Source organism: Puma concolor, chromosome D4 (assembly GCF_028749965.1).
Source record: "Puma concolor isolate L17-30 chromosome D4, mPumCon1.1.hap2, whole genome shotgun sequence".
Lineage (NCBI taxonomy): Eukaryota > Metazoa > Chordata > Mammalia > Carnivora > Felidae > Puma > Puma concolor.
The window spans coordinates 89,425,094-89,528,251 of NC_141679.1; the positions used below are offsets into that span (position 1 = coordinate 89,425,094).

The following is a 103,158-nucleotide window of genomic DNA, read 5'->3' on the forward strand; positions in this document are numbered from 1 at the left end:
CACTCACGCCAGAAAGTCAGTGTGGCCTGGTGGTTAAGGGCATGCTCTCTGGAGTCAGAGCGCCCACCGCTGGATCCCAGCACCACCCCCTCCCGCCTAGGCTCCTGGACACTCTGAGCTTCGGTTTCCTCCAGACAAAATCCGAGGATTTTCTCCCCGTGGCGAATGCTGGCTGCTGTCCACCAAACGGCTTTCCCTTCTCCCAGGAACCCCCAGATACACTGCAATCCCCAGGCTCCCCGGCAGGCCTGAGTTCCGGCCCCAGGACTGCAGGAGGAAGTGTCTCCCAAAACCTTCTGGGCTATTCTTTCCCGGGCCCTCTCCGCCCTGCGTCCGCCTGGGCAGAATCCCCCCACCGGACGCCCCATCTCACGCTGGACTGGGATGTGAGCGGGGATGAGCCCCCCCACCGTCGTGGGGACGTGTGTTAAGACGGTGAGGCTGTTCTTATGAATGCACCCCCTCCCCCCGTCAGGCTCTCAGCAGGTTGAAGAGTGACTCTCTCCCAAAGTGCTCACCGCCTTGCTTCTGCTTAGTAAGCCTGGGCGAACGGTTGAGCCGCATTGTTGCCCTGCCACCTCCAGCCGGAGCGTGAGCTCCGAGGGCCTGGTGCATCCTGGGTGCTTATGAATCTGTGCCAGATGCCTCGTGTGCCTGTGTCTGTAGTTGGGTCAGTGTTCGCGGGGCCTCTGGAGCCCTCCTCGTGTTTGCCTTCAGAGGGCCTGAGAGCCCCCCAAGTCATGTACCGTAACCTGGACAGTACTCCCCTGTCTCCCCCCTCTCAGCGCCCCCAGCCCCACACAGGACTGCACCTGCTAGCCAGCCCCGCCTTCCTAACGTTCAGGAGCTCCTCGGGGAAGCTGTGTGATTGCGGACGCGCCCCTTAACCTCTCGGAGCCCCAGTTTCCCGCTTTCCCGCTCCTCGGCCCAGCCCGCTGCTTACGGAGCACAGAGGGAACGTTCAGCCAACACGCCGGATCCAGGTTTTGCCCACCCTTCTCGTCCCAGCGGAAACTGGGGAGATGAATCTCCAGCACTAAGGAACTGGTTCTGGGATAACGTCCCCCCGGGGCAGACGCAGGGGAGCCAAGCCCCGCCGCGCGCCCCTGCTCTGTGCCGGGGCTGGAAGTCACTCGGCTGGGAGATCGCTTGTCCACAAGCCCCAGCCCGCTCACGGAATTGCGCTACCGTGAGGGAAATTGCCCTAAATGTGAATCCACGTCTGAGCCGGGGAAAGCGATGTGGCTGCTCATGGGCGGGTGACGGTAGCCTTTCCGTGCGCAATGTTTTCAGCTTGTCTGCCTTCCAATCACTCCTAAATAATACGTTTGATTTGGTGTGACTGCTCACGGGGGCTCTCCTCTACCCTGCACCGGCAGCTGAAGCACGACACTTAAGATCACATCTGCTTTTCATTCGTAGCGAACAAAGTGGGTTTCAGACTCCCGCAGCCCGTTCTTGTCCGGTGCTGAGGAGCGGCTCTCCCCAGGATTGCTCTGGGCCGCTGACAGGCCTGTCGCCCAGCAGGCACTGGCCTGGCCCCCCGGGCCTCAGGAGAGAGTGGGCAAGGGTGGCGGAGGTCCTGGGAAGCCGCGCTTCGCGCCACGGTTCTGGGTTTGAACGCTGACTCCACTTCCTGGCTGTGTGACTTCAGACAGGTTGTTTGTCCTCTCTGAGCTTCATCTCATCTGCAGAAGAGGTAATAAGGTCTTGGCCAATGGGTGGTCCCCCGATCCCGATTTTTCCCAGCAACGAACCAGTCAGCTTCTATGTGTGCATGTTCATAGTGGCAATGGCCCCAAAGTCAGCTTCTATGTGTGCATGTTCATAGTGGCATTATTGACAGTAACCAAAAGGTGGAAACAACCCAAAGGCCCACGGATGGAGAAAGGCATAAACAAACTGTGGTCTATCCGTACCACGACCCGGGGTCAAGAGTCTGACGCTTAACCGACTGAGCCACCCAGGTGCCCCAAGGTTACTATTTTCATCACCTCGGACAGAGCCAACCCTTCGGGCCCCCAACCCCTCTCAAAAGAAATTGATGGGGTTCTACCATCAGTGGTCCTCTGTCCCAAATCTCTCCTGCCGCTGGTGGGTCGCTCCCTTGAGCATTATAGCAGGTGGCCAAATGCAGAGAGGGGTTGAGATTATGGTTTGGGAACATGGCAGGGGGTGAGCAGTCGTATTTTCCAGAGAGAGTCCTCACAATGTCCCCGATCCCAGTGCTTATGGACAAGGGGACTTTGACACAGACATCAGGAAGTGATGTCTGTGCCTCCTCCCCTTGAACCTGACTGGGGTTTTGGTACTGTGGCAACCGACAGAAGAGGTAACGGGATTTCCCAGGCAAGATCCTAAGGGCAAAGCGGTGTCTACACCGCTTGCCGGATTATCGTGAGGGCTTCAGCCGTCGTGGGAGCAGGCCAGCGGCCCTGAGGCCATCATGGAGTGAGGATGCCCAATCCAGCCCTGAGACTTCGTGATGAGGGAGGGGTGCTCAGTGAGTCCCCCCCCCCACAGTCGGTCTTCTCAGCCCCCAGGCACATCCGTGTGATCCACGGGGAAGCTGCTGCAGAGATAGGCCTTGGCACAGTCGGCCCTCTCTCCTGCAGGATGGTGTCCCCGTCTGGGCCTTGGCCGGGACGGATCTGCCCTCGGGGCACCTTCGCCCACTCTCAGAACCCTCCGGAGGCCTGGCTGGGGTGGGCATACCTTCCTGCTGCCTGCCTCATGCACTGTCCGTACCTCGGCCACGGAGTGGAAGTCGCTCTGTCCTTGGGACCCAGCCCTCGGCTCCGTTGGCGATGCCAATCCCAGCCACAGGCAGTTCTTTCTTTGTTTAAATTTGTGTTAATGTTTATTTCTTTTTGAGAGGCAGAGCATGAGCCGGGGAGGGGCAGAGAGAGAGAGGGAGACACAGAATGGGAAGGAGGCTCCAGGCTCCGAGCTGTCAGCACAGAGCCCGACGCGGGGCTCGAACTCAGGAACCGTGAGATCGTGACCTGAGCCGAGTCGGATGCTCAGCCGACTGAACCCCCCAGGGGTGGGTAAGGGAGTCTCAGTCAGCAGGAGATGGCAGACCATTGTGGGCGAAAGTCGAGGCTCTGACGTCCAACAGACGCGGCCTTGAAATCCAGCTCTGCCACATACTAACGCTCGGGCAAATCCCTTCTTCTTTCGGAGCCTCAGGTGCCCCATCTGTAAAATGAGAAGAGTTAAATCACCCGACGTCGTCATCATCACCAGCCTCACCATTACAACTTGTTGTTTGTTTGTTTGCTTGCTTTGTAAAGTTTATTTATTTTAAGGGGTCGGGGGCAGAGAGAGAAGGTGAGAGAGAGAATCCCAAGCAGGCTCCACACTATCAGCGTGAAGCCTGACGCGGGGCGTGAACCCACGAACCGTGAGATCATGACCCGAGCCCAAGAGTCGGGCGCTTAACCGACTGAGCTACCCAGGCACTGTCCCCCCCCCCCCCCCCCGCCATTATTACTTGTAATGAGGGGCAAATAATAGGCAAATGTTAATTGCCATCCTTCCTTTATCTGATCTATAAAACATTTTTCACCCAGTTTGATATGCACCGAAGAATAAGATCTTCTTAAAAAGTGATTTTTAGGGGCGCCTGGGGGGGCTCAGTCGGTTAAGCGCCCAACTTTGGCTCAGGGGTCATGATCTCACGGTTGGTGGGTTCGAGCCCTGGGTCGGGCTCTGTGCCGACCGCTCGGAGCCTGGAGTCTGCTTCGGATTCTGTGTCTCCTCCTCTCCCTGCCCCTCCCCTGCTCACGCTCTGTCTCTGTCTCTCAAAAATGAATGCACGTTAAAAAAAAATGTTTTCAATTGACTTTTAATTGCGTGAGCAAATATATACATATACATATACATATACATATTACTTGTTTTTAAATGTTAACATTATACATAAGACTTTTGACGGCTGGTTTTGCAGGCCTCCCTCCCCCGCCCCTCCCCCACCCCTTCCCCTCCCCCCCTCCCCCCTCCCCCCTCCCCCCTTGGCTTTCCCTCGCCCTGTCCTCCAGAGGCAGTCTCTGTTCGCACTTCACTGCACGTGCATTTGTCTGTGTCTTTTTTTCCTTTTAATGTTTATTTACTTTTGAGAGAGAGTGCGAGCCAGGGAGGGGCAGACAGAGAGGGAGACACAGAATCCAAAGCAGTCTCCAGGCTCAGGGGGACGTGGGGCTCGAACCCACGACCCTGGGATCATGACCTGAGCCCAAATCGAGAGTCGGATGCTCAACCGACTGAGATCCAAGCGCCCCTGTTTGTTTCTTCTTTATGGGCTTTGAGGCCCAGGCCTGTCGTCAAAGCCCCTTTTCTGGAGCCACAAGTCTTTGGAAGCCAGCCGTGATAGCCAACCAGAAGACACAGAAAGGCACGTGTCACCATGAAGCACGGACTACACACCCGAGTGAGTGTTATAAAAGCAATCAGTGATTTCGCCCTGGAATCAGACCCTGCCCCAGGCACTTGGGCTTTAGAGGATAAGCTGCAACCTGACCTTTCAGATTTTCGGACTCTGGGGACTATCCCAGCCCCTGATTTTTTCTTAGAGAGAAAACACCCCTAGCCAGGAGGGGCATTTTGGTGAAACTGCAGCCAGGTTCCTCCCCAGTGTCACACAGGATGGAATTTTCTTTGGAAGCCTCCCATTTTTCCTGCATCATGGCAGCCTCGTTCTCAGTGAAGTACTCATGTTCCTCAGCCTGGCCTCCAGGATCAGAGCTGAGCCAACCACAACAGCCAAGCCGCAGAGCAGAAAATGTTCCCGAAATGAACGGGAGACAGACACGGGATACCTATGTGACCAGGAGAGGGGAGCCCGCCTGCCTCTCGTCCATTCCAGATACTTTCAGCCTTAACCCGGTCTATACCACACAGACAATTTTAACTACATCCCTAATTTCGGACACCAGAAGCCAGGAAAGTTTAGAATCTCTAGAAATCTCTGGGTAATGAATAGAGCATGTGTTCTAACAGTAACTGTTCCCTAATCCCTGCCATGTCCTTTTCCTTCATAGCAAGGAGGCCTCTGCGCCCGGTTGATTCAGTGCGATATTCATCACTGCTCCCCCCCCCCCCACCCACCCACATACCCATTTCTATCTACTGACTCATGCCTCTTTCCAGTCACAGACATCAGTGGTAAGCTTTCTTGATGGTTTGGTTATTACCTCGTGTCCTTTGCAACTCTTCCCTAGATTTCATGTCCAGTTCCATGCTAGCTATCTTTCTCCTGATGTCATGCCTTGATCTCAAGAATGGATTACTGTAGGCAAGGGCCTTTCAGAGAACCTGGCCTCAATAATCCATTCACAGAAGAGCCTTTATTGCATGGATGGATGGATGGATAATCGATGGACAGATGGACGATTGGATGAATGGATGGACAAATGGACGGGTGGATGGATGGTTGGATGAATGATGGACAAATGGACAGGTAGAGGGATGGATGAATGGATGGATGAATGGCTGGAAGCAAGAGGGTTTAGTACAATAGTCCCTACCAGCATTTTTTACTCTCTGTGAAGAAGGAAAGGACACAGTTTCACAGACAACCAAATGGTTTTGTATCGGTCTAGCCAGGGAAGAAGATATGTCTGCCCAGTGCTTAGGTAGAGGTGAGGGAGTATGAATGTGTCCAACAAAAGCACACATATTTTTGAATGCAGGGTGAGCACGACCCTTTTGAATTCATCCTCTTCCATCAAATCTGTTTCTTTTCCCCATCCGTGAATATTTGTAGTGGTCAAGAGTTGTTTATTGCCACTGCATCCATTTTTCTTCTGTTGACAGCTCTCTTTCCCTTGGTGAATTGGTCCCTTCGCTCACACTACACTCAAGATCGGTGGCCCTGACACTGCTGAGATCTATGAGACTGCAGAACTCTATGGTTGAGATCTATAGCTCAAATTCCTTCCCCCAAAAATGATTCATGGCATCTTCCTTTTCTAATATATTTTTGACACTTTCAATCATAGAGGAAAACTAAAGAGTTTCACAGTGAACACCCATTAACTCACCACCTAGACTCTACTATGAACACTTTTACTGCACCTGTTTTATCTCATGTCTGTCCTCTATCCATCCCTCTATCTTGCAATTAATCCATTTCGTCTTTGGTGTCTTTGAAAGTAAATTGCAGACATAGGTACCTCTCCTCCCAAACGTGTATCATTGACTGGAGTCCGATATTTGTTTACATGTTTTTTCTTTGTAAAATTTCTATATATTAACCTTAAAAACAAAGCATCCCGTTGTTTTACCAGCAAAATGGGTTTATTCAGGAACAGCAGACAATTACCATTTGGGACATGCAAGCTACAGCAAAACCACAGTTAAATCCAGAGAACAACGCAGAGGGAACTTCTCTCTTATAAAGGGAAGCGGGCGATCGAGAGGGGCTGTAATTATTTTTTTTTTTAACGTTTATTTTGAGAGAGAGGGAGAGAGAATCCCCAGCAGGCTCTGCTCTCCCAGCGCAGAGCTCTCCAACCATGAGATCATGACCTGAGCCGATCATGGTCACGTAACTGACTGAGCCACCCAGGTGCCGCGAGCGAGCGGGACTGTTATAAACGAGAAGTCCAGTGGGATAAACCGGGAGTTGGAAGTGTTGTTGCTCTGCCTTGGCCAAGTTGTAACAGTTTCTCACTGGGTGGGCTGCTGACGGGCAAGAAGAAAATCTTCATCCTGGTGGGGTGGTAAAATACAGGCTTCTTCCCGTTGGAAATCCAAGGTACGTCTCTTGCTGTTGGCGTCTGTAATTGACTATGAGTGGTAGGACGTGAGAGTTCCCCTTTCCAGCCTCCTGACTCCCCTTTATTTTATTTTATTTTATTTTTTTTACGTTTATTTATTTTTTTGGGACAGAGAGAGACAGAGCATGAACGGGGGAGGGGCAGAGAGAGAGGGAGACACAGAATCGGAAACAGGCTCCAGGCTCTGAGCCATCAGCCCAGAGCCCGACGCGGGGCTCGAACTCACGGACCGCGAGATCGTGACCTGGCTGAAGTCGGACGCTTAACCGACTGCGCCACCCAGGCGCCCCATTTTTTTTTTTTTTTCAACGTTTATTTATTTTTGGGACAGAGAGAGACAGAGCATGAACGGGGGAGGGGCAGAGAGAGAGGGAGACACAGAATCGGAAACAGGCTCCAGGCTCCGAGCCATCAGCCCAGAGCCTGACGCGGGGCTCGAACTCACGGACCGCGAGATCGTGACCTGGCTGAAGTCGGACGCTTAACCGACTGCGCCACCCAGGCGCCCCTAAAAATTTGAAAAAAAAAAAAGGAAATTGCCACTGCTTTTTTCTAAGTGGTTGTACCATTTTTCATTCCCGAGAACAATGTGAAAGTTTCACCTTCCTCGTAATCTTGTCAACATTTGGTGTTATCAGTCTTTTTAGGTTTAGCCATTCAGGTGGGTGGGTGGAGGTTTTAATTTGCATTTGTTTACCGGCTAATAATGTTGAGCACATTTTCTTGTTCTTATTGACCATTCATCTTCCTTTGTGATGTGTCCAAAAAAAACCTTTTTTTTTTTTTTTTGCATATTTCATTTTTTTTAAATTTTCTAACGTTTATTTTTGGGAGAGAGAGAGAGGGAGGGAGAGAGAGAGGGAGAGAGCACATGAGCGGGGAAGGGGCAGGGAGAGGGAGACACAGAATCTGAAGCAGGCTCCAGGTTCTGAGCCATCAGCACAGAGCCCGACTTGGGGCTCAAACCCACAAGGGTGAGGTCATGACCTGAGCTGAAGTCACACACTTAACTGACTGAGCCATCCAGGTGCCCCCCCCCCCAACCTTTTTAAAATTTAGTTGTGGGCGTTCTTTATATATCATAAATACTAGTCCTTTGTCAAATGTATGTTTTGTAAATACTTTCAGTCTGTGGCTTGATTTTCTGGGGTTTTTTTCTTTTTCTTTTTCTTTTTTTTTTTTTGAGTTTATTCGAGCAAAAATTGACTCCAACTGGGTAGGGCCAAACTGAAAGCCGTTAGGGGTGTTCCCGCCTTTCTATTTTCTTAATGGTGTGTTTTATCTACACTAATTAGTAAATCTCATTACCGTGGTCACAAGATTATTTCAGGCAGGAGTATGGGATGGAGTCAAGTCAATGGATCATTTTCTAGGAATGTTGAGACAAAACCAGACTCTCCTTCTGGCTGGACATGAGCCTAAGGGGATGCCATATCTATGCTTAATCTGAGAATGGATTCAAGATAGGGAAGCAGACAGAGCCCAGCAATGGAGAAAACAGGTCCCAGTGATGCTGTCTGAGCCCCTGCCTCAAGAGGTCAAACTATTGTCCACACAGATCCCACATCTTCTTGACTTTATACCTTTGCTCAATGCTGTTCCTTTCACCAGGAATGCCCTTCTGCCACATCTCCAAATGTCCACGTGGCCCATCTGAAATGCCACCTTCTCCATCACATTTTTTCTTGGTCTCTCTCGTTGTTTCTGTGCCCAGCCTGAAGTGACTTCCTCCTCTCTGGGTGCTGAATATTATTTTATCTCTTAACATATATTTTTTGTAATGACATCATAATCATCACTATTTTACAAAACTGTATCGGTAGAGATTTCTGGAAGTGGGAGCAAGGGGAACTTAATTTTCTACATGAAGCATTGAGACTGCTGTATCTACAGAAGCAACTTTTGCTCTTATATTTAGAAAAAAAGATTTTGAACCTCATTGAATGAATTAACAATTGAGTGTATTTATCAGATTTAATTCCACCCACAGAGTTGTTTTTCTTTTTTTTAATTTTTATTTCTTTTTGAGAGAGAGAGCGTGAGCAAGGGGAGGGGCATAGAGTGAGGGAGACACAGAATCCAAAGCAGGCTCCAGGCTCTGAGCTGTGAGCATAGAGCCCAGTGTGGGCCCGAACTTGTGAACCATGAAATCATGACCTGAGCTGAAATCAAGAGTCAGACGCTCAACTGACTGAGCCACCCAGGCACCCCTCCCCACCTTTTTACTTTGCTTTATTTACCCATTCAATCGTCTTCCCCTCCTGAAAGTCCAAAGCAACAATCAGGGATGTCCAAGGTAGCAAGACTGGTGCCTTGAGGAGGGTGAGGTTTCATGCGTCTGTTCTTTCTACATCTTGAGTCACCAGCTTATCCCAATTTTCCCACGACCTTCCTGGTTTTACTACCCGAAGTCCCCCCCATCCTGAAACCCTTCCTTCCCAGGCAAATCTGATCGGTTGATCACCCTCCTTACTCCCCCACACCCACCAATCCTATTTTGTTACATGGAAAAGAAACTTCTGTTGATTTCTGCGGTGCAAAGCTCCTGTCGCCTCTTGTAGAAATCCTGTATAATCCCCTGGCCTTGAGAGCAGATGAGATCTAGGAATTTGATGGGATATCATTCCTGTCATGAGGCCACTAATCAGTTAATTTTATGTTAATCAAAAGGGAAATGATCTTGGGTGTGCCTGACATAATCAGTTGAGCCTTCGAAAGGAGATAAAGTGTCAGAGAGCTGTGTTCTTACGAGTCAGGAACATTCAGCCTCCTTGATTCTGCAAATGCAAAGACGTGAATTAAAAAAAACCCACGCGGGGCGCCTGGGTGGCGCAGTCGGTTAAGCGTCCGACTTCAGCCAGGTCACGATCTCGCGCTCCGTGAGTTCGAGCCCCGTGTCGGGCTCTGGGCTGATGGCTCAGAGCCTGGAGCCTGTTTCCGATTCTGTGTCTCCCTCTCTCTCTGCCCCTCCCCCGTTCATGCTCTCTCTCTGTCCCAAAAATAAATAAACGTTGAAAAAAAAAATTAAAAAAAAACAAAAAAAACCCACGAGCTTGGACGCCAAGCCTCCGATAAGACCTCAGCCACGGGAATACCTTGATTTCGGCCTTGCGGGACCCCAGGAAAAGATCCCAGCTGCACTGTGACACAACTTCTGACCCACAGAACTGTGAGATAATACATTGTTTTAAGTTGCCGAATTTGTGGTCCTTTGTTGCACAACAATAGAAAACTAATATAATCTTATGAGGGCGGAAAGCTAAGTGGTCATGGCTCGTGTCTTGACTTGTCTGAGCCTTGGTGTCCTTATCTTGTCCCCTCCACCATCAAGCAGGTCAGATCCTGCCTTCCCTGGCTGCCAGTAGAGCATTTGTAAAACCTGAACAGCAAAGGTCAAAGGTCTGTATCTGGCTGTGCTATGCCTTCACCCCCTTCTTTTGATGAATAAAGCCCTTCTTATCTCAACTGGCAACTATTTTGCTAGAATAGGAACCAGTCCCCGAATAGTTAGTCCTGGCTTGGAGAGTGTGGCCCACAGGGCAATTCCTGTTCCTAGGAGATATGACATTTGGTGAGACTCTATCTCAGAACCTCCCCAAGAATAATCATGGAGTGATCCATGCATCAGACATGGTAACCATGACCGGCTAAGGGTGAAATACGACCTTCTCTTTCCACCAGTGAGCCAACCATTATTTTTCTAAGTACTCACTATATACGACGTGCTGAGGGGAATAGAGGTAAGCCCCGAAGGGACTTCTCTTCCTAGGGAGCTAGTATGTGCTCATCCCATGAAAAGAACATAAACTAAAATGCATTTTATTGAAAGCAAAGACTCAAGCAGATATTTGTGCAAATAGATATTTGTACACAGATGAATACATAAAATGTAGTGTATACATACCATGGGCTGTCATTCAGCCTTAAAAAGGAAGGAAATTCTTTTTTTTTTAATTTTATGTTTTATTTTTTTCATTTGCGTCCAAATTAGCATATAGTGCAACAGTGGTTTCAGGAGTAGATTCCTTAGTGCCCCTGACCCATTTCGCCCATCCCCCCCTCCCACAACCCTTCCAGCCACCCTCGGTCTGTTCTCCATATTTATAAGTCTCTTCTGTTTTGTCCCCCTCCCTGTTTTTATATTATTTTTGCTTCCCTTCCCTTATGTTCGTCTGTTTTGTGTCTTAAAGTCCTCATATGAGTGAAGTCATATGATGTTTGTCTTTCTCTGACTGATTTCACTTAGCATAATACCCTCTAGTTCCCGCCACGTAGTTGCAAATGGCAAGATTTCATTCTTTTTGATGGCTGAGTAATAACTCCATTGTATATATAGACCACATCTTCTTTATCCATTCATCCATCAATGGACATTCGGGCTCTTTCCATACTTTGGCTATTGTCGATAGTGCTGCTATAAACATGGGGGTGCGTGTGTCCCTTCGAAACAGCACATCTGTGTCCCGTGGATAAATGCCTAGTAGTGCAACTGCTGGGTCGTAGGGTAGTTCTATTTTTAGTGTTTTGAGGAACCTCCATACTGTTTTCTAGAGTGGCTGCACCAACTTGCATTCCCAAAAAAAGGAAGGAAATTCTGATACCTGCTACAACATGGATGAACCTTGAAGACTTTATGGTAAGTGAAATAAGCCAGGCACAAATGGACAAATGTTATATGATCCCACTTACATGAAGTACCTACAGTAGTCAAATTCTTTTTTTTAATTAAAAATTTTAATGTTTCATTTATTTTTGAGAGAGAGAGAGAGACAGAGTATGACTCTGTCAATGCGGGGCTCGAACCCACGAACCGTGAGATCATGTCCTGAGTCAAAGTCAGACGCTTAACCAACTGAGCCACCCCAGGCACCCCAGCACAGGGCTTTTCATTAGTAACTGCAGTGCTGATTTCTTATATTGGTATTGGGTAAATGAATGGCTGTCCATCACATTAGTCTATATACTTTTTTATATGCCTATGTTATTTCATAATACAAAATAATAAAGTGGGGATTAAAAGAATATGATGGGACATTGTCAACAGACTCCATTCATTAATTTATAGAAATAATTGTTCGTTGAACACATCTTATGTGCTCGATGCTGGAGATACATAGCAAACAATATGGACACAATACCTCCATCTCCAAAGTTCATGGTCATGTGAGGGAGACAAGTATTAGTCAAATAATCAGGTGAATGAAGATATAACTTAAACTAAGATAGGTGCTCTGGTTTCCAGGAAGGAGACTGGGATAAATTTTTGTAGGGAATCTAACTTGCCCAAGAGGAACAGCTTAAAGAAGCTGACGTTGGAGGATGCCCCAAAACACCCCAGGTGGACCTTCCTACAGTGAAGCTGAGAGTCTACAATCCTCACCTACCCAGAGGCATGAGCAGACCACCGTGGATTCCCCAGCATCTGAGAAAAGTCTGTACCATGAAATATAGGGACCATAAAGCCCACTTACCTACATACATAGATGCATAAAATAAATGGGAGCAGTGAGCTATAAGGAACATACACTATGCAGAAAGAATAAACTTCTTCAAAAGTACTATAATCCTCAAAAAAAGTACTATAATCCTCAGATAAGGGAAGGTATTCCATCCCCCAAATAAGGAATGAATGTTATTTTTTCCTTTATTTATTTGTTTGTTTAATGTTCAAGTCGGTTAACATACAGCATAGTCTTGGCTTCAGGAGTAGAACCCGGTGATTCATCTCTTACATATGACACCCAGTGCTCATCCCCAAAAGTGCCCTCCTTAAGGCCCGTCACCCATTCAACCCATCCTCCCACCGCACCTGCCCCACCTCTAGCGGCCCTCAGTTTGTTCTCTTTATTTAAGAGTCTCTTATGGTTTGCCTCCCTCTCTGTTTTTATCTTATTTTTCCTTCCCTTCCCCTATGTTCATCTGTTGAGTTTCTCAAATTCCACGTATGAGTGAAATCGTATGATATCTGCTTTCTCTGGCTGGACTTATTTCGCTTAGCATAATACCCTCCAGTTCCATCCATGTTGTTGCAAATGGCAAGATTTCATTCCTTTTTTTTTTTTTTTTTTTTTTTTTTAATTTTTTTTTTTCAACGTTTATTTATTTATTTTGGGACAGAGAGAGACAGAGCATGAACGGGGGAGGGGCAGAGAGAGAGGGAGACACAGAATCGGAAACAGGCTCCAGGCTCTGAGCCATCAGCCCAGAGCCCGACGCGGGGCTCGAACTCCCGGACCGCGAGATCGTGACCTGGCTGAAGTCGGACGCTTAACCGACTGCGCCACCCAGGCGCCCCAAGATTTCATTCTTTTTCATCACTGTGTGTGTGTGTGTGTGTGTGTGTGTGTGTGTGTGTGTGTGTGCACGCACCATGTCTTTTTATCCATTTATCAGTTGATGGACAGTTGGGGTCTTTCCACAATTTGGCTATTGTTGATAGCGTTGCTATAAACATTGGGGTGCATTTGCCCCTTCGAATCAGCAGTTTCATATCCTTTGGATAAATTCCTCGTAGTGCAATTGCTGGGTCATAGAGTAGTTCTATTTGTAACTTTTTGAGGAACCTCCATACTGTTTTCCAGAGTGGCTGTACCAGTTTGCATTACCACCAACAACAGTGTGAAAGCGTTCCCTTTTCTCCGCATCCTCGCCAATATTTGTTGTTTCTTGAGTTGTTCATTTTAGCCACTCTCACTGGTGTGAGGTGGTATCTCAGTGTGGTTTTGATTTGCATTTCCCTGATGATGAGTGATGTTGAGCGTCTTTTCATGCGTCTGTTGGCCATTTGGATGTCATCTTTGGAAAAGTGTCTATTCATGTTTTCTGCCATGGATTATTTGTTTTTTGGGTATTGAGTTTGGTAAGTTCTTTACAGATTTTGGATACTAACCCTTAATCTGAGATGCCATCTGCAAATATCTTCTTCCATTCTGTCGGTTGCCTTTTAGTTTTATTGTTTCCTTTGCTGTGCAGAAGCTCTTCATCTTGATGGGGTCCCAATAGTTAATTTTTGCTTTTGTTTTCCTTGCCTCCAGAGGCATGTCAAGTAAGAAGTTGCCATGGTCTAAGTCAAAGAGTGCTGCCTGTTCTCTCCTGTGGGATTTTGATGGTTTCCTGTTTCACATGTAGGTCTTTCATCCATTTTGAATTTGTTTTTGTGTAGGGTGTAAGAAAGTGTCTGTTTCATTCTTCTGCATGTTGCTGTCCAGTTCTCCCATCACCGTTTGCTAAAAAGACTGTCTTTTCTCAGTTGGATACTCTTTCCTGCCTTGTTGAAGATTAGTTGGCCACGTATTTGTGGGGAAATGAATGTGATTTTTCAAAGAAAGAATTGTTAGGAGAGTAAAGAAGAACTCTTGTGAGTTAAAAACGGGACAGCATAAATGAAAAACCCCACAGAAAGATTGAAAGATGAAATTGAGGGAATAGCCCAGAAAGAGGAGTAAAAAGAAAGACAGAAAGTAGAAAATAGAAGACAATTAGAGGACCACTGTAGGAGATCCAATATCCAAATAATAGAAACTCTAGAAAGATGAATAGAGAAAGTGCTGGGGGAAATCCTCAATTAAATAATTCAAGACAATTTCTCAGAACTGAAGGACATAAATTTTCACATCAAAAGGGCAACTAAAAAGGGCCAGCATAAAGGATGGAAAAAGACTCATTCCAAGATCAAAAAAAGATTTCCAGAGAGAAGGGGGAAAAGGTCAAAAGGATAATATAGCAGAATAGCATCAGGCTTCTCAACAGCAATGACGGTTGCTTGAAGGTAGTAAAAGAATGCCTTGCCTTGTAAATTATTATCCCAATCTAAAATTCTATATCCAGCCAATCTATCCATCATCAGCGGTGAGGGCTGAATAATGAGCTAGAGAAAATGTCCTACTGTCCACAAGGAAAAGAATAGCTCTGAATAGACCCAATGATACCACTTCAATTCTAGCAGAGCATCTGGGGGAACTCCACCCAAGTGATAATACTTAAGGATTTGATAAACTGGGATTTATCCACCCATTACACTTCATTGTCACTTACAGAGAAGGGGTGTTGGGAATACAGACATACAGCAATTTCTATTAGGGATCTGGGTATGTCATTTGGTTTCACCGTGCCTTACTTTCTCCACTTATAAAATGGAGAATCTGATGCTAACCTATGGTGCCTCACAAAGATGATGGGAAGGCCGGGAGGGTAAGAGATAAGAGTAATTTCAGCTCCTCAAAAGGAAGACGACAAACAAATATGAAGCCAGTTCTTTCTTCGTGTGACTATAACAGTCACTGACTTTTGTCTGCCCAACAAACATTCCATTCCATTCCATTCCATTCCATTCCATTCCATTCCAACCTCCAATCCAACTGCAAGGGTGATGATGAACCCCAGTCCTGGCCGCAGTTGATTGGTTTAGGGGTGGACACCTGGCCTTTCTGAGCCAATCAGAATTGTGCCCTAGAATTCTAAACCTGGAGCCAAGATATATGAGTCAGTTTCTCTTCAGGTGGCTGGAAGTGATGTTGTGTAAACCCCAGTGCTGTCTGCTCCAATAGTCCATCATCCAGTCTGAGAAGCAGAAGTAGCAGGTTGGCCACCAGAAAGGATGAAGCCAAAAAAGGCACAAGACAGTTACCAAGGCAACAGATGGAGAAAGAGAGAGAGAGAGAGTACTTCCTGACCTGCCAGGCTTGCTCCATTGCCAACCCCAGTCCTTTAAGGCCATGTGTCAGTCCAACAGAGCCTCCCCCTCCTTTTTTGACTCCTCAAAATTTGATTTCCTAGGTGATTAGGTTTTTTATTATGGCAAAATACATAGAACATAAAAATTTACTATTCTCACCATTTTAAGTGTACAATTCAGTGGCATCAGGAATGTTCCCCTGGTTGTACAACCATCCCCACCATCTATCTCCAGAACTTTTTCACCTTCCCAAATGGAAACTCTGTACCCATTAAGCAATAACTCACTGTAAATGTTCACTTGCTATATGATCCAGCTATTTAAAATTTTTTCATGTTTATTTCTTTATTTTGAGAGGGACAGCATTGCACTGTCAGTGCAGGGCCTGACTTGAGGCTTGATCTCACGAACCATGAGCTGAAATCAAGAGTCAGACGTTTAACCTACTGAGCAACCCAGGCGCCCCTGGTCCGGCTATTTTGCTCCTGGATATTTGCCCAGGAGAAATAATAGTGTATGTCCATATAAAGACTGATAGCCAAATTTAACTCTAATATCCCCCAAATCAGAAACGGTCCAAATATCCACTGACAGGTAAGCAGATAAATAAATTGTGGTATATCCATTCAATGGAATACTATTAGGCGATGACAAGGAATGAACTTTTCATACACGGCACAATATGGATGAATCTCAAAATAATTATGCTCTGTGAAACACCTCAGGCAGAAGAGTCATGCTGTCTGCGTTCACTTATATAACATTCTAGAAAATACAAACTAACCTAGAGTGACAGAAAACCTATTGTTGGTTGTTTGCAGATGGAGAGGCTGGTGGGGTGGAGGCTGAAGAAGCGTGGAATGGTAAGATGGCTGGTGGTGCATATGTTCATGACCTTGACGGTTGTATGTATATGTGAAACAATATCAAAGTATACACCTTACTTATGTGCAGTTTACTGTATATCAAGTTTTTATCAATAAAGCTGTTTTAAAATACTGGACGCTAGGGGTGCCTGGGTGGCTCAGTCGGTTAAGCGTCCGACTTCAGCTCAGGTCATGATCTCGTGGTCCGTGAGTTCGAGCCCCACGTCAGGCTCTGGGCTGATGGCTCAGAGCCTGGAGCCTACTTCCAATTCTGTGTCTCCCTCTCTCTCTGCCCCTCCCCCGTTCATGCTCTGTCTCTCTCTGTCTCAAAAAAAAAAAAAAAAAAAAAAAAAAACAGTAAAAAAAAAATACTGGACGCTAGAGACAGTGAGTGATGCCTCCAATATTTTAAAGAAAAATTATTTACAGTCCAGAGTTCTGTAACTCGCTAAACTGTTCATTTTGTTATAGTGGAAGAAACAAATAATAAACAAATAATTACACTGATTTAAAATCGATTGTGATAGGGGTACCTGTGTGGCTCAGTCAGTTAAGTGTCTGACTTTGGCTCAGGTCATGATCTCATGGTTGGTGGGTTTGAGCCCTGCACTGGGCTGTGCTGACAGCTCAGAGCCTGGAACCTGTTTCAGATTCTGTCTCCCTCTCTCTCTGCCCCTCCCCTGGTCATGCCCGGTTTCTGTCTCTCCTTCTCTCTCAAATAAACATTAAAAAATTAAAATAAAATAAAAAAATTATGATGAATTTTAAGATGATGAAATCCAGTGTGCTAGTAGGACATACAACAGTGGACTTGATCGGGTCTGGGTTGTCTTCCCCTTCTGTGCCCTCAGAAATAAGTCAGTTGCCCAAAGTTACTGAACCAGTAAAAGTGGAAGAATCCGAACTTTGTCTTCCTACTTAGACACTCTGTAGTCTTTGGAATACGCCTTGGGTTTGGGCCAATAGCTCTGTTTTCACTGTTTATACTCATAGGGAGAGCCGGCTGGAATTTGGATTAACATACTCACCTCAGATTTTTAAAAATATTCAAAACACAAGCATTGTGATATTGGGTCGGTAGAACCATCCCCATTCCTGAAGGTTGATGCCACCTTTACCTTGAGTTTTACAAACTTGGCAAAATTAAAACACTCAACACACCCAGGATGGGCCACAAATAGAAATGTTAGCATGTGTTGGTCCGGTATGTCCAGGATAGATATGTCTGGTCATGTGTTGGTTCTGCCTCATGCTAGCCCTTCACCAGTAACAGCAACCGTGGTCAACTCTGTGCTTTTCTCCACGGGCTGAAACATTTTGTCTGAAAGTGATAACCTTCACTGTGACGAGTTTGCCAAATTCTTTTATTTCGCCATAATCTAGGACTTATTCCAATTTGGCATTATTCGATTCAAAATAACTTCTCTTGGCAGAAAACTACCGTGTGTCAAATTCTAGGGATACAGGGAAAACTAAGACCCCGTCTCTGCCCTAAAGGAACTCACAGTCTGGTCGCAAAGTCACTAACAAGTGAAGAACTTCTCTTCGATTGGCCAGTTACTCCACACACTTCTTTCTAAAACCCAAAGCTCTCTTAGCAAAGGATCATCAAAGGAAAACCACACTGTATTTTACTTCTTAATTTCCTTTCTGGTGCTCCTCTTCCTTCGTAACTTCAAGAGGCACATAAAATGCTTGACGTGACTCTCCATTAAAATCCAACTCCTTGGCACCACAGGCCTTGGGAAATATTAATCCTAAGGGCAATCGTGTTAATCAAAAGATGGGAGCCCCTGCTTGGGCCTGCCACCAGCAAGATGTGTGTCAAAACCCCTAAGCCTTGTTTCCTTTCTGGCGGGTTTGTTTGCTCATTTGTAAGCGCCATCTCAAAGGCGCACGTGTGTTCCAGCACGAAGATTCTTTCCCTTGCTTTGAAGTATCTACACCTAGCGAGTACCATTAGGAGAAAGTTACTTAAGCATTCCAAGAAGCCCTCTGGCAAGACGGTTTTGAGTCAGCAGGCTTGGAAACAATGATGGTCCTGTCCTATCTCTTCTTTCCCCAGAGCCCCAGAGTTAGCGCAGGAATGTGTAAGAGGACAGCATGCTGGCTTTCCAGCGGGAGCGTCCTTCCTGAGCTGTGTCGCCAGGTAATCCCAGGTGTGGTTTAGCCCAGCCTCGTCCTCCTGCCACCTGGACCCCGGCCGGGTGCTCTTTGCAAATGTTGGGGAACAGACATTTTGCGGCGCTGCCCCCTCGCCCTCCAGCCTCCCTCTGGGCCCTCAATGGTGCCATTTCCAAGAGCTCAGTCCCAATATTCCAAACCAATGGCCATTCCTGGGAGGGACCGCCAGGGTCAGGCTTTTAGTGAACCAGGGCTGCTGGGGGAGGGGGGGGGGGCTGTCTTGGGAAAACCACGTCATTCCTCTCTGGGTTTCCAAACAGCCGAGAGCCGGACACCTCGGGCCCCATCCGAGCCTCAAGGGCCTGTCACGACATCAGCGACGGGCCTGGCCCAAATCCGGTCTGGGGACAGCTCCCCGTTCCTCGAGGCCAGACAGCGGCCGCCCCCGGCGCTGGGCACGCCCCCGCGCCCGCGGCCCCGCCCCCACTTCCGGCCGGGCTGGGATCACGTGCCCTGGCCCCGCCCCCCCCCCCCCCCCCCCCCCCCCCCCCAGACACGGCTCCTCTCGCTTCCAGCGTCCCGGCTTCCCTTCCGCCGGAAGTGGGGCGACTTTCCCTTTCCGGCTACGGGTCCCCAAGCGGAGCTGGAGGCCGGACGGGGGAGCTGAGCGGCGGCGGCGGCGGCGGGGGCGGTAATGGCGGAGCTGGTGCAGGGGCAGAGCGCTCCGGTGGGGATGAAAGCCGAGGGCTTCGTGGACGCCCTGCACCGGGTCCGGCAGGTACGGGCGGGGCCGGCTGGCGGGAGCACGGGAGCCCGAGGCGGGGCCGGGCCGGGCCCGATTGGGAGGAGGGGGTCGGGCCTGGGGGCGGGAGGCAGCCTGGGCGGACGCCTCAGCCGGGCTCGGCCTTTTCTTGGGGCGCCGGCAGCCGGGGAAGCGGAGGGAGGAAGCGCCACCGCGACGCCCGGGCCCAGCCTGTCGGGCGGCTCTCCTAGGTGCAGCCGCTGGGAAACGGTTTGCCGGGGTCGCTTGGCCCCATCGCGCCCCCGCGCCCGGGCTGGGCCTGCAGGGCATCCAGCGTGGGCTTCTGGGGTTCGCGAGGGGAAGGGGGCTGGGGAGCTCCCGGTGAGGACCCCGGTATAGACACAGAGCGGCCGTCTCGGGCCCTGTAGCTTCTTAAAACTTGGAAAACATCGTCTTCGGACTTCCTGTATTCCAAGACTGGAGTGGAAGGAATTCGAGGGTACTTTACTTTTGAAGTTGCTCTTGGAGAGGGGAGAGAGGAGGATGTTAAATAGGTGTGGGTGGTCCCCAGGACGTAGAAGTAATCCCTTACGGGCAGTAGTTTTCCTTTCTCTCGGGGAGAATGTGAGATGGACGCATCCCAGCAGTGAAACTTTACCATCTGACAACGTCGTGCATTTTGCCAGAGTTAACTAAGCTGGGTTTTAAGAGATTGCGGGCTTCCCTGGAGAACGAATATGGGACCTGCCAGGAATACTCTGGCTTCTGGCAGGGTGCTTAGAGCAAAACGTGTCCTTGTATCGTGTGTAAATCTTACAGGTTAGCTCTAACACCTAAACCGTTTCTGCTGAGTGTGTTACAGGCATCGTCTCTTCCTGTTTAATTGTAGGCATAACTAACTGACAGTGTAAAAGTTGGGCTGTAACTAATTACTGCTTGATTCCTAACAGAAAGCCACAGGACTCATTGTATTAGAAGAAGGTCTCCACTTGGTCGCTTGAAGATATGGTCTTTACATCTCTTTCCGGTATTCCAGGGGAGGGAACCCTACCTGTGTCCCCGATACTGACTTTTCATTTTAATACCGATGCTCCTATAGACATGATATTGGATCCCAGCACTTTCCAAACCTGTGGTTCCACCTAAAATTGTGTCTGATGGCTTGTTACTTACTGCCTAGGCATCAACCAGTACAATAGTGAGTATCCACCTTACTTAGACTTCAGAGCCAACCGGTGGCTGTAATGGATGCCATCCAGCTCCCCTTCCACCACTCTGCTTGCCGGCGTGTTGCACTGCTCTCCTCTACAGTACAGGGTCCTGAACTTTGTTTCTCACTGGCTACTAATATGTAATGGCTTTCGCTTTGTGGCTGATATGTGACACTCGACCTGGTGGCCCTCTGTATCCAGGAAGAATTATAGGCACTACCCTAAAGAGCTCAGATCCTCAGTTTACAGAAGGCCTGTAGTTGAACATAAAATGAATTTTGAACCATTGAGAAGACTTTCTGCTTCTCTTGAGCCAGTGGTTGAACTCGTATTCTTGGACAACCTGCTCAAGAGGGAGGGAGACCCTCTGTTAAATGCTGACCTAATGTGGATTGTTGAAGCAGTGGTGTTTCCTACTAGCAAAGAGAACTTCATTGGAAATGTTCCCAGCTCTGAAATGCGCCATTGACTGGAGCAGTAATAAGCCCAATGGAGACAGTGCTGTAAGTGTATTACTTCTGAGTATTAACAGCTGGAGGTCGATACTATCTCCAAGGATTTGATGGCCTTTAAAAATCTAAAGAAAAAAACAGGTTTGTGGGTAATTTTAGGTTTATTTCCAGATTCGCATTGAGCAAGAATGGAATGTGAGAAATTGAAACTGTTGTGTGCTTTATTTATTTTTTATTATTTTTTAAAAATGTTTTTATTTATTTTTGAGAGAGAGAGAGAGACTGAGCGTGAGCAGGGGAGGGGCACAGAGAGAGGGAGACACAGTATCGGAAGCCGGCTCCAGGCTCTGAGCTGTCAGCACAGAGCCCGTTGTGGGGCTTGAACTCGCGAACCACGAGATCGTGACCTGAGCCGAAGTCGGCCGCTCCACCGACTGAGCCACCCAGGCGTCCTGTTGTGTGCTTTATAGAAGAGCTTACCTCAAAGGGTCTCCTGTTATTTGGGTATCCGGTTGATGATGGTTCTACTTCATTGTACACACAGCATGTTGCAGAGATGTGCTTTTTTTCTCTCCAGTAACTGGAAATAAAAGACAGTGTACTTATTTATTTAAATGATTGCACAGCTTCCCTCCACCCCCTCGCCCCCTGACATGCCCTCATAAACACCAGCAACGGTCTATAAAGCCCTCGCTAGTTTGTCAGGGAGGAGTAAGCTGTCTTGTGCTCACTTTATCTAGAAAACCACAATAAAGTCCCAATTGACCCTGCTGGGATTTGAACCTCCTGTTTCTATTAAGTCTGGTTTGTGGAGTCCAGTACCTAAACCCACTAAGCTTCCTGCCTGGCATCTTGAAGCCTCCTGCGTATCCTTTGGACTCTTTCCAACAGAGGGAACCAACCCCTTGTTACTGTTAGTTCACTGTGAACACGGTATTCCTCGATCAAAAGGGAGTCTCTGAAGTTGTGTAAAATTTAAAATTTTCCCCAGCAGTGAGTTAATAGCGTACGACCGTTCTGAAGGGAAGTATCCAAGTGTCCAAGCGCGGTCTGACTCGGTCCCGTTGATGAAGATCTAAGACCTGCTGGGTATTGAAAAAGCACGTTCAGCTTTCCTAACTCCTTGGCGGGTCAGCAAAAATAAAGTATTTGCTAAACTCGTTTAGAGAGAGTAGGGTCCTCGTAAGGGTGGGAGGTGGACCCAGAGCCAGACCAGGCTCGGCCATCCTGCCCTGCAGCCACACTGCGTTTTCACCCTGACTGTCTGGGCTCCCAGACGTCTTTGTGGAGATGATGGATAACTAGATACGAATCCCTTCTGTTTGGTTGGTTTTTTCTAAAAGCGAAAATACTTCCCCAAAGCCCCCTGCTACTGGGGACCCAGTAGCCTCCGCCATCTAGCGCACACGTTTGCTTGTTCACAGGACAGTGTGACCGCCACAGTGTGTTGCAGGTTCCCAGCCGCCTTCCCCAGGTTGGGCCAGCTGTCGGTCAGTCATCACCCGAGTAGAAGTTCTCTTGCCTAATGGCTAGTGCTTTCCAGGACTTTAAGCTCCTGTGTCGACCTAGACGCTAGTCAGTGCTGTGTGTTGCATAACTCCGCGGCTATTCCGTTCGCATGAATACAGTGTGATCGGAGCCTGTCGGAGTTGAGCACCATGACGGTTCTGCGCCCTAACGATCGGGACTGAGCCGATGCAGAACCAGTAAGAAAGCAGCCTTTTGGACAGTTCCGTAGGCCTGGCGCCTGTTCTTTACAGTACTTTTTGGGGGGGAAGGTTCCTTGGGTTGGGGCCTCAGAATTTCCTTGGTCCTCCGGAAGATGCCATGCCGTGCTGCTGTCTCACACTTTGAGCCTCAGCAGAAGATCTGGCGCTGCGTTGCCTTTACGAGAATGTGCATCCGCCATTAAAAGACAGAGCCTTTGCTCATTGGCCCCTGGTCACTCCCAGAGAGAGACTGCCTTTGCTTCCTTAATGTGTGATGTTTCTGACTCACAAGTGTGTGGCGTCTCCATCGATTTAAGCCGGACTCCGCCGAGACTGTCTCACACACGCCCAGTTTGCGTAGCTCAGGTCCCTCAGTCACCAGGGACTGACTACTGAATGTGCATTCATTTTTGCTCCCTCAAACCCTGTTGCTGTATCTTTGGTGGCACCCAGTAGAGTACCCTGTAAAGAGTGAGACCTTGTTCAAGGGTTTTGGTGATGTGACCATCTATTTGGGTCACCGCTTTCACGGAAGCCCTGAACTTCCTGTTTGCTATTGAAAGGTAAATAGTAAATGCACACTGCGTTCCACTGTATGTTTCTAAGGTTTTTCTCGTTTTCAGCGGAGCCTTCTTTACCTTTCTCTTAAAATCTGATAGCCCAAATGTATCATCAAATTTTGGTTTCTTCCAAAGTCCCATTTGTTCTGTAGATACAAATTTGCCTAGACCAGAGTTCCCAAGCTGGTGGCCCACGGGCTGGAGAAGGCTCACAGGGGGCCTGCAGGCACGCTTTGTTTCACCTACACAATGCCAACGCTTAGAAACTAGAATGACGTCCAGTAAAACTTGAGATTTCTAGCTTTTCTGGAAAAAATCAGGCCACACCGCTCCCACATTCTGGAATGGCAGTACTCAGCAGGAGCCGAGTAGCAGCTGCCCTTTCACACGGGGCATCGGCTCTCTGGGTTGCCATTGGGATGCCTAGTCAACAAGTTGTTTTCTCCTCATCCCTTTCCAAATTGTGAGTCCATCTCTGGTTTTTATTTGAAATTTCTTTTTTTCTTTTAAAGGAAAGACTTTTTTTAAAAAAAATGTCTTTGTTATTTGTTTTTGAGAGAGAGACAGAGCATGAGCAGGGGAGGTGCAGAGAGAGAGGGAGACACAGAATCCGAAGCAGGCTCCAGGCTCCGAGCTGTCAGCACAGAGCCCGACGCAGGGCTCGAACCCACAAACCGTGAGATCATGACCTGAGCTGAAGTCGGACCTAACTGAGCTTAACCGACTGAGCCACCCAGGCACACCTTTATTTGAAATTTTTGTTTGTTTATTTATTTTTGAGAGAGACAGAAACAGAATGAGGGTGGGTTGGGCAGAGAGAGGGAGGCACAGAGTCCGAAGCAGGCTCCAGGCTCGAGCTGTCAGCACAGAGCCCGACATGGGGCTTGAAGTCACAAGCCGCGAGATCATGACCTGAGCCAAAGTCGGACACCTAACTGACTGAGCCACCCAGGCGCCCCCTTTATTTGAAATTTCTAATGGAAAGAATTGTGTATGGAGATTTAGGAGACCTGGGTCTCCCGCAAGTAGCTATATGACCTCATGCTGGGTCAGCCATTCCCAACATGTGATCTACAGGCTGTTCATAGATCTTCCATGGGAAAGGGGTCATGGACAGATAACATTTGGGGAATACAGGGTTAAGTAAAGGTGAATTGACTTTAATGCCGGATTTCTCCGAACCTTTAATATGCTTGTGTGTATTAAGTCCTACAAGAGTTCGGGGTGTGCGTTGTAAATATCCTGAAGTTAATGTAATTTCATACTTTCTTTTCATAAAACCAAGTCATTCTACAGATCACGTTTCAGGAAAGGTTAAGCTACATACTCTCAATAGTTCCTTCAAGCCTGCGGATGTTCAGAGAGCTGACATCTAGCTGGAGCTGAAAAAAAATTGATCATATCTTTTGGTTCTTTTGCTTTGTATTATGTTATTCGGGCACCTATTCAGACTGCCCTTCTCCCCAGCTTCCTGTGCAACCCTTTTATTCTGTTAAGAATCACCTCTCTTGAAAATGTTTTGCATTTGGAGTTTTCTTATAAAGACACTTGGGAAAGAATAGTTGATACTTCTCTTGGAGATATCGACTATACTTTGATCCTCACACCAGATGATAGCAAATCACTTGCAAGACTGAGTAGTGTTAGTAAAAGTAGTGATGTGATTCGAATTGCCTGCCATTATTTGAGGATCTGCTGACTCCATGGGCCTCCTGCCTGGATGCTGGGCCAGCACAAAGATACGACAGCTTGCGGCTGGTTTCGTCTTCTTGTGGGCTCAGTCCTCCCCATGAGCAAGTGAAGTAGCCGGGACGAGGGTTCTCATTCTCATCGTGTATTTGACAGTAACGAGCCAAAGGAAAATAAAGCAGTTTTCTCAAAGGCACGCAAAGAGTTAATGCCGTTGTTCTTGGGCCCACATTTTCTGTATTCTAAGGGCTTGGTTCCTTCCCAGAGGTAGCTGGCTAATTTTCCATCTCTGAGACTTCAGAATCTGAACAAAGCATCGAAGGATGCTGGTGGAATTCACTGGGACGTAGGGTAGAAGGGGAATGGACCTACCCTCTTCAGGGCCTGCGCTGGAGGGTCCAGCTGGAGCGTTATTTCAGCTTAGAGCTTCGCCTGGTCGTCTTAGCATTGTGGCTACCAGTGGGCTTCTCCAGATCTGCTTTCAATTTAGCAAGCCTTTGAGGGGTACCTTCCATGTGGCGAGCACTTTGCTATGCATCAGGGGAGTTGTGCTTTACCTTCTGGGAGCAGGGGCCTTTTTAAGACTCTTGAAAACTTTGAACCTCACCACAGCAATATTTAAATAGTTTTGTGTGTAATTTCAGGAGGTTCGTGAATTCTCTAAAGCCAAGCCCTGAAGTTCTCAGTTAAAAAACCTTTGTCCTGGCGGTACTAAGAAGCTTGAGACAAGTCTGTTCCAAGAGCTCCCTATAGTGGGGAGACAATAGGACCAATAACTTTGTCAGTGAGTTACATTGTTCAAAGGTAGTTTATAAAGTGCTTTGCAAACACAGAGAAGGGAGTATTCCATTCTGCCCCGATGTGGATGGCATGAGGTTGTCAGGAAAGCCACCACGAAGTGCTGTACCTTATTTGGCCTATAGAATTCCTTGTTTTGGTTAATGCTAGTAAATAGGGCAGGATCAGCTGGGGCCCCGTCTCATGACAACAATGGCCAGCATTCATGGAGCCCCTGTCGTGCTGGATGCCAGGCAAGGACTTCCATATACGTTCTTTCATTTGATGGTCGCAAAACCCCAGGGGGTAGTACAGTAGCCCCCCCCCCCCATCTGCGGTTTTGCTTTCCAGAGTTTCAGTCACCCTTGGTCCATCACAGTCCAGAAGCAGACGGTCCTCCTGACACGTTGTCAGGTCAGTAGTAGCCTAACGCTGCTCCACAACGCCTCCGTCACTCACCTCGTGTCACCACAAGTAGAGCGGGTCCAGTACGAGATACACCATGTTCACATAACTTTTGTTTTTACAGTATATTATACAGTTCTACTTTCCTTTTAGTTATCGTTCATCTCTTACTGTGCGTAACTTGTAAGGTCAACTTTATTATCACAGGCACGTATGTAAAGGGAAAAACGATATACGTGGGGTCGGGTGCTGCCTGTGGCTTCAGGCCTCCAGAGTCTTGGGATGTATCCCCCGTGGATAAGGGGGTGCTGCTGGGCCTGAAGTGCCTGTTAAGACTTCGGATTCAGACCGTGTGAGTTCAGGTTCTGGTTCTGCCACTCGCCAGCTTAGTGACTGGACACACAATGTAACTTCTTTAAGTCTTAGTTTCTTCGTCTAGAAGATGGAGGTCTTTGATGGTTGTAATAATTTTTTTTAATAGCTAATATTAGACGTTAGGAGGTCCCCCTTGGGAGGTGGGGGTAGGTAGTGACGGAAGGAGGTAATGAGGCAGACCTTGGGGTACCGGAAGGAGGTAATGAGGCAGACCTCAGGGGTGCCGGAAATGTTCTGTGTCTTGATCTTGACCCTAGGCCACAGGCATTTTAGGAAGCGGACGTTCAACGAGCTGTAAACTTACGATCCGTGTCCTTCTCTATATTATTATTATTATTCAATAAAATACTGGCGTTGTCCTGGGTGCTTTACATTGTTATTTCATTATCCCGGTGGATACAGTTCCAGGTAGACGCTCCCAATCCCACGGTAAGGAGAAGAGTAGCTACCCTGTAAGGTCCCCGTGAAGACGGAATGGGGGCACCATCAGGCACTTAGCAGGCGATAAGTCTGAGACACCTGCTGCTCTCCTTGGGACCCTCTTGGGTCGTGGGAAGTACCACTGGGACTTGACCCTGCACACCCTGACTCCAGAACCTGCCGTCCGGGACTTGGTCTTCGCCCTTGGGCTCCACTGCCCGGGTGACACGCCGTTTCTTCTTGCTGTGGGAAGCGGCGGCTTTCGGTCCAGCCCACGTATTCTCAGGGTCTGAGCGGGGTCACTCGGGACCGTGGAGCAGGGGTTCCCGGGAGGCAAGGTGGGTTCCTGCTCCCTGGCAGGTGGCGGGAGCTTGCAGCCTGTGCTTGCGGGTCCGTGACCATCAGCAGCGGCTCTAGCATGAACACGGTGTGTGGATGACTGGGTCTTCGGGTGGCTTTGGTCTGTTCCTGGTCGGTATAATGTTTTCCTTGTGAAGTGGAGATAGTCACGGCTTCCCCTTCGGGCTTCCAAGGCGAGCTACTTGGATTATGAGCCTTGTCAGAGAGTTTTAGTCGCAGACGTGTGCCCTGGGGATCATTAATGGCTGTTTCCTAAGTTTAATGATTTGCATATCGCCTTCATGATTTTCGCCATAACGCGGACCCCCTCGATGTTTACTTAGTATTTTTAAATCTTTTTAAAATTCAGACTTACTTAGAATATTTCTAAAAGGAAACTTAATCACTGTCAGAAGTGAAAAACTTTGCCATGCATGGAAGGTAACTAAGAAATATATATAGATACAGAAGTTTAAAAACATTTATCCGTGCGTCTCCCAAATACGCCTGTGTACCTCTTTCTCTTAGGAAAACACTGGTTTAGTCTGTCCGTGCGTTTTACAGGTGAGTACCCCCAAGGAGCAAGGCCGTTGGGGGGCGTACCCTGGAAGAGCTGGCTGGAAAACCAGGACTCTTGACCGCCTCCCAGTTCAGCTCTCCCCCTCTCCTCACTGCCGCTAACTATTCAGAGTCGGGGTCACATGTGTGACGTTGATTAGTGTTTCATCTATAACGGTGCCTCCAGTAGCACGTGTAGCAAGATAACTGATTTTCCTCGTTGCCTCCCTCCAAAAGAGGGGAGAAGGGGGTCGAGTGGTAAAAACAATCAGTAGCAAAGTCCCCTCAAGGTCAGGCTCTCTGATAAGCTCCGGACTGGCCTTGGTTTTGTTGGAATATCCTGGCTTCAGTGACTCTCTTATATTCTGGCCAGCACCAATATTAGCTGAGAATGTACCTCACCTCCCTTAAGCAGCTACTGGTCAACGGTCCGTTACGATGTGAGGAATTGCTTCGGCTCCGTGCCCTGGAAATCATTAGGTCTCAGGTCCTTGGGAAGTGAGAAATACTTGGGAAAGTCTTAGGCGGACGAAGCGGGGTGCCCAGCGCTGTGGTCGATAGCACAGACTAGAGCTGGGCAGGCCAGGCTTAAATATGGTGCCTCCGCTTATGAGATGTGTGACTTTGGGCAGAGCATTCAGCTTCTCTGAGCCTCGCTTTTCCTTGTTTTAAAATGGAAATCCTACCAGCCTCCTAGAGAATCGGGGAGAGGAACAAATGAGGTAGCGAATTTAAAATGGTCTTTGCGAAGTACCCAGCACATAAGTAAACACTAAGTTTTAACTCCTTATTTTAGTGGACATGTAAAATCATTTCTTGAAACAAGGTTGCATTTGTATGAAGGAAAGAGTTCCTTGTCTCTTTATAGAATGTTGTTATTTCTACAACGTATTGTCAGTGATATAATTGTATCTTGTATTGTCAAACTCCTGTTTAACATTGTTTAACCAAGAGTCCAAGTGCAGCCCATTGACTTCAGGGCTACCCCTCTTAACCAGTATTCTGTACTGCTTTTCTCTTAGTGGAAATTTCCCAAATTATAGATAACTGAAGTAAACATGACTTAAGAACAAATCTGAGAGCCTCAGCCTTTAATCAAATTCAGGAACAGGAAACTATTGTAACATTTTTAGCGTATCGGCTTTGGGAAAAAATGACATTCCGGCAACATGTGAAACCTAACCGTAGAAATTATAAGGAAGGCCAAAGACTCAGGAACACATTCTAGCTACTTTGGAAGGGAGGGAAAAGATCTGGAAGCAGAGAGTGTCCTCCGAAAGGAGCAGGGAACGTGCCTAATGTGTCGAGTTTATGTTTTGGGGTTCTGTGTGGGAGTGATTTAACATGCATGCTGTTGGGGGACTCCACTGAGAATCATGAGCCCTTGTACCCCTTTCTTTGTGTTTTGGGGTCATCTTCACTGTCTACTGGGAGCATTTGGGGCCATCTGTGAAAGCAACTGGGCCAATAATCCCAAAAACCCCCACGTCAGTCGTTTGCCACTCGGTTTATTATGGCACATGCAAGGGTCTCCTTGGGGCACCAGCCACTGCAGTATCCTCGCCTTTTAACCCACCTGTTTTGCCAGCTGGGTCGTTCAAAGTAACATTTGGATCTTAAGTAGCCAACCTCCACAAGCTTATCCAAAACAAATAGGGAAAGCAAGATTGGGAGTCCGTGGTAGAGGCAAGGTTTGTACAGTGTTTCGTTTGATAGCAAATGGCCTCTTGGATATAGGAGTTTGGGTTTCTAGCAGCAGTGTTAGTATTGTAATCAGTTATTTATAATACTGTTTTTTTTCCAACGTTTATTTTTGAGACAGAGCATGAACGGGGGAGGGGCAGAGAGAGAGGGAGACTCAGAATTGGAAACAGGCTCCAGGCTCCGAGCCATCAGCCCAGAGCCCGACGCGGGGCTCGAACTCACAGACCGCGAGATCGTGACCTGGCTGAAGTCGGACGCTCAACCGACTGTGCCACCCAGGCGCCCATATAATACTGTTTTTAAGCAAGCACTCATCCAGGGCGCCATCATCTCTAGCCTAGACAGGGGCCGGCAGACTTTTCCCTTTAAAGGTCCAAATAGTAAATGATATATACGGGCATCATACGCCACACGGTCTCCGCTCAGTTCCTCAACGCAGAATGCACGCGGCTGTATTCCAGTAAAACTTTCTTTACAAAAGCAGGTGGTTCACCAGCCATGCTTTGCTGACCCCTGACCTAGAATATCTCCTAAATGATCTTCTCACTCCCGTCTCCTTAGACGCTGTCTTCCTTGTCAAGGGGATCTTTTGAAGACGTAAATCAGCATGCTACTTCTACTCAGCCTTGCGGTTGCTTTCTGTCACCCTTCCTATAAAATCCAAGCCCTGGCGAACCGGCCCTTGCCTGTGTCTTGGAACACGTCCAGTTCTTTCTTCTCTAGTGACCTTGACCTCTCTCTCTTCTAGGCTCATACCTGCCAGGCAGGCTGGCTCCTGCCTCAGGGCCTTTGTACAGGCTGTTTTCTCTGCCTGGAATGCTCTTCCTCAGATTTTTGTATAGCCAACTGCTCATCGGATAGGCCTTAGATCCCATGATCTAAAGAGATCAGAGCAGCCTTCCCTGATCAGCGTGTTTCAAGTAGCTCTCCTAAGCACTTCTCTTCTCTTTAGCACAATTCACTATCTTCTCTTATTAGTATAATGCTTATCACCAGCTGAAATGATCGATTCTTGGTCAGCTCGCAGACCTCGTCACTCCCCACTGACTGCTGACACAGAGTAGGGGCCTGGTTATTCTCGTTGACCACAGTAACCCGGTGCCCGGAACAGAGCCCCGCACATAGTAGGCACTCGGCATTTGTTGGACAAGTTGCCTTATTTTAACAGCCGTGCTGTGAAGTGCTTTCTAGCATACAAAGCTCCTTTGTGTTGAGAGTGTGTTGGTAGCTTGCCCCAAAGTGTGCAGCTGCTGGTGGTACATCCAAAGGATCTCCTGCGGAGGGGAGAGGGGCTTGCCCAACACCACAGGGCTAGGAAGCCAGAGGGAGAGACCTGACCCCTGGATCCCTGACATCTGAGCCCTGCCTTGGGGTTTCAGTGTCATGCTTGTCTTTGGCTTTTTGTTTGTTTCAAGTCATTCATGTTGGTCGCAGAAGCTGGGCACATTGGGACAAGCCCAGAACTCCCACCGAAGACCCGCTGTGTGGGACAGCCCTTCCGTCTGCCCCTTAGTCCACCCCTACTTCTTAAGCTTAACTCAGGGACTAACATCGAGAGCAGTGGCTGTAAATATTCCTTTGATGACATGATAAAGAGCTGATTTATCAGGGAGATCCAGTTGAACTTTCCAATGAGAACAAAGTAGACGGAACTTTCTGCGCAGCGTTTGTTTCTGGGGAGAAACACTTCAATAGCTGTAGGATCTTTTTTTTTTTTTTTTTTAACTGATAATATTAAAAATCGAAATCGCTCTCCGAGGTCTCTCGCTTGGTCCAGCGCAGGAATCCTTCTGAGGTAGTTTGGACAGACAGCCGTGTTCCCCCCCCCCCCCCCGCCCCGCCCTCCTCCCTACTCGACACTCCCAGTGGGGAGCGGCTTGCTGTTCTATGTCTGCAGTGATGACATCATCACTTAACAGGCGTTCAAGTTATGGGATGGATGTTTTCCTAACGCGCGGTCATGTTTGAGCAAACACAGCCTTTTAAACAGTACCGGGGGATTGGTTTCTTAAGGGAATCCTGCGATAAATAAAACCTTTTGAACAGAGTTCTTCGTGTTGGTGGCCTGTCTGTTTTCTTCGAATGCAGCGTACCTGTATCTCAAGGGATGGCTTAGAAATACTGATTTGTAGAAGACTCATGTTCAAAAGTATTTACTTCTAAAGACACATTGTTACTGAGGCCGAAAGAAGACTCAGTTAGCAATGAAAAGTGTCCTCGGTGACACTGCCTCGTGCTAATCTAGGTCAGGGGGAGAAGCGGGGTAACACAGGCCTTTGAAGAGAGCTCTCTCGTCTTTCTCCCTCAAACGGAGCCCGGATTTGTTACTGAGTCTTTAAATCTGATTCTCTCTGTAGATTGCTGCTAAAATTGATTCAATTCCTCACTTGAATAATTCCACACCTCTAGTGGACCCCTCAGTGTATGGATACGGAGTCCAGAAACGGCCCTTGGATGACGGAGGTAAGTTGCGGGGAAAAGTCTTTGCCTTTCAGATGGTAGCGAACCTGCCACTTAGGCCGGAGCCGCGTGTCGGCCTTTTCCACGACAGCTGCCGCCAGCGTCCTCCTGAGGAGGTGCGGTCGAGGGGACCGCCTGGGGTTGATGTTTCTCCGCGACTCTCCAGCACTTGAGCTCTTAGTCGCCTTGATGATGCAAGAGCGCTTACAGCTGGGCTCGGAGGTAAAGACGAGGCCTTTGCGCATCAGTTCGGAAGTCACTCGACTGATTCGAGAGTTTTGTGTGACGTGGCCCTTCGCGCTTCCAGCACGCGCGTGGGGGTTGAAGCTCCCACTCTTCTCCAAAGAAAAGCTAAGATTCGATGCCTGAATTTGGGAAGCCCGTGGCTACATCCTGACCTTAGAGAAAGAGAAGGTGGGGGCGGGGGAGGGTGTGACCTTGCTTCGGTCGGCTCCCTTTTTCACCGTTCCCAATTTGGACAGGCTCTCTCTGGAAGCGCCCATCTCTCATTCATTCCTGTGTTATTTGGTGGTTCGGTTCTGTACCCCACTTCAGCCCCCCAAAGAGTTTGAGACCAACGTGGAAGTGCCTGTCCCCCGGCACCTCCGCGAAGAGTACCTATCAGGTGGGTCTGTTCAGAGAACTTGGACCTCCTTGATCACATTGGGTGTCCTGCAAAGTAGGACTGGAAGAGGGAGTCTGAGGTTTACTAGGTTGTCCATGAATATGCACGCAGTGGGTCAGCCAGTGTCTGCTCTGGCCTTCTGTCGGTCTGCATGCCTACCCAGCCATGTGTATGCACTTATTTCTATGTTGTCTTATTGGGTGGAAGAAAATCAAGGTGTTCAATAGTATATACAGAGCAATTTCCTTTTCCAAAAAAGAAGCGTGTTTTGGTGTATGTAGAAAAAGTAATTTGGTGTGACTGATTTCTCCAGTGTCTTCCAAAAGGGGAGATTGCCATTGTTTTTATTTATTTATCTATTTATTTTTATTAAATGTAATTTATTGTCATATTGGTTTCCGTACAACACCCAGTGCTCATCCCAACAGGTGCCCTCCTCGGTGCCCATCAGCCATCGTTTTTAGGTGTTAAACATCTAAAGGTTACATTTGGTAACCTTTTTGGAATAATTGGATAGGTTCACGCTGGGAACTTTAATAATTTTTTTTTTCAACGTTTTTTATTTATTTTTGGGACAGAGAGAGACAGAGCATGAACGGGGGAGGGGCAGAGAGAGAGGGAGACACAGAATCGGAAACAGGCTCCAGGCTCCGAGCCATCAGCCCAGAGCCTGACGCGGGGCTTGAACTCACGGACTGCGAGATCGTGACCTGGCTGAAGTCGGACGCTTAACCGACTGCGCCACCCAGGCGCCCCAACGCTGGGAACTTTATAAGGGGGCTGTGGCTTATTTTGGTGTAAAAGTTCCTTTCTGCTTAAACTTCTTTGTGTTTTTTTTTTTTTTAAGTTTATTTTGAGAAGGAGAGCATGAGCGGGGGAGGAACAGAGAGAGGGAGAGAGAGAATCCCAAGCAGGCTCTGCACCGTCAGCACAGAGCTCATTGTGGGGTTCGAACTCCCGAACCGTGAGATCATGACCTGAGCTGAAGTCGGACACTCAACCGACTAAGCCACGCAGGCGCCCCGTGTTTTTGTTTTTTAAAGTTTACTTAATTTTGAGAGAGAAAGAGCATGCGAGTGGGGGAGAGGCAGGGAGAGAGGGAGAGAGCAAGAATCCCAAGCAGGCCCCCACACTGCCAGTGCAGAGCCCAACGTGGGGCTTGAACCCACAAACTGTGAGATCATGACCTGAGCCAAAATCAGGAGAGACGCTGGACTGACTAAGCCACCGAGGCACCCCAAGATACTGTTTACGAATATACACCCAGGCAAGGTCTACCCCATTGGAACTAGGTGACCATTTATTTATTTATTTATTTATTTATTTAAAAATTTTTTTTTAACGTTTATTTATTTTTGGGACAGAAAGAGACAGAGCATGAATGGGGGAGGGGCAGAGAGAGAGAGGGAGACACAGAATCGGAAGCAGGCTCCAGGCTCTGAGCCGTCAGCCCAGAGCCCGATGCGGGGCTCGAACTCACGAACCGCGAGATCGTGACCTGAGCTGAAGTCGGACGCTTAACCGACTGAGCCATCCAGGCGCCCCCTAGGTGACCATTTAAAAAAATTTTTTTTATGTTTATTTTTGAGAGAGAGTCAGAGCGTGAGCGGGGGAGGGGCAGGGAGAGGGAGACACAGACTCCGAAGCAGGCTCCAGGCTCTGAACTGACAGCACAGAGCCAGACGCGGGTCTCGAATCCACGAACTGCGAGATCATGACCTGAGCCGAAGTCGGACGCTCAACCGACTGAGCCACCCAGGCGCCCGGTGACCATTTTAAATGGCCGCTCCAAAACGGTCCCCTGTGATCTTGTTTGGCTGGTGCTAGTGATTTCTTAGACCAAATATGACTGATGGCGTTTTCTGCAGTTTCGCCTTCGTGAAAAGCTCTGATGCGAAGTAACCATTTTCCCTTCTCAGGGCAATCGTGCTTAACCTCTTCTTACAGGACGTCAATACAAAAAACTGAGTTGTCTGGCTCTGAGCACACGCCCCGGTAATGGACAGTCCAGTCTCCCCGGCCCACTGTTTCCAGAAATCACGATCAATACCTTTCACCGCGCTCTGCCTTGCCTGCACCCGCCACGTGGTGGGGAAGTGCAAACTGTGTGCACAGAGTAGGCAGTCACTGTGTCCTTTGCGTAAAGAGCGCCGAGGTATTTGCAAATGAAACCACTGTCCCCTGGCAGACTTTCTTCTCCTGTTAACCCGCTGCATACCCATTTCAAAGAAATTTGTAAAGGCTGCTGAGTTTGTTGACCAAGAGCAGGCAGGTGCAGCTGGTGAGTCCAGAATCTCACTTGGATGCTGCCGCTGTGTAAGGTCACTTCTTGTTTTGAGGACGATAAGTTTTTCCGTGTCTGCCTTTGCGGGATTGAGTCCTTGGAATCAGAAAACGAACACGGTTTCTCTTCTTCTTCCTTCTGAACACGAAGCCTGTTACAGTAGGGACGAACCTTCCCGTATCGGGCCAGCTGTCCGTCTTACGTAACACACTGTGTGTGAAGAACCAGAAACTTCCCCCGGGCTTTTTACATTGGGCAGGACGGCTTGATAGTTAATCCTCTTCTGCTGAGCACCTTCCAAACAACAGAATTAGGCCAATTGTTTTCCTCCAGCTCAGCTCTCCACCTGTGGCATTTGCTGTTGAGGTTAAAGGGAACTCTGGGAGTTGGGGGCAGGTTCAGAGCACGCCGAGATTGTCTTCTGAGGAGGGTGGCAAGGTCACTAGGCCAGTTCTCTTCTCTTGGATAAATGAGTTCGGTGAACGAACAGGACCCGTCAAGGAAGGTGATGTTCGTGGTGACCGGACAGCTTTCTCGAAGGGTCATGGCTGTACCATCTGTGCGACGAGAGTGTAGGAGAGCAGAGACGAACACCGAGCAGGAATTGCCGCACTTTTTTTTTTTTTTTTTTCTGAGCAACAAAGATTTCCAAAGGGCTTGCTTGCAGTTTTTTGTTTGTTTGGTTTGGCTTGATTTTTTTTTTTTTTTTTTTTTTTTTTTTGGACAGAAGTTCACCAGATCACTTCTTTGGCAACATGAACCCTCTACCTTTCCCGGGAAGCCGGGTTCTTTAACCTTTGGGGGTTAAAGCTCAGTCCCCTAGAGGCTTTTGGAGGTGTGGCTTGGGCGTGTTTAAAAGTGCTTCAACCTGGAAGTCAGGCAGAACAGGCGGAGAGCCTCGGCAGAAGGTTTAGGCAGGGCCTTGAGATTTGCAAACAGGTGTATGCATAGGAGCGCGAAAACGAGTCACCTAAGGGACGAGACTCGGTCTTGTTGTAGGAAGGGACCGGGGCAGTTGTGTCCAGGGCGGTTTGAGCTTGTCGGGCCACGGCTGTGTGAGCCCACTCAAGAGGGGTCGGAGCCTGGCTACCAGAGCCTGCCCTCCGCTCGGCTCAGGTCAGGCTCAGGTCATCGTACCTCTCCACATCTTCAGTCAGCACCCACACCTCCTAGTTTCTGGCAGGTGCACCCTGCCAGCTCGGGACTCTTCCTGCTGCTCTCTGTGTGACAGCTTTTCTATCCAGTGCCTTCTCCCTGCTACCCCCGAGGCCACTTGGCTGGAGCCAGTCTGACCAGTTCCACTCCTCTGTTCTAAGACCTGTGGCAGCTTCCGCTACCCAGGGGGTCCCGCCCTTCCCTGCCTGCCCTTCTACCGGCTTCCCCATCCTTGCCGCAGGTCCTGTCTCTTGTCTTCGCTCTTCCTGAAACCCATCCCCCCGCCCAGCGCTTTACCTTAGTGAAGAATCTTTACCTTATCCAAGTCCCGGTCAGTCCTTGGGTCTCGGAAGTGATGGGACATCCTTCCAGGGACCCGTTCTGACTCCCTTCAGTGCCTTGCCAGGTGCTCCCTAGCTTCTTTATCTTCTCTTGGCCCCTGTTCCCCTCCTCCCCCCCCCCCCCCCCCCCGCTTCCCCCTTTCCACACACCCGTCACACAGCTCTGAAGTCCTAAACCGGTGTCCCCTCCCCAGGGCACACGTCTGCAGACACCAGGCGCTTCTCCTGCCGAACTCTGCAGGCTACGATCATGGAGACGGGCTCTTTCTTCCTCACCTCCCTTATGTAGTTGGTGGATAAGTGTAGTAGGTGGATAGTTGGTGGATAAAACACGTGATGCTTCACTTCTTCCTTTTCAGGTCCAAGATGAGCGCTTAGAACATTTTATGGAAAGCAAGCTCCAAATCGAAGAGAGTAGTATTAGCTAAGAGATTTGAGAGGTACAGGTTTACTCAGAATCGGGGGTTGGCGTAACTTTTCTTAAAGGACCATTCGGGGAAGGGGCGCCTGTGTAGCTCAGTCGGTTCAGCATCCAGCTGTCGATCAGCTCATGATCCCACAGTCCGTAAGATGTTCATTCTTTCAAAATTAAACATTTTTTTTCTTTTCCCCCGAAAGGACCATCCGGTAAATTGCTTTAGACTTTCAAGCCATATGGGCTCTGTCCGACCTACTCAGCTCTGCCATCAGAGCTTAAAAGTAGCTCTGGATGTCCAGGAGCATGGCTGTGCAGCTGGCCCTCGGGCCCTCGGTGTCTTTGAGGTTTATGTACTATTGTCCTAGATAGTACTGTACTTTTTCTTTTTTGTTAAGCTTATTTATGTATTTAGAGAGAGAGAGAGAGAGCGCATGAGAGGGGAGGGGCAGAGAGAGAGAGAGGGGGAGAGAGAGAATCCCCAGCAGGCTGCACACTGTCAGTACAGAACCCGACATGGGGTTCGAACTCATGACACATGAGATCATGACCTGAGCCGAAATGAAGAGTCAGACGCTTAACGGGCTGAGCCATCTGGGCGCCCCCAGTGCCATACTTTCTCACGTTATCATGCTGGTGTTCTTGGGGTGCGAAGGTAGAATTTTTGGGTGTGCTCTCACATGAACCACTTACAGGAAGACTGAGACGGAGCATCTCTGTGGCCCTGGCTGAGTTTTGTGTTTGCACGTGTGGCCCAGGACAAAGAGGAGGGAGAAACAAGACTGAGGAGGAAAGATCTGTTCAAACCCAGACTTGGCGAGCAGGAAGAGGGATGAGAGGCGGCAGTCAGTGCTGGGGCGCGGGAGGCCCAGGGTTCCTGCTGCCGGGGGGGGGCATGGGCGTGTGGGCCACTGTGCACGGCCCGCACCGCCTCTGTCAGGAGCCGGCGGGGACCAGGGTGTCTGCTTTGGAAAGAGAGAAACTGAATCTCAGACATGCCCGCTGGTACTGTCCCCAAAGCCCACGCCCCACCGTAGTGCCTGAGGCCTGGGGGGCGGGGTGGGGATCAAGAGTGTCCAGTAGTGGTTGGTCTTCCAGCAGGGGGAGTGAAGACTCCCCGGGGTGAGGTGGGCGGGGGTGGCCCTCAGGGAGCCCTTTCCAGCTCCTCCCCTCGTGGGCACCCTCTTCCCTAATACGCACCCCTCTGAGAATTGTGTCTGCGCCGGAGACCCCGTGCCCTTCTCCTATCCGTGTCCCCGGTCACATTTCCCCTCGGTTTACGGAGGCACGTCACCGTCCCCGGGTGCCTCAAGAGGCAGGAGTCCAGATTTCTGGACAGGGATTCCCAGGGCAACAAAGCATGAGAATCCTCCTAAGACACACTGATGGGGAAGCATCTGATTTTGGTTCTATTCAGGTAGCAACTTCCGGCAGAGGCTCAGGCGGTCCCCTCCTCCCCTCCATTCACCCACCCGTTTTAGGATTAGAATTGAGAAGTGAGTGGTAGTCATGGGTACATAAAAACATGTATGTGTGAGTTGGAAAGAGGAAGTGAGACTTGTTTTCTTTCCTGGCAAAGGATGGTCTGACTGGTTCGACAGTTGGCTTAGCCGACTGGATACGACACAGTAGATCGGCATCGTCCACAGGAATGAATGAATCTGTGGCATCGACGACCGAAGCTCGTACACGGGATTTTAGATGTCACGTTGAAAGGGGATTTATAGCTGTTCAAAATCCTTCTAGGAAATGGGTGACCCAGACTGGCCCTCTACCCCGGCCGGGTGCAAGAACCACCCAAGGAGCTTTTAAAAGCACGTCTGATGGCACAGCCTCTTTAGAGAACGTACAGAACTCAGCACGCACGTTGTCATTCAGCACACAGCTACACCAGTTTGTCCTCCAGAGACAAAAACCTGTCGCGGCTTTATTCGTAACAGCTCAGATTTCCTTCAGCAGGTGAATGGTTAACAAAATGGCACATCCGTGCCACGGAACGCTCCTCAGCAGTGAAAGGAATAAACTGTTCATACACTCGGCAGCCTGGATGAATCTCCAGGTAATTCAGCTGGATGAAGGAAGCCGATCCCAAAAGGTTGCATACCGTGTGATCCCATTTATATCGCGTTTCTGGGATGGAGAATAGATGAGTGATGGCCAGCGTTTAGAGATGGCGGGGTGGGGAGGCCCCTGTATAGAGTAAGAAAAGATCGCGACTGGAAGGAACCCTGAAGCCCGAATTCCCTTTCGTGTAGATAAGGATACCGATGTCTGGAGAAGCGGTTTGCCCCAGGGCAGATGCCCCAGAAGTGCCAGAAGGAGGACTTGAACCTGAATCTCTGTCTCCTGTGCCATGATGGTGCATGCCTGCAAAGGGGAGTTCCAAAGTGGGAGAGTAGGGTGTGAATCCCAGTTCTGCCGTGTGTTAACTGTGTGAGTTTGGGCAGGTTGCCCAGCCTCTCCGAGCCTCTGTTTCCTCACCTGTGAGATGGAGACGATACCCACCTCGTGAGGTTATCCTAAGGATTATAACAAGTTCTTTTTGAACTTTTAAAACACTGCTCACAGTATTTCCATCCGAACCAGTTAGCACACGCACGTTAAAACCCGTGTAGCTGAAATAAAAGGCTTTATGGAATACGTACCCTTACTGTATGTATCATACGCTGTTTTTTTTAATCTTCATTTTTAACAAAGCTGCTCGTGATCCCCAATATTGAGTTCATGGCCACCGGTTTAAACGAAAATAAGGCCTAGTGCTCCAAACATGTATCACAGACTTGTTTTTCCTTGGGTCGGGCAGTGGGTAGGTGCTTGGACTGTGGAGGGGTGCCGGTGGGGTTCCCGGCACCCCCACAGGCTTGGAGACTAGGTCAGGTTACTGCTCACCCAGAGCTTTCTCCTGCCCTCCTAAGACTCTGCTTCTTGAGGGCCAAGGTGGCCTGGTGCACCGTGTTACCCTGGGACTGGCCCAGTGCCTGGGCCAGAGAGGCCTGACCTGGAGCACAGCTTCGGGAGCACAGACCGTGACCTGGGCCCTTCACCTTCTGTCGGTAGACGAGGCCTACTGAGAAAGCGTCTGCCCCCCTGGGCTCAGCGGGTGAGGCACCTACAAGAGCGGGCTCCCCAAAGCAGATTAGCCTGCAAGTGAGGGCGCCCTTATTGAGAGGAGCTTGGGGGAGCTTGGGTTTGCTCTCACCTTTTACAAATGACAATTTGCAAAAAGTCCTGAGGGATTACTTGCCTACGGACTTTCAGCTGACCTCAGCCTGTCTGTATTTTGTGGCCCTGGCTGGGGAGAGTTGCCTCCTTAGAACACGGGAAGCCTTTGTGCCGTCCTTGGGAGAAAAGCGTTTAAAAACGCTTTGAAAACGGGAGAAATCCCTGCAGCTGACCGCAGGTATCACCGACGGGAGCCGAGGCCTGGAAGGGCATCGGTCAGAGTCCCAGGGAATCCAGGCACGGGTGCGGGATTGTTTCCCAAATCTGCAGAAGAAGGTTTGGTTTATTTATTTGTTTGGTCAGTTATATAAAAGGTGCTGATGTTTTCTGTCCTGGCCGACCCGCTCCCCCGCCTCTGGTCTGCTGCTCTGCGCACCTGCGAGGAGGACGTGGGTGCTGCTGTTCCTCGGGAATGGGGGTCGGCTGTTAAAATGCATGCATATTGAAAAGTTGGGTATGTTCCCCAGTGATGGTTGGTAGCATTTCTTTCGGAGAAGAGAAAGGAAGCCGGTTTTCTCCTCACGGCAGGGGGGGCGGGGCGGGAATGTGTCCAGTGCCTTATTTTTCTTCAAAGATCATTATTGAAATTGGCAGAGTATTACTACTCTTTAGAAAGAATTTCTTATATCGTGGCGTGAATCTTTTCTATGGGGAAGCTCATTTTCCCCTAGCCCAGATGGCTTCCCATTACGCGGGGTGCCGGAGTAGACGAGAGCCACACTGTGTGTGCATGAGTGTGTGTGTGTGTGCGCGCGTGCGTGCATGCATGCACACATGCCGGAATGGGGGTGAGCTGAACTTTGGAGGAGAGATGAAGCGTTATTGGCCAGCACGCACCATTAACAGGAAATAGAACTGACGGTATGCAGTATTTTGCCTTTTTTACAGTGAAATGACTATAGTTACTATTGAATTGAACTTGATAGGTGTTCCCGCAAGCCTCCTTTATTTGACTCCCCCCCTTCATCATGAAGACCAAGAGAAGCCCGCCCCCCCCCACCCCGCCCCGTTCGTGGAGTCAGATGTTACCAGGCTGCTGTGTGAGTGCCTAGCGTCCCTGATCTAACTGCTGGTTTTCATTTTGAGGCTTCGAATGGGAATGTTTCTGCAGGAACCGAAACTTTAAATCGTGTGTTTCAGCCTAGGACTGCGGTATTTGCATGGAGGAAGGGGGCTGCGTGTCCTTCCTAAGAGTCCAACTCGAGTTGAGTCCAGATTGGAATTTGATTTCATTTTTTTTCTTTAAAAATTTTTTCAATGTTTATTTTTGAGAGAGAGAGAGAGAGTGCGCGCGCGTGTGTGCGCCTGAATGGTGGAGGGAGGGGCAGAGAGAAAGAGAGAGAGACAGACTTTGAAGCAGGCTCCGGGCTCTTAGCTGTCAGCACAGAACCCGATGCGGGGCTCGAACTCAAGAACCACGAGACCTGATCGTGACCTGAGCCGAAGTCGGACGCTCAACCGACTGAGCCACCCAGACACCCTCTCACTCTTCGGTGTGGCTCTCATCCATGTCTCGGGGATGATGGTGTGTGTGCTTCTGGTTTCAATCTTTGCAAATGCCTCCCCTGTGTCAGCAAGGCATATGGCCATACTGTGTGTGTGTGTGTGTGTGTGTGTGTGTGTGTGTGTGTGTGTGTGCACGTGTGCAACACCTGTGACACATAACCTTACCGACAAGAGGAATTTCCTTTTTTTGTGACAGGCACAAAATTTTAAATGGCTTTTGACCAAGAGCCTCCTGAACGTTCTCGTGAACCTCATGAACTTCTTTACGGTAGCGTTGCCCTTTACCCTGTTTCTGTGGCTTTTCTGGCCCAAATCTATGAAGATCATCCACCTTTTGAACATCTCTTACCAAACAGCACAGCGGGCCAGGAGCCAGGGTCCAGCTGTGTTGTCCTGTTTGGGGACTAAGTATCTCTCTGCGTTCTTGGCATTTCAGGCCATCTTAGTCTTCAGCGTCCCTGTCTTCAGTGTATGTTATTCTTGGCCCCTGAGAGGAATTCTGACAGCAAGCAGAGAGGCTGAGCTGGACCCTTGAGGAGGGACAGGTAGCCAAACTCATGGGCACTCTTTTGTGGGCGTTCTTCTTTATTCTGCTTCAGCCTGTTTTTTTCAGACCCACTGCCTTCCGTGACGGACGTTCCTCTCTTGCGACACCCAGGGGCTGAGTGTGTGATGGGGGTTCCTTGCCCAAGGTTGTAACTGTCCAGTCTCCGTGTTGCTGGGAATCATGAGCACTGCCCATCCCAAGTGAGAGCATTTGTCATATTCAAACTGGAAATGCAAAACGAGAATTTTAAGATTCAATGAAAAACAATTCTCTTATCCCTGAGATAAGCAGATTAATGGTTTATCGTGTCAATATTTTGGCTGCAAACCATTATCTTGCCATCGATCCGGAAGAGATACGGTATTGACTCAGTAGCCTCGTTTACTTTTTGCTAACATTGTTTCTTTATGCTTTTTCTTCTTCTTCTAAACTATGACCTGAGGGGGCACCTGGGGGGCCCAGTCGGTTGAGCGTCCAACTTCGGCTCAGGGCATGATCTCACGGTTTGTGAGTTCGAGCCCCGCGTCGGGCTCTGTGCTGACAGCTAAGAGCCCGGAGCCTGCTTCAGATCTTCTGTCCCCCTCCCTCTCTGCCCCTCCCCCGCTTGTGCTCCCGCATAAATAAACATTTAAAAAATACATATCACGACCTGGTTTCTTTTCCTCTGTCTTCTTACGACCAGCTCCTGTCCAGTCAGAAGGACAGGGTTAAGTTCACGCAGGAAAAAAAAGCAATTGGGAGCCATGGACTCGAGATGTCAGACTGGTTCCCTCTTTGTTCTGAAGCTGATGTGACGGACCCTTCCCCACTTCCCTCCTGTCTGTCCCCCGCACCACTCTCCCCAGAGACCTATTTTTGAATGTCTCACTAGCACATCATAAGGTCCATTCAGTTCCTTGGAATATGTTTAGGATTTGTACTTTTTCAGTGTCTGCTGACCATGTTTCCCGGGCCGCGTAGAGACACCACGGACTCCTTTTTGCTGATGGCTGGTGAGGGAGCCACTCGTCAGTAGCTAAAAGAGGGGAAGCTCGAACAGAAAGCGTGGCTGAAGTGGTTTCGTGGGACTGTGATTGCAGAGTGGGTTTTCATAGTAAGGGGCCGTTTGGTACTGCTGTCTCTGTGAAATGGGCCAGACGGACACTTGCCCGTTCTTCGCGTCCACAACGTGTGGACTGTGGCGGTGGGTTAACGAAGGGGCCCAAGGGGGGAAAATGCCAGCTCCTCTCCCTGAGATGCGTATGTTTTCGGGAGGGCAGGGAGAATTGGGGGGTGGGGTGGGGGGACGCCCCGTGGCCGGCGGGAACATATGTGCACGTTCTCAGTGACCACAGCTGCCGTGGAGCCGTCCTTAACAATGCTCCCGGGCTCGGAGGGTAAATCTTCTCATTTGTTTGAAAAAGAGAAAGAGGGAACCCTCACTATCTTTACATTGAGTTTGGATCCCGAGCAGGAGGGAGGTGGGAAGGGAGAGGGATTTAGGCGAGCGGGATTTTCTCCCAGGCCTCTCAGCATGTGGACACACAGATCAATTTCTTATCCTGCGTTCAGCTGGACACTGGGTTAGAGACTGTGTTGATCAAGACGTCCCCTCCTGTTTCGTATCATGTAACGCGTTCATTGCAGCCACTGAGCCTAAATTACTGTTTGCTTTCTTTCTGCCTGCCTTTTTTTCCCTCCCCCCCCCCCAACCCCCCGCCCCCGAAATGGTAAGAACTTGTGTAAGGATGGAGTTAGTTTATCCGTGCTAATGCTTTGATTTTTCTTTTCTCTTTCTCTTTGCCACAGTAGGTAACCAGTTAGGGGCCTTGGTACATCAAAGGTAAGCAGTGGGTTATGTTTTATTATTTATTGATCATTTCTAATTGTTTATTGATCCACCATCTGTACTAGAGTGTTAGCAAGTCAGAGGTTGAGAGTGTGAAAAACCAGGAGCTAGATTTCTTTAAGGCTCAGATTTTTTTTTTGTTTTTTTTTTTAATAGTCCTTTCCCAGACACTGGAAGCTCGAGGGATAAATGAACAGGGAGTATTAAAAATCAGCCACTATTATATGTAAACTCAATGGACCTCTAGGATGTGGGAGCTGCTTTTTTTCTCTGTCCACCTACTTCTAATTTAAAAGGAGAGACTGTGAAATTTTCCATCCTGATTTGACGGCTTTCCCCGTGTTTTGAGAACCCTTAACGTCTTCATCTGAGCAAACGCGTCCCGAAGAAGCGTGAGTCACTGGGCTTTCACAGGATAAAGCTTGTGATTCACAAGGAGTCGTGGGCCTGAGAGGGCAGAAGCCCAGGGCCCACCCCGTGCCCTTGCAGCAGGGACTTGCCAGAGAACCTTGGAGAAGTGCCCATGTGATCCCCTGCCTCAGTTTACCTTCATAGCCTTCCCTTACAGACTGGGGATTTAGAGAGATACAAAGGCCTCTGGGCTTTAAACAGACCAGTCTCTGTAAGGTGCAGTGTTTGCAGTCACAACGTTATCCTTTAAAAAGAATGAAATACACAGGAAAGCCTGGGACAGTGTCTCTTTCCTCACGGATGAAATTCTGTGCTGTGCATCAGTTACTGTAACATATTATCCTTCATTTTCACCAGCAGCGATACAGCTGTGTCCTCTTGTATGCTGCACAAATGTTGGGGGCTTTCTAGAAATCCTCAGGCACCAGTCAACCAGAAGATTTAGCCTGGGTTTTGCCATTGCTGTGTTACTGGTTTGCTGTGTTTTTTAATGAACTAAAATAATTTAAACGATGTTGTTAGTATCAGACGTCACTCTCCCATAAAGCCTTTTATAGAATTTTACTTTCCAAGATGTCCGTACTTTGTGCATTAGACAAGCTTCGGCCCCGCAAGTCAGATGGAGCTTTGTCTCCAGGGAGCCCTGAGCAGCCAGCCCCTCTTCACACACCTCTTCCTCAAAGAGGGTCGGCTCTCACCGTCCTGAGGGCGGAGGACCTGCCTGAGTTTTGCGACAATTTGTATTACGATAGCGTTGAACCCCGTCGGTAAATTCCCCAGTAACCCCTGTTGGGAATAGACAGCAGGTGCCATGCACACGAGCCGCAGTCTCGTGGCTGCACGTATGGGAGCACCGTCACCCTCCACCCCAGCCAGGAAACCCTTCCCACGGGGACCCCGCGCCTCTTTCCGGATGTGTTGGGCCCGCCGAGGCTTGGCATTTTTGTCCGCGGTTTACTGATTTAGGAAGCTGGAATTGCCTGATTTCGGGCTGAGCTCCAGTAAGTACCCCAAGAGCCAGAGAGGATCCCTGCACACGTATAAACCGGGTGAGGTGAGCTCTGGGAGGCGGAGGCTGTTAGGTCTCATCAGACTGACACGCTGGCAAGTGATACTTACGCTATTGAGTTCCTTCCAAGTGCCACACTTGCCCTAAAAACGTGCGTTTTATTCGATCCTTTCCGTGATGGGTAAAAATCCAGCTGTGCGAGAGATGTTTAAAAATGCTTATTACCCTTTTTTCTTTTTAAACTACTTGTATTTAGCATTCTCCTAAGGTAAATGTTTAGATTTGATTGCTTTCTGGGGCGTCGGGCAAATTGGATATTGTCCGCAATACACTGTATGGCAAATCGGAAGGTTTGTTTGAAAGAACCAGCACAGTAGTTGTTTAAAAAAAAAAAAAGTGAAAAACAACCCAACACGTAAAGGACGGGATAGCGTTTGACGGAAGTACCCGATTATTCCGTCCTGGTCAGCACTGATTAGGCCTCTGTTGGATGCTGGTTCCATTGGGAGTATCTCACCCTAAACATCAGATAAATTAGAGGGAGGCCAAAGAACAAGAAAAAGATTGGGAAACGGGGAATGTTGAAGAGATGTTGAATATCTGTATCCAGAAAGGAGACCAGAGGAGAAAGCTGAACTCACTCCGCAAGCCCCAAAGAATGTTTCGAGTGTTAGGCAATACTGAGAAGAAAATACTGTTCTAAATACTGTTCTAAAATACTCTCCTAAATACTGTTAGGAGAGTTGACGGTTTCGTGAAAAATCAGAGGTTTCTTCCTCTGACACAAGGAGAGAGGAGGCTTGGGTCTTTTCGAGAAGTGATTGACCGGAGAGGGTCCATCAGACGGCGCTCTTTTCTCGAGGGCTGTGGCCTTGGTGGCCCAGTCGGCACGGTTCATTTTAAGTCTCTATCTTCCAGCATTGCCCGTACGGGAAATTTGGGGAAAACCTAAAATGGCTGTGAATTTCTTTATTCTATATGTTTTTCCAAAATGTTCTTTGTTTTTAGGGCAGTAATAACAGAAGAATTCAAAGTGCCTGATAAAATGGTTGGATTTAGTAAGTATCCGCATTACCTACTTGCCCTGATTAACCTTGCGGTGTGACTGTCACTGTGGTAGAATGCTTTGCACAGTGTGTCCCCCAGAGCCCCGAAGTGCTGTGGGTCTCTCTCCAGGCTGAGAGAGATTCGTGGGTCCCTCCCTTCCCACCCCCACCCCTGTCCTCCTCCCCACCGCACCCCTCTCTACAGTTCAGCTGGAGTACCCTGTATTTGTCTGCTGTGTTTCACCTGTGATTTTTTTCCATGGGCTCACCAAGGCCACCCTGATTTGTAGTGCTGCGAGCCAAGTGTAAATGTTTGCTGAGTTAATTAAGTCATTCATGCATGGCTAAAGATGGGGGGGGGGCACGTTCTGACCTTGTTCAATTTGTTTCAGTTATCGGCAGGGGAGGTGAGCAGATTTCACGGATTCAAGCAGAATCTGGTTGCAAAATTCAGATTGCTTCAGGTAAGGCTTCTTTTTTTCGTAGATCTCAGTTTGGTAGAAATCAGTGTTTTGCCAAGTTTCCCAGATTCATTACCTTTGCTCGTTACTTAGAAGTCTGGGGGCCTGGGTAAGTATATGGGATTGCTGTTTTCCTTGTACTTTTGGAGCCGGACTCCCAGATGAGAACCAGAAAAACCAGGGCAAAAGCAGGCCCAGACACGAGGCCCTCCGCAGTTCCGTGGCTCCTCGTGGCCCCTGCCAGACGCCTGCTGCCCTAGGATCTCTGTTTTCTGCACCAGGATGTTATGCCAGACGGCAGGGCCCGGAAGAGTGCTGGGGCTCTGGGATCACTCCTGGGGTCTGCCCACCAGCTTCCCTGCAGTGGGACCGCCCTGGCCAGCTGGGGGTTCTGGCTAAATGAGCATGTGTTAAACACAGTCCAGGACCCTCCCCAGCTGGGTCCGTTTCGACCATGCGACATGGAGAGAGACAGATTGCGGAAGAAGCATTTTTATTAATAGGTCTAACGACGAATTTGCATTTGTTCTCTTTCCGTAGTGGAGGAGGGGCTTTGGAGGAGTACAGTGCGCTAGAGAAGGTGTTATCCACTGAAAAGATACACATTACAGTGTCTTGAGGGCAGCAATTGGTGTTAGTTGTCCTTTTTTTTTTTTTTTTTTTTTGAGTGAGAATTTTGAGAGGCAGCTTTTTTTTAGGAATAAAGTAAAGCATTGTGTGGTGTTGGAAAGCAAGCTTTTCCTGTGTGGTCACATGGCCCGGAACTAGTTCCACGGAGATGCCCCCGACGTCTCAGGGTAGCCTTGCAGTCGCGGTGAGATCATCCGGAGGTGCAGACCGTTAAATCCCTCGCTAGGGAGCCACCGGGCCGCTTGGGAACAGGCGACCTGAAGCCGCTCTGCGAGCAGAGAAACTGAGGAAGAGCGGGTTACGGGGCTCAGGCCCTCCTTGGCACAGAGACGGGTCCGAAATGAAGCAGGACTGGTCATTAGGGCCCACTCGGCCACCTCTGCCATGTCCTCCCACTTCCCCTGCAGAACTTGTTTCGACTTTGAGAACCTAGGGTGGCACTCCCAGCTTACTGTTCTGCCCGCGGGCGGAAGCAGACCGTCTTTTTCTGGGACCCGGGCTTCTGTGGGGCCGGCGTAGGAGCCAGCCCAGAGAGGCAGTCTGTACGTGGGGCAAAGGCGCACAGCGGCCTGGCGCCCACCAACACACCTCCTCTTCTTGGTTCTTCTTATAGAGAGTTCTGGGATTCCAGAGAGGCCCTGTGTACTTACCGGAACCCCAGAAAGTATTGAGTAAGTTTATTTTATTTACTTTTTCCTTGTACTCTTCTTCTTCCTTCCCCACGTGGGGAGAAACGGAAGGGCAAAACTGTCACTGAGCACGGTGGATCTGTGCCGCGGCCCGGCCACGACAGCAGGCGCTCCTGCGGAGAAGGGTCCGGGAGGCTGCCACGCCAAGGGAGTTTCCTGTTGAACGCACGCGGTAGCGCGTTTTGGTCCAATTCCACAGAGTTTCTGGCGGCTGTCCTAACATCTCCTTCCTACACCAGGTCCCTTAAGAGCGTGCGCTCACCCCACCCGAATGCTCTAGTCAGCCTTCTTCTTCCTTGGCGCTATCTCCTTTGCCCGAGCAGGTCTGCATTCGTGAGCCCGTCACTTCGGGAACCAGGGGGACATGCCGGCACCAGGTCTTTTGCCTGGGCCGGTCCCCCTGCCCTTCTGACACTTGCGAACCAAACGAATTGACTCTCGGTGGCCGTGGCTCCACTCGGGGGGCTGTATGGACTGATCAGAGGGCATCTTGGCTTTCAGGGCCCTGGCAACCACCTGACGTTGCTTGCCGCCCCTGGGCCACCCGAGCTCCGAGCCTCGTATCAGATGCAGGCCTCGTCGATCCGACAGCCTCCTAGGGGACAGGGAGGTACTAACTTCCAGTCTGCTCGCTTCCCTCTTTCGATCCACTGAGTAGCATCGCACTTGGGGACAGGGGTGCCGAGATTATGTCTGGCTCAAAAGACAGGGCTGTTTCATCGTCTCCATTTCTCCGGGAGTCCAGATGAGTTTAAATTCTCTTGTTCTGCCGTCGCATTGCAAGCAGTGAACCAGAATAAAGATTGCCGGCAGGTGTGCATTCTAGGGCACGCGGGATGGTTTTGCTGGAGTCACGGCATTTTTCTTCCAACACAGGTTAATTTAGCACACTAGCAAAATACTAAAAAGCCGCTAAGCTGAGAAGACCCGCAGGCCGATTCTGCCCACAGAGGCTCAGGACTCCCAGAGGCAACATCTGTTTCCCACCTTACTCTTCTAACCGTTCTGCGTCTCTTCTCCCCAGGCCTTCGGGGTAACAGGATTGTAACTTCAGGACAGTACAGCCAGCCTGTGTAGTAGCTGAATTCTTCCCTATTGGAGGAACCAAAAAATAGGTTGTACGTGGTGTTTTAAAGAATAAACAGTGAAAACAAAACAAAAGCCAGCCAGGGGAGATTCTGGTGCAGAAAAGGCAGTTGCCCCATCAGGTGGCCTCGGTGGGTTGGGTGGTACTGGTTGAACGCTGCGGTTTCCCTCCCCCGCCTCCAGATCAACCGGCACCAGACAGCATCGCAGGGAAAAACAGGGTCCTGAAAATCCAGCCGGAAAAGCTCAGAGCAGGTGTTTGTCACCCTACAGCCGCACCAGCGTCCTGCCTCCTCCCTCTCCCACCCCTCGAGACCAAACTGGTGGTTCACAGCCTTTGCTCAAAAGTCGTAGATGGGGCGCCTGGGGGGCTCAGTCGGTTGAGCATCCGACTTCGGCTCGGGTCACGATCTTATGGTTCATGGGTTCGGGCACCGCGTCGGGCTCTGTGCTGACGGCTCGGATCCTGGGGCCTGCTTCCGATTCTGTGTCTCCCTCTGTCTCTGCCCCTCCCCCACTCACACTCTCTCTCTCAAAAATAAATAAAGATTAAAAAAAAAAGTCGTAGAGCAGGTTGGTTAGGGAGAAGACCTTTGGAGTCTGGGAATTCGGATGGTGATTACTAACCCTTGCTTTCTTTCCTCCCGTCTCGTCTCTCGCTGCTCTCTCCTGCCCATATTTAACCAGTGTCATCCTGAGTGTCTACTCTGGGGGAAGCGTCATGCCGGACTGGGGACCAGAGGGAGCAAAGGTGGTCTCTGCCCCCATAGCGGCTGACATTTCTGATAGGAGACGAGACACGTGTGTGGAGTGAATGCCAGACAGCAGCACGAGCAGAGGGCAGGCTGGAAGGGGCTGTGTTGGAACACTGGCGTGTGGTGTGGGTCGCTTTTAAATTCTAGCCCAGTAGCGTGGCGGATGGCAGAGACCTCCCGGGTTGTGGGGGCAGGAGCTGGAGCTGGATGGAGGGCTGCCTTGACTCCTTCGTGTTCTTCCCCCCCGGTGCTGTTTCCCCTTCGTGGGTGCCTAGCGCATTCATTTAATGCTCCTTCTCTTGTGATTCTCTTCCCGCCCAAAGACAAGCCAAACGGCTCCTGGGGCAGATTGTGGATCGCTGTCGGAATGGACCTGGCTTTCATAACGACATAGACGGCAATAGCACCATCCAGGAAATTCTTATCCCCGCGTCTAAAGTGGGTCTGGTCATCGGCAAAGGAGGGGAAACAATAAAGCAGCTGCAGGTAGGTGAGCCCTTAGCACAGCGGCGCTTAAACACACCTTCCAGCATCGCCGGACAGATGCTTTTCTGAACATTTACCCTGGCCAGGCCTGAGGCCCGCTGTGATGCCGGGTCCTGCAGCTCCCCCGCCCCGCCCCCCGAACTTAACCACGTCCTTGGGGCAGTGACGCTCTGCTAGGATTTTACCACCAAATGACCACATCTCAGATGAAAAGACTGTGTCCAGAGCTGGGGCTCTTAGCCAGCCGTACGCCCCCTCGTTACCTGTGTGATCTTAAACACGTTTCTGTATATCTCGAGGACTCGGGAGTCCTCGTCCATAAAGGCGGGGAAGTGCCTGCCTCACTGTTGTCAAGAAGCTGAAATAATACTCGTGGTTTTATGTTTGTTTAAGACCCCAGCCCAGAGCCTGCTACTGAGCAGATGCTCTGTGGATGTTAGCTGCTTCTGTTCCAGAATCCCCCATCAGAGACCTGGGGAGCCAAATATGTTTCGGAATTGAACAGCCCCGGCAAGTTCCGGGACCGCACCCTGTAATCCGATGCCTGTTTCCATAGCCAAACACAATGACGGTCACGCTCAGTGAGGGAAGGGTCTAGAAATAGGCTTCCGTGACCTCAGGCTGGGTCTAGAAATAGGCTTCCGTGACCTCAGGCTGGCTTTGCTGCCAAATGAGTTAGGAGCAGACTTTTATTTCCGAACTTTTGGGCTTTCGAAGTGGCAGGTCAGGGGTCCTGGTCCGCCGTGGGTGCCCTCTCGTGGCCCAGGCCCCGGACAGGTGACACGCTTGTGCGTGGGCTCCAGAGCCCTGGAAGCCGGAACCCGCCTGTTGCTCCCTCCCTCCCGCTCTGGAAGCCCCGGCGACTTGCTGTCAGAGCCCGCCCAGCAGTGAACGAGAGAAACGGTCGCACCCGCTTCTCAGAGCTGCGCACCAGCCCCAGCGAGAGGATGTCCGCGCTGGGCACTACATAAAAATTGCTCACTAAACTGGGATCTTCTGGGGACCAGGAAAGGAGAAGGGTTGGGGGAACCGGTTTTCCGTCTCGCACTTGGAGGCTCTCTGGCATGGCCTGTATGCCGGCATCCTCGGGGGACAGCGCCTCGTGGTGGGTGGGACGTGGCCCGGCCCTGCTTCTCGTGCGGCACTGCATTCTCCTTCGTGGCGGTGAGGGCCATACCGCGTGCTGCCCCCACAGGAGCGGACCGGTGTGAAAATGGTCATGATCCAGGACGGCCCGTTGCCTACGGGAGCAGACAAGCCTCTCCGCATCACCGGGGACCCGTTCAAAGTACAGGTAGGAAAGACACCATGAATCGGGCAGGCCCCGGGTGTGGGGGTATCACCTGGTAGGACGCGTAGGGCTTTTACATCATTCGGGAAGTTCGAAAACTGGATGGTCCCTTACTTAAGGTCAGCCGTCGTCCCAAACCAGGTGTGATGGTGGAAGGGCTCGGGGGTTGTACTGCCTACACCAGAGCCACTGGCCACAGGCGGCCCTTTAAATGAACTCGGATTCAATGATTGAGCTCCTCATTTACGCTGGCCATATTCTGAGAGCCCAAGGGCCCCATGAGGATGGTGGCTGTGTTATGGGTCACTTACCCATAAACGAAGATGGTTTTGTTGCACTGATCGGATGCAGTTCTCCACGTGGTGGCCTGTGGGTCCCCTCGGGTGCCGGCTCTGTTTGGCTCTTCCTCGCTCGTTCTCTCTCGGCCTGTTTTTGCAAGGCCTCCAGCTCAGGCAGGAGGTGAGCACCCCACGGGCACGTGTGTGTCCTCGTAGCAAGTGTCCTGTGCCCTGAGCTCCTAGCCACAGAGGGCAGCCCGTTTCCGAAAGCAGGGAGGGGCTTAGCTGGAAACCGTCATGACCTGAGCCGAAGGGGTGGCCCCACCGTCCACCTCTTGCCGTCGGCAGGGATGCGAGTGGGCTGCGGGCGTGGGGACGTGTCTGTTCCCTGTGATGCGAAGGTTCTTTTCCTGCCCGCTGCAGCGTGCCTCGCCTTTGCTGCACTTAGAGGAGCTCCTGGGTGACGCACCTTGCGAGCTGGTCTGTCAGCAACAGCGGTTCCTCTGTCGGAGTCTTGGCGCTTTGATCCGGTGGATATTACCAGTCTCTGGCAAAATATTCCCCCCCCCCCGACTCTCCCCTCCCCTCCCCAGCATTATACGTACGTGTGTGCGTGTTTATTTACGTATTTATTGTAGTTGACCCACGATACCATGTCAGTTTCAGGGGTACAACATAGCGACTCAACATATTGTGAAATTGTAGACATTATGATAGAAGTGTGCTTACCGTCCATAACCGTCACCATGCAGGGTTATTACAGCATTATCGACTGGACCCCCTATGCTGTACTACTCAACCCCGTGACTTACTTATTTCATAACTGCAAGTTCATGTCTCTTAATCCCCTTCACCTATTTATCTTTGAGAGAGCCTGAGTGTGTGCGCGAGTAGGGGAGGGGCAGAGAGAGAGGGAGACAGAGGATCTGGAGCGGGGTCTGTGCTGACAGCAGAGAGCGTGATGCAGGGCTTGAACCCACAAACCATGGATCGTGACCTGAGCTGACGTCGGTTGCTTAACCGACCGAGCCACTCAGGAGCCCCTGTAAAATAATGGTTTTAAAACAGGATTGAGGGCCAGTGATTAAAACGGTCTCTTTCCGTAGGCTCCAGTCAGGGACACAGCCCTTTCCACCCTTCAGGTGGGCCCAGGTCCCCCAGGGGCCTTTCCTCCCAGGGCTTTTCACCTCTTCAGTTGCTTGCAGGTGGGCTTGCCTTCTCTGTTGGAACTTCTGGTTCTTTTATGAAAAGAATACCAGAGCAAAGAGCTTATTTTGTTAACGCTTCAGAAATTTGCAGGAAAATAACTACAACAGGTTTTTAGTATTTTTTTATTTGAAAATTGTTTGCTATATTTAGTATAAATTATTGTTCATTTGTTTTCTCTCTGTCCCCAACTTTAAAAAAAATTTTTTTTTAATGTTCTTATTTATTTTTGAGAGATGGAGTGTGAGTGGGGGAGGGGCAGAGAGAGAGGGAGACACAGAATCCGAAGCAGGCTCCAGGCTCTGAGCTGTCGGGCCAGAGCCCAAGGCGGGGCTCGAACTCACAGACCGCGAGATCGTGACCTGAGTCGAAGTCGGACACTTAAGCGACTGAGCCACCCAGGCGCCCCATATCCTCCCCAACCTTTTATCATGAGAAACTTCAAGCTTACAGACACGTTGAAAAGAGAGAAGAGTGAGCACCTGTGTAGCCCCATCCTGCCTGTCATTTTACCACACTTGTGTCTGTGCGTGTGTGTGTTATTTATTCACTTACGTCCTCCTCGCCAGTTGTAAGTTAGTGGCAGGCGTCAAAACTGTCCGCCCGTAGATCCTGCAACATGTCTCTCCTGAGAACTAACTTCCGCAAAACCAGGCCTAAGAAAGTAACAGCAGTCCCCTAACATCCTCTTACAGCCTGTCCGTACTCCCGATTTCTCCAAATGTCAGAAGACTTTAATCGCTATTTTGGGACTTTTTGGTTTGGTTTGGGTTTACCAGAACCAGGGTGCAGTGTGGGCTCCCAATGACCTTGAGCTGTTCTGCACGGCTGGTGCTTAGGGCAGATTCCGGTGGGGCTGGGACTGGTGTGGGCCGGCCTGCTGGGCTTCAGTGCGTTTGTGGGGAGAGGAAGGACGTGCCTCCAGGATTGCCAGGCCTGGGAGGCAGTCTTGGCCTGTATTTGGGGTATTTGATCTCTGGGTACTAGAAGGTCTTTCCGGGCTCCTTGGGCTGGCCTTTTCCCTTTATGTCCCTGCTGCTCCTCTGTGATGGGGTGCCTTGTAATGTCTTCTCTTCCGTGGAACCTGCCCACAGAGCTCTCCGAAAGAGACAGTGTGCCAAAATGCCTCAGGGCCGTCTTAAGCTCTGACCCAGCACAAATGTGCTGATCCGACTGTGGCTTAAAAGAGGGTGGGCCCTGGTCCGTGTGGATATCTTGGGCAACGTAAGGAACACATCACCTACGATCTGATCGGTGTGACCCTCACTAGCCTTCCCCTGTCTCGTGTTGTAATGCAAGAAGGGAGCTGTCCCACGGCCAAGCGCCTTCTGAGTCTTTCAGCCCAACTTAACAGGGTCTGATCTTGAAATTTCCCCTGGTGTCGTGTCTTTCCTTAGGGTTTTGTTTTCCGTAATGCCTTTGCTCTGTGTTCACGCAGCAAGCAAGAGAAATGGTGTTGGAGATCATCCGGGAGAAGGACCAAGCTGACTTCCGAGGCGTCCGCGGTGACTTCAGCGCCCGTGTGGGAGGAGGCAGCATAGAGGTATGCTTGCCCGGCCGGCTGGTTAGTTAGTTCCCAGGCAGACGGGCCTAGCTTTGGGCCCAGCTTTCAGATCGTAGGCCACGCTTTGATCTCATCTTGGCAGCCAGGGCGGGTGTGAGGAAGGACCCAGCCGTAGGGGGAGGAGCCAGGCGGTGGGGGGCATAGCAGCCGTCCTGCATTGCAGGGAAATGGGCCATTCCTCTGGGTTGTGAGGTTTTCCTGCTGCCCAGGTGAGGACCAGAGCCCAGATTTTCTCAGTGCTCTGTGTTGTGATGTATCAGACTTGGAAGCCTGGCTTGGAAGAATGGGATGAAAAGCTTTCCTTTCGAATGAAATCTTGAGATCCGCAGCCCCGTGGGTGGACCTTGCAAACGTCATGCTTAGTAGGATAAGCCAGATACAAAAGGATGAATACCGTGTGATTCCGCTTACGCGAGGTGCCTAGAATGGGCGAGTGCATAGAGACAGAATGGAGAGGAGAGGTGACCAGGGCTGACGGAAGGAGTCTCCATTCAATAGAATACGGTGTTCTGGGGGCCAGCGATGAAAAGGTTTGGGGGATATAGAGACCGGTGATGGGTGCGTAACGTTGCAAGTGTTTAATGCCGCTGAACTGTATACTTATGAATGGTTATGATGATAAAGACTGTGTTCTATTTCACCGGACAAAAGAATGAAGGGCGGGGAAAACGTTTCACGGACCGTTAGTATAATCATTGTGCACGGTACATTTGTGCTTATTTCAGAGAATTGGGAAGATAAGGTTGCCATTTTTAACCTGTTTTTTGATAAGGTTTATCTTGCTTTGCTTCATTTTTGTAACTATTTCGATCGAATATACTTAAGAGGCAGGAATGCCATCGTCAACCATGGTATTTTTCCTTTTCCTAAGAGGGAGAAACATGGTGCATTATATCATTTCCAGGAAGGCACTACAGTCAAAATCAAGTTGTCTGTTCTTTCTTTTCTTTGTCTTTTTTCCTTTTTTAATGTACCCTTTAAGAAACAACCGATTTGCAGACAGCGCTGATCAGGTTCTGTTTCCCTGTGCTCTCAGGTGTCTGTGCCGAGGTTTGCTGTTGGGATTGTAATAGGAAGAAATGGGGAGATGATCAAAAAGATTCAGAATGATGCCGGGGTGAGGATTCAGTTCAAGCCAGGTTGGTTTTGATGACTCTCAAAAACCCTTAGTGCCGCGAAGCATTATAAACGCGCTTAACGAGACAAGGACTCTGTACTTAGCTCATGTGTGTGTTCTCTCCGTGCCCCCCTCCCCTATTCTATTACCAAAATACCAGTCCAGCTTTCTCTGGGCCCTCATGGTGTTTCCAGCTTTCCATTTGGTCAAGTAAAGCCTTCAAAAAAAAAAAAAAAAAATCTGTTATTTTGACTTCATCATTTAAAGGTAAAACCATTTGAAAAAGGACTAATATCTTTGGGGCGCCTGGGTGGCGCAGTCGGTTGAGCGTCCGACTTCAGCCAGGTCACGATCTCGCGGTCCGTGAGTTCGAGCCCCGCGTCAGGCTCTGGGCTGATGGCTCAGAGCCTGGAGCCTGTTTCCGGTTCTGTGTCTCCCTCTCTCTCTGCCCCTCCCCCGTTCATGCTCTGTCTCTCTCTGTCCCAAAAATAAATAAACGTTGAAAAAGGACTAATATCTTAAAACGAAGGACAGTTCCTGAAATGTTATAGATTTGCCTTCAGGAGCAAAATTATTTACATTGTCTTCATTTCCCTGAAGATGGGAAAACATTGCAGTGTGCTGATTTTTGGAAACATTGCCATACCTCAACCCTGCTTCCTTTCGCGTTAATTGCTTTTTGTTTCTGTAATGAGATCTTTTTAAAATGGCTATAGCTTGGGGCGCCTGGGTGGCTCAGTCCGTTGAGTGTCCAACTTCGGCTCTGGTCATGATCTCACGGTTTGTGGGTTCGAGCCCCGTATTGGGCTTTGCACTGACAGCACAGAGCCTGCTTCAGATTCTCATCTCCCTCCCTCTCTCTGCCCCACCCCCACTCGCTGTCACAAATAAATAAAAAGATTAAAAATAATAATAAAATGGCTAGAATTGCATGAGAAGTGAGTGTTGGCATAGACGGTGTAAAAAGAGGTAGACGCATACGTTTCTCTGCGCATCTGGTAGGAATATCGATCGCAAGTCAGACTGACCTTTGTTTCCAAGTTACGTTTGGGCTTTTTCTAACCCAGTCTCTCCCTTTGTTCGGCAGACGATGGTGTTAGTCCGGAGAGAGCCGCACAAGTCATGGGGCCCCCAGATCGGTGTCAGCACGCAGCACACGTCATCAATGAGCTTATTCTTACAGCCCAGGTGAGTCCGGCTCTCTCGAGTTGGGACATGTCCCCTGCAAAAGCTGATAGTGCCACCCAGGGTCTCGGGACGGCACCACAGAGCAGTCGTGCCCTCTCGGTCACATTCTGGAACCCAGGTCTCTTGTCGGTTGCCTGCCTCTGGGGGCACAGCCAGCGGCCTCTCTGCCTCTGCCCGTTTCCTGCCTTCCCGTTTTTTTGGTGCTAGCTTCTCGCCCTCCTGACTTTATGGTCCCAGGATCTAGCTTTTGTTCATTCGGTAAGTTCCTGGCTGTGGGAACTATCTCGAGAAGTACAGTGCAGGTCGCCAGGTTTCCAGCCATCGGGTGCACTGGGCACAGGACTATTCGGCGAACTCCCATCTTCGCTTCAGAAAGCACTTCAGGACCCCCCAGGTCTTCGGGCTGCCTTCAGGCCCTGGATTCCGCACACATCTCTGTCTCGGGGACGTGAGCAGGCGTGTGTGACGCCATTAACATCTCCACCCGCACCCCGGTTGTGAAGTGCCCTGGGAGTCGCTGTGGCCGAGCTGGGTCGGTCGGCGTGTCCCCTGAGGGAAATTTCAAAACACCTAGAGCCAAAGAGAGAAGCATGGGATCAGACACCACAGCCCCAGCTCTGCTGTGAGCCGCGCGAGCTGGGACCGGTCCCCGCATCTCCCTGGGCCGCGTCCTCTCCCCCGTAGACCGAGGGGTGCGCGTCGGGCCGCGCCGCCCACGGGGTCCCCCAAGCCGTCAAGCGTCCGTGCTGAAGTTACGGGTTTATAGCCCCCTCCCCAGACTCCCCGAGTCAGCACACCTCAGAGAGGGGCTTGGGCTTCCTCTGGAGTTATGGGTGATTCTTAGGATCAGATGATCTCAGAAGAGAATCCCTCCGTGAGCCCAGCATCCTTTTTATTTTATTTTATTATTATTTTTTTTTTTTAATTTTTTTTCAACGTTTTTTATTTATTTTTGGGACAGAGAGAGACAGAGCATGAACGGGGGAGGGGCAGAGAGAGAGGGAGACACAGAATCAGAAACAGGCTCCAGGCTCCAAGCCATCAGCCCAGAGCCTGACGCGGGGCTCGAACTCACGGACCGCGAGATCGTGACCTAGCTGAAGTCAGACGCTCAACCGACTGCGCCACCCAGGCGCCCCCCCAGCATCCTTTTTAGCAGAGAAGCGTCTACGGACCCGGAGCTGCGGAGGCACAAGCAGCACCTCCGAGAATCTGATACCTGCCGGGGAGTTGGCTCTGTGTGTGCATGCACGCGCGTGTGTGTGCGAGCGGGCACGCGTTTAACGTCCGTCCCTAAAATCGCCACGTTTACTCACTGTTTGCGACTCATAATAGCCGAGCGCAGGGAAAAAGGCACTCCAATCATCTCCGCTTTCTGCTGGTTTAGATTCTGGGTGAATGCTCAGTTTACTCTTGTCAGCAGAGGCAGGTCTTGCCGAACGTTTGTCCACTGTGTTGAACATCTGTTCAGCTTCTCCCTTCCGTGAAGGAGCTCTCAGCTGGACCAGGTTTGCCCTCAACAGATAAAGAAGATGAGGGGGCGCCTGGCTGGCTCAGTCGGTTAAGCGCCCGACTTCAGCTCAGGTCGTGACCTCATGGTTTGTGGGTTCGAGCCCCGCGTGGGGTTCTGTGCTGACAGCTCAGAGCCTGGAGCCTGCTTTGGATTCTGTGTCTCCCTCTCTCCCCCTCCCCCGCTTGCTCGCTCGCTCACTCGCTCTCTCCCTCTCTGTCTCTCAAAAATAAACGTTAAAAAACCAAACCAGATAGAGTAGATTTTAAATGCTGCAGCTCCAGAGTGACTCAGAGGACCAGGACCTCCGATGGGATTGGCTGCCCCCCGAGGGAAAGGAACCTTCTGCTGGGTGTTGGCCTAGGGTGTTGGCTGAGGGATGTGCTCTCTGCTGGGGGCGCAGCGTGAGGAGTCAGATGCCGCTCCGCCCCCAAACCACGGGCCCAGCCGCGTGGCTTGTTCCCTCGGCCTCGGCGTGGAGGAGAAAACTGGCTCCTGATACCTGGACTGCAGGGCCCAGTCCCAAAGACTGCCCAGCAGAGGGGCGCTGGGCCTCAGACACCGGAGTTTATGTCTGACTGCCTGTTTTAGTTGGATGGTTCAGGGCTGTTTATGTAGCCGCCCACGTTAGCCTGCACACGTCTTCCCTGAACGCGCCTGTGATTGGTGTTAATTCCGGCTTTAAGAGAGCACTTCACAATCTGAAACGTGAAAAGGTGCTCAGGTTGTAATGCGTGGCGTTGATTCCATCCCGTCACTTCACCTCCTCCCCGGAGATGAAAAGTGGTCCCGGTGGCAGTGGCAGAAATCGTCACTCGAGCTTTGCTTCCCTCCCAGGAAAGAGATGGCTTTGGAGGCCTCGCGGTGGCCAGAGGACGAGGTCGTGGCCGTGGCGACTGGAGCGTGGGTGCCCCCGGGGGCGTCCAGGAGATAACGTACACCGTGCCGGCGGATAAGTGCGGCCTCGTCATCGGCAAAGGTAAGGAGGAGGCACCGGGGTCTCCGACAGCAGACAGGTCCCGTACGGTCCCTCCAGAGCGCGCGGGCGGGTCTGTGTGCCGCACTCGACCGAACGTGCAGGGTCTGGGGCTTCCGCCGCCTTCCGCGGGAACCCGACCGGGTCGGGTCTTCTCACGAACACGGGCAGAGCTAGTCGTTGGCTGCCGTGTGTGAACAGACAGCGGGGAAGACCCACCGGCAGCAGAGCAGGCGCCGGTTGTGGGTGAGGCGCCCCGCACGCGAGGGGCCTCTCGGCGTTTGCCGATCGACTGATCGGCGATTCGCTTCCCTCCGAGGAACTTAGAGGAACGGTTAAGATTGTTGCTCAAGTGAAGAGTGCCGTCCGACAAGCGTGTCACTTCCGGTCCTTAGCGGGCATGGGCACTTGGGCCCTGTGGACACGCGGGAGGATGGTGTTTTACGTTTTCGGCTCGTCTCCCGTGAGTAGCAGCCACCCCGCGGAGGGGAAGAGAAAACTGAAGGGATCGTGGTTTCTGGGCTTTGTAGAGAGTGTTAGCAAGAAACCCTCGTTGGCGGCTGGTGTGGCCCCTCTCCACCCTTCCCTGCGAGCAAGGGAAGAGCAGGCAGACATCGCTGCGGCGGCGAAGGTGTCTCCGTGAGGGGTACCGTCCGTGGGCCCTCGGGGGAGCCTCGCCGGGGGCAGCACGTGCGCGTTTGACAACCTGTGGGGGACGCAGAGACAGGCTCCGCCCCAGGGTTTCTCCAGTGTCCGCGACCACCAGCCCTCCCTGACCTGTCGGAGACGTGCTAATGATCCACGGCGCGTGATCCGAGAACGTCTTCGACAGGGAGTTCAGGCTGCCTTAGCGCGCTCTCGTGCGCCTGCACGCGCCCTCCTGAGCCTCTCGGTCACCTTCTGGAGTCTGTGCTTAGCCCTGCCCATGAAGTGTGTACGCGCTTGTATGTGTGCTCTTGCCAAATGTTTATCTCCCGTCGTCTCTTAGATTGTTTACCTTTTGGAGGTGGCAGGAACGGCGTGGGTTCGTTTTAATTTCCCGGCAGGGGATACGTGCTGATGAGCGTTCAGTGGATATTGTCAGCTGCCCAGATGCTGTGTTAAGTCAGAGCCGCCCCCCGGACCATCGGCCTGGCTGCTGCGAGATGAAAACCAGTAGGTGCCCGTAGGCTGAGAATCAGATCTAGGTTTCTGTGCCTTTTGAGAACCGTTTTGTCAGCGAGGTTTGACCGTGCGTCTCCTCTAGACTGGCAGAATCTCGCCGCCTTTACTGTGACCGCTCCCCGGAGTCCGTGAAACCTGGGTGCGGGCAAACGGCCCCTCGTCGTGTGTCCCCGCCAGAGTCCCGCTGGGCAACTCCCGCACGAAAGTGACAACAGTGCAAGGCGGTGACCGATCTTGTGTCCCGGGGCTCCGACAGCAGCCTCGATAACCCAGGGTTCGACGAGCAGGGTCTCTCTCCCCGCCACGCACACCGCACACGCGGGCTGGGTGTGAGGGGCGCGCCTTCTTCGGAGAGGCGCGTGGTGAGGGTGAGTGAGGGAGGCAGGAGAGGGAGCCACAGGCAGCCAGGCCCAGCTCCCCCCCCCCCACCCCCCCCACCCCCCGGCTCCAGCCCTTGGACAGACGCTGCGCCTCCCGGGGCCCCTGCTGGATTTCCATGATAAATACAGCAGTGGTGACAGATAGTGTGGCCAGCCCTGCTCTTGTCAGCCGGGCCTTTTAGCAGGTTTGATTAATTGCTTTACGATTTCACGTCCAGCCGGGGGGCCGCTGGTGGGTCGCTTCTGCCCCCCATCAGGTGGAAGAATGGACAGGCTGCCGAATGCGTCTGTAGACAGCCACCATGTGCCAAGCTGGTGACCTCATTTTGAAGGAAGGTGAACTTAAATTAACTCCTTCCGGCCCCGTGCGGTTTTGTGGTGCCTCTTCACCTTCCGAGCGTGCTGCCTGGGCCTCCGGGATCAGGGCCTGCGGGGCCGCTGCTCCGGGGCCCGGCGGAGGACAGCCGGTCTGGGCTCGGCCTCAGACACACGCGCAGTTTGTGCGCTTGCCTCCAGAACCCGAGAACCCCGCGGCGTCTGGGGGGGACTCAGGGCCTCGGCCCGTTCTTTCTGCTCTTTGTTGCACCCCAGAGACACTTTGCCCAGGACTGGCAAAGCTGTTCACGTGTCATGGTGCAGAGAAAATAAATTCACGACCTGGGAGCGGAGGGCGGCAGTTCCAGGGCTGGGAGGGGCTCGCTTCTACCCGGGGGCCGGGGGAGCCGCTGTGGGCAGGCTTGCTGTGACTTCCACGTTGGTCAGTGCCCTTTGCTCGAGGGGGAAAACGCAGGGACGCTTTTCTGGAGCTGTAGCAGAACTTCACGTGCACGTCCCGACCCGTCGGTCTGCGGAGTGCTTTTTCATTTGCTTTTAAATTGAAGCCCACCCTCAACTAAACTGACATACGGCACCAGCCGATCTGCACCAGGCCCTCTCTCCGAAGGCCATCAGCCTCCTGGTTTCCTTCCTGTGGTGCCCGCCTTCAGGAAGCCTGGTGGGACCCCGGCCCCGTCTTTGCTTCCTGGCCCCACAGCGTCCCGTCGAGGACGAGATAAGACACAGGCTGGGCCTGCTCTTGGGAACCCCTCCTTGTCTGCTTGCCCCAGCAGCGGGCTAGGGGGCCGGTTGTAGCGCAGGAAGGATGGTGGACGTGTTACCATGAAATGACAGATGTCATCTGAGGTTGGTTTTGACTCCGGGCCGGGTGGAGCGACACAGACTGGCCTTCGGTCTTTGGTTTTCATCACTTGGGGCTCTCTGGTCTCCTGCGCCAGATTTTCCACAGACTGTCTTTCTCTAACATTCGCAAAACTCTGCTCCCAAGTTTCCTCATACTCTGCGCGCCCCCCCCCCCACCCCCCCAATGGAGTAGGACTGATCTGTAAGTTCTGTGAAATTTCTAAAGAAGAATCACACCATTGTGACACTGCTGGAGCCTTTGTTACGCAAATCTCATTAAGAGACTGGAACTCTCACGGGTTTTTCAAAGAGTCCAACTAAATTTTCATTACCCCGCTCCACCCAGGCCCCTGTGACCCCCATCTCGGCTGCCTCTCTGTCTAGACCTGCCCCCCCCACCCCCACCCCCACCCCCACCCACGGAGGAGGCAGGGACCCGAGAAGTGACAAGATGGGACGTTGGACGCCCGAGTGGGCTCCAGGCATTGTTGGAGCCGGAGGCCGTCTGTTTGCCCTGTGGAGGGGGGAGAACTGCAGCGAGGCGGCCCACGCCGGGGCTCAGGGGGCCCCCATTGTACGAGGAGGATGGGGTGCCTTCCCTGGGCCTGGGACGGCCGAGCTCCCTCGTGTGCATCCAGGGGCCCCGGGCGCCCCGTGGTGTCCGCTTCAGCCTGGCTCGGAGGGAAAGACCAGCTTCGCTCACAAGTCTGGTTTTGCAGACGAGAGGGCCCTGGTGTTCGTCAGAACCGGTTCGGAGTAAACCGAGGGCACTTCTCTCCCGGGCGAGGGCTGGGGCGCGGGCCCCGCCCTTCCCTCCTCTCCACGGCGGAATCCTCCAGAATGTCCGGCTCTGCCCCCACTGCCACTTATCCTTGTGTCTTGTGTCCACCTGCCCGCAGGAGGTGAGAACATCAAAAGCATAAATCAGCAGTCGGGAGCGCATGTGGAGCTCCAGCGGAACCCCCCCCCCAGCACCGACCCCAGCCTGCGAGTATTCACCATCAGGGGCGTCCCTCAGCAGATCGAGGTGGCCAGACATCTCATAGATGAGAAAGTTGGTGTACGTACAAGGTTCTCCCTACGTGGCGTGACGGTAGCTGGGTTTCCTCTTGGGGTGTCCCGGGTACCTGTCCTCCCCCAGAAGCTCGTACTTCCTGTGCTTTCCGGCCCTCGCGTGCCGCTTTGCCACGGGGGGCGGGGAAGGTCGGGGCCCGGGGTGGGGGGGGGGGGGTGCCAGGCGAGGAAGGAAGCCCTCTGGCAGGTCTCCCCAAGGCCCCCACAGCTCAGCAGCTCAGGCCCAGAGCCGTGCGCCCCACAGGCTTAGATGAGCAGCCCGGGCAGCAGCCTCCCCCCCCCCCCGCCCCGGCGCTGCCCCGACTCCCGCGGGCCTGGCCCTGGCGGCCGGCCCTGCAGGCAGCGTTCATTGACTCTGGCTTTAGTTTCAGGCGCCTCAAAGCAGATAAAGAAAGGGAGTGTTGATGGAGGACAGATTGGCCACTGCTCACCTCAAAGGGGACGTAGAATGGCAGAAAGAGCCATGGGCCAGCCTAAATTGACGGGAGAGTCAAGCAGGTTGGTCCCGACCCCCAGGGTGACACGCTAGGGCCGTTGTGGTGGTGCCAGCGTTGGCTGCGTGTGGTATCGGTCACTCCACGGGGCAGAAGCCGTTTCTGCAGAAAAAGTCCACTGTGGGGAAGCAAGGCTAGTGAGCGTCATAGGGTGTCTTGACCTCCCTCGGCTCTATCTCCCCGAAAGCGGTAGTTTGCCTCGGGGTGGGCCTGGGGCAGAGGGCGGAGGTGCGGCCCACAGGCAGTGAGAGCTCCCTCTGTGCCCATGACAGGGGACCAGTCTGGGAGCACCCGGAGCCTTCGGACAGAGCCCGTTCAGCCAGCCGCCCACGGCACCTCATCAACAGTGAGTCTCACCTCGGTCTCTGCCTCAAGAGGCTCTCTCTTTCCAGCTGCTTCCAGGGAGGGCCAGCCAATAGCCTGAAGTTCTGGGTGTGGGCAGGTCCCATCCCTTTGGCCCTGTCCGCTGGCCCCTCTGTGTCTAGCCTGTTCATAGCCCGCTGAGCGGTCCCGGGGTGAGAGCCTTCCCGGAGGCCTTCCTGGAGGCGGAGGGCCTCCCGGCCCAGGCCCTCAGGCACTGTGTTCATTGATTCTTCACTTTCTTGCAGTGCTTTTCCTCCGAGGAGCTCGGCCTGCTTCCCCAGCATCGCTGCTAAGGTGAACGGAAACCCCCCCAGCACCCCTGTGAGGTGGGTGACTTCTCGCTCCGTCGGGACGGGTGGCACTGGGGCCCCGGCCACTGCCAGTAGGGGGCGGGGGAGCAGCGAAGGGCGAGGGCGAGGCCGGCGTGGCGGGAGGGGGCCTCAGGCCAGGAGGAGGGGGGTGTGACCTGCTCTGGGACGAATGACCCTCTCGTCTTCCCAGCGGTCCTCCGGCCTTCCTGACCCAGGGATGGGGCAGCACCTACCAGGCGTGGCAACAGCCCACCCAGCAGGTCCCAAGTAAGTGACTCGGGAGGAGGCGGGACCGTGCGCGCCGCGCGGAGGCCGAGGGGCTGCTGTGTCTGACGCGCGGGCTGGGGAGCCGCCGGCAGGCCCTGCGGAGACAGGGTGTGTGTGGGTCTCAGCGGCTGCCCGGCTGAGCGGCTGGCTCCCTCCCGTCCACCTCTCAGGGCTGCCTTTCCCTTCTGCTCTGTCCTTCTCAGGGCCGCACTCCTGTCCGCTCTGCTCCCACCACCGGGGCAGGGAGGCCTGGGGGTTGGGCCTGGCCCTGCCCTCCTTTCTCCCCCAGGCTGTGCCCGCTTTCGGGGCTCCCCGCCCACTCCCCACGGTGGCTCCCCGCGGTGACCGTCTCCCCTCCTTGTCTCCAGCGCGGTCAGGCCGTTCTTTCTACCTCCTGGATTTGCCGGAGGATGAGCTGTGCCGGGTGATGCCTCTCCCGACAGCTGATTATAGGAGAAGGGTCCCCGCAGCCTGCCCTCCGGCCCCCACGTGGCCTCATGAGTCGCTCTGGAGCTTTATTGCTGGTACAGCCTTCGAAAACAAGAACGAGACAAAAAGCTCACCTTCAGATGTGGGGCCCTCTGAAGCGGCCGCCTGTGTTTGGAAAGGGTCCTGTGGTCTGTCTGCACGAGGTCCTTGCGGCTCTGCCCCCGAGGGCCCGAGCCCGCGTTCTGGGCTCCCCTGCCGCCCCCCCCCCCCCCCGGGCGCGGCTGGACAGGCCCGCGTGGAAGCCGACTCGGGGCGGCCCTCCGCACAGTCCCCTTCTCTGGGCCCCCGTCTGGTCATGTGTGGCACGAAGGGTTTAGACTGCATTCCCACCGTACCCGGGAGGTCTGAGATGGCACGCTTGCCTTCTGTTGTTCCTTTTCTTCCGCGGTATTTGCGAGGCGTCTCAAACGCGCGGGATACCGTCGAGAATTGTCCCGCCGACTCGTGCGCCCTGCCTGGTGTCCACCGGGCCCGGGCTTCACGGCGCCCACTTTGTCCCAGAGCCTCTTCCCGTTTTCTTTCCTTCTGTGCCGGTCAGCTTTAGGGCCCTCAGGACGAGAGGTGACCCGGGTCAGGTTCATGTTTGCCCCGGCGTCGAGGACCGAGACTCTGAGAAAGTCCTGGACTCGGGGCAAGAGACAGGGGCCATGGCGTCCCTCCGGAGGGGAGCTGACCCCGGGGCCGCGGTTCCGCGGAGGCCCAGCCCGGCCGCCCGCCTCGGCCCAGGTTGGCCAGGAGGGCTTGGCGGAGGCACGTGGGACGAGTCCAAGAAAGCACCGTCGGGGCCTGGCTTCCTGCCGCCGTTCCCAGCCTTCGCCGTTGCCAGCCCTCTGGGTCTGACAGAGGAGCCCTTGGTGCCCCCCCCCACCCCTCCTCAGATGCAGTAAATTAACTCGAGGGGAAGACACTCTGCAGTGAACGTGGGCACCATAGCACGTGCTGCCTGCCGGCCGCCAACTGCAGTGGTGACAGAAAACAGGACGCTGCGGGGGTCTTAGCAGGTGACGCGAAAGCCAGCCCTGACCTCGGCAGAAAGGAAGGCCCCGACTTGTCGCCCCGCTCCAGGCTTCTCGTCCCTCCACGCCCGGGGCTGGCCGCTGCCACCCTGTTCCGCAGCCCAGCCCTCGCGGCCGGCACCACACAGAGCGCACACCCCGGGGAGTGCGCTGGACGCGACCCCACGCGCCTCCTCTCCCGCCCCGCTCCTGTCCCGGAAAGGCGCGAAGCTAGATTGGGATCAGGCGCACTGGGTGGCCCTCGGCCCCTCTGCCGTGTGGCCCTCGTCTTCCCGTCTTCACCGTGGCAATCTCCGGGCCGTTTTCCCTGTACTCTGCTCGTCCAGGGTGAAAGCCGCCAGTTCTCGAACAGAAGGGCCAGGGGAAGGGTGCGGGCAGCACCACTTGGATCTTCTGTCCCGTCTGAAGGCCGATTCGGGGAGCCTCAGACGCAGTCGCCCCAACCCCGGGGCTCCCTGCAGCTCGGATCTCCACCCTAAGGGTCCGGGCCGGTCCCACCAGTTGCGGGGGGGACAGCCGTCCTGCCCGGCCCCACCCTTACGGGGACCGTAGTCACACCTGTCTGCCCGTCGGCCTGTCCCTGCGGCCAGCCTGCTGCCGCCTTCCCCAGCCGCAGGGCCTGGAGCGAGCGCAGAGCAGGGCCCGGCGCCGGGGGCCTGACCCTTTGTGTTCTCCGCACAGGCCAGCAGAGCCAGCCGCAGAACAGCCAGCCCGACTACAGCAAGGCCTGGGAAGACTATTACAAAAAACAGAGTGAGTGAGACGGCCTTCCGAGCAAGCAGACCCCTAGGCCCAGAGGCCCCACGCCTTAGGCTTCGTCGGCCGTGCCTCCCCGTCACCTTTGTTCTTCAGCGCTTTCCCTGTGTGACTCGATCTCAGTCCTGCCTTTGTCTCCCTGGGTCCCTGTGTGTCTGTCAGAGGAGACGTCCCCCCCGCCCCCCAACCCCTTCTGGATGCCACAGGGCCTGAGGACAGCTCAGGGCCGGCTGTCCCTGCCTCGGCCGCCCCCTTTAGAACCACTTGGCCAGGACTTAGACCAGCCAGGCGTCCTCTTCCGTGACCGGCTTTTTCTGGTCGTTTCCGGGTGGGGAAGAGGAAGGACAAAACTCAGGGCGGGAGTCTAAAATTGGAGGGGGTGTTGAGGTGCTGGCCTCCCGCCTCGAGGAAGCTCATTTTCTTAGCTGTGCCAGAAACAAAACCCATCTTTTTAACGAGAGAAGGAAGAGATTTGGGAACAGCAACCAGAAAAGCCCCCAAATAACTCATTGAAAATTCGTGCGACATCCTCCGTATGTATTTGCGAAACTGCCGAGCCACAGTGGCTGTCGGGGAAGACGGCTCACGTGCCTTGATTTCGAAGGGTGTCACCTGCTGGTTGGAGCGGCTCAGGTCAGAGGCCGCTGAGGAGATGTTCGCCCTGGTGTTTGGGATCATCACCAGGTGGATAGCCCTTCCAGGGACTTCGATGGGGGTCAGGGAGGTAATCGGCACCCCAAGCACCTGCTGAAAGGCCAGATGCCCCGTCTTCCCCAGACCTCCTGAGTCTAGACTCCCAGACATACGTGGGCCTGTGTTTCCAGCCCTGGTGGGATTGGCCCCTCCCCTCCGCACAGGTGCACCCCACACCCAAGCCAGGTACTTACACTCCTCTCCCTCTTCCCGCCTCTCTCTCTCTCTCTCCCTCCCTCCCTCCCTCCCTCCCTCCCTTTGTCTCTGTCTGTCTCTCTCTCTCTGGCACTGGCAGCCGACGGGGCAGGCAGGCAGATGCAGAGAAGGTGATTCTGGAGAGAAGACAGACAGGAGGGTCCCGTAGGGGCGGAGCAGGGCCAGGAGCACGAGGCCAATGGCACCTTCTTGGGGCAGGCACGCGGGCCGCGCCCGGCCGCCCCCGAGCCTTTGGGAAGGGACCCCTCCAAGCTGGCAGTGTCCCCGACCTCCCCCCGCCACATGCCCGCCCCCGGTAACCCCTGTCCTCTCCTCTGTCGGTCAGGTCACGCCGCCAGCGCTGCCCCTCCGGCCAGCTCCCCGCCGGACTACACGATGGCCTGGGCCGAATATTACAGACAGCAGGTCGCTTTCTACGGGCAGACGTTAGGACAGGCTCAGGCCCACAGCCAGGTGCGTCACCGGCCAGCAGGCCCGGCCCCCAGCCCCTTTCCCCGGATCCTGGGTGTGCGCCCGGCCACGGCCATGCCGGCCCCCTCCTCGCCCCGGAGAGAGCGGGTTTGGGCCAAGTGGGGGAGGGATTGGCTGGGCAGCCCCTGGGAGGAAGGCGACTCACGCCCGGTGCTGAGTGGCACTCAGCTTCCCCAGCTGTCGGGGAGTGTGCCCAGACGGAGGACCCGGGGCGGGCTTGGCGTCACGGTAGGGACCGTGGGGGTCACGGTCCTTGAAGAGGGCGGCGTGGCCTCACTGTCACCCTTGGCCCCGGCCAGCGGTGAGGGGCAGGCGGCAGGAGGGCGAGTCCGCAGCGTCTGCGGGCCCGACAGGGCAGGGCGCCCGGCCTTCATCCCACGCGGAAACCCTCTCGGCTCTCGTCCGGTCAGAAGCCAGAAACCGGTTTCTTTTTTTTTTTTTTTTTAATTTTTTTTCAAACGTTTATTTATTTTTGGGACAGAGAGAGACAGAGCATGAACGGGGGAGGGGCAGAGAGAGAGGGAGACACAGAATCGGAAACAGGCTCCAGGTTCTGAGCCATCAGCCCAGAGCCCGACGCGGGGCTTGAACTCACGGACGCGAGATCGTGACCTGGCTGAAGTCGGACACTTAACCGACTGCGCCACCCAGGCGCCCCCAGAAACCGGTTTCTTATTAACATAGGGAATGTGGCGAGATCCTCCCACAGAGCATTTCTCAGGTGACCTGACGCCAGCCAGGTCCCTGTGGAGGCGTGTCGGTTACCACAGGCCCCGGGCCCAAAGCTCGCTGGTCATCTCATCGCCAAAATTGGCCCTCTGTGCCCGGGGCCCTGCAGAGACGGGACGGGGCTGATGGGTGGCCGAGGACAGCTCTCTCGCGCCCACTCCCCTGCCCCACACCGCGGTGTCCCTTGCTTGGAGAGCCGCCCAGGACCTCCTCTTCAGGAGAGGGTTTGTCTGGGCCAGGTCCCATGACGCGGGGCCCGGGGAGACGCGGAGACATTGGCGTGTGTGTGTGTGTGTGTGTGTGTGTGTGTGTGTGTGTGTCCACGCCTGTTGAGGGGCCAGAGGGGGGAGGGTGACCTGTCACCCCCTGCCGACAGAGACGAGGACATGAGAGGTGGCCTCACAGACTAACTTCTGTCCCCTTCCTTCCCCAGGAGCAGTAGGACGGCGGCCCGCAGTGCTTTTCTCCCCGAAATCATTGTGAGCGAAAACCCGTTTGTAACAGAGGTTTATAGATTTGCAAACCTTTTGATGAAGAACTTTTGTTTTGTTCTGTGAAACACTATATTTAGATTAACAGGACTTTTCTAAAAATCGGGAAAAATTCATTACTAAAAATGGCTGATAATTTCTGTTTCATTGTTCTTGTTTGTTATTTCAAACGTGTAAGCTCTGGGATTCTTTTTGGAGCAGTGCCTACAAATTCAGGCACCAGAATGTGCCTCAGAGCAGTGACATTTCAACACGGTGTGTTTTCGTTTCGTTTTGTTTCGTTTCGTCGCGCGTCTTTTTATTTAGTTTTTTGGTTTGTTTTTTTTTTTTTTCTGTTGCGACAGAAAGTGGCTTGGAAATCTTAGGTGGTATGTAACAAATTCTTTTAAAAATTTTTAAACAGTATTTAAATATTCTTAAATGTGTAAATTCATTAAATGTTTTACTTCTAATTTCTTGTATCTTGGCTGTCTGGTTTTACTGCATTTTTTAAAAAAACTGAACTATTATGTATTGTAATTAATTATGTGAATTCTGAATTGAGACAGAGAATTGTATTGCTGTCCAACAGGGATTGGGAGGGGGCATTTTATAGGGTTTGTATAATTTCTAGAGTGCTAAAGGGGTAATATAAAAATGTATTCTTGTGTTTAGCATACGTTTTTTTTCGTGTCTCCATTACCATTTGCAACTGTGTATCTAAGACCTCCAAGCTGGTTTTAAAAACAAAACGAAAAACCTTTCTCTCTTCTCTCAGAAATATAAATACTGTTATTTTTAATATTAAAAAGAAATCCGATATAACTTTTAACAAACACTGTGGAACATTAAACCGCATAAAAATGTAGTAACTATTTTTTAATTCCAAGGTGTTTCCTTCCTTTTTCCTTTGAGATATTTTCTTAATATTTGTCAAATTAACTAGACGAATAAATAAATCTAGTATTAACCACACTATGAATTAAATGATTTTGATTTAATAAAAGGGATAATATGATCTCCGACGTTTACTGTAGTGTATCTTGTACAGATAACATGTATTTTTAAAGGAAAGAAAAACGGAATCGAAGCTGTTTTTCCTTGCATTTTTCATTGATCTGAGGGACATTCCGTTTGAAATGTACCGACGTTACAGTCTCTGTTTTTTTCTCCTTATTTTCCTTATAATGCTTGAAATGTCTAACTATTAAAAAAAAGGCAATTGGAAAATGTTATGCATGTTGTTTAAAAAAAAAGTGTTCTTTTTATTTGACTGACAATTCATTTTACACTCTATATAATAAAATTTCCACAAGACGTCTTGTGGGCGAAGTATTTTTAGTCCGTTCGCTTTCCTCTTGCTCGTTCGGCCCCCTGCCCCCCTGCCCCCCGCCCCCCTGCCCCCCTGCCCCCCGCCCCCGGCCATAAAATTGAGCGAAGATTCTTGCGGTTCGTAGCCCGCTTGTCCTGCGCGGACATCAGCCCGACTTAGCTGGGGCCCGGCTCGTTAAGCTCATTTTATTTTAAAGGCTTCGCAGAAGCGGACGGTCTGACGGGAGAGCCTCGATCACCACCAGCCCCTCTTACCTGTCCCATCTGGCCGGGGCGGGGGGGGGGGGGGGGTGCTGTGACACCGAGACGTCAATAGCGAGTTTCCTCACGGCTGTCATGCTAAGTGGAGCCGGAAGATTCATCGAAGGGAGGTTGTGACCAGCTCTGCAGACAGATCAGCACGCTTCCCGAAACTTGAGTCGGCACACAGCCTCCCTCCGCCCGCCCGCCTCCCCACACCCCTCCCGGGGCACGCGGGGCGGCCAGGCCGGGGACGTCAGGGCTCCTCTGGGCCCGGTGCCCTTGGCCTGCCTTCCACGCTGTCCTAGGCTGCCCGGCCGCTCCCTCCGGGGCCCCGAGCCCCGCCGAGGGATACCGGGGGCTGGGAGACCCGGAAAGCCCCAGCGAATGTGCCTTCTTCCCGTGTTCCCGTTAAGGAAACAAAAGCGGGAAGGGGGGGGGTCCTTACCCACAGGTTCGAGTCACAGAGGGCCCTGCCGTTTCAGGACAGGGCGTGACCGTGTGGGCCCTGCTCTAGAGGGGACTGAGGCAGAGGAGCCTTGTTCTCCGCTTTCTCCTTCCCTGCTTTCCTTTTCCTTTCCGGTCGGTCAAAGCAACGGGCTCTGAACACAGCTCCCGACTCTTAATATTTGAAAACGCCCTCCCACGGCCGCTAGCTTTCCACGTGAGTCATTGCCTCGTGTAGACGCCCGGTGCTGCAAGCACCCCGTGTAGAACCCTCGGTGGCGGGGGGGGGGGGGGGGGGGGGGGGGTGCGTGCGTTTCCAGTGTGGGTCCCTTTTCTCTTCTCCACCCCAAGCTCTAAGAGGTGGGGGGGGGGGAAGCATCTGTGGCTCCTCGAGGCCGAAAAGGGGGTGTGGACGGCAGCCGTGCGGAGGCCTGTTGAGAGCCGGAAGACAAAAAGATGTGGCATCTTCAACTACACCTCTAGAGAATCGAGTTTGACGTTGAGAAATTGAATGGTAAAAGCCACTTGGAAGAAGGAGGGGCGGGCAGGAGGAGGGCATAAACGCTGATAATGGGAATGGGAATTGGGGAGAGGGCATTACAGAGAAGACTTCCTCCTAATTCATCTTCCAAGCTCTGCCAAAACAGCATTTGGCACGGTTCACAGGGAGCGATTGTGTGATAATGAACCCTAAGGTGTCCCTTAATTGAAGACTGAGCATTGCGGGTTCGTGCCAAGAGTCGTAAATGGTGCAGGCTTGCGGGAGGATGCATTTTCTTAAATGTATCGGTAAGTACAGATTAGCGTTCGTCCCCAGTGAAATGCCCATACTATAAATTATGGAAATCTCTCTCTCTCTCTCTCTCTCTCTCTCTGTCTCTGTCTCTGATGCAACCTTTTATTGAAGCGGGGGAAGGCGGGGTATAGTGCAGCAGGAGGCAGGGGGGAAAGTTTGCAAGCATATGAAATTTGGCCCTTCATTAACATGGCGCCCACAGAAGATGGTTTTCATCAGCTGTCTGGTGTTCTGGAAGGAAGGCCAAAGTGCTTGAAATGTACCAAGTTCAGCGATTGTGTTCCATTAAGAAAGCTGCACGGTCATCACTGAAAGGACAGTCTGGGTTTGGGGAGGCGGGGGTGGGGCGGGTGCCCAGTCTGACTCCAGAACCCTGCCCCCCCCCCTTCTCCCACCCACCACCACACGCCCCCGGACTTGGCCTCGGCCCTCCTCCCCAGGGCAGTGTTCAAGGACCGGGCTGGGCTGTTACCGAACGACCCAAGAGTTTGGGCTGGGGGTGGGGAGTGCTCCCGGCAGCGTGCTCCATCGACGTCCCTGCCCTCTCAGCGGGGATGGGGGGGGGCGGTGCCGTCTTTTCAGTGTCCCTTTTCAGGGGTGACCGTCCGTGGTGCCCTGCAGCCCCCACAGTCGGGTTGGCTGGGGCCCAGATGGCATGAGACAGGACCCGGCCCATGAGGGCGTTTGGATGCCACGGAGCCTCAGCTCCCAGCCGGCTGCGATGGCACAGTTTTCCGAGCCCCACTTCTGGTCCCCGGGGACCCAGCCGGGTTTGGTTTTTTTTTTTTAGACAGGCTAATGCAAATGGTCCTAACAGACTCTTAGAGATTAATGGCCAGAAAGTGGCTTGACACTCAGTTCCGCAGGGGGTGCTGCTGGCCCTGGGTCCGTGCCTGGCGTGGGGTGGAAGGGGAAGTCGAGGAACCCCCGTAACAACGAAGCTCCTTGCTGGCCTTTGTCCCGAGGGACTTCTAGCAGCCTCTAGCAAGGGAGTTCTGGTCCCTTCCCAGACGAGACGGATGAAGGTCTCCATGTCTTGGAGGGTAGACAGGAGGGTCCTTCCCATTTCACAGCCGAGGGCCCCGCGTGACTTGAGCGGTCATCCAGATGACCTGCCCTCGTTCAGACAAGTGGAGGGGCCGGTTCTGTGCCAAGTTCTATGCTGTGCTCATCCAGGGCTGCATTCGAGAGCCCACAGGAGCGTCAGGACCGCCAAGCGAGGCAGCCAAGATGGTGGGGGAGTGGCCGTGAAAGCGTTGAGCGCCGACCGTGGGCCAGGCCCTGTGAGGCCCTTACAGCCGACCGTTGTCTTCCGTTCCGCATTTACGAATGCCCCTGCTCACCAACGGTTGTGTGTAATCTCCAGATGAACACCCACTGCGCTTCTGTGGATGTTCTCGGCCAAAAAAAATACAGTCGGAGTTGCGCGACGCACGGGTCTCTCGCCGAGGGAAACAGAGGCAACGCGCTGCCTGCCCGTCACGGCTCTGGGGCTGTAGGCAAGTGTCCGTCTGGCGGTCTATTCAGTGCCACGGTTTTGCAACGTTTGTGCTTCCTGTGGGTGGTTTCGCAGCTGAAAATGGCCCTGAGCACAGTGCCGTCCAGTAGCCCTAAGTACAAGCAGGCAGTTGGTGTCAGTGAACCGACAATATATATGAAATGAGGTGTTTTTATTTTTTTATACCTATTTATTTCATTTAATCTCTACACCCCAACGTGGGGCTTGAACTCATGACCCCAAGCTCAAGCGTCACGCGCTCCTCCGGCTGAGCCACCCGGGCGCCCCAAATAAGGGTCTTTACTGTTTTATGAAGTTTGCTTATTTTCGTTTTGAGAGAGCGTACAAGCCGGGGAGGAACAGACAGAGAGAGGGAGACAAGAGAGAATCCCAAGCAGGTTCCGCACAGTCAGCACAGAGCCTGACGCTCGGACCATGAGATCGTGACCTGAGCCGAGATCCAGAGTCGGACGCTTAACCGACAGAGCCAGCCGGGCGCCCCCAGATAAGGTGTCTTTAAACGGAAACACGCATTAAACACGGTTACGTGCCCGTGGGTGAAACGCTGTGGCCAGAGGCGTGAAGGGACCTAACCTTGTGTCTCCCCTGGGAGCGATGGTGCCCTCTTCCCCGATTCAGCTTCTCCGAGACTTTATAGAGCATAACGGCGGCAGCGGCGTGGAGGGTATAAATGCACCGACACTCGAGCTTGGGTGTGAGCACTGCCCCCACCGCTGTGACCTAAGGCACGTTATTCAGCACTCCGTGCCCCCAGCTCCCTCAACTGCAGCGTGGGGATGAGAACTATCCACCTGGTCAGGGGCTGAGTTAGGATTCAATGAAAAGTATGTAGAGCACTTGACATCTGCTTCGTGATGAGCACCCAAAACATGGCAACTCATGGTAATGACTGAGTCCAGGACCTCTGACCGTTCCAGTGGCTTTTCCCATTCCGCGGCGAGTGCCAGGGGCTGACTGTGCGATCTGAAAAAGGCATCAGCCTCGCTACTGACCCTCTCTCTGGCTTCTTCCGGGCTCTCCCGGTCTCCCCCAGGATTCTAGGACCCCCAGATCAAGTTTGTTGGTCCCCCAAGGCCATGGCGGCCAGGCCGTTAGGAAAGAGCGGCCTTCGTGGGCAGGTGGGGCAACTCTGGGAGAAGCCAGGACCCCACCCATCCACCCAAACACACACACACACACACACACACACATCGCCGTGTGCCACAGATGTGTGGGCTGGCCAGCGCGCGGGGGTGCGGATCAAGGCTGCTCCATTCTGGCCTGAAAGCTGATGTTCAAGGCAATCCTATTTCAAGCACACCGAGAAGGAGTTTGATCCTTTGTGTCTCGCCCTCTCGCATCAGATTCTCTAATCGGGACCCCCTGGGAAGCAGGGACCTGGGCCCCAAACTGTCCCAGCTGTACTCACTGTAGCCACTTTGTTGAGTTCCCACGACACTCCAGAAAAATCCATGTACCTTCAGTTCACTGCGGGGGAGTCGGATGGGAGAAGGGTGACAAGGGGGGGCGCCTGGGCGGCTCGGTCGGTTGAGTGACGTCAGCTCAGGTCGTGATCTCACGGTTTACAGTTCCGAGCCCCACAATGGGCTCTCTGCTGTCAGACCAGAGCCTGCTTGGGATCCTCTGTCCCCCTCTCTCTGTCCCTCCCCTGCTCACACTCTCTCTCAAAAATAAACAAATAAATAACTGTGGTACTTTTTTTTCTTTTTGCAGTGTTTTAATCCGTGTAGATAGGCAACTATCATAATTGAAAGGATACTGCTTAGTAATTAATTAGACTGTAAGAAAAAAACTCTACCACAAAACCACCTCCCTAAGTGATCAGGGTCCTAGAAAATGGTACTTTTTAAATGTCGCTTTTCATTTCTTTGTCGCTGGTTTTAGAAAAGTAGTTTTTAAGTTTCTTGACCTGGATTCCAATGACTTTATTTGAATTCCTTATTAAGTCTAATAGCTTGTAGATTCGTTTGGATTTTCTTTGTTCTAAATCATGTCATTCACGAATAACCGTGGTGTTATTTTTTTCCTTTCCAATCTTTGTGCCATTTAAAAAAAAAATCGACTGTTTCACTGCCCTGTCCAAAGCCTCCAGTACACAGTTCAGCAAAAGTTGTAGGGACGGGGCATCCTGGCTGGTCTCATCCGTAATCTCGGCGGGAACACATTTAATAATTCGCCATTAATTATGTTTGCTGTCCATTTGTTATACACACTGTTTATCAGATAAGGGAGTTCCTTCCTGTTTCTGTTTTATCATGACTGGGGGCCAAATTTTTCAAATGCTTTTTCTGCATCTAAAGAAATCATCCTATGATTCATCTCCTTTTTAATATTAATATAGCAAATTACAGTGATTGTTCAATATTAAACCAGCCTTGCATTCCTAGAATAAACCTCACTTGGTCACAATCTGTTATCAATGTTTCTTGTATATCATTGGATTAAATTGCTAACATTTTTCTTTGGAATTTTTGCGCATATATTCATGAGAACAACCGATCTATAATCTAAATCGTAATTTAACCCATTGTAGACCCACAACATGTTGACTTGTGCTACTTAATAGCTCACGACTCATTTCCATCTGGCTATGCCGTCGCTGGTCACATTCCTGATGAGGGATGTTCTAACTCCGGACTGCGCTTTGAATACGGGCCTCCAGCAAAATCATACCACAAGGTTCATTACTGAGTTCCAGACTCAGATGCCAGGCAAGGCTCCAGCAGACAGACCACCTCGCCGTGGCCAGGTTTATCACATCAGATATTCCTTCTGCCCCATCGCTCTTTCTTCTCCTTCCGGGACTGCAATTTCGCATCTGTTACACCTTGTAATTGTCCCACGGTTCTTGGCTATCTTGTTGTGTCTTTCATTTTTCTTTGCTCTTTGCACTTCCGTTTGGTAAGTTTCTATCAACACATATTTAAGCTCCCTGATTCGTTCCCCCGCCACAGGCAGCTTACTGATGAGCCCACCAAAGGCATTTTTCATTTCTGTTACAGTGGCTTTCTTTTTTTTTTAATGTTTACGTATTTTTGAGAGAGGGAGAGAGCATGCGTGTGCAAGAGAGAGCGGGGGGAGGAGGAACAGAGAGAGGGAGACACAGGATCCCAAGCAGGCGCTGTGCTGACAGCAGAGAGCCCGATGCGGGGCTCGAACTCACAAACTGTGAGATCATGACCTGAACCGAAGTCAGACGCTTAACCGACTGAGCCACCCAGGCGCCCTTCTGGTGTTCTGAACTTCTAGCATTTCCTTTCGATTCTTTCTTAGAGTTCCCATCTCTCTCCTTACATGCGTATCTGTTCTCCCCTTTGCCCACTTTTTCTAGTAGAGTGCTCAACATATTAATCATAGTTATTTTCAGTTCCTTGTCCGATCATTCTGAAACTGGGGTCATACCTGAGTCTGGTTCTGATCACTGTTTTGTCTCTCCAGATTGTGTCTGTTGTTTGTTTTGTCTTCTTGTTTTGTTTTTGCCTTTTGGCATGCCTTGTGATTTTTTTGCTGTTGAGAGCCAAACCCGCTGTAGCAGAGACTAGGAACCGAGGTAAATAGGCTTTTAGCGTAAGGAGTACGTGAGTCTGCCTACGAGTGAGGCTATGTCATATTTGCCGTAGTTGCCAGCGTCTGTGGTTTCGAATTCTCTTAGTGTCTCTTCTCACCTCCTGTTTTGACTTTGGGCTTCCCTGCACACTCCTCCTCAGATAGAACCTTGCAACTCGTTTAGCTGGGATCACCACCCCCACACAGATAGGATCACCACCCACATCCTGGAGTTCCTGCCGGTGGGGAGGAGGGGAGGTCCAGGAGACTGGAACACTCTACAGTTGCTCAGTGGCAGGTCCGTCTCTTAGTGAGCCTGGCTCTCAGGGCCGCTTCTCCAGTCCAAGAGCTTTTCCTTGCCTGCCTCCCACTCCCTTCTCCTGCTACTCTACTCCCCACAAATTCTTGGAAGCTCTGTCTCCTGCCCATGATGTCTGATTGTCCATTTGTTTTCCCTTAGGTGAGACAGGAAGTCTGGAGGGAGCTGGAGGGAGGGGAGACTTCCCCTCCCCAGTTTGGGATAAGGCTCTGGGTGAATTTCACCAGGACGCCTCTCCCCTCCCCATGCTGGGGCACTAGCTGGTCTCTTCTCAGATCTCCTCCTGGAGAACCTGGTGGGGTTCCTGGAGGTAAAAAACCGTGGCTCCCCCCGCGTCCACACTCAGCATCCAGCGATCTGTCAAAATCGCCACGATGTGTTCCTGCACCTTTGTGGCCCCAGCAACTCTGCTGCGGGTGAACACATCCTGCCCATGACTCGCCAGGTTCCCCATCTCCCCAGATCGCTGGGTAACAGTTGCCTTTCAACCTCAGTTCTCCAAAGGGTCCTGGAAAAATTGCTGGTTTTCAGTGTGTCCAGCATTTCCCTTTCTTTTTTTTTTTTTTTTAAACACTTACTTATTTTTGAGAGACAGTGAGAGACAGGAGGGGCAGATAGAGAAGGAGACCAGAATCCAAAGCAGGCTCCAAGTTCTGAGCCGTCAGCACAGAGCCCGATGCGGGGCTCGAACTCACGAACCGTGAGATCATGACCTGAGCCGAAGTCGGACGCTTAACCGACTGAGCCACCCAGGTGCCCCCAGCTTTTTCTTATTTGTAAGGCCTACAGTGGTGACATCTGAGTTCTCGACATGTTGGGCTGAAACTAGAAGTCCTCTATCTGTTCTCTAAATCGGATTTCTTCTTAAGAGTTCATCTGGAGGGAGCATTTCCCTGCTCGACACACATTTAAAGCTGCCGATCTGGGTACGTGAGGGTGCAGTTTTGCGCTTCCTGATAGGACGTATGGAGCTGGCATGGGGCACGGTGGGGCGGTGGCTCTAAGCACCCCCTTCATGAGAGTCGTGAGGAGCAGGAGGACGTTCCTACCAGCTGGAGGATGTTCCTACCAGCTGGAGGATGAGGACTTGAGACTCGGGTTCCCTGGCTGACATCTCACCGTGTGCCTGGGATCTGTGGACCCGCCAGCTTGCTCAGGAAAACCTCAGCATCCCAAGCATCAATACCAGGTAGGTCCTCCGCGGCCTCTCTGTGCTCAGACCGGGCTAGCTCAGGGCAAGTGCTTGGGAGATGCTGGGTGAACTACTTTACCTTCAACTCAAGTCTCCAGGGACCAGCCTGCCACACGGTGGGTGTGTGTTGAATATAGTTGCATAATTAAAATAAATACACAACGATCTGAGAGTCTGGAGTGTCCAGGAGCCTCCAGAATAAATACAATTTGGGACCTACTGGGTATCTGAAGCAGTAAATTTCCGCTTCGTTGTAGCTACAACTTATTTAACTGGTCTTCAGATGAGCCTATCGTCTCTAATTGCCCAAAGTCAGACTCTGGACAGACAGGAGGGGAGAGGCTGGAGCCGGTGAGCGGGGGGAGTATTAGCGGTGCGAGTACATGCATTTGGTCTTGCTTTTCAGTGTCCCTTTGGCCGTAGTTGGTACCCACCCAGCGCTTTCATATTTCCCACATTTCCAAGCGTGGCCACGTGTTACTTTTAAGTGTAGTGAGGTTGCTAATATTTTCTGTATATGAAGCACATTTTCGATCCTATGACCTTTCCATGCATTATGTCTTTTATTCGGCAGGACAGCCCTCCCACCGGAGGTTCTATCATTATCCCCATTTTGCAGATGAAGAAACTGAGGTTCAGAGAGGGGGAATTGGTGCCTGGGCTCCAGACCAGTACCTGCTGGAGCCAGGATTGGACTCACATCCTCGGGTCCTCGGGGCATATCCAGATGGTCCCAGAGGACCCACCGGTTGCGTGGTCTTTGGAAGCAGTTGTTAGGAATGACAGCCTCAGGCTCACTCACTGGGCCCATCAGGTCTTACGACACAGGCAGGGTTATTGTGCCCACTTTACAGATGAGATCCAAGCCACGCGGACAGAGGCATCGGGGCCACCAGACTGGCCATGATGGCCCCCCACCCCACCCAGCCTTGGAAGCTGGTCTGAGAAAGCAAGGACTGCGGCTGCCCTGGTCACGTGGGTGCTCCAAGGCTTTGTATAGAGCCAGGCACACGGTGGCCACTCAATAAATGTTTCTTGGGCAAAAGAATGACCAGAGCCTTTGGGGTCTCCGTGAGGCCAGATACAGTGTGGATGGCAGCCAAGGGGATAATTCTCTGCCCCAACCCCCTCTGCTCCGGGGGCATCCCAGGCGGACAGCAGCAGGTGTAAGAGCTGGGAGGCAGGCAGCTGAGAAATGGAGGAAGGCCAGGCAGGCCGGGTGCCACGGGGACAGGGTCTCTGGAAAGGAAGATGGTGTGGGGTCCGGGTAGTTCTTTCGGGCTGTCCCAGGACCCACAGGAGGGGGAAAGCCATCAGAGTTGAAGGGCCATGCCAGAGGGCCTGGAGACACCCACCTTCCCCAGCCAGCCTCCTCCTCTCTCCATCCTGCCAGCCTGCTTCCCACGCCCACCCCCCTCTTCTCACACACACCCGCCCCCATGTCTCTGTCCCTAGCCTCCCCAGTCCTCCCTCTTCCTGCTTCTGGCCCATCTCTCTAGCTCTCAAAAGCCGCAGGCACTTTGGGAATCCCTGCTCGACCTCCTCTCATCTCTACCGGTCCCTGTGTCTCCACGTCGCAGACTTTAACTTTCATCTGGACCCTTCCATCTCGGCCTCTCTTGGCCTCAGTCTCCCTCCGTCTCCGTCCCTCGCCGCCTCCCTCCATAAGCCTGTGTCCAACACCCGCTCGCTGTGCCTCTCCTGGAGTTGTAGCTCCCCTGGGTCCCGCTGCGCCGATTGTCACTCGGACTTGGGCGCTGGCATCCTCGGGGCTGGGAGCCCGGGCGCGGGCGTTGGGGGCGGAGGGTTCTGGAAGGCGCAGGGAAGGGGGGGGGGGGTCCCTGCCCTCGGCGCCCAGCGAGACTCGCGTGCCGGTCACCTGGCGTCCGGGACGCCGGCTCCGCTCAGACGTGCTCGACGTGGGCGCCCCGGGGCGCGCCTTTGTCTCTCCCCGGCCCGGGAGGCTAATTAGATTGAGGGGGGCGGGAGCGCCGTCCCTATTCAAGGCGCTGCGGCCGCCGCTCCGCCCGGCAGCCCCGGGCAGGCCAGGCCCGAGTCACGTCCATCAAAACCGTTTCTACGGGCCCGCGCCGCCACCCCACCTCGCAGCCCGTCGGGCCTTTGGAGGCGTCGGCGGGGGCGCTGGAGCCCTGAACCGTCCCGCGGGAACGGGGGCCGGGGGACCCGCGGGCCCCACGGGAGGAAGGAATTTCCCTGGGCCACGGCGGGACTGGGACCCGAAAGACTGAGACTCAGCACGGGAGAGAAATGGGAGGAGGAGGCCAAGAGGGTGTGAGAAGCCGGCGAGGGGGCCGGAGCCGGCGAAAGAGAAGAGCGCGCCGGAGAAGGAGGGCGGCGCGGGCGGGGGGGAGCGCGGTGGAGGGGAGCAGCGGGAGGAGCCGGGACCCCGCGTGCGGGCGCGGAGGGGTGGGGGCGCCCGGCACGGGGAGGCAGGGAGAGCCCGGGAGGGGGGGAGGGGGGCGAGCCGCGTCGCGAGGCAGCCGGCCGCGCGGGCCGCTCGGGGGGCCCCGCTGCCGCCGCCGCCGCGGGGCTGGGGCGCAGGGGGCCGGGGGACCCGGGTAGGGGGTCGGGACGCGGCGCGACCGCATTCTTCGCCTTTTCTTCCTCGGGCTCATTCCGGCCGATCGATACCTGCGCGGGACCTGCCCCCGCCGCTAATATCTTTTTAATGAGTTCGCGGGGCTTAGAGCGAGCGCGATCTGCCCTCCAGGGTGGATTTTCCCCCGGCAGATGTTTCGGGAGGAGGAGGCGCGCGGGGGCCCCCGGGAGGGGAGACAAATCTCTCCCTCCGAGGGGCGAGGGCAGAAGACTTTCTTCTAAAGTTCAAAAGAAAGACGGGCTTTCACTCGGCCCCCAAAAATGTATTTCCCGGCGGACAATGGGCTCCTTTCTGCGCCTCGGAGGGCCCGCGGGGCGGGAGGGGCGGGGACCCGGGCGCTCGGCCCCGCCTGGCCGACTCGCGCCCCCCCTGCACCCGAGTCGGGGCGGCTGAGTGAGGGCGCGGGAGCCGGGCACCCGGCTTCCCATCGGAACGCCCCGCCGAAGCGCGCAGTCTGGACCGGGGCGCCCCCGGGCTGAGCAGGGGCGCAGAGGCGAGAACGAAAGCGCCCTGCGGGCCGGGCCGCGGGGCCGGGGGGAGCCCTGGGCCGCCCCCCACCCCGAGTCCCTGGTCTCGGGGGGGAGGGGTGCTGCCGCCGGGCCCCGAGGGCCGCGCGCCGGTGCGTCGAGAGGGGCTTGGGCCGTGGCCCCCGTTCTCTCCACGCTCCGCTCTGTGCGGGGCAACAGGTAGATACGAGCCGGTCTCGGGCGGCCGCGGGACCCTGGGTCCCTCTTCACCGGCGCCGGGCCGGCCACCCCTCGCGGGGCTCCCCTGCCCTTGCTCCCTCCCCCCCCCCCCCCACCCAAGTGTCCCTCAGTCCGTGGGTCCGTCGGCCTGCCGCCGATCCCTCTGTCCACTCCCGTGGGCTCCGGGAGAAGGGGGAGCCCAGGCCACGCGGATGACCTCCGAAGAGACGCGGCCGATTGATTCGTTCCGCCCGGAGCCCGGGAGCGTGAATGGGGGCCGGGGCGACGACGGCGGCGGCGACGGGGATAAAGATGTTCTCCCCGCGAGGGGGAGGAGGCGCGGGGCGGGAAGCGGGGCCATTCACTCCTGGCCCGGCCCCTCGGGAAGCTGCGCCGAAGAAAGAGGGCCGGGGCCTATTCAAGCCCTACGAGCCGCCCACAATGGACCGATATACTGGGGGCCTCTCTATTAACGCCCATGAATATTAAAGAGATCTCGGAACAGCGGCCCGCAGGCGGGAGGAGGGCGGCGCCTGCGAGCTCGGGCCGGGCCAGGGTAGGGTAGGGGGCTGCGGCGCCGACACACTCCTCGCCTGGGCCCCGCGAAAAACCACGCGGCTCATCCGCGGAGAAACTCCGGAACGTGCAATGTCTTTCTTCCCTCGCATTTCAGGGCGCGGCCTTGCGCCCCGACTCCAGTGGGCCCTGCCCTTTCCCTGGGGCGCGCGGTTCAGGCGGGTCCAGGGCTGGACCAGAAGCACAAAATTTGAGAGCGCACGGCGGAGGCGCGCGCGGGGCCGGCGGGCGCACGCGCTGGAAGGCAGCCCCGGGCGCTGCTTCCGCCCCACCCCCTGCCCCCAGCACCGCTCCCCGGGTTTTCGGGTCCTGGGGAAAGGAATCGGGCTCCCTAGGCGCGGTCCGAACCCTCAGTCCTTTCACCTTCTGACCCGGAGCTGGGGTCCAGGTCCCAAATGCTGCGCCCGTGGTTGGAGGTACGCACAGACCCGAGCGAGGGCTTTTCTCCCGGGGGGGGGGGGGGGGGGCCGGGGAATTGGCAAAAATCCTCGGGCTTTCAGAGGAAAGTGATCTGACCCAGAATGGGGCAAGGTGGGAAGGAACCTCAGTTTGCAAAGTCCAGCTTAACCCGTTGTGCAGACAGGGACACTGAGGCCCAGACAGAAAGGTTGTCCCAAGGACGTACAGAAGCCCTCAGCCTCCTTTCATCTCCCGGCGGCGCTCTCCGACGTGGTCTCCTACACCCGGGTGCGTTTCCCCCTCTACCACGTCCTCGCAGAAGCTAAGGTCCAGGCGTGAGTGAGGGCACCCAGGCTCGGACTGCGTCGGCCCCCTCCCACGGAACCCCCGGTTCAAGCCTGAGCCGGTGTGGCCCTCCGGCAGCATCTGCAAGGGACTCGAGGTTCCGGGACCTCACCCGCGGGCTGCGCTTGCTCCTCTGCAGCGCTGCCCTCTGCTGGCGCCAGGCCCGACGGTCGCGCCTTCTGCCCGGTGCAGCCTCCTCTGGGCATCAGCCTCCAGGCGCACCCGGGCCCTGGGTCTGAAGGCCTGCGGTTGCCGCCTTCTTTACCCTAAGCGCGGATGCGGACACCGGGATGCCGGGGACCACTGGCCCGCACTGGGCAGGCGGAGGCCGGGGGTCCACGGCGGTCAGGTGCGAGGATGGCCTACCGAAGGCCAAGACCCCACGGTGGAAGGAGTTCTTTGCCAAGGGGTGGGGAGGGCAGTGGCCTCCGAACGGGAAGGCCAGGCCTCCGACCTTCCGTGCAAGTCCCCCGTGCTGCGCAGGAAGCCTGGAGAGTCCCATTCCTCCAGCTAATCCAGAGCCCAAACCATGCCCCCAGAAAACTCGGCTCCGTTAACGGAATCTGAAATTGCAGGGAGGGCAGGAGGTGTCCCTATGATGCCCCTCCCGCGTCTAGGGCTGGGGTCGGGGCTTGAGGCTAACCCCCAGAAGTCGGCAGAGCCCGCAGGAAGCCGTGGCCTCGTCCGAGGCTCAGCAGCTCCTCGTCTCCGGAAAGAGGCCGAGAGACACCGTGCTGGCGCTGCGGGTGCCTGGGAACCTCAGCGCCGAAAAAGCACCCTGGTGGAATGGGGGAGGGAGGAAGGGAGAGAAGAGGGAGGCCAGAAGAGAAAGAAAGAGAACTAGGAGGCCAGAAGGAAGGAGTGCCCAAGGCTGCGAGCCTCCCTCGGTGGCAGCCGAGCGGAGAAGCTGGGAGGCCGGAGCCTCAAGCCCCGCGCACACCGCAGCCTCGCCTGGGGCTGCCAGCGGTTTCGGAGAACGTTCGCTTTGGAGCCCGGCTGCTTCCACTCACTGTCCGGGGACCCCTCTCAGCACCCCCTCCCCCGGTGCTCATCAGAAAAGCCTATTCTGGACAACGCGCGGCTAGCGGGGATTTCCGTCCCTAGCCCCCCGAGAGGCGGGAACCGGTCGCCCACGACGCCGTTTCGGGCAGGGCGGCCCCAGCGTTGGCCGCAGCCCCGCCGCGCAGCCCGTTCCGCGCGAGGAAGAGTTTCACACTCGGCCGCGAGCAGCGAGCGGGGCGGGAGGAGCGGCCCGTTTGAAGCGAAGCGCCCGGCTCCAGCAGCGCCGTCTGCAGCGGGGGATCAGCGCGGCCTGCGTCCTGGGGCCTGGAGCTCCGGAGAGCCCGGGCTGCGCCGGGCCGGGAGGGCCTGGGAGCGGAGGGGAGGGGTGGGGAGGCGAGGGGAGCGCCGGGCCCGCCGGGCCGGGAGGAGCTGCGCAGAGCCGGCCTGGGACAAGTGGGTGAGCGCGGGGCCGGCGGGGCCCGAGGCCAGGCGTCCCCTCCGGCCCAGTCCGGTCCCCGGAATCCGAGCGAGCCTCTCCGCGCCCCCTCCCCTGCTCCGTCCCCTCCTCTCCTCGCCGCGGGCTGAGCCTCCCTCCCAGCCCTGCGCTTCCCACGGGGAGAGGAGGAGGAAGAGGAGGGGAGGGGGGGCGAGAGAGGAAGGGCCGGCGAGGGGCGGGAGGAGCGAAGAGGGACAATTCGGAGCGGCCTGCGCGCCCCCGCCCCTTGAGCTCTCGCGGCGAGGGCTCCTCGCGCCCGGCCGGGTACAACAAGTCTGTCCGACGTCAGGGGGTCATTAATAACCAATTAGGAGGGTCACTGCGGCTCCTATAAAGGCGCTGAGATTTTGCCAAGGGGAAGACCGTCCGGGCCGGGTGTGCGAGAGGCGAGCGCGCGTCCGAGAGCCCCTCGCCGCCGTTTCTCGGCAGCCACCCGCCTCCCACCCGCCCCGCACCCCCCGCACCCACCTCCGCCTCCACCCCCCGTCTCTCCGGCCCTCCGCGCCGCCTCTGCCGTCTCTGCTGATTCCTCTCCCTCTCCGCCTCGCTCCCCCTCGTTCACTTTCCTCGCAGCCCGCCTCGCCTCCCGCTCCCTCCTGCGTCCTCCCCCTCCTCCTCCTCGTCCTCGTCCTCGTCCTCCCCCTGCTCCTCGTCCTCGTCCTCCCCCTGCTCCTCTTCCTTCTCCTCCTCCAGCACAGCCCTCCTCTCTCGCTCCTCCGCTCCCCTCTCACCCGCCGCATCCCCGCGTCGGCCCGGCCGTCCGTCCCCGGCGCCGGCGAGCCCCGGGCCGCCCATGATGGGCTCCGTGCTCCCGGCGGAGGCCCTGGTGCTCAAGACCGGGCTGAAGGCGCCGGGGCTGGCGCTGGCCGAGGTCATCACCTCCGACATCCTGCACAGCTTCCTGTACGGCCGCTGGCGCAACGTGCTGGGCGAGCAGCTCTTCGAGGACAAGAGCCACCACGCCAGCCCCAAGACGGCCTTCACCGCCGAGGTCCTGGCGCAGTCTTTCTCCGGCGGTGAGTCGCGCCGTCGACGCCGGTCGCGTCCCCTCCTCCCGGCGGCCCCGGATTCCCCGCCTGGCGACGCCCGGGGCGCGGCCGGGACCAGGGGCGTCGCGGCCGCTCGCGCCAGCCTGGGCGCTGCAGGTGCTCCGCGGGCCTCAGTTTCCCGGAAGCCGAACCGCGGCGCGAGCGGCGAGGCCCCGGGCGGGGCGGGAAGCAGCCGCGTCGAGGCTGCGGGGCCCGGCACCCCCAGGCTCCCCCCCCCCCCGCCCGCCCCTCGCCCCTTTGAGCCGGCGGGTTCCCGGCATTTAAAGCCTTACTAGGCGTGTAATAGCAGTTGACTCAAAAAGAAGGGGTTTAAAATTCATTTAGTTAACTTGGGCTTGACCCGCGAAAGTTCCCACTTAAACCGAGAACTTTAAAAGGGGGGGGGGGCTGGGGAGGGGGCGGAGGGCGGGCGGGCCGGGAGAGAAAGCCGCGGAGGGAGCGAGGGAGAGAAAGAGAGAGCGAGAAAAGTTTCTTTTCTTTAAGATGTCTCAAGTTCTTACTCCTCATTCATCAACCTGCAAACAATATCTTTCCCCGCCGCTGGCATCTCTGCGCGTCGCCCTCTCTTCCCCCGTGACGATTTCTGTTCCTCTCTTAATTTACCGTGCAGACTAATTCCACTTCCATTCACGCTATGTCAACCATCTAATCCCCCCTTTTTGTAAGGGGAATTCCTCGGCCCCTTTTAAACAAGTCCCCTCCGCATTGAGCTACAATTTACTGCTACAGCATTCTTCCCGGGCTAATGAATTTAGAATTAGCAATTTCTTTCGAATGGAGCCGAATGAATGCTATCACTTTAACAGCGTGACAAATTGCCGGCCGCGCCGCAATGGACACCGTTTAACCCCCCCTTTCAGCCGGCCCGCTCGCCGACTATTTTCCCAGGTAGCTTAGAGGGGAACCTTGTAAGACATGGAAAACGCCCCTGTGCGCCTGGCCGCCCCCACTCCGGCTGCCGGGCCCGGCGGGGCGACCCCTCCCCGGGGGGCTGGGGGCCTCCCGGCTCTTTCCCGCCCAGAGGGGCGACTTCAGGGCTCGCCTGGATCCGGGCGCCGCCCTTTCTGGCGCCCCGGATCCCCGGCGCGGAGGGGGACCCAGGCGGGCCCCGGGTCACACGCAGCGCGCCGAAGGCGGCCCGCCGCAGCCCGAGTTTCTTTGGGCCTTCCGCCGCCTCCCGCAGCCTGCGGTCTCTTTCCAGCGCTGTCGCCAGTCCGCCCCGAGGTGAGGGGCCTTCCGCGCCCCGAAAAGCGTGAGAGCCGCTGGCCGCCTCCGGGGTCCTTCCACCGCGCCCTAGGTTCCGTGCGGGGAGGCGCAGTGAGCGCTGAGTGCCGGGGCCGAAGGGCGGTCTCGTCTTGGCTACCGCCTCCTCCTGGGAGCTGGCCTCAGTTTACCCATTTGTAAACCCGCGCGCTGCGACGGGCACGGTAGTTCTTGAACTCTTCCAGGGTGGAGGGCAGGGAGGTTGTGGATGCTTTGAGAATTAGTGGAGAGACAAAAAAAAAAAAAAAAAAAAAAAAAAAAAGGAAGGAAGAAAGAAAAGAAAGAAGGAAAGAAAAGCGTCCCTAGAAATGAGCCCCAAAGCATCTCTTGCTTTGGAAGGTACGGAGGGTCCCCCGGTTGCAAATGGAGGAGACTCCACCCTGCGCCCTCCACTCCTCCGCGCGCACACACCCCAGTGACTTCTGCAGAGTCATTCCAGGGCGGGCCTGGGGTTGGTCTGGCCAGGCAGGACGGGCCTGGGTCCCTGGTGGGGAAGAGCCGGCCATCCCCTGCCTCAGGCTCTGACCCGGTCCCCCTGCCCCGGCGGCGGTCACAGAGGTGCAGAAGCTGTCCAGTCTGGTGCTGCCGGCGGAGGTGATCATCGCGCAGAGTTCCATCCCCGGCGAGGGCCTCGGCATCTTCTCCAAGACGTGGATCAAGGCCGGCACCGAGATGGGCCCCTTCACCGGCCGCGTCATCGCCCCGGAGCATGTGGACATCTGCAAGAACAACAACCTCATGTGGGAGGTAGGTTCCAGCCGGGGGAGAGGGGGGCTCGGGCGGGATCCTGGAGTCAGGCAGACGCCGCTTGGTCCCTGGCGCCCCAGCGCTCCCTGAAGCCCGATCCTGCACCTGTATGCCTGAAGGAGCCTCCCCAAACCAGTCGCGGGAAGGCCATTGTTTGGAAAATCTGACCCTCCTCCCCCCTGGCCAACCCTTGGGACTGTTGTTGGCCCCAACTCGCAGAGGAGGGCACTGAGAGAGAGCAGGAGAGGCCGATGCTTGCCCAGGGTTTTGCCGACTGCTGAGAAGGGAACCCGGAGGAAGCTGCAAGGAAAACCCCTCAGAGCCACCCGGCCTGGGTGTGAGGGTGGCCAGCATGGAGAACCACAGGAGCTGTGGGTTCTTCCTAGGAATGGGCTTCTCAGCCCAGGCAGAATGATGACAACTGGAAATGATCAGGGACAAACTGGTGTTGAGTCAGCTTTCCAGGTCAGGGGCCCACATTCCACCAGACTATCTCAGCAGCCCTATGAATTATTATTCCCATTTTACAGAAGGAAACTGAAGCCCAGAGAAGCTTCCATTCATCCCAGGCCCTCTGACCCTTCTCTCCTCCGCCAGGGAGGACAAAGCCACTCCCCCAAACAATTCTGCCTCCTGGGGCTCCGCCCCCCCCCCCCCCCCCCCCCGCAGCAGCTGCCGGGGGTTCAGAGCACCCTCTCCCTGATCTCATTCCCCCTCCCTCCATGGATCCACCCCCCAGCCCCCACCTCACCGTCCCTGGAGGAGCCCAATATGACACATCTTGCTTCTGGTCACAGGAGCAGGAGGAAGGGAACAGGGCGATGGTCCAGACGCCTCTCCTGACCTCACCTCCTCCCTCCCTGGAGGCCTGGGCCAGTAGTTACCGGTCCCATTTGTTGCTAGGTTAGCAAGCTGGGGTCAAGCTTGGTCTCTGACTATTCTTGGTAGGTCCCACAAGGGGGGTTAGGCCAGGCCAGGGTGTCACCGTGAGCCAGTCTTCCCTCTCCAGGCTCCCGTGTCCCCCCCCCCCCCCCCCCCGAGGTCCTGGCCAGTGCTCTCCGCTGCTTTGAGGAGCACCTCTGCCTCCCCAGGGGGTTAGCTGGATACCACTTTGTCCAGTCGGTGATCCCTGGAGACCCTTCTCTTCTGGAGATGGGGAGCCCATGGCAGCAGGGGCCGTGGGGCCTGGGAGACCGAATCCCTGTTGGTCACTTCTAGCTGCCTGGCCTCCGGAAAGTCACTGCGCTGCTCCGAGCCTCCCTTTTCTCAGCCGGAAGACTGAGATGAGAGCTGCTTCCCCTTCCTGGGGCCGTTGCGAGCACGGGGAGAGTGTGTGTGTGGATCTGCTGGGCCTGGGCCCGGCCACAGGTGGCGCCTGCGACACAGCCTGCCTCACTCCGTCCCTCGTTTCCCTGCGGGCAGGTGTTCAACGAGGACAGCACGGTGCGCTATTTCATCGATGCCAGCCAGGAGGACCACCGGAGCTGGATGACCTATATCAAGTGCGCGCGTAACGAGCAGGAACAGAACCTGGAGGTCGTCCAGATTGGCACCAGCATCTTCTACAAGGCCATTGAGGTGAGCGTGTGTCCTGTTGTGTAAGGAAGCGTGGGGCGGCCGGGAGAAGGTGTGCAGGCAGCCGCGTCCGTCCCGGGAACCGCAGGGGATGGAAGGGTGTTGCCTTCGGGCCCCGCTGGCCCTGCTCAGGCTGTACGACCGGGGCCCACGCATCGCGGTCCCTGGGAGCACGAACTTCGTGGCAGGTTTCCTGCTGTGGATCAGAAAGGACAGAACTTGTGACTTGATGCCCTTGTGGATGTCACGAGCACCTCGGCGGTGAGGTCCTTGGATAGCTGCTTAGGGTGTCCTGGGGTCCAGAAGCCAAGAGATACGGAGAGCAAGACACGGGAAGGCAGCCTGGGGAAAACATCTGGATGGGAGGGAGGGCACTGTGCCTGCGGCATTTTAGCTCCTTGTCCTGCTCGTGTGGGATGCTCATGACACGTGGATCACGACTCTGGTCTCAGCTATCACGTATTGATCCCTTGCTGTGTAAGGCTTCTCCTAGGCTCTGTGTATGCATCCTCGTTTATAATCCTTGTACATTTAATCCACGAGGGAGGATTCCACGAGGAGGAAGCTGGGTCTCACTTGGTGGCAGACGGACTCAGGAGCTCTCACCGAGCCTTGCGGGGGCAATGTTAGTGCGAATGCCCGTGTGGAGTGGAACTTCTTGGAGGCGAGAGAGAGGGAGAGAGAGCAGACACATAAATATCACATCCCATGGTTGGGGGTAGCTAAGCCAGACCCAGGACACGGGAAGGTTCGGGAGGATGGGAAAAGGAGGCGTTCCCAATAGGGAAACGCTTGGGCAGAGGCAGAAAAGCTGACGGTGTATGGGGAGGGGCTGACGGCACAAAGCAAGCCAACTGGTGGCCGCCATGATGGCCATGCTGTCGGGACCCTCCCTGGACAGTGTCCCTTGGTAGGAAATTTGCTTACCATCTGGCCCGGAGTGGAACAAGCTGTCCTCCTTCCCCATGGCAGATTGGTGGTGAGGGCTGTGTGTGTGTGTGTGGGGGGGACAGCAGGGGGATGTTCCCCCCACACTTGTTTGGACCTCATTCTTCTACTCCGCTAGCGGAAAGGGGCAGCGTCCCTTAGGGTGGGGCTGGGCTTGGTTGAGTTTTGGAGGACCCTGAAGGAGAATGATTTCCCTGTAGTCCATTTTCTCCCAGGGACTCGGAGCCCCAAGTCTTTCTAAGGCCTGAGGGGCACTGGGGCTTAGCAGCTTCTGGAACCGGGGTCCAGTTGTCCCTCCGTCACCAGGCTCCAGGAAATCTCCCAGAGATGACAGCAGGATGGTCTTTGCCTGGGTACTGGTGTGGCCGGGAGTGGGTCCCAGCTGAAGGGTGGGCCCTGGTCGGGGGGGGGGGGGGCCAGGAAGTGGAGGGGGACCAGGAGGGTGAAGCGAGGTACAGTTTCTGGACTGGGGTTCAAGTGAGGGGGAGCAGCATGGGGCTGCGTGAAGGTAGGGCTGAAGGTGGCCTAGGCCCAGGACAGAGGTGGCCGCTGTGACCATGTGGCTGGGCCACCACTCTGTGGGAACAAGGACCCCCTCCCCCCCCACCGGCTGGCCTCAAATTGGCCTCGGGTGTGGCTGAACCTCACTGCCAGCAGAGAGCACCCCCTGCATCTTCACCCCCCCACCCTCCCAGCCTCACTCGCACATCCTCCTACTTGAGCACTGAGTCCCGGCCATCCCGCTACAGAAGAGACCGGGGACGCACACCCTTCGTGTTCCTCGCGTGCACACACATAACACGAGCACAGGTGCACACGCGCGTGCGCATGAGAGAAAATAGGAACGTTCACACGATTCGGGCCAAAGGACTCCCGGCTGGGACAGACTCGGGGGCCTCTCAGTCTCATCTCCCGGTGTGGGTGTCCCTGCCCAAGGCTCACCCGAGTCAGGAAACATCAATAGAAATTTCTACAGAAATTCCGAGTCAGAGGGCACAGTGGCTGAAGGGTATCTCCAGGGAGGAATCTGAATTTATAAGATCAAAAAAATAAAACCCTGCATTTCATCAGGATTTAAGGTGAGAGAAAAGGATAAGGGGAAGGAAATCGTATCACATATGATACTGTGAGCTAAACACCACTGGTTTGCCGTTAATGCTTGCCCAGGGCTGGCAAGCCTACGGAGGGGACTGTTTGGGTGAGGGACAAGGAAACACAAAATGTCACTTTACTTTCATTTAAACTTTAAAAAAAAAAATGTTTATTTTTGAGAGCGAGAGAGCACATGAGCGCAGAAGCAGGGGAGGGGCAAAGAAAAAGAGGGAGACGCAGAATCTGAAGCAGGTGCCAGGCTCTGAGCTGTCAGCACGGAGCCCGATGTGGGGCTCGAACTCAGGAACCGTGAGATCATGACCCGAGCCGAGGTCGGACGCTCGACCCACTGAGCCACCCAGGCGCCCCTCATTTTACTTTTAATAAATGAAGCTGGACACCTTCCTCGTGATGGCAGTCTTCTCAAACCATTGTGTGGCAACGTGAGATTCCACTTATGGGACCTGCACACCCCAGGTCTGGACGGGGGTGACCACCCACCGTGCCTCAGGGCGGAGGCCAGCGCTCCCTGGCCCTTCTAGGCTCCACCAGAAGAAATTGCTGCTCCCCCGGGCCACTCCCTGAAGCCTCTGGAATACGTGGGCCATTTGTTCTGCGCGTGTGTGTGAGTCGGCCGAGGAGCTGGGCCTTGGCCATGATCCATTGTCTTACTCTTTCTGTCAACTCAGAGCTGCTGTTTATTTTCCGTAACGGGAACCCATTACTTGCCCCCCAAAACGGGAAGGAACATCTTTCTGCAATAAACAGCATACACGGCGGCTGCCCTCGAAATCCCCACAAATACAAAATAGTAGCCCTCCAAATGGGGCTGGGGTTTCAAGGCCAGCCAGTCGGTGGAGAACCCCCAGGCGGGTTTGGCATCTGGCTGCTATTCCTGGGCCATTCTCCTCGTCGATTTGGCCACAGAAGCATTTACTGGAACGTCAGGTGCCTAAAATGACATTTCTAGAAAGCGCCGGGCACATAGCAAGTGACCACTCAGTGTTGAGCAAGTAAGTCTGGCTGCAGGGGATGGGGGCCTGGATCTAAGGTCTGAGCAACTTTTTACGAATCGAGACCTTTCAGCTCTGTGAGACACTATCACTGTCCCCTGTCCCCGTCTTATTATTTTTTTCTAAGGTTTATTTACGTATTCCGAGAGAGACAGTGACAGTACGAACAGGGGCGGGGCAGGCAGAGAGGGAGACAGAGAATCCCAAGCAGGCTCCGGACTGCCAGCGCAGAGTCTGACGCGGGGCTCGAACCCACGAAATTGTAAGATCGTGACCCGAACCGAAACCGAGAGTCGGATGGATGATCCGCAGACTGAGCCACCCAGGCGCCGCTCACTGTCCCCGTTTTAATGATGATAAAACTAAAGTTCAAGGAGATCGCAGGAGGTTGGCGAGCTGTGATTTGAATCTAGGCCTGTCTGACCCCCCCCCCCCCCAAGGGCAAAGCTGTTGGTCACCATGTCATGGGGCCTCCCTGGCCAATATGTATTTGCTGGAAGTCTATTAATTGGTGTGTCAGGACATCTGTGGCACAATGGAAATTGATATTCGTCCAGATGACACGGAGATCCTTCTAGACGAGGGCTTTTGCGCCGCCCGGGGAAAGGGAGGGAGGGCCTCAGAGCCTCCTGGGAGCATGTTCAATAGTGTGGCATAAATTTTTATTGGGAAAACAACCCCAAGCCGGTCAGTTTCCACTTACAATAAAAATTCAGAAATGGGGCAGAACAAAACTTCTGGGCTGATAGGGAAGGTTAAGAAGCACAAGTTGAGAGGGGCGCCTGGGTGGCTCAGTCGGTTGAGCGTCCAGCTCTTGATTTGGGCTCAGGTCACGGTCCCAGGGTCATGGAATTGAGGCCCGTGTCAGGCTCTGCACGAAGCGCGGAGCCTGCTTAAGATTCTTTTTCTCTCTGCCCCTCTCCTCTCCTTGCGCACTCTCTCTCTAAAATAAAATAAAAATTAAGAGCATCAGTGGAGCGATTATGTAATTTGTCAAGGAAGACTCAGGCCCCGATATTCCCCCCAAGTCTTGGCAACGTAGATTTTATGGTACGCGACTCGGTTTCTTTGGGAATTATTTGCTTTATTGTGTGTCCTGAGCCAGCGCCTAATGTCCAGAAAAGTGAATAAATAGCTGATTCTGGTTCTCCGGGCTCCAGTGGAGAGTCCTGCCAGGGCCACGCCAGAGTGTTGGCCATAAGACACCACGGAAGGATCTGGAAGGCCTGACGGGCACCGTGGCTGTTCCTTGCTCTCAGGCGGTCAGCTGCCGGGACCCTGGGAGTCTGTGAACAATGGCGCCAAGATCTCAGGGAGGAGGCTACGGGTCCGGTCTGAGGGTCTCCTTGTCTCCGTCTCTGGGGTTATTGCATGAGGGGTACCAGTGAGCAAACGGAGACTAGATGTCCAGGTCAGGGGCTGCCGCTGGCTTCCCAGAGCTCGGGAAAGATCTGAGAGGCTCCACTTCCGACCTTCCCTAGTGCTGGTGGCTTCTCCAGATCCGGCGAGCTGTGTCGTTCCCAATTCCAGTAGATTCTTCTTCAGAGATTTTCTTTCTTTTATGTGTGTATGTATATGTATATGTATATGTATATATATATATATATATGTGTGTGTGTGTGTATGTGTGTGTGTGTATGTATATATATAGCTTGAAAGTAATATTTGTTCATTGCTTTTCTAAAAATCCGCTATCTCATCTAGAAAGCAGAATTCACTCTGCTCCTCACGAACCTTAAGTCAGCATGTTTTAATCGTCTCAAAATGACAAACCCTTCCGTGGAAAGAAGCGTAGAAAACTGGCGACGGTGGCTGGCCGTCCAGGATGGGAGGGAGAGTTACTTTTCGTTATATACCCCCCCTTACGTGTTGACACGTTTTGGCCAACGTGTCTGCATCGTGGTTTCAATTTCTGAAATTAACTCGTAAAATTAATTTTCGGACGTTTACAAAATGTGTTGGTAAATACACGCGTCACTCTGTATCAAAAGTCGATATTGAAGCTCTTATTTAAAAAATAATTTTCCTGGGGGCGCCTGGGTGGCGCAGTCGGTTAAGCATCCGACTTCAGCCAGGTCACGATCTCGCGGTCCGTGAGTTCGAGCCCCGCGTCAGGCTCTGGGCTGATGGCTCAGAGCCTGGAGCCTGTTTCCGATTCTGTGTCTCCCTCTCTCTCTGCCCCTCCCCCGTTCATGCTCTGTCTCTCTCTGTCCCAAAAATAAAATAAACGTTAAAAAAAAAAAATTAAAAAAAAATAATTTTCCTGGGGCGCCTGGGCGGCTCCGTCGGTTAAGTGTCTGACTCCTGATCTCGGCTCAGGTTGTGAGCTCACGGTTCGTGAGTTCAAGCCCCGCGTGGGGCTGTGCGCTGATGGCGTGGAGCCTGCTTGGGATTCTGTCTCTCCTTCTCCCTTCTCCTCCCCTCCTTGTGCTCACTCTCAAAGTAAATACATAAACTTCAAAAAAATTTTTTTAAATAATATTCCAAACAACCATTTTTAAAATAATTTTTAAATGTTTGTTTATTTCTGAGAGACAGAATGCAGGCCAGGGAGGGGCAGAGAGAGAGGCAGACACAGAATCCGAAGCAGGCTCCAGGCTCCGAGCTGTCAGCACAGAACCCGACACGGGGCTTGAACCCACAGATGTGAGATCGTGACCTGAGCCAAAGCCCGATGCTCCACCGACTGAGTCACCCAGGTGCCCCTCCAAACAACCATTTTGAATAATAATACTCAGAATCTGTGCAGTCCCAGATGTTCTTGGCTTCTGGTTCCTCGCCATTGTTGTTGTCGCGTTCATTTTAGATTTAAGAACAATCGCTATTGTCTATTACAAGGAGAAGGCTGGTGTTGACTTAGATCCTTGATTCCTACACTGAGAGTCTGGAGGTAGAGGCGAAGATCAGGGCGACATCCGCCGGGGGCTTGCTGAACTTCCCATGCACATCACTGCCCTCCCTGGGGGTGCCCCCGCCCCAGCCAAGCCGGAAGCAGTGGCCCGATCTCGGGCTCCCGTGCTTGGCGCACGCGGCCCCAGCCTGTGCTCTTGTCGGGTCACCGAAGGCAAAGCCACCAGTCATCCTGGGTTTTCACTGTGCCAGCGGCCGGAGCCACACTGCAGGCTCTGTGGGGACCACTGGGGGACCTGATGCTCCACGGAGCGCTGCCAGCTTCCTGAGAGGCTGGTGGGCTTCGGGAAAATGATAGCAAGCGCTCCTGTGTCCGTCCACCTCGCCAAGGTTTATGTGCGGGGCTCCGCGGAGCCCTGACCTGAGAGAGGCCAAGGGCTGGCCTAGGGTCACACAGGGACCAGATGGCAGAGGGCCTATCCCCACCTTCCCTCAGAGAGCAGCCTTCTGACAATGAACTGATCTTCAATTGTTCTAGTTCCAACCTCGTCTTTTCTAGGGGGACTCACAAAACCTCCGCCTTCTCTGACCCCTTTCCAGCAGGGCCTCCACCGCTGTCCCGCTGACTTCTGGGACAGCAGCCATGACTGTGAATGACCTTGAGGACTGTCCCTGTGGTGCCAAGTTCTAGTCTGCCTGCCTTCTTTGAGGCACCACCTAATTTTCCTGGGGTTCGGGGGCTGCACTTTCCATATTCAAACCTTGGCATCCTCTGCTTGGTTTCTGGTCACTCACTGACCCTGAGGGCTCGACGTGATGCCCCATGGGTGGGGGCGGGGAGGGGGAGCTGTTGGGAAGGGACCCGGGGACCCCGGGCTGAGTCTTAGGAGGACGCAGTGACGAGGCCCCTCACACACTTGCCCTCTCCCACTCCTCTCCTTTCAGATCGAGCAGAGCTGGCTGGTCTGAGGGTTGTCCTAGCTCTGACCGGGGAAGGAAGCGGTGGTGGCCAGAAGGGTTCCGCCTGTGGTGGGGGTCTGTAGGCCAGAGCCCCACGGAAGGGGCGGGGCCCTCTCTGCCACCAGGGAGCCCGAGGGAGGGGGCTCCTATCCTTGCGTGATTCCAGATACCCCCAGCTGGTTTCCGTGTGACCTTTGGTGCTGCAACTCCGTTCAGATGGTGGACGACCCGTGAGGCGAACAAACCACTTGCTGCCTGGGGGTGTCCAGCTTTCTCTGGGAAGGTCAGAGAGTGACCCACGGGCTGAATGCCAAAGTCAGCTCGGGGGGTGCAGGCTTGGGAGGGTGGGGCCCATCTCCTCTTTCCTTTGTCTCTCTCTCGCTCTCTCTAAGATTTTATTTTATTTTATTATTTTTTTATTTGGGAGAGCACGAGCAGGGGAGAGGGACAGAGGGAGAGAGAGAAAGAACCCCAAGCAGGCTCCACCCTGAGCACAGAGCCCGATGCGCAGCCTGATCCCACGACTAAAATCAAGAGTTGGACACTCACCCAACCGACTGAGTCACCCAGGCACCCCTTTTAAGATTTTATTGTTAAGTAATCTCTACACCCAACGTGGGACTCGAACTCACAACCCCGAGATCAAGAGTGGCATGCTCTACTGACTGAGAAAGCCAGGCGCCCCAACTCTCTCATCTGTCTTAGTTGCTGGGGCCTGAAGATTCCCCGATTGGGAGGGGCTAACTGGCTGTCGCCAAAGGCCTGGCGGGCCCCTTGGGATGTCCCCCCCGTTCCTCCGGAGTGTGGGGTTTATGGTTAGTGCCACGTCAGGCCTTCCACAGCCTCCCTGGACTGTCCAGGCCTTCACCCCTTCCCTGGGGCAGGTTCCCCCCTGCCCCACCCCCGCCCCGGGGAGTGGCCCTGTCATCATTTGTGAAGTTCTCTCCCATAGAAATGGATTTTAGGTCCGTGTGCCCCAGTATTTCCTGAGGTGAGGGTGTCTCTCAATCGGAATGCTTCTTTTCTAGCATTTGCCGTGTGCAAGGAGTCCCGCAGAGACAGTGACAGGGACAGAAGCACGTGTGATGTGGTGCTGCCTTGTGGGCGCTTTGGATGAGAGTCGTTGCCAGAACATTTTCAGACAAGATGTAACCAGGTCCCCTAGGGTGCCCCGCAGCCCACGCTCCTGGGGCACACCTGCCTCAGCCCTGCAGACCTGAGGGCTGGCTGACTCTGGTTCCCCTCAGTAAGAAACGAAAAGTTTTCTGGCCTACCTTCTTCCGGAACTTCTGCTTGCTACAAGGCTTCGTTCTGTTGCTGCCAGTTCGGGAGCTCTTACGCGGCTGGATGGCAGCTGTGTTCCCCGCAGTGTTCCCCAGGACAGAGATGGCGAGAAGGCCTGGGCTGGGAGAGGGAAGCAGAGGGCCAGACGGAGCATCCCCCAGACTTCTATGTTTGTGCAGCTCGCTGGGGACGCCTACGGTGGCTTTCTCGGGGCTGACACTGGATCCACATCTCCATGGCAGGCAGAGGACAGCTGCCTCCTGGCTCCGGGGCAGGGGGAGCGGGGAGGGGGGATGTGCAGACACCCTGAGTCTCACACCTGGGACCGCTGTCTCCCTAACCCCCTCCTGCTTTCTTCCCGGTAGATGATCCCTCCTGACCAGGAGCTGCTGGTGTGGTATGGAAACTCACACAACACGTTCCTGGGGATCCCTGGTGTGCCCGGACTAGAGGAGGAGCAGAAAAAGAACAAGCATGGTAGGTAGTCTCCATGAGGCCACGATGAACCCAGAATGAGAGTGTGTGTGTGTGTGCGCGCGCATGTCTTTGCGGCAGGGAGGCTCCTGGCCTCCAGGGATCCTGGTTCCATCTCCAGCAGTATTGAGCACAGGAGACTATTGGCCCAAGCAGGCCGATGCCCCTGGAGCTGCCCCCCGCAGTCCCCGCATGAACGGCAGTGTGTTTCCTGGACAAAATAAATGATCTGGGGGCAGGTTCCGTGGGGAGACACCAGAGAGGCAGAGGGTGTAGCGGAAGGAGCAGGGGGCCCAGCAGTGGGAGCCTGGATTGAGATCCAGCTCTGCTTTACCATCTTGCCTCAGTTTCTCCATCTGTGAAGGCAAGATGTTGGGCGAGATGATCTTTAAACTGCCTTCCAGCTCTGGCGATGTACATGCCCCTCCGTCCCCGGTGTAGGGCCTGGGGCAGGTGCTTGGTATAAACATGTTGATTGAAGGTGGGGCAGAGTGTGCCTTGCCTCCGTGGGTTGTGGGGGGTCACCGGTCATCACGATAGAGACCACTTGCACAAGACCTATTTCATGCCAAGTTTATCGAGCTAAACCTTTTACAGGTTATCATCCCACTGGGGTCCTCCTAAAGCCCTCGCGAAATGTGGTCATCTTTAATTTGAGAGGACAAAGCTGAGACCCTGCGCTGCGGCTAATGTTTTGCAAACACTAATTTCTCTGATCCTTACAGCAGCTTCTGGGGCTGATGCTATTATTACTTCCATCTCAGCACTGAGAAAAATGAGGCGCAGTTCCCTGGTACATAACAGGCACCCAGGAAATATCTGTGGGATGAATAAATGGTATTTGGGGGGCCTTTTATGGAAGACAGTCATTTATAGAAGGCTACTTTGAGCCACGTACTTCCCATATACAGGCTAAGGGAGGTAAAGTGCAGCTTTTTGTGATCATCTGGACAAGTTGTGCATAGCCCCATGAGGTCGTAGTAGGTTCCCGTTTTACAGATGGGAACGTTGAGGTTTCGGAGGCGAAGTCACTAAGGCCTCGAGGTCTCGGCACAGTCTGGATCCAACTCCTATCTGACCCCAAGCCAGGCTCCTTGACGCCCCTCTCATCCCGCCCACCGGTCTGCTCCGGACCCCGCACCCGCCCGCCCGCCCGCCCGGGGCCATCCGAGGCGGGGCCGGGAGGAGGGCGCGCGTGGCGGCGGCGGGGGGGGGGGGGGGGGGGGGGGAGTGCGCGCGTGCCGGGCCGCGGCGGCGCGGGTCGTAACGAGCCTGCTCTCTCCCCTCCCTCCCCCGCCCTCTCCCCGCCTGCCCCCCCGGGGCCCCGCCCGCGCGGCCAGAGGACTTCCACCCGGCGGACTCGGCGGCGGGCACCGCGGGCCGCATGCGCTGTGTCATCTGCCACCGCGGCTTCAACTCGCGCAGCAACCTGCGCTCGCACATGCGCATCCACACGCTGGACAAGCCCTTCGTGTGCCGCTTCTGCAACCGCCGCTTCAGCCAGTCGTCCACTCTGCGCAACCACGTGCGCCTGCACACGGGCGAGCGTCCCTACAAGTGCCAGGTGTGCCAGAGCGCCTACTCGCAGCTGGCCGGTCTGCGCGCCCACCAGAAGAGCGCGCGCCACCGGCCGCCCAGCGCCGCGCTGCAGGCGCACTCGCCCGCGCTGCCCGCGCCGCACGCGCACGCGCCCGCGCTCGCGGCCGCCGCCGCCGCGGCCGCGCACCACCTGCCGGCCATGGTGCTGTGAGCGCCGCGCGCGCGCCCGCGCCCGCCGCGCGCGCGCGCCCCGCCTCCCGCCCGCGCGGCGCGGGCCGGGACTGCGCGCTCACTCCTGACTCGACCCCGCTCCCCCCCTCCCGCTCCGGCCAGAGGTGCCCCGCGCCGTAGGTGCGCCCCGGAAGTGACCCCCTAGGCAAACAGTCTTCGTTCAGTCTCGCAGGTGAGGACACTGACGGGCGGCTGATCGGCCTCCTCCTCCTCCTCCTCGGGGGTCCCCACGCCCGGCCTCGCCCCCGAGTCTCCCCGCTGCCGTCGAGCCGGCCGCCCGGGCTGGCATCCCTCGGGGGTGGCGGGGCCTCAGCGGGGACGGGGAGCTCGGGAGTGGGGGGAGGACGACCGCCCCGGGCCTGAGGGCGGGGGTGCGGGCCGGTGCGCGCACCGCACCTCCGGCTGCCTCTGGGGACTGGTGCCCCCGCAGGGTCGGGAGTCACGGACACGACCTTGAGAGTTGGGAGCTGGCGGGGCTCGGGGGCAGCCGGAAGAGACCTGAAACCTGCTCCTCCCTCGTGGGCGGGCCCTTCTCTCCTTCTGGCCACCTTAGTCCCAAAGCCGGCTCCCGGGGAGGGACCGAAGCACCAATACTGTGCGTGTGCCAGGCAGGCTGAGCGCGGGGGCAAACGGAAATCCACCGGAGGACCCGGGCAAGGCCCTCCTCCTCTTTGGGCCCCGGTTTACCCCTTACCGATCTGTAAAATGGGAGAGTTGGAGCCATGCCTCCTCTCCTTCATGTCTGATTTATGTTTGGTAAGAGGAAGACTCCCTTCCCCTTCTGGCCACACGCCTGCGGGAGGAGGGCAAGACTGGCTTCTCCGCCGGCAAAGAACTTCCAAACAGTGCGGGATCCCGGGGCGTGGGGGCGGCGGGGGTGCGGGGTGAGGGTTCGCCCCTTCCCCCCCGCACCCTCCTTGCCTCCTCCCGAGTCTCCCCAAACTCTGGCCGAGGGCGCCCTCTGGTGTCGCCTGTCCCACCTTGCAGTCCTTTACCAGAATTCCCTAGGGCGTTTTGTAAACTAAAGAAACTATAATAGTAATGAAAAGTATAAAATGTATAGAGTTTTCAAGAAACTGTGTTCTACTTCCAGAAAATGGTCACTTTAACTTTGTAAATATTTATCTAAAAGGATATTTACGAATCTGTGATATATATTATTTGATTGTATATGTACAACTGTAAATACATTTGTACCTCTCTTGTATTCTAAAATAAAAATTACTTGGAACATTTATCACTTAGCATCTGAAGGGGTCGACACGTTTGTCCGCAGGAAAAGGAAATATGGAAGGGGCCTAGCAACTGGAGAGGGGGTGGGAAGAAGGATTGTTTCACTGCTTTTGAAAGTCACCATTGTGCCCTCCCCAAGGAAAATTCTGTCACAACCGGGGTGTCAGCTCCTAGAGAGAAGGCCACAATTCAAAGCAACTGGGAACCTCCGACGGGGCCGAGCATATTCTTTGTGGTTCCCAGCGCTGACTCTCAGATATTGGTGTTCCACTTTGTTACTTGCCCAAAATCTTTACTCACTCCCCCCCACCCCCCCGCCATTTTGTGAACAAGTTGAAAGAATTCAAACAGCCAGTGCGGGTGGACCCAGATGGCCACCAAGTGCCCTCCCAGTGCCTAGAATTTCCGAAAGCTTTGGGCACCCATTTCCAGACCCCCCCCCCCTGAGGAAGACGAAAGGGCAGGAAGGCCATAGTGCAGGGCCAGGCCCTGGTTCTCCTCTCCAGCACCTCCCGGCCAGGAGGAGGTGTGCACACTGGGGACTGTGAGTTCACACCTGTAATCCAGCACGTGCAAGCCAAGGGTCACGCTTCCAAGCCACTGGCATCCCACAGGGATACTTCTGTGCATCCTCATAAAGCCATGCGTGTGTACATGGGCACACACACACATACCTGAAGGCACTTGAATTCACCCCTTTTTAAAATGTTTTTATTTACTTTTGAGAGAGAGAGAGAGAACAGCAGAAGGGCAGACAGAGCAGGAGAGAGAATTCCAAGCAGATTCCACACTGTCAGCGTGGAGCCCCAATGCGGGGCCCCAACCCATGAACCATGAGATCATGACCTGAGCTGAAATCAAGTCGGACACTCAACCAACTGAGCCACCCAGGCGCCCCTGAATTCACACTTTAAAAAAAAAAAAATTTTTTTTTTAGCGTTTACTTATTTTTGGGAGACAGAGTGCGAATGGGGGAGGTGCAGAGAGAGAGGGAGACGCAGAATCCGAAGCAGGCTCCAGGCTCTGAGCCGTCAGCACAGAGCCCGACGCGGGGCTCGAACCCCATGATCGTGAGATCATGACCTGAGCTGAAGTCAGACGCTTAACCGACTGAGCCACCCAGGCGCCCCTTGAATTCACACTTTTATCTTTAGGCCATCCCCATTTGGAGTTTCAGGTACTCCGAAAGACTCCCATACTCTGGGGGACTGGTCTTGTATCCTGGTAGATGGGGGCATGGGTAGGGACGTACATCCCATCTGGGGTGTCCTCCCCTCGGCTAAATGGGGAAAGTCACCCTTGGTACTCCTCTCTCCCTGTCACCAGCCTCGCCTCTCCTTTGAAACCTCACCACCAAACTTCTGATCCTTCCAGTGGCCCCCGGTATTACCCTCCTCCCGCTGTAGACCCCAGAGGCCTCGTTTCCACGAAAAAAGGCTGAATCCCCTTTCCTGTGGATGCTGATGCAGTTAAACACCCTCCTGACCCATATGCCGTGCCTCCCAGAGAGTAATGTTGGCTTCCCAGAGAAGGAGCGTGGGAAGTCAGACCTCAGAGAAGTCAGTGGGGCCCTCGATCAAAAATCGATGTCACTCCCTGTAGACAATTCCCTTCTGTGAAGTCCCTGCTTCAGATAGATGCCAGGGTCCACAGCCCCGGCTCCGGAACCCACCTGGTGGCAGCAGGCTGTAATTGCAGACTACAGCACATTTGCTACGCCTGCTGCTGACCTTGTACTGAATGAAGTGTGCTGGCATTTCCAGGAGGCGCCTCAGGCCCCTTTCCACAGAGTGCACACCCCGTCCTCCCCGCAAAGCCTGCAAACACAGCCACAGAAATT

At 53.9% G+C, this 103,158-nt stretch overlaps 2 protein-coding genes and 1 long non-coding RNA gene across 6 annotated transcripts; all 3 read left to right on the top strand.

Annotated features, from left to right (window-relative positions):
• The first annotated feature begins 19,063 nt into the window (after positions 1 to 19,063).
• FUBP3 (far upstream element binding protein 3) lies at positions 19,064 to 70,880 on the top strand. 4 transcript variants are annotated; one of them, XM_086684287.1, is made up of 20 exons: positions 19,116 to 19,224; positions 20,139 to 20,902; positions 31,745 to 31,850; positions 43,731 to 43,764; positions 46,199 to 46,248; positions 46,629 to 46,700; positions 47,941 to 47,998; positions 50,181 to 50,343; positions 51,539 to 51,637; positions 54,557 to 54,661; positions 55,719 to 55,821; positions 56,887 to 56,987; positions 59,335 to 59,476; positions 63,096 to 63,256; positions 64,037 to 64,110; positions 64,373 to 64,453; positions 64,629 to 64,705; positions 66,892 to 66,963; positions 68,201 to 68,328; positions 69,509 to 70,880. In XM_086684287.1, exons 2-20 carry the CDS (start codon positions 20,840 to 20,842, stop codon positions 69,515 to 69,517), a joined length of 1,698 nt encoding a protein of 565 aa, XP_086540413.1. In that variant the 5' UTR covers positions 19,116 to 19,224; positions 20,139 to 20,839; the 3' UTR covers positions 69,518 to 70,880. The 4 variants fall into 4 exon arrangements, with proteins under 4 accessions (XP_086540411.1, XP_086540412.1, XP_086540413.1 ...); XM_086684285.1 differs by lacking the exon at positions 20,139 to 20,902 and having other exon boundaries at positions 19,064 to 19,224; XM_086684286.1 differs by lacking the exon at positions 20,139 to 20,902 and having other exon boundaries at positions 19,064 to 19,224; positions 43,734 to 43,764.
• Positions 70,881 to 85,508: 14,628 nt separating this feature from the next.
• On the top strand, positions 85,509 to 100,065 carry PRDM12 (PR/SET domain 12). Its single transcript, XM_086684289.1, has 5 exons — positions 85,509 to 86,076; positions 87,929 to 88,119; positions 89,542 to 89,697; positions 98,207 to 98,318; positions 99,656 to 100,065. Exons 1-5 carry the CDS (start codon positions 85,854 to 85,856, stop codon positions 100,063 to 100,065), a joined length of 1,092 nt encoding a protein of 363 aa, XP_086540415.1. The 5' UTR covers positions 85,509 to 85,853.
• Positions 100,066 to 100,141: 76 nt separating this feature from the next.
• LOC147575103 (uncharacterized) lies at positions 100,142 to 101,329 on the top strand. Its single transcript, XR_015243350.1, has 2 exons — positions 100,142 to 100,257; positions 100,639 to 101,329. It is a non-coding gene; the product is annotated as an uncharacterized LOC147575103 (long non-coding RNA).
• Positions 101,330 to 103,158: the final 1,829 nt, after the last annotated feature.

Excerpts from the sequence above, each read along its gene's own strand:
- FUBP3 (XM_086684285.1), top strand. The coding sequence starts at position 19,141 with ATGGCGGAGCTGGTGCAGGGGCAGAGCGCTCCGGTGGGGATGAAAGCC. Across the intron at positions 19,225-31,744 it reads CCCTGCACCGGGTCCGGCAG|ATTGCTGCTAAAATTGATTC; the intron begins GTACGGGCGGGG and ends TTCTCTCTGTAG. Across the intron at positions 43,765-46,198 it reads GGGGCCTTGGTACATCAAAG|GGCAGTAATAACAGAAGAAT; the intron begins GTAAGCAGTGGG and ends CTTTGTTTTTAG.
- PRDM12 (XM_086684289.1), top strand. The coding sequence starts at position 85,854 with ATGATGGGCTCCGTGCTCCCGGCGGAGGCCCTGGTGCTCAAGACCGGG. Across the intron at positions 86,077-87,928 it reads GGCGCAGTCTTTCTCCGGCG|AGGTGCAGAAGCTGTCCAGT; the intron begins GTGAGTCGCGCC and ends CGGCGGTCACAG. Across the intron at positions 98,319-99,655 it reads GCAGAAAAAGAACAAGCATG|AGGACTTCCACCCGGCGGAC; the intron begins GTAGGTAGTCTC and ends CCGCGCGGCCAG.